The following is a 119,079-nucleotide window of genomic DNA, read 5'->3' on the forward strand; positions in this document are numbered from 1 at the left end:
TACATACTTGCTCTTCAGACTTGATAGGCCTCCATCTCACTCAGTGATGAAAAGCTGGCACTTGACGAATTTCTTTTGCTACAATGATAAATTGTTCTGTCAACTTTCAAGCAGTGTTTGAAAAAGCTGAAAATCAATATATATGTCATGATTTTGTGCAAGCCAATTCTAAATTTGAGTTAAACTAAATTTCGTTGAGCCAACTATGTCATTAGGTAGATAATTCAGACAAATGGTATTTGACAGAGACACTGCAAAGCAAAAAATAGACGTTAGTTTCAATAAAATACGTAACGGGTAAATTTCGACATTAGATTTCATAAAAGCCAAACTTTTCTCCGATTTTTTGTTAAATACACGAAACTAAGAAAATTTAGACGAATAAAATTTATTCAGCGATTGCCATTAAATTTCAAATATTATAGATTACCATAGAAATTGCTTTTCATCGACCTTACAGTTACAGGTATATGTAATCATTCAATTTCATAAATACAGCTCCATATTTTATAACATACCAGGTGTAGTTTTCAAACTGCACGAGTTGCAAATATTACAATAAAAGTAAAACACCCAATGAACTTTTATAACTGTTTCATGGAGTATATGACTAATTACCTCTGATCAGTAACTTGTAAAATTATCACATTGTTCACGGTGGGGATCGCAAACTGGGGATCGCTATTCAGCAGAGAAGCGAGCAACGAATTTTAGGGGGCGCAAAGGGTACACCAGTTTGATACAAGGTACTATATTAATAGTACTATTTCGGACTTCTGCTTTAAAACACAATTATTAAAACATGGACAGAATCTAAATCTTAAATTTCGATAGAATGCACAGGATCAAATATACAGCGTAACAATGTTGGCTTGCATTGAACTATTTAGCCTTTTAAACGTGAACGTGGGTTGTACTTTTTTGGAACTTTGATTCGAAAGACAATTATTAAAACTTGTGAAAATATAAATCTTACAATTTCGAGGGAAAACACACGATCAAATAAGTGGCAATGCCGACTTTGATCGCAAGACCCGAAACGCGGTGCGCTTGCATCTAATTGTTTAGCATTCTAAACGAAAACAGTGGTGTACAGGAATAAAATATGCGTCGAAAGTCAAATAAAATGTTTAAATGATATTTACTTGTAAAATTCCTCGTTCGTTGCTTTGTGTCTTTGAATCTACAACCTTTAATAGTTTTGCATCTGAAAAAAAGTTAAAATATTGATAAATAAACTGTCGCAGAACTGTAGCTAGCATATTCAATGAACAGCGGGACTGAATCTATCGGATCTTCTGCCAACGCTCCCGCCACGTTTTAAAATGACATATTATTAATTATCCATTTGGGGTTAGGAATGATTTAAAAATTGAATTCCCAGCGCAATCTGCATTGCTAACTTAATCTGGATAATTATTAATTCTCTTATTTTAAAGGTTGATAGGGTCTTTGTACAAAGATCCAATCTATACAAGGCGATCCGGTAGTATTCGTACCAAGATGGTGCACAACCTGAACCCTAACTAGGTACACATACTGTGTTCAGGTTGTGCGCCATCTTGGTACGAATACTCTGGGAGCACCCTATACACAATAAAATATGAAAGGGAAAAGGCTACGGCGAATCTCTAATAAACCATTGATTTTGCGCTACATTTGCGAAAGTTTTGAAAGTTATTCATTACATTCATGTAAATCTTGTCCTGTTGAATGCAGCTTACGTAGTGACGTAGATCAGTATATTACGTTTAAATTTCTTAATATGATAAGTCTATGCAGCAGCCCCGCAATTGCCCATTACTAGTATTATAACCCCATTGCTGGTGGACTGCCGCATACTTCGATACATAACCCGCGTCTTTTCGGGAATTGTGCATACGAAATCAACAAAGCAGAAACATTTATTGCATACCAGCTAAAAACTGCACACCTTCCGTGAACTAGCTGGTGGAAAACATTGCATTATGTGACTTTACGAAATTATATAAATAAAATTGGGCGGAACATCTTGTGAGGATAATTCAAACATTTGCAGTTCTTCCTGACTAGCGGGATTTAACATGATATATCAGTTTATACCTGACAAAATATGAATTGAAAGATTTATAAGATTACATACTTGCTCTTTACTCTTGGGACTATATAGGCTTCCATCCCACTCCGTGAGGCACCAGACTGATAACAATGTCCGTTTGATGCAATGACCCTTTCAAGCAGTGATTTAGAAAACTGAAAATGAATATATAGTTTCATTATCAAGTTTTGGATTACAAATCACAAAAAATGCTTATTAACAGAGGTAAAGCAAAGGTCAGCTTATATTAAAAATACACAAACAATATTATTTTGACCACGTAGAAATGCCATTATTGCCGATTTATTCATGTGGTTAGTATCAATAAAAAAGTGTTTTAACAAAGTTGAGTTACGTGAACATTCAACAGTAAGTATTGTAGTGATTACCAATTTGCGAAATTCTTTAATTAATATTTAACACGAAAGTAATACCGACACGATCTAAAATTAAACGCATAGAAATGTCCAACTATTCGCTCCACAAATATCGCACCCCGGGGTCAATAATGATGATATTGTTCGCCTAAAAGTGGGACCGTAATTTACAAACTGTGATAGAAATCCTACACAGAAGACAGAAATCATAATAAAATTAATTTATGTTGTGAATGCACTTGTTGTCCCTCTTTGCCGATGTGAACTTACAATCATGTCCGAAATATAAAAACTACGATATCCGCCGTGATAATTAATAATTCCTAGTGAATAAAAAAGTGCTTTAATATAGTCTAACAACATTAATTGGAATGTCGGCCGCCAAAACGATCGCGGTGACAAATAATTCACTGAGGCCTTCGATTACGACAAAATTATGAAATAAAAAACGCCTCACTGTTCTACTAAAATCCGAAAAAAAAATATTATCACGACGGAGGTTTCGGCGGCCGACATCCCAATTGATGTCGTTCAAAATGACAATACTGATTATTCGGTGTCCGTTAAAAATATTCGATTAACTCGATTAAAAAATACGATTTTGCCCGCCACGGATCACGGCGCAAGTAAATAATCATTGAATGGAAATAAAAGTTCAACTTCATAACAATAAATTTCAAGTAATAGTTTTAAATTTCATGCATTTGATCGGCGCTACACGCGAGCGTATTTTTGTACATATAAACCATTATGACACTACTGACATCTGCGAGTTTTAGTTCTCTCAGAAATTAATTTTCCCGAATTTTTAATGTTTTATTTCTAAATGCGGGTACCCGCTGACTACGGATTAATAGTAGACGTTTGAAATACGACTTGTAAAATATTCACCAACACCATCAGGCAAAGAGAGACGGGCTACAACGTAACTGTGGAATTTCGCTGTGAACGACCATACATTTTAGTTTATTAAACGCCTTACGTCGTCGTGAATTGCACTTTTGGTGCACTCTTTTTTTAATTTCGTATATATGCGGCAATATTTAAAATGCTGTATTTATTGGCTTAATTGTGTTCAATGAAACCTGCAGTTGCGACGACTTACGTCTTACGACAATATAAAATCATTACAACTCAAAAACTCGATCAGCGGACTTGAAATGAAGAACAGTGAAACCAAGTGTAACAACACTGAATCCGCCCCGCCGCAGGCCTGTCACTCTGATTCTTTTTAAGGTTTCACCGTTTGAAATATCCCAAGATTTAGACAAAATACGAACGATTGTAATTTAAATTATTGCAAAAAAAATCGATCTAGATATCTTGCATTAATTATTTTATATATCACATCGCATACCGAGAAAAAGTCGTATGCGGCTTCATAGGTAGTTAGTTTCAGAATAGACAAAAGTACATCGCGTGCACAATTTACTGTGTTTCGATTTCAGTTACTATTATGGTATATATTTTAAAGAAATCCTAACATAACACCAAATTTTGTGATTTACAATGTCTAAAAAGCGTATTCAATCTGCTGCGAGACTGCTAAAACAAAACTCATGGTGATATCTTCCGTTTTATATTTTAATTTTAATATTTTATAATGCCGCAATCAAGAAATTGGGTTGCGGATCACCTCTTTATCATTTATTTCTTCACCGATTTTTATAATATAGTATTCTAACTTGTTTGTGATGAATGTAAATTAGAAAGATTCAGAAGATTTTAATAACATATTTGCTCTTTAGACTCGATTCATCCACCTCTCTCAGTGATGCATAATCGGACAAATAACTCCGCATGTCTTTTGATGTATTATGATAAACTGTCTTTTCCGCTTTCAAGAAGAGTTTTAGAAAGCTGAACTTTATGCGAGATAATGAACTGTAAGTAAATTTTGTATAATATTGATTTGAATAAATATAGTTGTTCAAACTAAGTCATTAATAAGTTTAAGATTTATAAGTTACGGGAAATGTAATTTGACAGGAGCACAGAGATGCTTATACTTTGGATACATAAAATAAAAATATTAATTTTCAGTTCATTGACAAATTATTCAGATTCCCCCCCCTTATTTACTAACAATACTTTGGAATGAATGGTGTATAATATTGCAACACATCATATAAATTTTATTTATATTCATTGAATAGCACGTTGAAAATACGGCTATTAAAACCCTTCTACAGCCGGAACGCCCATATGGGTGTACTGTTAGAAAAATTGTAAAATTTATGTACTTATAGAGTTAATATCGCTCTTAGCTGTTTATCGACGTAATGCCCTGATATGAGAGAAGCGATAAAACCTTCCAGCCGTGACGCAAAGTGCGAATCCTATAAATATCCTGGATTTCAAAATCACCTGTCAGACGTCTGAAAAATGTGACTCCCTTCAGACAGGAAATACTCCTTTATAACGACTTATTATTGTTTTAGCATGTATTTTCAGTCATACTAACTATCCCTGACCATCCCTGGCGCTGTGTTGTTTTGATAAATATGATTTCGAATGCTCCATAGTTGGCAGAGGTATGGAGATTTTTTGTATGTAAAAAAAACGTAAAATTAATGGTAATTTTAACGCGTAAATGCGCGTATGAGATTGGTTACGCCGTTCTACGCGCATTTCCGTCGAAAAAATTTAATTTTTTTGCATTGGGGGTGGTCTGTGCAGTAATAATAAGAGCTGTGACGTCATCAGTATCGGTAATTTGACCTTGAACTTGACAATACTGTAAATACAATTGTGAATTTCAGAGTGATAACCATTTATGCTATAATAGTCGTTTTGGTATTGTTATGTTAGGAAAAACTTGACGGAAACGTTGAAGAAAAAATTGATTAATTAGGAATTAATTATTAACCCTCTACTGTACACAGAAGATCTCAAAGTCTAATTTTTTTTTTAGAAATTTTTGAAATTTTTTTGCAAAAATTTTTTTCGAGGGGTGTGTTTTAAAGATATATTGCTGAATAGAACTCTAGCAGACGCTTTTAAAAACCCATGAATAAAGCTTTAGGGATTAATGGTTGACATAAAAAAATAAGTTTAAAAATACCCATAAAATGGGCAGGGCTTGCGGCTTAAAAAGGGTTAAGAAATGTAAATATCAAAAATAAGGCGGAAAAGATAAAATTTAACAAATATTCCTGTTTCTAATTACCTTTACGCCCCTCCACGCTCTTGTGATAAGCTATGCTTGTTCTAAAGATACGAGGACAACAACTTGTACTGATATTCATTGACGTTCATTCTATATTATTTGCAGATTTTCAATATTATAAATATTACTTATTCGGAATGATCTGTCAGTGTGATATGTTTCTCATTATCTAAATTTTAACTAGTGAATTATTTATTAGTGTGTTATATTTTACCTTCAAGTTCTCTATAGTCTTCTCTTCCCATCCCAGAGACCTGAAAATATACATTTATAAATAACTTCAGCCAAAGACATTTTAGACATTATATATATAAATATAAGAACATGACAGATCATAACTAGGGAATAAACGATAGAGAAATAAGGAATATATTCCCAGATTCAAACACTTATGAACATAAGGCTACTAGCAATAGGGATATAGGCTGACTATAGTAGATTTACAATTGGTGGGATCTCATATATAGTAACCTTCGAAATTTTAGTTTGGGACACAAATCCCATTGTTAACCAATACTAAAGGATTCCCGGTTATATTGATGCATATTGATGCACTTGATTCTACTCACTCATATAATAATATACTCGTTATTGGAAACTTAATGCGATTTTAGTTCGAAACACATGTGAACACGAATGTCATGGTTAACTGATACCAAAGGGGGTATACGATTAATTAAGTCAAGTTTATTTTTTCCAACCAGCAAAAAGTATCACAACCATAAAATACGACACAAAGAAAATGTACACCGTTTTACTGGGGAAGGGACGTCGCGGGGAACCAAACTGGCTATCGAGCAGCGACACCCAAGTTCCTAATATCTAATTTAAAAAGTAAGAATTCTATAGTTTTGAAACCACTATATCTTATATTGACGGTGAGTACCGTATATGAAAGAGACCATTTAGTAGAAATTATATAGAAGAGTTTACATTAATTAAGCTATTCTTAATGCACATGATTAGGCATAACATGACGTGACCCGCACTAACAATAGGGAAAATATGACACATATTTCTATGTCTCTATTTTTAAATAGTTATGAACATGGATGGAATGATAACTTAGGACTTTTAGCAAGGGGATAAGAATCAAGAAGGAGTTTACACTTGGTTGAATATAATTCATACAGTATCGTTTTTGGAAATTTTAGTTGCTCTAAGGTGTAAGATTAACGGCGATTCCAGTTTGAAATAGTTGGGAACATCATTGGCATGAATATCAACTGTGAACTACCAGAGCGTACAGGTCACAATGAGCTACAGTTACATTTAAAAAATTAGCCTGATTACTTTATATAGTATGGTAGTTAGTGTCAACTACCATTTGTGGCAAAAACGCTCATCAGATTAATGAAAAAGATCAGGACTACGTTTCCAGACATGTCAGACATATTAGTATATATAGGCACCCTATGATAAACAACAAGTTAAACAAAAAGTTTTAATATTTGCATGGTTTTTGTTGGGGTTGTGCTTTGACCGAATTACACTTAACGAGGCATAGTTCAAATTCTTACAGTATCTCTGCAGATATACACGTGCTGAACTTAAAGTATCAATATGAAAAAAATTCACTGTTTGTCGTAATCACAACGTGACACCCTATTGCGGTGAAACGCCTTTTATTTAGGCTGGCCTAATAACCTTTAAATAGACTGACATTACAAGATAGTAATTGGCCTTTCGGTTTGGACGATTAAACGAAACGACAGCAGATGGGACAACACAGCAGTTAGCCCCTACGCTGTACTGACTATGCCATCATTCACCGGATATTGCTACAGTTAATTCGTAGGACAGAATATTTAATTCCGCGATACTACGAAATGAGCATGGTTTGGTTTAACAGATTTTGTCATAAACAATTATGAGCGCGCATTGATGCCCAAACTGACAAAAATAAGATCAATTTAATGCATTCTTGTACCTCGACTATTGGGAGGGAACCAAAAAAAGCTTAATTTTTATTTCTAAAACATGGCCCTAGCCTTATTCACTGGACCGACTCAGCAGCCAGAATAAAACGGTAGTTGTGCGAATCATGTTATGATGAAATTTTGAGATTGTAATTTTTAGAAAATTTCATTTGACACACAAAACAAAACTTATACTCAATATATTGAAAGTAATATTTGTATGTAGATTTTCCGAAAAAATTACAATATATCATTTATCTATACTATAGACATCTAAATTGAAAAGCTTTCAAATGATTTGGTTACATACTTGCTCTTCAGACTTGATAAGCCTCCATCGCACTCGGTGATGAAAAGCTGGCACTTGACGAATTTCTTTTGCTACTATGATAAATTGTTCTGTCAACTTTCAAGCAGTGTTTGAAAAAGCTGAAAATCAATATATATGTCATGATTTTGTGCAAGCTAACTCTAAATTTGAGTTAAACTAAATTTCGTTGAGCCAACTATGTCATTAGGTAGTTAATTCAGACAAATGTTATTTGACAGAGACACTGCAAAGCAAAAAATAGACGTTAGTTTCAATAAAATACGTAACGGGTAAATTTCGACATTAGATTTCATAAAAGCCAAACTTTTCTCCGATTTTTTGTTAAATACACAAAACTAAGAAAATTTAGACGAATAAAATTTATTCAGCGATTTCCATTAAATTTCAAATATTATAGATTACCATAGAAATTGCTTTTCATCGACCTTACAGTTACAGGTATATGTAATCATTCAATTTCATAAATACAGCTCCATATTTTATAACATACCAGGTGTAGTTTTCAAACTGCACGAGTTGCAAATATTACAATAAAAGTAAAACACCCAATGAACTTTTATAACTGTTTCATGGAGTATATGACTAATTACCTCTGATCAGTAACTTGTAAAATTATCACCTTGTTCACGATGGGGATCGCACACTGGGGATCGCTATTCAGCAGAGAAGCGAGCAACGAATTTTAGGGGGCGCAAAGGGTACACCAGTTTGATACAAGGTACTATATTAATAGTACTATTTCGGACTTCTGCTTTAAAACACAATTATTAAAACATGGACAGAATCTAAATCTTAAATTTCGATAGAATGCACAGGATCAAATATACAGCGTAACAATGTTGGCTTGCATTGAACTATTTAGCCTTTTAAACGTGAACGTGGGTTGTACTTTTTTGGAACTTTGATTCGAAAGACAATTATTAAAACTTGTGAAAATATAAATCTTACAATTTCGAGGGAAAACACACGATCAAATAAGTGGCAATGCCGACTTTGATCGCAAGACCCGAGACGCGGTGCGCTTGCATCTAATTGTTTAGCATTCTAAACGAAAACAGTGGTGTACAGGAATAAAATATGCGTCGAAAGTCAAATAAAATGTTTAAATGATATTTACTTGTTAAATTCCTCGTTCGTTGCTTTGTGTCTTTGAATCTACAACCTTTAATAGTTTTGCATCTGAAAAAAAGTTAAAATATTGATAAATAAACTGTCGCAGAACTGTAGCTAGCATATTCAATGAACAGCGGGACTGAATCTATCGGATCTTCTGCCAACGCTCCCGCCACGTTTTAAAATGACATAATATTAATTATCCATTTGGGGTTAGGAATGATTTAAAAATTGAATTCCCAGCGCAATCTGCATTGCTAACTTAAACTGAATAATTAATAATTCTCTTATTTTAAAGGTTGATAGGGTCTTTGTATAAAGATCCAATCTATACAAGGCGATCCGGTAGTATTCGTACCAAGATGGTGCACAACCTGAACCCTAACTAGGTACACATACTGTGTTCAGGTTGTGCGCCATCTTGGTACGAATACTCTGGGAGCACCCTATACACAATAAAATATGAAAGGGAAAAGGCTACGGCGAATCTCTAATAAACCATTGATTTTGCGCTACATTTGCGAAAGTTTTGAAAGTTCTGCATTACATTCATGTAAATCTTGTCCTGTTGAATGCAGCTTACGTAGTGACGTAGATCAGTATATTACGTTTAAATTTCTTAATATGATAAGTCTATGTATTGTCATATAGCTTTTAAGTTCAACCAGTTTTGAGGAAACAATGGAACCCGTTCGATACAAAAGAGAATCACCCACCAATCTAGACTTCTGTATTTAGTTAATAATTCCAGTTCGTATAGGCCCGAAAACCTCTAATTTACCACTTATACAATAGAAATATGAAAGCAATGGAATAGCAATGAAAACAATAGGTTTAAAGAACATTTAGCTCACCTGAATATTGTTTCAAACTCGCTGTCATAACCCAACAGGTAGCTGTCCATACATTCTACACAAAATCAAACCTTATCCTACGACGAACATTTGTGACTGCGATGTCGCTTGTGGCTTCCCGCGCACAAATATTTGACGAAAAAAGCTAACTGATTGTTGTAATCAAATATTTTCAACTGATTACTTTAATTACTCCAGGTTGCCGTTACGATCCGATCACGCTTCTAACGCGTGATCTCAAAGTTGCAGAATGAAGATGACGGTTAGGATTTGCTTCATACATTTTCTAATCGCATAATACCTAGTTCATAGTATTTTCGGGGGTGTTTATCTCGGTGACCGTACATTTGAACCCACGTATATTTTAACCCACGTACATTTGAACCATGTACAAATATCAGTAAAACAAATAAATTTCCATAAGTGCAATAGTACGCAGGTGCAATTGTCGTGGGTTCAGACGTACGTGGTTCAAATGTACGTGGGTTCAAATGTACACGGGTTTAAATGTAATGGAACCGTTTATCTCAGATCTCACATTTTTACATCAGTGACGGGAGCTTAGTACAAAGAATTCAGCATTTTCATTATATTTGTCTGTTTTGTTTTTCGAGTAAACGCGCACGTGGATATCATCAAAAATGTAACCTTCCCTCCACTCCATGAAAGAATAACGGCGTGTTTAGCGTTATATCAATGCATTCTCTAAATTGACGTACAAATCTTAGCTCATTGACTTTCGCAGTCAAGAATGTTTTCTTACAATAACGTGACGGCGATGTCCTTAAAAATGGAGTCACGATGGGTCGTTGTTTCGATGCCTACTGCAGGGCTACTCAACTATTTTTATCGAAGGTCCGCAAACAAAACTTCAAAATTATTTGGGTCCGGTCTTTCCAGAAATGATATTTTGGCCTCCTTAAACGGGCAATTCCTCGACGGCTAATGGTTAGTAGCAAATTAAAATTGTTTATTATGGTGTTATAGTTATTTTCGTATATATTCAAAACTATGAAAGTCATTGTATAATAGGAATTCAAAAACTGGGGCTAATGATCCAAAATAAATAATTAGGTGCGGTCCTGGCCTACAGTAAAGGTAATTTCTCCGCCCAAACCAAACGGCAGAGACATAACATCAGCAACAGCATTAACCACGGTTCTATGTAAAGTAAATACGATAATTGACTGCTCAAGACAAGTGCATACCGACGACAACGACTGATTCACATATTTGGTGTTATGAAGCTCGTGAAGAGGTAGACTGCTATTTACGGAGCCCCACAATAAGAACGTAACAAAACCAAATTGTTACTTACAGATTAATATTAATGAGTGATTTGAAAATACGCTATTCAATAACTCGGATGTATTTGCTTCTTCTTAAATTTTATTAATGTCATTTTGAGTAAACGAATAGTTCGCGGAGACTCTATAGTTCTGTATGAAGCAATTTGAGTCTGTCTCTACAGTAGACCTCTTGGTAAAAAGCGATCATGATACAGGTATGTACGCCATAAAGAACAATCCTGAGATTTCGTCATCCAGCGTAAGGGTATAGACGTATTTAATGTGTTTAGTATCTATGTCAGTGCACTGCAGTTGACTACGTTCGCGTTGAGTGGCGCATCGTGCTAAGCCTTAGGACTACGCTTGATTTCTAACCTAAGATTACCCCGCTTAGATTCGCAGGTTCAAATCCAGTAGGGGATAATTTAGTACCAGAGGATTGCTGGCGGCTTACTCCCACTATCCCTACCCTAAGCTAGCGCTTCCCAAACTTTTTAGCCCCGGAATATTAATAGTTTTTATGATGTAATTTCAGTTTTTGCTCTACTTTCGCTTGAGGCACATAATATGCAGCACCTACGCCAAATGGATTTTTCGAACCGTCAGTAAATACTTGTACATAGTCTCGATAGTTTTTCGTGTATATGGTCAAGAAATGACGTTTGAAGTATTGTTGGTGAACATGTTGTACCATAAATCGTTAACGTTGTATCAATTTGCGGTGGCTTTATTACCCAGGGAGGAATCTTGAAATTGACATCTTTTGCAACAAAGAAGTTGGTAAAAAAGCTGTTGGTTGTTTTCATAATAAGCGTTGCAAATGACGGTTTGTAAGGAAAATATTCTTCCCACGACTGTTTGAATAATTGTGCTGTAATTTCGCTGTCACGAGGAATCATTCTGCATTTGTAATGTAGACATTTTCTATAATGTATAATATGTAAAGGCATTTCGTTACACTGGGATTGTAACGCTATAATAGGAGTACTTTTTAATGCAACCAAACATTGTGATTAGATTACAGCCAGTTTCCGCAATATAGTCGTTGTTCTTATTGTTTCTGTTCTTGTTCTTTGACACGTTTTTAAAAAGTTGCGTTTCTCTTTGATTACTGGACCAAATGCTTTGAAATTTTCAGTATTTTCAGAATTTTTTTCTAGAAGGCTATTACTTTTATTAGTTTCAAATATTTCTGTGAGCTTTATGAGATACGTTTTTATTTTGAGCTATGACGTCATCAGAATTTGCCACCATGTGGCGATTCCGCAAACATTTCAACGATATATTGGTCAGCAAAGTCGGGAGTTTTTTGATAAGGTAGACTAGGGTGGTCCAAACTCTCTCATGCTGATACATTCCGTGCGGCTCACAGAACAATTTTAGCGTATATTTGTATGTAATGAAGTAACGTTTTTTTTTAGATATTCCAACTGGGGTTGGGATCCCGAAATTCAAACCCTTTTTCTAACCCTTTGTGCCAAAACACTCCTCTGTTTACAAGCATCGGCCATGTGACAGTAGTGACGAAACGCAGAGCCGACTTAACACCGCGTAATCCAGTTTTTTAGCTAGGTCCAGAAAACAAACTTAGACTGACTTGGTTGGTATTTGACGATGTCACTGAGCTTGCTCACGCTGCAAGTTTCTAAATTACTCAATATAACAATTCGTAATAAAATGAGTGTCGCAAGAAAGGTGACATGAGAGAACACGGCGGAAATGTACTTCCTTGTCCATCACGCAGTGTCTGGTTTGATTTCAAGTAATATCTGTCACGAAAGAATATAATTTGAAGCGACATTAAACGCGAGATGCGCAAAATACAACGGTAATTCTCGGAAATTAACTTTAAAATATCTGAAGGCTTTATATATCTTCTTTAAACGAACGCCAACCATGCAGCCTAATAATAGTCTGATTAGAAGATCTCGTTGTTTAATAAATTTAAAGTAAGTAAACTCGCGATATTTTGATCATTTTTGGGTTTTCTCCGACTTGCGGCCCGCGAGACCTCGTCAAAAGTTTTTGCGGTCCTTCAACCTAGCAACCTTGAACCACTCTAAGGTAGACTACTAGGTACCGGTAAAATTTCAAACTACAGTTGTGACTTGTATCCTTTGGCATTTCGATTCACGTTGAGACTGGAAGCATGAATCTTTATTGTCACACTCCCTCAGGATTAGAGCTCAACCGATATTGCGTGTTTGCATATATATAATATCGGCAGTAAACGGCCAATATATATATCGGCTATATATAACAGTTAAAAAACCTGAAAAGGTTCGTAAAGGTTGTTTTATTTACTGTTGGTTTTGATTATTTTTAATGGATAATACACTTATGTGGTTTATTGTTTTTATAATTAAATTACACATGAGGGGGCACCAAAGTCTTCAGTGCTTAGGGCACCAAAGAGGCTTAATCCGCCCCTGGGTATAGACGTATATTAATGTGTTTAGTATCTATGTCAGCCAGTGCACTGCAGTTGACTACGTTCGCGTTGAGTGGCGCATTGTGCCTTAGGACTACGCTTGATTTCTAACCTAAGATTACCCCGCTTGGATTCGCAGGTTCAAATCCAGTAGGGGATAATTTAGTACCAGATGATAGCTGGCGGCTTCTTCCCACCATCCCTAATCTAAGCTAGCGCTTCCCAAACCTTTTTCGCCACGGAATATTAATACTTTTCATGATGTAATTTCAGTTTTTTCTCTACTTTCGCTTGAGGCACATAATATGCAGCACCTACGCCAAATGGATTTTCCGTCAGTAAATACTTGTACATAGTCTCGATAGTTTTCGTGTATATGGTCAAGAAATGACGTTTGAAGTATTGTTGGTGAACATGTTGTACCATAAATCGATAACGATGTATCAATTTGCGGTGGCTTCATTATCCAGGGAGGAATCTTGAAATTGCCATCTTTTGCAACAAAGAAGTCGGTAAAAAAGCTGTTGGTTGTTTTCATAATAAACGTTGCAAATGACGGTTTGCCAGGAAAATATTCTTCCCACGACTGTTTGAATAATTGTGCTGTAATTCCGCTGTCATGAGGAATCATTCTGCATTTGTAATGTAGATATTTTCTATAATGTATAATATGTAAAGGCATTTCGTTACACTGGGATTGTAACGCTATAATAGGAGTACTTTTTAATGCAACCAAACATTGTGATTGGATTACAGCCAGTTTCCGCAATATAGTCGTTGTTCTTATTGTTCCTGTTCTTGTTCTTTGACACGTTTTTAAAAAGTCGCTTTTCTCTTTCATTACTGGACCAATTGCTTTGAAATTTTCAGTAGTTAATGATGGAATTTTTTTTCTGGAAGGCTATTACTTTTAATAATTTCAAATATTCCTGTGAGCTTTATGAGATTCGATTTTAATTTGGGCTATGACGTCATCAGAATTGGCCACCATGTGGCGATTCCGCAAACATATATCGATCACTTGATCAACGAACAGGTTCCGTGGTCAAGCCTGCTGGTAAGTTACCGTACCGTACCACAGTGAATTTCAGCGTAACGTGTTTATATATTTGAGCATAGCTCTCTTGCTTATGATGTAATCCCTTCAATATTTGTATACTGTAAGTAAAAATTACTTGCGACTGTGACCACTTGTAACACAAACATTTGTTAAATTTATGTGTTTATCATCACTGCTGAGTCCTATGAAAATGGCAACAAGAAGATTGTGTTTGCATCAGATTATTCAACATTTATCCTGACTGTTGATTGTAATAAATTTGAAGGTAATTTTTGAAGTGTAACAAGTGCAGGAAACAAATTAACTTTTACTTCGCATACAACCGCAAGTTTAGGAACTTGGGCGAAGATCTTATTTATTAAGTAACCGCTTCAGGAAACATCAAACGCATTTAATAAAATAAAACTATAGTACTTTTTTAGCACAAAATAAATATTGCCATAATCATATAAAATGAAATAACTCCACTATCCCACATGTAAGATATTTACTAGTTTGGGTAGCTGGCTTTGTTTATAAAAAAAAAATACCGCCTTCAAATCGATATATTCCTCTAATTATAAAATAATTTTGATTTGGAAATACACTATTTTAATAATGTAAACCCACGATTGAAAGACAACATTTCTTCAGTATCTGAAACCCATGGGCTATTTAGTAAAATACAGTTGCCCAGTGATATTTTTCTTCGGTGAACGTATAATGAGCTACAACTCTACTCAAACGCAGTCTACTGCTCGATTACCAACACCGTCGACAAGGAATATGGTAAGTCATATATATATAAATGTTCCAGCGACATGCATTATTTGGGTTGGTGGCGAAAGCCGTGTTGCTTTTAAGAAGCTAGAGCCGAGGATCTAGGACCTTTATGGCATTTTACATTTTCCTGAATTGTCTTAGTAAACGAGATTTGAATCTTTTAAAATAGGTTACTTGTTATCATGGTTAATACCACCGAACCTGTTATTAAATGCGTGTGTTACGTTCTTTTGAAATTTCTTTGCATCTAAAAAAAATATTATCCGTGCTATATGATTTCTTAAAGTATAAAAATTATCACATTTAAAAACTGTAACCTAAAATAATCACAAATAATTCAATCAAATCGTTTTTTATTAGCCATCCATGCAGGCAAATGGGCACAACAAAGTTAAAGCAGAATGAAAATATATATATATACATATTCATGACTTTGCCCAGAATGGACAGGATAACCGCGAAATGACCATTCGGTATACCTGTCAGCGGCTACCTTGGTTAGGTAATTGTGCTTACGGTAATTCTGTATTCCCTACTATAACTTATTGTCTCCAAGACTGTGCCGATGATGCATCAGCAACTGTGTTGTCGGTTTATGTATTAGCAACGACCAGAAAGTAAATTTAAATATCAGCCTGTAACAATTTGATGACAACACAAAGGAACCCACGTCTTAATCAACTTCCATATAGGTGATATCTTTTTACTATATACCAAGCGTGGAGTATACAAGTTTTGATGCATAAATAACGTAAACCATGCTAAATCTATTTTACATCTGCTCGTGATCACCTTACCTTTCATGTCATAGACAAATTATTATGACTACCCAAGTAAGAAACCTGCAATTGCTTGGAGTTTTAAAAAAAAAATTTCATCGGCCTTACATATCAAAACACTGTCTATAGCAGTGGTTCTCAACCGGGGGCCGATGGCCCCCTAAGGGGGCCACAAAGCAGTTCAAGAGGGGCCACGACACAAGACCAATAATTGATCATAAAGCAACTTAGTTTGCATACTTTTATTCTAAAACAAAATCTCCCGTTCAGGCGTTCACCGCAGTTTCATTACATGAACAGGTTATTTGCGATTTCAGGGTGAATTCACTTTCCCATACGTGAATTGTTTCATCATATTGCCCACAATACGAAAATGGAGACAGTCGCATTGGCGTTGGCTTCACCAAAGTCAATCTAGATGACAGAGTGAATGTAGCTATGAAGTGGCATTTCGTATTCTTAGCCACTACTTAGCATGAAAGCTTCTTCACTGATAGTAGGCCTATGAGTTGCCACAGCCCATCTGGCTTTTCTGATCTTGTCACCATCAAAACAAAATCTAAAAACCGTTTTGATGTTGACAGTGGCATTCGTCTCTCGCTGTATCAAAGACTGTGCACCATGGAAACCTTAATCGCGCGTCGCTTCATTGAACGATGAGATTTCACAACTCGCTTGCGGATTTCCGACGAAAACAAGAGTCTGCTGTGCACAAGCGTCGATAGATACCTAAGTGGTGTTTCTCGCGAGTTCGAACAACGAGGAATAAATAATTTATTTATTTTTGGTAGGTGGTAATGGTCCTAAATTGAAAAGCGGCCAGACAAAATACTGAAAATGAAACGGAGAGCCCATTTTTTTTGTTTTATGGTGGTCCGCGACCAATTGAAAACACTTTTTTAGGCAATTTTCCCTTTGTATTCTTCGCTTTACTGCCCCCACATTGGTACGTGCAGTACTGCCGTAGGTGTTGTACGAACAGCTCAAATTTGTAGAATTCACAAAAATACGAATCAAAATATAATTGGGCACTTTACCACGCATTTTTGTGTCCACGGATTGCCATGATATTTTCTGAGTACTATTGCTTTTATTTCGTCAACACAAAGTTAAAATGACCACAACTAAATTAATATAATCTATATATCTATAATTAATATAACTAAATATAATCGGGCAATATATGCTCACATTTTTATGTTCGAAGATTGCCGTGGCATTTTAAAAAACTAATGCTTTCATCTTGTCGTAAGTCGACGCAACCGCGAGTTACTATGAACACAAATAAATTAAAATAGAAAGACATGTCAAATTCTCGTCGTTGTCATGGATTGAATGTTGTGCGCCAGAAAAGGCCATTGTTGAAATTTGTTAAAATTATGTTGTGCTTGGTTTTATTGCCCCCTGCAATAAACGCACCTTGAGTCCGCAAAGGTTTTCGCCGGTGAAAAAATAGTCCGTGACCAAAAAAGGTTGGGAAACGCTGCATAAGAAGACATGGATACCAAACGGAATTATATGGCCATGGAAGGTTAGATGTTTCGCAAACAATTTTCTCTTATTCGATATATCTGGCCTTACTATGTTTTAACGTCACATCTCAATAACTAAAAACGCCTAAAATTTCTCCTGGTTTAAAAGTCTAGTATAAATAAGTATGTTTGTTCAAAATTTGAAAGATTTTACAGATTATCATCCCTTAGTGTCGTCATCAAAATTATTTTGTCATCTACGTAACAATTGTTCATACACTGGTACAAATATCTAAGAAAATATTGATGTTCTAATCCTCACCTATATATAAATGAATATGCAACGGGTAATAACGGATGACCACCATAAAACGGATCCAGACTAGTAGGGGAATAGACCAGGTAATAGATTAGATTTTATAGCACAATACGTACAAGCGAGCAATGTGCAATTTTTGAAAATAAATAAAAGGCACTCTATAATCAGCCCATCGGTATTTGAGAAAAACCAAGATGGATAGATTTCAATCATCGAACAGTTATCATTTCTTTTCAAAAAACATGAATCACAGACAAAGCGCCCACTGATTTGGCGACTGTATACGGACTCGACTCGAATTTGCGAAATACAATGCAATACTAGTTGTCGAAAAGTTTGGATCGATAGATGCATTATCACTGAATAACGACAAGTTGAGGGGAAAGGCAATTTACTCTCCATTGTGCCCGAGTTCAGGCTCTTCTTGGTCTTGGTCCATTTTGAGTTTATTTTAACTCGATATTTTGTATTATAAATTAGGCAAATTACTGACTGGAACTTGTTGATGAGAGACTTGATATTAAAGTTAGTCATGAGCTACAACGTTTTGTTTGGGTACACCTGGTGATAAAAAGTTAAGTTGGCGGGACTAATGCATAGTGGGGTAAATGTAGTTTTTATTCAGCGAATAAGAAATTCCCTTGCGACACACATCTTACTACCAAAATGCTTTGAAAAACGTCTGTCAAGTGTCCCTCTGTACCCCACTTGTGGGGCATATCCGGACAGACCCTGGGGCACAATGGGTCAGTCTGTCAAACTTCAACGAATTATGCTCTAAAAAATAAGCAATTAATCAGCATACTCGTCTAAAGAACAGGGAGACTTCAAATTTGAAGATTTAATATTTTTAAAATCAATGTTCAACTGAAATAGTTCCAATATTTTGACAAAAAATTTTGCAAACAAATTTGATTATTTCCTAAAATCTAAATCGAATCTAAATCTGGAAATATTATTGATTCCGGAATATATTCCATATTGGGCCATGGGTCGAAAAAAACCATAATCTTACACAAAATATACCGCATCTCTAGGTCTCTGAGCATTTATTGTATCAAACACTCTCGAATTTTGCCCTGTAGGGCATGTCCTACTGAACCCCGGTCCATTGTTCCCCATAGGAAACAAATATTTTCAGACCATCCCACGGCGAAATTCGGAAGGTACATCCACTCGCCAAAGTTATGAATATTTTACAGTGGACTAAAGCTGGAAAATATCAGACGGTGGTTTGTCATGTTGGAAAGGCTCAAAAAGAAGAAAGAAAAAACTGTAACGGTGAAATTTTAGTCTCAACCTCCCAAAACCAATTTCACCTCATAGCTTGCGCCGCTCTACCCGTCCGTTGTCCGTTCGCGGGGACGTTGTAACTCACCGAAGGGCGGATTGAAACATCGAACCGCGGACAGGATTGCGGATATAGTATCAGTGCGAGATCTGATTTTCCACTGTGCCCCATGTCCCAACGTGCCCCATCTTTCCCTACATATATTTAATGTAATAGGAATACTTGAACATACTTGATCTAAAATCTGATATTTTAATAGAGCGCAGAAAAACAGCAACTAGGCATACGAGTCTTGGTAAAACATACATTGGAAATGTATTCTCCTAAACATACGTAAAGTTACGTTCAGTAAAGTATAAGTCAATCATATTAGAAATACAAAAAGATCCTACAGCGTCACCAAAAGAGCTACGGCCGCGGTTTCACTGCTCGTTTGTTACGTAACTAAGCATAGTTTCGCTGAAGCGAATACGTCGCTATTGCCGCAAATCTGGTCAACATGCTTGCGATTTTGGGGGATTGCGTCTGAAGGGGTCGATTTTGGAGGGGCGAAAAAGTGGGTATTTACTATCATATTGAGTTCTAACGTCAATTGTGGGACCAAAACACCAAGTATAAGGTAATAAACAATTTGTTTGCTTTTTTACTTCACCTCATGAGGTTTTAAGGTCGTTTGCATAGTTCGACTGCGCAGATGATTGCTTGTGGGAGCTCGAAATAAACCTCATGACAATTAGGGGGGTGATTTTTTATCGTAGGCTCTGTGGTTATGCAATTAAAATAAAAAATGGTCAGATTTATACACTATCTGAGTGGTGTTTATTTGGGATATAAGTTGTTTCATTTCAGTCTAACAGTACAAAACAATATGCTTTCTTATTTTTAGTGTCCATTCCACCCCAAAATGGGACACTGTCTCAGATTTTGAATTGTTGTTCGAGAAATATGTCTAGTAAATGGAAGAGAAGTAGTAAAAGATGTTAGTGGATGGAAAAAACATGAAAAAAGCAATTGAAATGGTACGAAGCGGAGGAAAACTCCTGACTGAAGCAAGTACATATTCGGTTCCAAGGGCTACACTTCGCTGTCATGTTTATCGAACGCTGAAGAAGGCTTCAGGATCACGGAGTCTTGGTTGTTCTCCTACTTTGGGCCAGAACAAAAAGGATCATTTGCAACATATACTCGAATTTGAAAAGAGACGCTTCCCATTAACGGTTAAAGACATTCGAAAGTTGGCTTATGAATTTGCAATGGTGAACAAAATTTCTAATAAATTTTCAGAATCTGCTAAAATGGCAGGAAAAGACTGGTTTCGGGAACGATATGGGAACTTGATAAATATACGAAAACCGCAGCCCCTGTCAAACTTTAGTAAACCTCGATTTATTAGAGCCTAGCAACATCACTTCCCAACCACCGCTCCCCATTACTATCTCGTCGACAAGTAATAATTTTGTTGCATGTGGTTTGCAGCAAGCTGACAATGATTCACCTTGTTCTAGTAAAACTATTCAGCAAACATCAGGTCCCAAGTTTAGGCAGCAAATCTCTACAGAACAACAGAGTAGTTCACCAGCATATCCAGAGGATAGTTTATTGGATTCGAGTGACACTTCATTTGAAGAGATTCTGCCCTTTCCGGCCTCACCTCGACTAAAACCACCTCGTGATCGTGAGAAAGCGATCATAACTTGTATGAGAATACTCACCAGTGAAGGATATAAGAAAGAACTAGCAGTCCTAGAGAATAAAGAGGACTCTGATATTATAACTAAGAAAAAAGCAAAAGCAGGTTCCAAGAAAATAGAGGCCAGCAGTTTGAATAAACCTCATGTGAGCAAGGTCAAATTAGGAAGAATTATAAACAGGAAAGAATCTGCCAAGGCTGTTTGTTAGAAATAGTGATGTTTGTGGGTTTTGTGAAGGCAATTTTTACGATGATGAGGAAGATGAGGGGTGGATACAATGTCAGCAATGCCTCAGATGGTTTCATGACATTTGTGCTGGTGTTTATGGAAGAATCGTTCAAGCTTTCACATGTGAGGAAAGCCAGTAATAATTTACATATAAATAACTTGCCTGTTTCATTAGGGTAGTTTCGTTATGTTATTTATGGTAAAGGACATTCAGTTGATCAACTAAAGATTGTGCATGCATCAGCAAAGCTTTTGTTCAGTTGAAAGTACATGCCTGGATGATTAATAAGCTTTAATGTCTGATGGGGTAATATGAACATCATTGCTCGCCCCCACTGTAATGCTCGAGGCTTACTATTTATGATTTTTTAGGCGTTTTATACGCATTCAAATAGTTCAGTAGTGTGTTCAATTAATTTTGTTTAATGTTCGTTTTACCCATCCATGTGTCCGTTTTACCCGAATAAATTTTTTGGGAAAAAATGCTCATATCTAACAAAATATAAAGCGGATTGCCGAAATTGACAGTGGGCTGTTGGGCACGTTCAAATTGGTTATTTTAATACGGGAGTTACGCTCCTATATGGTAAAGATTACGAGAAATTAAGATTTTGCTATAGTGGTGTCCGTATTTGACGGGCCTACTATATATATATATATACGTCACTTATGGATAGTTCGATTACTGTTTTTCAAGCTTGAACTAGGGCCCAATGCAAAATTCAACACTTCAGTTGCAGAGAGTAACAATGCATTATTTGATCATAATTTACAAACTACAGCATAACACGATACAAAAATCACCAAGTTATCAGCCACGAGCTAGTGTCAGATTTCTCCCACGGCTTCACCTTTATCACCTCATACATAATCACCGTGTAACACACCTTTTGTTCCTGGCTTGTAATTATTATTATTTTCTGATTGTTTACACCCCAAAACTGAAGAAAAATGGCATTAATTTTTTTAAATTTTGATTTTTTTAAAATGGAGTATTTTCCCCAAATCGAGTTTTAATGATATAAAACAGCGTAAAACTATCAATATAATAAAGTTTGGTGCCATTTATATGTGCTTTGATTTATTTTTTTAAATTCCAATCAACTACTAACAAACCGATTTCAATCTATATTCAAAGTGGATTTCATCAACAGGCCCCTCCCTATATGTAGACACCATCGCTGTACCGTCATAAATAATAGTCGTTTACAATCCAATTATGCGGCGATAGTGTTTAAAAAGGGCCCATTTCAAATGTAACATTGACAAAAATATTTAGCTTGGCAAGTTGGTGGGATTCCATTTGATGTCGTCTTCACTGCCCCAAAATGCAGTTATTCCTAGGTATTTGGGCCTGTTGTATTGTGAAACTGTGTTTCCGACCACCCTAATCAACATGAAGGATTTGTAAACTCACTTTGTAGACCCATCAAAAATTCTACCATAGGCTACCTAGGAACCCAAATAGCATTCAAAAAAGGATATTTAAAATGTAAAATGAGCAACGCTTACTTTTTCGTAAAAAAAGAAAGTACGTCTTGTGGACGTTTTCGTTGCTTGGTGATCGTGACGAATCTGGTGAATTCTCCTGTTTCCAAGCGGACAGAAAAAGACTGAACTCACAATGATCAGAAAGTAATTTCGTGTGATCTATCCCAGTATCTCTAAAAATTATTCATGAATCGTGATAGTTTCGTGATCGCTCTGCTGCAAGAGATATGCAGCGTGCTTCGAACATACGTGGGTATTTTAGTGAAACCCGATTACGTTACTAATTATGTGCAAATTCTATTGGGAGATATCATAAAGAAAATCAGCATCAACTGCGCACATTGAATAGACGATTTTGCAATAAAATAGTGAATAATATATTTTGACCACAATCTGATTCTGAATTTATCATTGTCAAATTTTCCACCTCAAAAGCGAGTTCGAGCGAACCCCCTGAATCCCAACAGTTCAATACACCCATCAAATACGCAGACGGGCAGAAGACATTAGCTGATATGTTTATGCGATCCCCTCCAAAATTCTATGATATTTTATATTTATGTCACTAGGAATGGAGCCGAAAATACGGCTTCATCATATGGTGAAACATGAACTTCAGTTTGGCCGCAGTCCAAGTTTCGGGTGGATGGGCAACAGTGGACCAGCGTATCGTTTCATACCTGCGTCGTTTAATGGTATGTGAATCATTTGCACTTACAGCAGTAGTAGCACGGTTTTACTCGAAATATTCTCCCCACAATTGAAATCGAAATTTGACTTTAAAAATATGGCATATAGCCATGGGATTTCCAGGATAAATTTCCAGGAGAAACAAATCTTATAAATAATAATTTCCGGGAGAAACAAATCTTATAAGATTCTGTTGATGTAGGTGTAGTTTTGGGCTTCACTTATGCAGCACTTTTAACAGGGATGGCACTCGATTTTATGAAATTAGACAACGAAAACACGCATATGAATTACCAAAAACGTTTAGGATGATGCGGCAAATTACTTTTCAAAGAGTTTGAAGGGAATTCCACTCTGATAGAGTTATATTTTTCGATCAGCTTTGAACCACATTAATGCACTTTTACACTGCTTCATTGTTATTTTCAGATTTCTAGGTTTTTATTTCAAGTCTGAAAGATTTTGTTTTTTCAACGGCATTGTAAGCGAGAAACTAATAAAATGCAAAGTAGCATCTAGTTCTCGTATAACCCCGTATAACCCCTAAAACATTCTGCAGATGCACTTCCGAAAGGAAAGTGACAAGACGTTGAGAGAAATGAACATCAATTGCATTGTTATGTGATAAACGATGTCAAAGCCAATAGCTGATAACAGTACTGTACATAGCGGTGCGGACATGCGTCCAAATTCAGGGTACTCCGGAAGTATGCGCACCAAGATGTCGCACAACCTGAACCCTGACCCGGTACACGACCAGAGTTCAGGTTGTGCGCCATCTTGGTGCGCATACTTCAGGAGGTCCAAAATTAGTTTTTTTTTAAATTACCATACCGGCCAGGAAATTGAAATTTTGAATATGAGCGATCGCAGCCCTGACTGCCCAACTGACGGTAGGGGAAAGTGGGGAAGGTTGGGACACTTTTTTTCTTTTGCATATTTTGAGCCGTTAATTCAGCATGTTCACTTAAGTTGGCGGGACTAATGCATAGAGGGGTAAATGTAGTTTTTATTCAGCGACTAAGAAATTTCCTTGCGACACACATTTTATTACCAAAATGCTTTGAAAATCGTCTGTCAAGTGTTCCACTGTACCCCACTTGTGGGGCACATTCGAACAGACTCTGGGGCACAATGGGTCAGTCTGCCAAAATTCAACGAAGTATGCCCTTAAAAATAAGCACTTAATCAGCATAATCGTCTAAAGAACAGAGAGACTTCGAATTTGAAGATTTAATATTTTTTAAATCAATGTTCAACTGGAATAGTTCAGATATTTGGACAAAAAATTTTGCAAATAAAACTGATTATTTCCTTCCGGGAATCTAAATGTGGAAATATTATTGATTCTCGAATATATTCCATATTGGGCCATGGGTCGAAAGAAACCATAATACTACACAAAATATAACGCATCTCTAGGTCTCTAAGCACTTATTGTATCAAACACTGTCGAATTGTTCCCTGTAGGGCATGTCCCACTGAACCCAGGTCCATTGTTCCCCATAGGAAACAAATATTTTCAGACCATCCCACGGCGAAATTCGGAAGGCACATCCACTCGCCAACGTTATGAATATTTTACAGTGGACTAGAGCTGAAAAATATCAGACGGTGGTTTGTCATGTTGGGAAGGCTACAGTAGAAAAAAGAAAAAACTGAAACGGTGAAATTTTAGTTTCAACCTCCCAAAACCAATTTCACCTCATAGCTTGCGCCGCTCTACCCGTCCGTTGTCCGTTCGCGGGGACGCCCCATGTCCCAACGTGCCCCACCTTCCCCTACATTATAATAGTTTAGTTTTTGCAGGATTAATTTAAGGCGGGTTTTATCAAATTTCATCACTGATATGTCGGTATTTTTATTTTATTTGTGCCTTGGTGGGTCACGAATAAAACGCGGTGGGTCACAAACGGGTCAGTGGTTCGCCATCCCTGCTATATATATAATATGACGAGCCACTCCTAGTGAGTTGGATGATGCTTAACCCACCCATAATGTATGAATGCGCTGGGTTCGTCTTCATAACTCGCTAAAATGCTAAATGTTTTAAGTTCACTGGGCACTCCAATTGTCTGACTGACAATTCGACAACGTTGCAATAGAAGATTCACTCGTGAAGAATGTAAATATGAATAATATATAATCAAATCCAAGCATGTAGTTTGAAATCTCTTTCAGAAGTGGGCATTTCACTTTCAATTTACTACTAAAACTCGTCCAGGAGCCTACATGTATATTGTACTGAAAAGAAACAGAATTCATGAGCAATACTTGCTAATATTTGTTTACCAGATTGCATTGATAAATTATCTTGGTGTAGCAAAAATGTTGCTCACTGAATCACTGAAAAAGATTTCTTTCTCACTAAATGCAGCAAACAATGTTAACTGGTATTAGTACAATACAAAAAACAATGACGCAAAACATTCAAATAAATGTAAAAATTTGATAGTCTTAAGTACAGCTCTTCAATGTTATAGACCAAATAACATTTTGCCACTATAATATAAATTATACAATTAAGTATGTTCACCAAGCGAGAAAAAAGGGGAAAAAACAGGAATAGTAACCACAGTTTGGCATAATAGGAAAATCAATTTCGACAGGTATAAAAGGTGTAATGTACTCACATTGGTATAAATCCTATAAAACAAATATTTAGTAAGAGAATTTGCGGATTAATATAGGATTAATATAGGTAATTACAGCGAAGAATACAATAAAGTAGTATACAAGAGTTAAAAACATCTAGAAACAAATGTGATAAGTACAAAAACGTAGAACATTTCAAGTTACTGGTAATACAGCAGTTCATCACTTTAGAGAAATCACAGTGCTGTTGCTTTACAGAAACAATGCTAGAATCTCTGAAAGTGTCAAAAGCGGGTGAAATTTCATTAATTTTCTATCAACCTTCTTTATCTTGTTATGTATTGTTTTAATTAAGCGAGAACATAGAGCACCAATAAACTAAATGATGCTTTCAAAGACTAATAGTCTATTCAAACAATATCAATACTACTAAACATCAGGAACAGAATTAATGTGCTATATATGTAATAAATGAAATACCAGTTTCTAATAACGAAAATAAAAAATAATAGTGGTTAATAATATCTATATAAAATTTAATACTTAATATGGTTAAAATTAGTTTGGTTCAGCATTTCACTTTGATATTGTTGAATATCGTATTGCATAACATTTGGAATAAAAATAAGAATCGAATCGATACAGAACAAATCTTTGATGTCATTATCTGAATAGAACACACAGATGAAGTAGAAATTGGTTCAAGGTTTCCAAGTCGGTCGTTTGGCACTGGATGGTCTTGATACAACATTTACAGCTAAAAAAAATGATTATTTATTATAGCACTTTAAAAATTCATGATATTCTCATGAAGAACAGTAAGAAATATCACAGACTCAAATTTAAATAGTAGAATTTATTAGAATTTTAGAACTTATATATAAATAAATTTTGAGATACTTTAAAACGAAATAAAACTAACAGAAATTTGATAAGATTACAATCCATTTGTATCCATGTTTAGGACTCTTTCAATATCTTTGCGGACCCCCTGTGCAGTCATCACCGACCCCTAAGGGTTCATGGACCCCAGTTTGGGAAACCCTCCTTTACACTATAACTCAATAATAGCGTAAGAACCTTTATTTTACATCGGAATTTGTAATCCAACTTGCTTTCTTACTAAAGCTATTACAAAACAACTTACCACCATTTGTATTTCCCACAGTGTGATACTCTTGTGGTTTCTCTACGATACTAGTTGATCCTGTCGAGTTGTCATATTTGAAACTGTTGTAAAAGTCAAGTTGAAGGCTATCATCATTCACTGTCATAGTAGAAGGATTTGGGGACAAACCCGTCAACATTGGGTGACTTCCCGTTCGAGTGATTTTAGTATTTCCTATTCAAAAACAATAAGCAATGCAAACCAATAAAAACACAACACACAAGCAAATATAATATCACAAGATATTATTGAAATCTACGAAAAAATTCTGAAAACAAGTCAAATTGTGAAATAAATATGGTAATCAAACAAAAAAAGCAAAAGTTTCTTCAGAAATTGTTAATGGAAATTCATTTATTACTGTATCATCCATTTTTTTGTATTTACGAGGAGAATCATGACATAATTCAATTTACTTGAGGGAAATTTTAAAGTTGGAGATTCTGTTCTCGTCTACGAATAATGTAATAATTCTAGATAATGTAAATATAGTGTGTGAAATTGAGTCCTAATAAGAATAGATCTGCAAAATTAAAAAAGCCAATTTGTTGCCCCATTCCTAATCAAACTTTGCACACAAGTTGAGTCCAAACGCAGCCTACTCAAAATTAGACACATACTAGAATACTATACTATGCTACAATTGAAACAATTTTCAACGTGAAATTGAAATACAGCTTTGACTCCAATATCAACAAAAACACCAAACTCTGACCAGTGACCAGACTCCACTGCCAGGCATTATTAACTGATGTTAGTTGGGATTTCAAAACTTATACAATTCTACTCCATCAATGATAATGAGAGAACTCACCTAATTGTTTTCTCACAGTAGGAACAACTCTTTCAACAGGTTTAGGTTTTTCTGGTGGTCATGGCACCTGAGGTGGTCAAGAACTATTATTGGTAGATGCATTCGCTGAAGATGACAGTTTATGAGCTATTGATGAGGCTGAATTTGGACGATGTCTGAGTGAGTATGAGTCATCTGTTCTCATATACGTGTTGTGATTTTGCATCAACTCCCATCGAAACCATGTTATGTGCCTGCATGTGATGCAAAAACTTGTTAAAAAAGTAATAAACGGCAATACAGGTTGGAAAAAAAACAAAAAACAATGATATATTTCAATTCAACCAAGATTTTTTAGCAAAAAAAAAACAATTACAACAGCAATGAATTTAATAAAATACAACACAGCACAAATATTACCGATACTAGTTTTAAATTACAGCTTCTAGTTCTCTGTAGTGGAAATCCCAAATACATTCACCTTTCTCTTAACTGTTTTTTCTTGGGTAGCTTTTCTTTCTTTGTTACTATTAACAACTTCCTTTTTGTTTTTCCTACAGCTCTCTGCTGTTCTTATGGAACCTGCGCATGAATTCTGATATCTCCATCTTTTACAAGGTAGTTCTCCTGCCTCAAACATTCCTTTGATGCCTGATATAGCGTTTTGTACAGTATGATTGTCTCCCGTTTTTGCCCAGTCTAGGGCATTCTTATATACCATTGTACTTGAAGACGTATCAAGGCTCAATTCATTCGATGATTTGTCCGAACTTTCTCTGGAATTTTTTTTTAGAGATTTCGATGATTTTGCGGATGGATTGCTACTGTTTGAACCAGTTTTATGGTATAAATTCCAAACATTTTCTACTCTTGATTTTGGCCTGATTTGGCGTTTATGATCAAAATTGGCATGCTACCGTTCCCCTTGACTAGGTCTTTTTCATTCATATCTTTGCAGTCATGGTTAATACATGATTTAACTTTCGGTCTACAATCTTCCGTCAAGGAACCTTTCTCACTTGATGATGGCAAACTAGCTTTAGAATCATCAACTGCTTTTTTACTGCATGGGCAAAATTTGGTGACGGAATATTTTAATGGAACATAAGATTCTACAAGTCTGTAATAGAAAAGACTTTTTTCTGGTGAATTGTTTCTTGGTGATTCCCATCTATAAGCTGAAACTGTTTCTATTCTGCACAATTTTGAACATTGATCCTCTGTGGTTTCTTCACATTCTTCCTCATCCCATCCACACATTAAAGAATCGAGGAAATTTCTCCTCTGTGGCTCAATGCACTGAACTCCACTTGAAATAAAACTTTCTTCATCGTAAAAATTTCCTGCATTATTAACCTCAATATCTGTCTCTCCTCTCCACCCATCAATAACCTGTAAATCATGAACCATGTGAAAGTAATCTGTTGATTATATATTTTTCACGTCCTTTTGCTGGTTTTATACAAGCAGATGCTGATATCTAATATGCTCGGAGCTACTATTATTTGGCAGAACCGGCACCTTACCGGTTCGCCATTGCCTAGCCGGTACTCCAGTAGTATGTGTAACAGGTTAAAATTAGGGAATTATTTTTATTACAATCTTCATTATTTTAAGTTCGGGACTGTTTGTTTGCCAGGTCAATATACCCTCTGCCAATAGGTTTCAGTCCCATTACACAACTTGATGTGGAGTAGGCGAACAAAATTATTTACCTCCATAATGGTACACACACTTCTGGAGCGCCGCTCACTCTACTTATTACACCCTGGGTGAAGTGGGGGCATGGGATTTGTACCCAAGATATGTAATTTACAATGCCAGCACAGTTACGCCTGAAGCTTTAACTGCTACGTCATCGTGCCACCCGTAAAAGCGCTGTACTCTTTATAATTGAATGAAAATTATTTAAAAATTAGTATGTATTATTATGCAATTAAAACTGAACACAACAAAATACTATGCAAGACAGGTCTTTTAATTAATATAAATTAATAAAAAAAGAATTAATGAAATTAGTAGAAATCATTTTCACCCGTGCTACCTGAGCCACCATGGCTTGATGTTTGGCTTTGCTTTCTTGCAGAAGTTCTTTGCTTTGTTCAGCCAATGCCTGAGATTGACCAGCTGGGTTAATATTTCTGTATTTGTTGGCACCTGTGGTAATAACATATCAAAAAATCTATTTAAAACTGATGAATTTTGTGATGTCGTCACTATGCATATTAAAAGAGCTGTACTCCCGTAGTGTGTGTACCAGGTTTGAGTTAGGCCATAATTTTATTCCAATTTTTTTATTTTAGTTCGATTACGAGTTCGGGGACTGTCTGTGTTAGCCAAGTGAATATACCCACTGCCCATAGCCTTCGTCCCTTTATACAACTCGATGTAAAGTAGGCAAACAAAATTAGTTCCCTCCATATTAGTACACACACTTATGAAGCGCCAAACGAGCTGTTTACCAGCATCAGCGATGTAAGTTTCAGAATTTTAGTAAATCAAAGCGATTTGAATCAATTTTGAAAAAAAAAAATTCAATTTAATAGAAAATAATATCCAGATAACATAGATGATTGCATGAAACAGTGGCATTGTCATAACATCGATCAAAAGCATCTCTTTTTTTTCATCACATTTACGTCAGTTCCCAAGTAGTACCGTAACACTCCTTAAGCTATTTTAATTTTACATGGTAATGTTGCAAAAAATTCATATTTTAAAACAGGGGTGTGCAATTGCTTATACAAGAGGGCCAGATACAAATATCTGGGTGAAACCGTTGGCCGAACCTTCATTTAACATAGGCTTTCCAGTAGTTGCATGCACAATAAAATTTCAGTTGTTTGTTTTGCACAAGCTATCTGTTAGAGCATTGTTATCATAGGCATAGATAATAAATTGAACTCAAGTGTTGGCTTTGCAAGGGAAAGGGATTGTAATTACTCGCACATACCAGATTAAACTAAATTGAAAACTCGTTCCGCAGGCAGCACACCATTCAAAATTGGCACTTTTCCGTGACACAATTTCCCTTGTGGGCCGCATTTGGCCCGCAGGCCACAGGTTGCACAACCCTGTTCTAGAGGGAACATAACTTTTGGGTAGGCTTACAACATACTCAAACAAATTTTGTTTTTATTTTCATTGAAGTAATTAAGTAATTTTTAGATTGTATGAGTTGCCCTGTTAATAGTAAGAGCAACAAACAACATCTACCTGATAACGTAATGCCTGCATCAGCATCCCATAAACCCTTTTCCATCATACTTTGCACAGAAGGATCCGTTGCAGCAAGATCTGATAGACTGGATGCTCGCTGAGATCCCAAATTATGCTGCTGTTGAACTGTGAAATACAGAAGATTAATCGAATGTGAGAATATTTTTATCAAGCTGCAATGAACAATAGTTATCAAGCTTCCTTAATACTGTGATACTGTAGATGACATTTAATTTGTCATCCATATTAGGGCAGATTCCTAAAAAGCTTCACCAAGTTAGTAAGTGTTATTGATTCTTTGAATAATAAAGATTAGAGTAAATTCTCAATCAAGAAGAGCGATCCTGCGGGTTGGGTGACACAACGGAGGTGTGCAAGTTTGGTGATCAACAAGCTTGAAGCAAAGTCAGTTTGGGCTCCATTCGAGACGGTATGAAAATCAGCAAAAAGCATTAACTATGCATCCATTGCTACTACCATCAAATTTAACTAACTTTATCAGCAACTCTAGCAATTTTTAATAGGTCTATGGCCTACCTTTAAATGTTCCTGTGGACCAGAGGCCATGGCCCACTGGTTGAGAACCAGTGGTCGCGGAGTCCTCCGCTCTGGGTCGCGAAACAATTTAAATTTTCCATAAATATGAGAATCGCGTCTGTGCAGGGTATTTATGTATAACAACTTTATAAATATCTGATTATATTTTATGAATGTTTCCCCGAGTATACACTTCCTTATTTACTGACGTAACATTGACCAATCAGCATAAGTGCAAAATTGAAGTAACAATAAACGTTTCAGAAGCGCTCAGATACTTTTGCCATTCAGACAGTCTCTCGTGGTTGTGATATTACCTCGTTTTGTCGGTTTTCGCGTGTTATTTGTTAGATTTTAGTTGTGTTTTGGTAAATATAAGTCCTAAACTCGCAAAACCATTCTTGAGAAAAGTACCAATAATTTTGCAATGGTAGAGTGTAAAGAAGAAGAATTAAAGAGATCAAAAGGCAGAGAAACATTCGTTACCGGTACTTAGTTGTTCGCATTGTTATATCCTACTACGTAGACTTTGGGTTCTCAAAGTGCTCCGTACGGAGCCTCAGGACTCCGTTAAAGACACTTAAAACTGTCCTCGACCCACTGCCCTGTCTCCATCTACTTACCTATACTCGACCCACTGCCCGACCTCCCTCAACTTTCCTATCCTCGACCCACTGCTAGGCTATATCTCCCCAACTTTCGCAACCTCGAACCACCGCTTTATCTCCCTCAACCTCTCTCATTTCAACCTACTGTCCTATCTCCCTCAACCTACCTATCCTCGGACCCACTGCGCTATCTGCCACAACTTACCAGTACCTATCTTTGACCTACGGTGCTATACGGTACTATTCACCACTGCAGAATGAAAAAAAATACAAAATAAAAATAGGCTACATTTGATGGGAACACAAAAATATCGGACAATATTTTTTTCAATTTTACATGCAAACTCTAGGGTTCGAGACCAAATGCGAATATGATCCGCAAAGTGCCGACAATTTTTAACAGTAATTTTGATTAGTACCAATAGTGATAAGTATTATATACAAAAGTTGAAGGTAACAAAGCGGGACTTTATGATTATTGGGGCTTCAAATACAGGCCAAAAACAAGATTTTCTAAAATTTGACGTGTACTCGACATATCAATGCCGAATTCGAATATGATCCGCAAAGTGCCGACAATTTTTAACAGTAATTTTGAATAGTACTATTAGTGATAAGTATTATATATAAAAGTTGAAGGGAACAAAGCGGGACTTTATGATTTATGGGGCTCCAAATACAGGCCAAAAACGAGATTTTCCGAAATTTAAGGCGTACTCGATATATCGAGGCCGAATTCGAATATGTTGCTTAATATGCCGACAACTTTTGACAACGATTTCGATCACATGTATAAGTCAAGTGTCTAACGCCAAAGTATGATCAACAGCGGAACAAAACTTAACAAAATATGGCTCTTCAAAAATTGACAAAAAATCAGATTTTGCTGTATTTCGTGCGAACTCAATGATTCGATGCCGATTTCGAATATGATCCGCAAAGTGCCGACAACTTTTAACAGTAATTTTGAATAGTACCAATAGTGAAAAGTATTATATATAAAAGTTGAAGGGAACAAAGCGGGACTTTATGATTTATGGGGCTCCAAATACAGGCCAAAAACGTGATTTTCCGAAATTTGAGGCGTACTCGATATATCGAGGCCGAATTCGAATATGTTGCCTAATATGCCGACAACTTTTGACAACGATTTCGATCACATGTATAAGTCAAGTGTCTAACACCAAAGTATGATCAACAGCGGAACAAAACTTAACAAAATATGGCCCTTCAAAAATTGACGAAAAATCCGATTTTGCTGTATTTTGTGCGAACTCAATAATTCGATGCCGAATTCGAATATGATCCGCAAAGTGCCGACAACTTTTAACAGTAATTTTGAATAGTACCAATAGTGTGAAGTATTATATATAAAAGTTGAAGAGAACAAAGCGGGACTTTATAATTTATGGGGCTTCAAATACAGGCCAAAAACAAGATTTTCTGAAATTTGATGCGAACTCGATACATCGAGGCCAAATTAGAACATGTTGCTTTATTTGCCGACAACCTTTGACAACGATTTCGATGACATGTACAAGACAAGTGTCTAACACCAAAGTATGATCAACAGCGGAACAAAACTTAACAAAATATGGTCCTTCAAAAATTGACAAAAAATCATAATTTGCTATATTTCGTGCGAGCTTAATAATTCGATGCCGAATACGAATATGATCCGCAATATGTCGACAACTTTTAACAGTAATTTTGAATAGTACCAATAGTGAAAAGTATTATATATAAAAGTTGAAGGGAAAAAAGCGGGACTTAATGATTTATGGGGCTCCAAATACAGGCCAAAAACAAGATTTTCTGAAATTTGATGCGAACTCGATATATCGAGGCCGAATTCGAATATGTTGCTTTATATGCCGACACATTTTGACAACGATTTCGATCACATGTTTAAGTCAAGTGTCTAACACCAAAGTATGATCAACAGCGGAACAAAACTTAAAAAAATATGTACCTTCAAAAATTAACAAAAAGACAGAATTTGCTATTTTTCGTGCGAACCTAATAATTCGATGCCAAATTCGAATATGATCCGCAATATGCCGACAACTTTCAACAGTAATTTTGAATAGTATCCATAGTGAAAAGTATTATATATAAAAGTTGAAGGGAACAAAGCGGGAATTTATGATTTATGGGGCTTCAAATACCGGCCAAAAACAAGATTTTCTGAAATTTGATGCGAACTCGATACATCGAGGCCAAATTCGAGAATGTTGCTTTATTTGCCAACAACTTTTGACAACGATTTCGATCACATGTACAAGTCAAGTGTCTAACACCAAAGTATGATCAACAGCGGAACAAAACTTAACAAAATATGGCCCTTCAAAAATTTACAAAAAATCAGATTTTGCTGTATTTTGTGCGAACTCAATGATTAAATGCCGAATTCGAATATGTTATTTTATTTCCCGACAATTTTTGACAAGATTTCGTTTACACGTATAACCTAAGTATCCAACAACAAAGTAGGATCACCAGCAGAATGAAAATTGAAAAAATAATGCCTTTCAAAATTGATGAAAATCAGATTTTGTTATATTTATTGTGATCAACTATTCGACCCCGAATTCGAATATGTTATTTTATTTTCCGACAATTTTTGACTACGATTTCGTTTATATGTATACCTCAAGTCTCCAACAACAAAGTATGATGACCAGCGGAATTAAAATTGAATAATTATGGGCCTTCAAAAATTGATAAAAGTCTGATTTTGTCATATTTGGTGCGATAACGATTATTCGACCCCGAATATGTCATTCTTTGTTCCGACAACTTTTGACAACGATTTCGTAGACATGTATAACTAAAGTGTTCACCAACAAAGTATGATCACCAGCGGAATGCAAATTAAAAAAATACGGGACTTCAAAAATGGGTAAAAATCAGATTTTGCCATATTTTGTGCTATATCAATTATTCGACGCCAAATTCGAATATGTTAATCTATTTTCCGACAACTTTTGACAACGATTTCGTGAACATGTATAACTAAAGTGTCCACCAACAAAGTATGATCACCAGCGGAATGAAAATCCAAAAAATATGGGCCTTCAAAAGTGGTTTGAAAATCAAATTTTGTCAAATTTGGTACGATATCGATTCTTCGACGCCAAATTCGAATATGTTATTCTAGTTTCCGAAAACTTTTGATAATGATTTCGTTTACATGTATGACTCAAGTGGTCAGCACCAGAGTGTGATCACCAGCGGAAAATTTTTTAAATTGACTTGATAAACGTATAGCATGTATATATAATTCTAGAGTGTTAACGGATTAAGCCGTTATTTCAAAATATCAGCCAACTGTGGGCTCGGTGATGTTCGCCTGGGATCGATTTATAATTGATAATTACACGGAAGCAGAATTTGAATTATTTAAATATGAATGAGTAACTTCTTAGTATATATTTTTTTTATATTATATTAGTATATTAGGTAGAAAGAAAGAACATTTGTAGTTTTCAAGCGGATTTTAAAAGCATACTATGTCGCTATTTGTTCTGCTAATTCTGTTCCGCATTTGTATTAGAAGGTTCATGACGAGTAAAACAACATAAAAATTCAAAGTCGCTGTATGAATCGAATCATTGAGTTCGCACAAAATAAAGCAAAATCTGATTTTTCGTCAATTTATGAAGGCCCATATTTTGTTAAGTTTTGTTCCGCTGTTGATCATACTTTGGTGTTAGACACTTGACTTATACATGTGATCGAAATCGTTGTCAAAAGTTGTCGGCATATGAAGCAACATATTCGAATTCGGCCTCGATATATCGAGTACGCCTTAAATTTCGGAAAATCTCGTTTTTGGCCTGTATTTGGAGCCCCATAAATCATAAAGTCCCGCTTTGTTCCCTTCAACTTTTATATATAATACTTATCACTATTAGTACTATTCAAAATTACTGTTAAAAATTGTCGGCACTTTGTGGATCATATTCGAATTCGGCATTGATATGTCGAGTACACATCAAATTTTAGAAAATCTTGTTTTTGGCCTGTATTTGAAGCCCCAATAATCATAAAGTCCCGCTTTGTTCTCTTCAACTTTTATATATAATACTTATCACTATTGGTACTAATCAAAATTACTGTTAAAAATTGTCGGCACTTTGCGGATCATATTCGCATTTGGTCTCGAACCCTAGAGTTTGCATGTAAAATTGAAAAAAAATATTGTCCGATATTTTTGTGTTCCCATCAAATGTAGCCTATTTTCATTTTGTATTTTTTTCATTCTGCTATTATATTCTAATACGTTTTAGTTTTTCTGTTTTATGTGATATACAGTTATGTATGTTGTAATTACCACTACCAGCTAAATGTGCTTAAACTTATATTTTAGTCTGAGTTGTTCCCTTCGGAACATATTATTTCAAATAGGATATATTTATCCCTTATAAATATTGTAATAAGAGATTATTTTCCGCATGGGAACTGGTTGAAAACTGCAGAATATTTTTCCGCTGAAATTCCGCTGGATTCGCAGTGGTACCACCAAGTCCATGCTTCCGAAAACAAAACAATGTAACTAATCCCATACCCGACTTGGAATGGTAACTGGACGAGAGGCCGTGGTTCGCCATATGAATGAGCCGTCTTATCGGCTTTCCTCTCCCCCGGGATAAATATGTAAATCCTATCCTATCCTAGCTGGAACTTTTTACGTGTCATGTTCAAGCCGTAATTAAAATTTCAAAAACTAAGCTGAATTCCTTTCTTTCATAATTCTTGTGCCATGACGAAGTACGAATAAATTATCTTACCAGTCTGCCAGTACGGTACCCAGTAGTACTTTGGGATTTTCTATCTTTGGGACACCTACGCCGCAGCTCAATCTGCTAACAACTGAACAACGTCACGAGAAATCAAGCGTGAGTTTTTCGTGACTGCTACTTTTCTGACGTCAGCTACGCTCAACGACTAACAACCGGCTACGCTCAGCGATAGAGGAATCCTAATGTCAAACACTCGAAAATCTGATTAAATGAAATTTACCCCTGCGTCATTTTTGTTGACGATTGTATACGAAATTGGTACAATTCATACTTCATGAAGAACAAATTGATCAGGATCAAATTTTCAGTAGCTGAAGATAGATGTGGTCGCTAGAATGCTATAAGATTGATTTTGGTCCAAATCCAATGGCACCAAAAGTTTTTCACCTAAAATTTCGCTGTTTTATTCAGTCGTTGGTTTTATTTGAGCATTGCTCTTCTTGTTCGGTTATTAGCAATAAACATAGATTCTATGCTACCTGTCGCCGAGTGATAGACAGTCTCCGACATGCCCTGCGTAATCATTTTTTCCTCAAAAAAGGAATGTCGGTTTTTCATTCTTTGTTATCTACGATTATTCGACACGAAATGTACATATGGATCGTTTTGTTATTATATTGTCGTCCTTCCTATTGATATTTTTCTTCTTATTGTAATAAAATAATCGCTTTTCTTATTAACAATTAGACCAACAAAGATTGAGGGCTATTATTTTTTGTTTGCTACGATGTCATCAAAAATTGCGCATATGCCGGTTCCTCTTTCGCATTAATCGCGAAAGTTTAGATTGCATACCCGTGCTAGTTCGTTTAGGCCAGATTCCGCATTGGCCTACTTCACTCGGACACTAATGAATTGCAACAAATTTTAGTGCGGATCTCGGGATTCATTTTAATAAATTCACGAAATCACCAAGTAGGAAATTTTTGCTTTTGCAATATTTTTAGATTTGAACAAGTAATACAAATAAATATCCTGAATGTTTGGACTTGATGGTAAATAATAAAAAACATATATATAGAGGACTTGCACGGGTCACGTGACTTTGTTACTGGACGGCAATAAAACAAAAACGTCCATTTGGCTCCTGTCAGTTGCAAGTCGAATTATACGTTTCCGTTTTGTTTGGCTGTTGAAAATGGTTATTTCGTATTGCTCCGTTGGCTGTACGTATAGTATAGACCAGGGGTTCTCAAACTTTTGGTGTTGCGGAGCCCTTGAAAAGGTTGACTATTATTCACGGAGCCCCAAAATAAATGTTAAAATTGTTACTTTCAGATTAATATTCCTGAGCAAGTTAAAAGTACTTTACTTAATTTAAATGCTGAACCTTAGGGTTAATACAAGTCATACATAAATCTAAATTTCAAACATAAATTATATATACACTAAAGCTGTAAATTTAACACTTGACAAACATATTAATAAATAAGGGGTCGAATCTTTTCCCTTTTGACATTTTTGGAAGACTTAAAAGGCCGCCAATAACGTGCGCGATTGCATTTTGTTACAATCGCCGATTTTTTTCGTCAGCATGGCGTGTCTTTGAACCTTTTAACATCTTTACGCCGGTGTTTATTCTCCCTAAATCAAAAATTTCCCTCGGCATATATATACATGTATTGTTACACAATGACGACGTTATTTGCTTTTTTGTTCTCGTGGGGAATTATGAGTTCAATGTGAAAAACATGTTACCATATTATAGTCATCAGTGACGAAATGCTAAAAATAATAATTAATAAAGAGGTAAATCCGCAACTCAAATTTCTTGATTGAAAAGCGGCATTCTGAAATAATAAAACTGAAACTTAAAATGGAAGATCACAGGTTTGGTTTCAGCAGACTCACCTCAGATTGAAAACGTATTTATAGACATCTTAAATCACAAAATTTGGTGTTATGTTAGGTTTTCATCGTAGTAACTGCGAAATCGAAACAGAGTCAATTGTGCGCGCGTGTACCTTTTCCCCCATTATGAAACTACCGACGGAGCCGCACGCAATCAATTGTGCGCGCTCCGCGATGTACCTTTTTTTTCATTCCGAAACTACCGACGGAGCCGAATGCAATAAAATAAATTTCAATTGTTCGTTAAATGCTCGCATCGGTCATGGATTAAATATTTTACCCAATAGAAATCTTGTTATCCGTTTTTTTAATCGCGAAGAATGTTGCGCGGAAATTTCTGATTCCAATTTTGAACCACCTCCCTCTTAAGAATCCTGGCTGCGCTCCTGCTTATAAATAATGTCATTTTTTAATTCCGCCTCTTTGCCATATTTTGAGGCTATTTTGTTGTCAGATTTTATCAAAGCTGTTATTGCTTCTTATTAGAACAGTTACAAAACTAGTCAGTATTTTGAAAAGTAATCCAATATCTTGCGGAGCCCCTGGGTTTCTCTCGCGGAGCCCTGGGGCTCCGTACGGAGCACTTTGAGAACCTATGGTATAGACAACTAAATGGATCTTCAGTTATATTCCACTGATTTCGAAAGATCCGGAACGTCGCGCAATGTGGATATCATCTATTGCCTATTGCATTGGCAGAACTGCTCGGTGTCAAGTCCAGAAGCCATCTTACATGTGTTTCACTGTTTGCGGACAGCACTTCGTTGATGGTGAGTGATAATGTGGTGATAGTGTGCCGTTATCAATTTCTTTAAATATTCACAAGCTCCCTCATTTCAATGGAAAGCAGATGACAAACTACTGTTATTAGTAGGCCTACTTGCAGTTGCAAGCTTGACTTATTTAAGACAGTAAGGAATTAATAATCAATTGCTTTAAGGTATTGTTTCCCTACTTAGCAGGTAATCTATTACTAAGTGTGAAAGGTTGATAGATAACTAAAGTTTAACACCAGTATGCCAGTGGTCATGCAAAAAATAACCAGAATTCAATTGAATTCGCCATCTAGGAATACGCTCGCCACCGCATCTCTGATCACCCTGGGAGTTTCACAGGTTTCAATCCCAGAGAGGATGCGACAGGATTGCAGCTCTACTCCCACCGAGGGTTGTTCACATGACCGCCCCAAGTTCATGCTTCTGAAAACAAATAGCCTAACTGGCTAAATCCTATCCTAATGGTGTTTGTACAACTGATCCAAAATGTCTTTTTATTGTCATTGGTAAAAATGATGTGCTACCCGGAATCAAATTCATTTACGACTAGTGGCTGTGGTGGGATATGGACTTAAATTTCACACTCCTCGATCGTTAGATTTTACAAAAACTCTATCTGTATCCACTATCTTACAGATATGGGTGCGGCCATGGAATAGATGAATGGCAAAGTATGAGTTGCAACATGACCACAGTGGCACAAGACCTCAGCTTGCGGGACTTGATAATACATCCTCAGTATCCATTTATTGATGCTTATCGTAATGACAAAGTAACTTGTGATTACTGTGGATTGGTGGAGATAAAGTGTCCATTGTACTTTAACGAAAGCAACTTCAAGACGACCCTATCAAGAAAAAAAATCGTTTCGGTGGGTCTGGTAGTGAAGGTTTCAGTCTAAAGTTGGACACCCCCCAGATACAGTTGCCAATGAAACTTAGCGAGGCGTAATATTGCGACTTTGTGATCTGAAAGGAAATTCTGATGGGTAGCCGGCTAGCCGCAACCTTTTGTTTAAAGAATATTATGAGATATGACTTAAGAGTCTTAAACTTTTATTTGAGAGGGGTGTAACCCAAGCTAATTTGCAAATGGTATTCATGGTACCAATTATATCACACACTTTACAGTAATTATAAATTATATTTGAAAAATAAAGCACATCAAAATTGTATTTTTAAAAAACAATTGGTTTTATCTGCAGATACTAGGTTGATATTGAGATTGACCATTTCAATGCTAAATTTTCTTTAGTCAAAAGGCACACTTGATTCGCAAAGATTTGTGAATGCGCACAGTACACCAATTTGTCTAATGTTTTGATTCCATGGGCAGAAGGTCGTGGATCGGTGCTGCTCAGGATGGGATATTTTTGCCTCTAAATGCATATTACGTGTTTCACATGAATCCATCGTGCTCAGATTTGACTGTTTTCGAGGTCTGAAGGCTCCAACAGCCTTATTTTATGGGTACACAAGAGAATTTTCAGTGTGGCATGCATGGGTCAGTTGGAGTCACTAACCTTAAGATATCTATAAGCAAGGATAAGATAACGTGGACGTAACATTCCATAATTTAGAGTAGAAAATGTATCTGCCTCCACAGCCCTTTCAAATTGAAGATATGATGCCTCGGGGGGTAATTTCTATCAAATATTTTACAGTATTATGGTTCTAGTGAAAAGGGGTGTAGGCGGCTTTTTTTAAAATGTGGTAGGTCTAGTCGAAAGACACATTAAATGTTTATGCTAACAACTGCAAATTAATATTGCAATTTGCAACGCATACAAGTTAACCGAATTTGTTGAAATGGTCCTGCCTTTTGCCTTTCTTCAAACCCCCCTTTTTCTAACTATTCTCTTCCTCTCTGGGGATGGCGAAAATTCAAATATCGATGGGACATATAAGCAGCTGATAATGGGTTATCTTCCCTTTTTCCTGAAAATAAATTAAACATTTATCATCATTTGACAGTGCCAAGTTTGTGTATCAGATAAGTAATAAATTGTCTGCTAACTAACAAAACAATCAGACAACACCTTCTGACCATTAATGAAGATTTCTTTCAATTTAAAACGCAACTATGCCTACCAATGTGGGTAATTTTCAGGATAGAATTTATCTGTGGCTGGGGACAGATTGCAAGGTGCAACATCGTACGATTACCATTCTATGTCGGGATTAGTTAGCCAGGTATTTGTTTTTGAAGCATATACTTGATGGTGGGGGATGTCGTAATCGACCAGCGGTCGTGTGAACCACACTCAGTGGGAGGAGAGCTGCAATCCCCTCGCACATAACTATCCTCGCATGGGATTGGAACCTGTGAAACTCAGAGGGGGATCGGAGATGCGGTGGCGAGCGTATTCTTAGATGGAGAATTCAATTGAATTATAGGTATTTTTTGCATTAGCACTGGCGTTAAACTTTAGTTATCTATTCAACTTTTCACACTTACTAATAGATGACCTGCTAACTAGGAAAACAATACCGGTACCTTATGGCAATTATTGATTAATACCTTACACGAGTCAAGTCTGCAAGTATGTCTACCAATAACAGTAGTTTGTCATCTGCTTTTCATTGAAATGAGGGAGCTTATGAATATTTAAAAATTTGATAACGGCACATGATGACTCACCATCAACGAAGTGCTGTCCGCAAACAGTGAAACACAAGTGAGATGGCTTCTGGACTTGACACCAAGCAGTCCTGCCAATAGATGATATCCACATTGCGCGACGTTCCGGATCTTTTGAAAACAGTGTAATATAACTGAAGATCCATTTCGTTGTCTATACTATACGTACAGCCAACAGAACAATACGAAATAACCATCTTCAACAGCCAAACAAAACGGAAACGTATAATCCAAATTGCAACTGACAGGAGCCAAATGGACGATTTTGTTTTATTGCCGTCCAGTAACAAAGTCACGTGACCCGTGCAAGTTCTCTATAATCAATGTTTATCTTATGAATGGAACAGAATTGCTACGAACATTGCAGATTCAGATATTTCATTCCTATCATGCAAGAATCAGTACAAAAATTGAAGCAGGAAAAACTGTCAATGGTGTATAATGGCAATCAGGTGTATAATGACAATCATATAAAATGTCATTATACACATAGGAAATTCATACAAGTGAGAGATTCATAGAAATCGATAAGGGGTCGCGAAAGACTGTGACAGTCATCGGGTCAGCGACACCTGTTGGTTGAAGTTTTAGAGGGAATGATAAAAAATGTATACAAATTTAATCACTCAAAATGAACAGAAAAACAAAATATCACCAGAGAAATAGTAAATGCGAAAGTTGCTGATCGTGATTGCAAAAGATATATCGTAATATTTGCCCAAATATCGAACAATTTTAAATGTAAATCTCGACCATAGTGGAAGAATCATTTTGAAGTCATGCTGGTATATTGCATAATTGATGAAAAAAGTGCAAAAATCAAAAAGGTAACGAACAAAACCTTTTCATTAATAATAATAATAGTAAGAAAATGCGAAATTAAAATGTTGTGACGACAAAATTTGACACCAATATGATGGAAAAAAATATAGTGATATGCTATAAATGAGATATTTTGGAGGCCAAACCAAATTTGAAAAAAAAAAACTAGTGTGGTGATTATTGACTCAGGAGCCCTATTTTCGGAATAAATAAAAAGTTTAAATTTAGGTAGTAGGGATGATCATTTTTAAGATAAAATTTAAATTCATAAGATTGTTTTTAACATCATTGTTTAGATTCTTTATGTTGTTAGTTTCTAGTGCTGCATTGGGGAGGCACGAGCCATGACTATCCCTTGAGGGTAAATATTAAATGTAATGGTAGTGTTGAGGCCAACTTGTTCAGGAGGATCTGAATCAAATACATCATACAAGGTGTACTTCGATGCTGGATTTTGAATGTTGAGACTGGACAATGTGAATGAATAGGCAGCTGCACCTCCAGATGATGTGCCAGTATATATTACAGCAATGGCTTGATCTCCTTTCGACAAGGGCCTAACCCACACCTGTAAAACATCGGAATGTTGTGCATTTTACAAGCAATTCCAAAAAATAAAAGTTCAGTAATAACTTCCAAATTACCAGAATCTTTAGATTTATTAGGGATTAACCCGGAGTATATCAAGGGACACTTCTAGGGCCTACATAAAATCTATTTTTAATATATGTATCTTAATTTAGGCCAATCAAAGTAATGTCGCAACCCCTACATACATACAAATACGGCAATGATCTTTACCTGGAAATCTTTATCAACTTTTTCACGACGGCCCTGCATTCCCAGTGGATCCTGATCAATTGCAATTACTTTCTTATTTTGCAACATCTGCCTCATTTTAGGATCAATTGTTCTCAAGTCAACAGAAACTAATAGAGGTGCAGCCAAGATTGCCCATATTCCTAACAAATGATACATTTGATTATACAATAAAAGAATACATAGTGAAAATTATTTTAACTAAGGATTTCAGGATTATATATCTTCAAAGTTTAGGCTTAATTTATCACATGATATGCAACTGTTTTTGAAGATTCAAGATTTACTTCCATAAAAATGAATATTAAATGATATCAATCAAAAATATTCTGGATTTTTTGAATGAATTAAATATTAAAGTCGAACTAAATGAAATTTCTTGAAGTTGATACAAAAATTATGCATTACCAAACTGCAGCTTTGCTTGCTCATAACTCAAAGAAAAGTCGCCTCCAATCAGCATATCTGGATCATTCCATCCTCCAGGTCCAGCCGCTGGAATATAAACATCTTGGTGATCTCCAAACCAATTTATAATTTTCAAAACATCATCAAAACTATCTTGAATGTCATCATAATTCCTCCACATATTACATGATTCTTTCACAAGAGTAAAGTTGACCTGAACCGTATAAAGATTTCAGATTAAAAAATGACTTTTTCATAAGTTTGCTCAAAACAAAAAAAAATTTCAGAGTTTAACGTACGATATCACTGCAAAACCCATTATTACATTGAATGACCACAGAAATGCCATAAATTATTCCCTTTTATTTTCAGGTAGATATCCTATAGCATACTTCATTACTCTCAGATTCCTGTATACGAAATATCCTATTTTATTCATAATATAGGCTACTAACCTGAGGAGGCAGGTGTCCATCATCCAATGGCCATCCACATTCATACAATATATGCCGTCCAGTCTGATTCAACATTTTAGTCATTAGAGGGAAGCCAGTCAGTTTTTGTTCATGGCTTGAGTAACAACCATCCAATTTCAACATGTCTATACCCCAGGATGCAAATGTCTCAGCGTCATCTTTTTCATGTCCTAGTGTACCAGGGTATCCAGCACACGTCAGTTCACCCATATCGCCATATATTCCCAACTTCAAGTCCTAACATACAATAATAGATACATGGATATTCAAATATATGGCATCTTCTTAAATTCTCAATTCCTATTACATAAATGCAATTAATGAATCAACAAATTTATAAACAAAAGTACAAAGGACTTGTACGGAGCATCCAATTAGATTTTTATCATCATAAATTTGTAGAATTAGCATACCTTGCCATGCATGTAATCTGCTAAAGATTTCATTCCATTTGGAAACCTATCTGGATCAGGAGTAAGCTTTCCATCCTTTGTTCTGAGTTTGGCAGGCCAACAATCATCTATATTGACTTGAACATAACCTGCAGCTTTCCACCCATCTCCATCCAATCTAAAAATGATGGGATTGTATTTCCTTTTTTTATATTACAGTAATTTTGATAAACAGACCTGTTTGTTGTTGCTGTAGTATATATGATGTACAAATGCAAATGATTGCCAAAAGTGCTGTATGAAATAATACCTAGTGTATTGAGGATTGAGCATATGCTAGAATCCTGGGTTGTATTGTCTGAGATATAACCTTTTGATTGGGAAATTATTCATGTCATATTGAGCACTGATTATGTTTCTGTAATTAAGAACAATCATAAACATATGAAAAACAATAAATATATTTATTTAAGAATAGATTGGTTGATTAGCCTATTATTAAATAAAAAGACAAAGGATTTATTTGAAATTAACAAATAAGATAATGAATTAGGACTAAAAGTATTTATAATAGGCCTACATTCCAATCAAGTGATTAGATAATTGATAAAGTGTGATGTGTAACTTAAACAATGTTAAAGACGACAAGTTTGTTCTACAATTACATTACTCACCGATCAGCCATATCTTTGAATAACTTTTCAGAAATGCAGGAATCTGGGTAATTTTTACAGTCGGTATTGCATCTGAAGCGTTCCCAAGCAAGCCAACCCATTGGAGGAGTACGAGCTAGACCATTATCCAATGTACATACATGTTCAATGACTAGTAGAGTTGTCAGTAATATCACCAGTACATTCATGGTTGATGACCAAAAATAAACCAAATGCTAGATGCCTAAATTCATTAGTTAGCCTGTCACAATATAATAATTGAAATCGTACCAGTAATCAGTCCAATACCATTCTGCCATATATTTATAAGAATATACAGAAATAATTCAGGATATGACAAAAAAATATTACTATTATATGAATCAAAATGCCCTCAGATTGTTAGGATAGATTTTTATACACACCACTCATTTTTTACTAATTTACATTAGTAAACATTACTTGACCTTTGAATAGTGTATAAGTTAGGTGGATTAAAAAGAATCTAAATGCGCTAATGATATAATTTAATCATGTTTTTCAATGACAGAAAAAATAAGGTAATGATGCTAATTTGTCACTGCCTAACAGACTAATAATGTTAAGTATTGCAGGCACAAACAATCAATATTCTCATTCACTGGTAAATTCAAATAGTTTTCAACTAGCAGACTACAATTTTATTGCAAAATATCATAAATAAAATAATATCAAAAAGAAATAATAACAGTATATTATTAATATGTTCCATAATCATCATCATTTATACGATTACAATATTATTATTTTTAAGATAAAGCATGTAAAAACAAGTTTTTCCAAATATTATTTATCTCTTAATTACATATGATATAGGCCTACTTATATACCGGTAGTCAATTGTATATATACCGTACTCTTCTATATTTTATAGATAATAGTCTTCATACACAGTTACATAATAATCTTAGCTCTCTTGTAAAATTGGGTGAATTTATAAGTTTTTTCTACTTTATTTCTACATTTTAAAGCATTTTCAACTGTGTTTATTACACTATTAACACTTCGCATAACATTTTGAAAAATTACTGCATTTCGATGCAACCAATTCTTATACCTAGTACCGGTAATAGACCATAACAAAATAATAGCATTTTTTTCTACATTTGATAAATGTTCATAACGAGGGTTACTCAAATCTAATAATACACAAGTTTCATAATCAACTGAACCGTTATTTTCATGATAATCAAAAAAAATCATATACCGTACTATATTTATACCGGTTCTAGTTTTGCTACCGGTAGCAGGCAATTAATTATACATTTACTACAAGAATTGCAAACACGGAATAAAACTAGACTACAACGCTCCCGCACTTCAACAGTGTCCGGACTCCGGACTTAAAGGTGGAGATACTAGCAAAGCCTGACTTGGATGCGGTGATGTGATTGATGGCCAGAACGTGCTGATGAGAGTCATGCATCATTCGTCATATATTATGTTTCACGTAAAAAATATAAACAAATTACGTCAGATTATTTATATCAATAAAATATAGTATTATCTCATTTATATATATTAGATATTTGTGTACTGTGTACCCAACATGTAAATTCAATAGAATACGTCGATAATCGTTATGAATTTAGGGGATTCCCCACATAACAAACGTTACCAAGACATTTTTAAGTTTTGGGCGGATAGGTTTTTTTTTCTGCATTATTCAGTTTTGAGAAGCAGTTATGTTTTTTTCACTGTGTATCGTTTGTTTAATTACTGGATTTTCTAACGGACAAACATCAGGTAAGTTACTACATACAGTCAGGGTTTTTTACTAGACCTAAATTGTTAAATACAAATAATTTTTTGGATAACAGGATAAACGTGCATAAGGTTTTCCTGTTTCTCCGCATATAGAGTAAAGTCAATAATAGGATTTAATCATATGGAATCAACATGTTTAATATTGATTGAATTTAAAAGCGATCATTTTTTGTTGTCATGTGGTAGATCATGCTAGATACTGAGGTATGTTTAAATTATATATCTATCTATGTTTTACAGGAACTAATCCAGCATACGAAAACATTGCTCCTTGTGGATGCGATCTGACTTTGAACCAATATGATAACAACTGCTGTTGTGACCCAGTAAGTTTTAACAATTGTGAAGTCCATGGAAGCAAACTAAACTTGACAATAAAAATGATTGTGTTAATTAATCACAATTAATTTATTTGAATGTATGTTAATTTTTCTCAGAATAACATAATAGAAATATGTTATAACATAGGCAATTCCTACTTTTTTATTTCAATATCTGATGAGTGGATATTTACATTTTTAAAAGATGATGTAATGGTATTTTTCACAAGGAATTGGAATTCTTACAAATCCTAACCTTGTCAAGCTTTATACATGTAATAAATAAATAATAAATTGAAGGACATGCAAGTTCTATCTGTAGCACAATGTTTCTAATAATTACCAAAATTTAGAAGGTGGAAAGTTGAATGAAATTAGATCAGGATCTCCAAATCGTGAAAGTCGACCAAAATTACCAAATTTTTTATTTTCATTTTTAAAGGACATTACGAATGAAGGGAATATATCAAACTGCATTTCTGGACCTTACGGAGGAAACTTCATGACTTTTGACGATAGAATATGTCGATTTAATCAATCTTTCACTCCTGATTGGTTTCCTTTCCTCTGCATTCAGTTTTTAAACTCTCCTGATCTGGGGTTGTATTACTATCCATCCATTGCACCAGGGTAACTTACCTTGTTATGGACATGATGTACAGCTTTTTTTTGCTAGAATGCTGTTTTAAAAATATTTCTATGTTTGTTTATGTACATCAGTTACAACAGTGAAAACTGAGTAAAAAGATGATCACTTCCCTTGTTTTGTAGATGTTACCATGTGTGATCCACTACCGCCAAAAGTCCTAGTCCCTAATTGCTGATGAAATTTCCATGATAAATGTTTTTGTCAATATCTCATGCTTTATAGGGAATTTTCCCTGAAGGGTTTTCCTTTTCGATGTTTTAGATTTTACATACAACCATATTTACTGTAGTTTTAAAATCAAGAATACATTCTAGTTTCAAATATTTTTGCTTCAGTATGCCAGAATATGACCCATCTTTGGGTCAAAAGCATTGTATATTTACATTGATAGAGGATATAGTATTCGATAATATAATATTTTTATGTTGCACATGGTGCGAACCTTCAGACATTAACAGACGACATTTCTTAGCTCAACAGTGACAGTTTCTTCAGTTCAATACAATTATGCCGAAGTAATATCGACAAGCGTTTGTGGCCAGAGCATCACACATACATATGGTGTTGCAATCGGTGCAAAATCTAGTGGTGTCGATACTTGTTTGAGACTGCCTCAAGTGAGTACAGCAAAATACACTATTAGCATATATATTTGTGGTAGAGCGACGCACAGAGTTATGAAATGGATTCATTTATCGGGCATTGGTATTAGAATTTTAATATATAATGTAACGTACGGTATATATATATATGTTGGTACTTGAATCTGACTGCATCAATTAGTGACAAATGGTGTTACTGCTGGTATATAAACAAAAGCCATAACCATTTTATCTATTGCATGTAGAATTCAATTTCTGGCAACTGTTTATCAAGTCCAGTTCGATATCTTGTGGATACAACAGCATCGTGTGATACAACAACATCCGAAATCCTCTGCTCAGCTGGAACGAAACTTGATGCAGCTTATTATACATCCTTCAGCATAGGCAATGTTGTAAGTGAACCAATAGACAATGCAAAATTAGCAGTTTTATAGCAATCTATGATCAAACGGAAGACTCAAAACCCTAAGCACCAAGTCTCCGAAAATTACTTCTGAAATCCTTTGCTCAGCCGGGACAGAGATTAATGTTACAAAACCTAAAACTAGCAGTTTAATAGCGACCTATCAAGGACTCTAAACCCTTCAAAGCTCAGGGTCTCCGAAAATTACTTCCTACTATGCGATAAAATATTTTCAGGTTGCCAGCGTCTCCTACTTTTGCTCTCGAACAATCAATGACCCTCTTTATGTGAAGACCAACCTTGGCTCAACAAGCACAAATACTGAAAGTCTTTTTCAGCAAACTTCACTGACAACAGGTATGTACAACATGCAATGGAACTTTATTATTATAAACAGGCAGAGATGACTGAATGATAAAATAAATATGGAGACTTCTAGAACACACGAAAACACATTATTATACCTAATCAGAACATTTTACACAAAAATAACAAAATAAAAACAATGATTATCATATGAAACTAGCAAAAGCACTACCAGTAAAAGCATGAATAGAAGGCTTGCAGTGAGTAGCACACAATAAAAGGATAGCAAGACAGACAGGGGTTAAAACGATGGAAAGACATTGGAACATTACCATGCCATGGGTACAAATGTATGTTGTGGAAGACCATTCAATGGGCTAAAATAGTTCAGGTTACGATTTACCTGACATTGATTACTACGAAATTGCTGTTCAAGTTGTTGTTCTTCAAATTGTTTTTCATATGAACGTTTTGCATTTCTGGTCATTCCTACGACCATGTTCCGGACCTGCTCTGTCCAAATTCAGTGAAAAATAAATATTGATTATGTTAGAGAATTGAGATAAAAGGTAGTATAGAGTTCGAAAGTCTATAATATATAGTAAGAGGGCTTGAATAGCTCTAAACAATCTCTTTCTACTGGTATGTAATACTGATAAAGACCAAGTTGTGTCAGTGATTTAGGCTTGAGGTTTCTGGAAAATGCGAAAGGTTCAAAAGTAAAATGGATTTATCAAAATGCATTCACCTTTTTGTACATCTCCACAATATCCGGTGCAGGATGTTTCTTCATACGCTTGTACAAACGATCACGGACAGCAATCATTTCTAAAATTTCATCAGTGATCCATGCTTTGTGCTTGTGATATACACCGTTAGCAGAGAAGTCACCTGATGCAGGTGAGTCCATTGCTGGACTGTGAATCGGAGGTGGCGTTTGTAAATTTGTTCCGTACTGTTGTGCTGGTACAGAATTGAGTTGAGGAAATCCAGAAATCGGTGGTGGCATCGGCAGCCTGGAAACCCTTGCGAGCGGGGTTTGTGCAATGCTAGTAACTGGATGAAATGGTAGTGGAACAGGCATAAAATTTGGAGGGGGTGGTGGAACAGGCCAACCAGGTAAAAATGGAGGCATGGGTGGTGGGATCGCATTCAGAGGTAGAGGAGACATATTGGTTAGACATACGCTGCCATTTGTGAACGAACCATTGGAAAGTCTTCTGCCTTGCATTGAATAAGGCAAGGGTGAAGATGGCCAAGATGCGCAAGTGGATGATGTGAACCCGCATTCTGAGCCAACATCATCGGAATCTACACTGCTGCCTGGTAGCCGTATTTGAAAACCTGCAAAGAAAATTGATTCATTTACTTGAAATAAAATTTTCTAACTGATTTCTTCGACCTGTATACCAAATCAATTTAGTCACCATTTGCTTTTGCACCATCACTCTCATTTGCAGATGACAGGTATCCAGAATCCATTGTGGAGCAAGTAAAGGATGAATGCAGCCTTTTCTTTGATGATTTCTTTGTGCCAATTGCCTATCAAATGAACAAAGAAAAGACTTCAGTGATCAAGCTTTCTGATATACATGGCAAGGATATAAGATAGTTGCATCTTACCTTCATGCAGTTACTCTCGTTGGATGACTGCGTCCCTTCATCATCTGCATCATTATCACTGCTGTGATTGCTAGAAGATTGTCCAGTAGATACTGGGCTTCCTCCCGGGTATGGCGAAGGATTTATCTCCATGATATGGCGATAGATATCAAAACCAGAATTATTAGTCAGCTTCTGAGCAACTTTATTCGAAGAATTTGACCATGGGCTATTTACTGATGTGGCAGACTTTGACGACTCCACGGCTTCTTCACCAGGAATATTCCAAATACTGGTATCATGATCAGAGTGTGACCTGTTCACAAGATGAATTTAGATTCACTATTTTTTAATTAACATTGGAAGTAATATAAATCGTGAAGTAAACTCTTACTCTTTGTCAGTTAACTCTTGCAACAAATTCCCAGCTTCTTTGCTCCAATCATCTACTGGTTTTGCACAAGCCAGTGATGTTGGATAGTAAGACTTCATGAAAATCTTCATGGCATCAGCAAAATTGTCAGTTACACTGCATGGTTTGATATTGTTGGATGTAACTTCTGCAACTTTATTTTGCTGTGGAGGTGGCAGCTGGGCCGAATCCATATCAGCATTCAAAACTAATCCGCGCTTCTACAATAGAGAGGTTGAGATCTTATGTAGATAACTAATGTCGGATATCGAGGCCACTCACGTCAAAGCTGTAGACAACTGTTTTGATCGTTTACATTTACAAAATCTTATTGTTCTCTATTGTAGAATGATGGAATTAAACTAGTATGTAGGGAAGCCTTTGCTGTTTTGGTCGATTGGGAGATATACTTTTGTGTAATATTAGCTTAAATTCCTCTTATTAGTCAATCATGCTAGCCTTACCTTCATGTTTTCGAATTCCTGATAAAGGACTTGGAATTGTGGTTGAGTTGGTTTTATTGGATCCTTTGGTGTTTCCAGGACTCTCGGTGGCATTTTTAATCTTGGTACCTAAATTGAAAGCAAGGTATTTAACAATGCTTTGGATGCCTGACAGATTCATGTTCTCACCAACACCATTAACTTCACATGCCTTTTAGTTCATTCATGGCCATATTTAAATTCTTTCAACGCCAAATTTAATTTCTTGAAACAGTACATTTGACAGATTTCTTGAAGCATTGAATGATAAATGATTTTTCTAACCCTGGGCATATTGCCAATTTCTCCCTTCGTAAAAATTTTGTACTAACTTTCTACTAACATCTTTGAATATTCTATCGGATGGTGGAGTTTGTTTATTACTATTTTAAGGTAGTCTTACATTTACCTCACACGCTGGTATGTGGATTCCTTGTCTTGGAATAGACGGTGGAATTGTGGAAACTGGCACTCCATTGTTATGGCTGAGATTTTGCCTAGTGTTTCGTGAAAACCGCACTGGATATTGTCGATTCTCGTGATAACCTTGCCTTTGGTATTGTGGTGTCCATCGCCTCCCTCGTTTATTATCGGCCATTACATGATTCACTGCGACTCCCCGTCTATGCATTCCTTCAGCCACCATCATTGGGCAGCCTTACTGTGGAAATGACAAGGTACATGTATATACTTGTCTGAAATGGCCGTTTGTTTACAATATCCCATGCCCTTGCCGAATATTCTTAGGTATGTTAAATATCAGGTGGACATTGTCCGGGTGAGAAAAACGGGTAGCAGAGCATTTGTCCAAGGTTGGACAATAACATAACCACAACCAGAGAAAAACATCTCGAACGATTCAGGATTACGGGAAATTAACGAGGAAATGCATCCATTTTGTGCAGCTATCTATTAGGACGTACAACCTGTTTATACAAGAGTAAAATGGATTCCACTTACCTATCAAATGTTGAGCTGGAAACAGGTCTTTTGTTTTGAAATCGCTATCGCTTGTCGTTCGGATTCAGAACCATAAAACGTGGGAAATAGAAATAAAAAATGGACAACTCTTAGCTGGTGAAAGTAATAGCAGCTCCTAAGTTGTTATTGAAAACCATACAACGTTATAAAAAAACATGTAACAAACGGAACACAAGAGAAAAGAAACGATGTGATCCAAATTTGCCGAGAAATCGAACCGTCCGCAGATATGACGTCACATGGCTAAGCTCCCGCGAAAAAATGCTCGACGTAAATTATCGGGGTAATTATTAGGAGTCGTGCAGAACAGGACATTATTTCTGTTTACATACACTGATTTTTGTAAACAAATCGACGTCTATGTACGGTTTGCTTCGTAGTTTTGTTCATGCAAATGCAAATTGTCAGCGAATACAGGTCTTTGAAATCGGACTTTCTATGATCATATGTCAGACATATTTCAAATGATGCATATGTAACCGAATGTGTGTAAATGGAATATGTATTGCCATTTCACGCGGGTTTTGTATGCCTAAGGAAGTTTTTCGCCACACATTGGTCTCAGTATCTTCCAACCATATAAAAAAAAATGTACAAATTTAGTCTAATTCATAGGATGCATCACATTTAATGTTATAAACTTTAAATATGTACGATTTTGATTTTTGTATCCATTTTTACTGAGTTTTCCATTAAGTTTATTTTACATTCTCCACGCTGATGACACTCATTTTTACACTATCAGACCCGACTACTTGCAACTATGCTGCACCATTATTTTCGTCTGCTGGCTCTTCTTGTCAAAATTCGGTGGCATCAGTCAGCTATACAATTACCTGGAACGGAACGAACATAACTGCTTTTGATGTTGCGGTTACTTTGGTAAATGTTAGCTTGACTACTACGGATTTAGTATGTAAGTATTATTTGACATTGTTGGGTGTAATATAAACGCATTGTTTTTCGAAGGTTTGCTATAAAAGCAAATTTGGAAATTAATGTTGATAGGATAACTACACATCCGAAATATATACAATAGGTTTTTCCTTACAAGGTAAATCTCGATTTTATATACCCTGCTAAATTGGCTGATAATGTTAACTTTTGTTAGGTAAATACGCAAGACCTCAAACAGTGACCGGCAGTCTAGGTAATATAAAAATAATAAACGATGATTAAGACTTTGTAATACAAATGAATTCTTCTCTGCATTCTATTACTAAGGACAAAATCACGATAAAAGGAATTTTAAATTCTAGCATGTAGCAAAGTCATGCAGTATACCATCTCAATTATACATGATTATAATTTATATGGTTGAATTCAATGAGGCACACCTAGGATCACCGCGGGGCCTATGGAAACTGCGTCTGTATATATTGCAGTGGCCAAAGGTTGGCCCTGCTGACAGCTTATTTATAAGTTCACTTTAAGATTCCCTACGACGCAATCATTTAATATTGTTCATGCTTACAGCTTCTGGATCTGGACCGAATTTTGTACTGGCTCAGAAATTCACTACAACGTATGTTCCATCAACTTCAACGAATGCTGTTGCACAGTCCGGAGATCCCGGTTACGAATATGGACTTCCAATTATCAGCGCGGAAGACACAGGAGCAACTGAAGTCAATGGGACGACGCAATTGAGCGTTTGGAGTTCAAGTATGTGTTCTGTTTATCATGTTTTTGTAGATTATCGTGTGTACGATCACGGAAATGAAGTTTAAGATAGCGACCATGTGAAAAAGGATACAGAAAGGACTGGGTTAATACAGATTTCCATAAAAATTATGATAGTTTTGACTACCAGTATTGAGTAAAGGCTACCTGTAGCTCTAGTTAAAGCTCAAAGCATACTTTTCATGCATTGCGTATTACAAATGTTGTTTAGTGGAATTTGTAAGTAATAGGATTATAATACCTTTGGCTGTATGGAATCTAGTAGTTAGTTTCTGAAATACCCTGAAGCGAAAATGAAAGAAGCTGTCGACCTTTCAAAATAGAATGATTTTATTACTGCAGCACATATAAAATTAACACTGTTCAAACCATTAAACAATCCCCAAAGTTGCCGACAATCACGTTTCACGATTCGTTGCACTACTCGGTTGATTTCTTATCATACAAAGAGTTTTAGCCAGGTTTGGTCATATCCTGGCAAACTCTTTCCAGTTATTTCGTTGCTCCATTTGGTAAATGGGTGCTGTTATTCATTGTCCTGCTGATGATAACTTCATTTCACTTGCGAACGACAATTTCACAATGTGATTCAACTTCAAACGTTCTTGATTCGATTGAAAATTTCTCACCGGTGTTGAATGTGTATCGTCCGTTAGGCTTTTCGACGATGAATAAGGCATGCCTAAAATGCAAAACGAAAGTTTTCAATGGCTGATTTATTCACTAATGTGATTGTGAAATTCGGATAATCTTGGTTGGGATTTTGAAATGTTGCTTGCTTCACTTTACTCTGACAATTTTTCGAATTCGTTTGCCCTTTTGTTTTGCTATTAAGATTTTAAACACCATCCTATGTATTCCAGTTTCATAGTGCCCTAACTTGTGTTGTGAATTTCCTCCGTGTCAAACAGTACATCGTAATATGTAAACTACACAATTACTGATTATCATCATATTGTGGTTCGTGCGCGCATACATAGTCTTCGAAATATCCAAATCTCAGCATGAGATGTACACGTGAGATTTATAGTGATTAGTGACCAATCGGATACATGCGTGTCGAGGTCCAAAAGCAGGGTTGTGGTTCAGGAGAAATTTATCACCGTCTCGGGTTGTAACTTTTTGGTTTCATAGATACGAACTCCGAGAAAAGCAAGTTTTGATAACAAAAGATTTTATGTATTCAAGCCTTAATAGAATATTACGAAGCTCTTATGAAGTGAATGCTTTTCAATTTTCGTTTATCGCGATCGAACGTCTGGCATCCCGATTCCGGAGAGTTAGAAAATACGACTCAAACTCCGGTGAAAACATGCCAAACTCCGACGTCACAGCCCTGGCCAAATGAGTCAAACCTCTTCATTTTTCAACATTTTGAAAACAATTCGTAGCCGATTTTACTTTTCAATAAAAATTTCGTAGAATCTCATAATTTGGGTTTTTACGATACGCGAATGGCAGCATTTTTTAATATGCTTAGGTACTACTCCACCGCCAGTTAAACAGAAAATTCGAAATACCTTTTCAAGAATCCTTGCCTACAATACGCTGGTTGATTATTTTTTTGTTGCATCACTTGTTCTTTCGGTAAAAACAAATCCGTGTTCCTTCGTTTCATTCCTCGACATTTGCGACAATCAAATCTCTAACGATATACAAGTATAAAATTTTATCAGCAAGGTATAGATGACGCAAATCTTACAATTATTCATGCTCTTGCAGTGCCGAAATTTGAGGTAAATCATGAGGTATAACAGAACTCATAAATTTCTTAATTACTTCTACGGAAATGCAGAAAATTTATTTAACGCTTAACCTTCTGTTTGTGCATGATTGTACACAAAAGTTCCAGTAATCTAGGACTATTGACACAAAATGTAAGTTCATTCTATGCTTTATGAGTTCTGCTTTATGGGATCACACTGTACTAAGTATGTAGCAAAGCTGTAATTTTATTGCCCGGTCTTGATTGTTAGTTATATGCGCAGCCTGTACTAACTAATGCTTAGCAATACGGCTGTTTCGCATACAAACATTTGATTATCCATCATCGAAAAGAATTTACATTTTCAGTTCTATAATACATATTAATGAATGGACATGCTATTGAGTGCTATTACCTTTTAAACTTATTTTTATATGTTTTATATTTTTACATTTGCTTTTTTATGTACCAACTTAAATTTGAATGACGTATTGTTTTCTGTACTTCTTACCTGTACATATGACTCAAAGAAAAACAGTTCAGCTTGTGCTTTTTCTTCTATTTCTCGCACTGGTACTTGATTTTCGGACGAAAAACAAGGGGATTGATATTGGTCTGTGATTTGTCGCCGTTTTCGCCTAATTTCCTCATTTTCTATGCTTCGTCTGTTACGCTGTGTAGCACAAAGTGGCGAGTTGTTTCCACAAAGGGATTCAACTTCATTTTGTGATGATGCATCTTCCGCTTTATTTTCTCGTCTCTTTCGTCCAGAACCATTTTGTAACGATTTTAATATTGTCTTGACTTGCGTAGTTGAATCAACTCGAGCACGACTCCTGTTTCTTCCAGATAACATGGAGAATGTAATGCCGAGAGAGCTGAAACGAATGAAATTTGAAGTATTTTGGTTTTGATTACTGATAACACGGAAAAGTCTATCATATATTGCACAAGTGATAAATGAATAGCAACGTGTTTCGTATGCGTGGCTTTATATATACCATACATGCAGGCAGATTCCCATAGGGGTCTTATGTGTTTCACCATATAACATTTAACAACGATGTTATCACTGACAGTGGTACTTCGTTGAGTTGGTTTGTAACATGTTGTAATATTCATTCATCTTCGATGTGATGGGTGTAATTTTTGTCAACGTGTTTCTGTTATGCCACCAGACCCTAGTATCTCATACCTTACTTACAACTAGTGGTTAACGATGTTTTTCTACTCTTTAGTGATATTTTTACATTGTTTATTATGGTAGCATCAATACTTTACGCTTACTTACTGGCAATTATTTATACAAGTGTTGTATTCAAAAAACATAACTCCTATTCCTGTGGTAAGTCTTCCGTTTCTCTTTAGAAGGGCGATCGTGCTGTCTGCAGAACGAGACCTTTTTGTACCCAGAGCCCATAGTCTTGTGGCCTGATTCAATGTGTTTTCACAATGTTCTGAAATAAGATGAAGTATTTTTAATTAGGCACAAATCTTTATCACGTAATAAGTGTAAGCTCAAAGACTTTTTCAAAATTGTGGTTTATTTGAATACTTTTGAAAATATAAATTTACGGTATTCCCGTTGTTTACTAGAAGTTATATGTGCTGCTGTATTGATGATTTGAACGCACTCGTAAGGTATAATTTCTTTATTATTTTCCTTAGTTACCAAAACAGGAGATCTATAGTTAAAAGTTTCCAAGTTCTGTGGTTAAAAAGGTCAAAAGACATGAGGATAAGGCAATTTTATTACTATTATTCATGGTAATCCAAAATCAGGAACTATCATTTTATTCATTGCGACAATTCCAGCAAGTTTACCGCAGAAGTTCAATGACTTGTAAAATTATTGTTTGCGTTATACTTATCATGCCTTTATCACGTATCAATTAAAAATATCTTCAAAATTGCAAATATTAAACAATAAGACAATAACTGATAGTTCTACCTCTAGACATTTTAGACAAGCCGTTAGGCGCCCAGAATCTCCGATAATAGTTGAGGCCTGCACACAAGCAACTGGTAACCATACATAAAAAAAACTTGCGGATCTATAACGACAGCGTGATCAAGTGAACCTGCATCTAAACAGACAAATACACAGACAGACCGAACGACTGAGAATAACGGTCTCCTGACCTAGAGCGGATATCCAATTATAGAAGTTTAGAACACATGATTCTTACCTTCACACTGTCGTTCTTTAATCAATGCTCGTAGAACGTTAATTGAGTATGCGCTGTTGTTACCATTTCTATCTTCATCATCGTCTTCCTCTTTACTTCTCCCATCAGCCGGAGTTGAGTCAAGAAACTTTTCACTCCGGACACTCATACTACCTCCGGAGCTAATAGAAAACATTGCATTTTCATTTTTCTTAATTTCCTCGTTTTGTGAGTCACCGGACCTTGTAGTGTTATCTTCGTCTGGTATCGGTACTGTAGTGCCATTGTCGACAGAAAATAATCCATCTTCTTCGCCGTTGTTGACAGTGAAAAAGCAACTAAGATTCAAATTATAAAAGTATTATGAGGTGAAGTTTCCTGGTTCACGCTACCATACACCTCTACTAGAACTGTTGACATAGAAATGGATATTATGGTCCCAATCACCATAGATTTTGGGGGTCTCCCGAAGTACGCGCCCACAAGTACCTCTAGTGGGCGTAGCATAATGATTTTCGCGTATAATATTCCTCACACCTGACTACGCCAGCCAAAAATTACGCCACTATGGCGTCACAATCACGTCAAAGTATAGCTACGATTGTCCGAAATGGCATCTGCGCCAACTATAATGAACTCATGCTATGTAGACAGCCCAAAGTGAGCAGTGGTTTTCAGAACTCTTTTGGATCACACCACAAACGATACGAAACGAAATTCACGTTTGTATGCATTCATGAGCGTTTTATTCTGAATATACATAATAATCACGAACAGGGGAATATTGCATTTTTTAAAGCAAAGTAGTTTAAATTCCAAGGTATATTATCTTAGATACATACCTGTTTTGTCGAAAAATATCATATGCTAGGTCAGGATTTTCCAGATAAAGTTTACATGAAAGACTTTTATCCGTTTCTTTCTTCTTTTTGCATTTCTCAACGTACTTCTTAGAATACTTGTATCTGTATCTTAAGGTTTGAATTTCGGAATCTAAAAATACAATAACAAGATTAGTATTTGATAATAAATTGTGTACCTTACAAATTAAATCCGTTCATCATATATATTCAGACAAGGTCGCTGGAACTTAATCCAATCAAAATCCAAGTTCTGTCGGCATATGCTTATGGTTAGGCTTGTCCGTGGGACCTATTTTTCTGTCCCATAGCAATTTATGCCTGTTCCATCCCATCCCTCAGGATTCCCATTGGTATAAAATTCAATGAAAATTGTTAAATTTAGGTTTAGCGTCTACTAAATAGGAATACATGTACAAAGAGACATGCAAAACAACTAAATTTATTGACTTTGTTAAATTTAAATTCAGAACTATTATACATGAGTCCATCAGCACCTTCACGAAGTATATTGTTAATGCTGAATACATTTTGCTCTTTATAACTAACAAGAGAGCTATGCTCAAATATATGGACACGAAGTCCATAACGAAACCAATTCCCCGAAAATCATACGGTATTTCGTGTCACATGGGAAATACAAATGTGTGCTGTCCCATCCCATTCCATGGCACGTTGGTACCACTTTCCGTACACTAAAACTAGCCAGTAATAGCCACGGCGTCGTCTATTTTAATTTTAACCAGGTATACTTAGTTGTGTGTAGCGTCACCGATATATATTGGTGTCACCTGGACGAAGTCAGTAATGATATGTTTATTCATTAGCTATAATATTTTTCATTCAAAATGCGTCTAATTCCCGTTTCTTATTGTATTAAGTTTATAATATACAAAATAAAGCAATTTTTGATTTTTAAACTTTTGCGACTAGGCTATTTCCATAGGTTAAGAATATAACTCATACAACCACGTTCACGCTGACAAGGGACGATTTTATCTTAACGATTCAGCATATAGTATTGGAAGTGAACTTGGTATCCATTTCAGCAATTAAAGATACAGCATTGAAACAGGTTTTTGGTGATATTTGTATGAGAAAGTTACATTATATTCTAAAATAAAACAAGGGCGTTTTCACTTTGTTGACTTTTGTTGTGGAAAATAAATGATAATATTAACCTCAGTCACGATATTTGTTCGGCATTTACAAATCACAAATTTGTCAAATATACGTTTTTCACTTTTTCGGCACTTTTGCGTTTTTTTTTTATTAATAATAAATAAAAGTTCAAATAGGCTTACCGATTGCGTTACATTTTCGTAATTGTACATCATCTCCTATGCAGTTGCCATGTGTTGGACAAACGCGACTCCGAACCCGGAATCCTGACATTATAGTGCTCGAACAAGTGCTCCAATCACTCCATCTGAAAAAAAACGAGAGAGCAATTCTCAAATAAGTTGCCATGAAGATCATAATATGACTGAAATGGCCACTGCAATGTTTGCAAATTCTGAAAGTGGTGTACCGAATTTCATGAAGAATTATAATGAATGTCATGTGAAAGTGTGCTCGTTAATTATAAAAATTCGCTGTGAAACATCGGACCCGTAGGGTTCAAAGAAAATGAAGAAACAAGTCATAGCCCTTTAGCGTTCTTTTCCCTCTTTATGCGCTGAAATTTTGAAATCGATTGACCCATTACTTGCCGAAAAAGGGAATTTTTTCACCACGATTTTGCAATTTCCATGGTAAGGTTACACTTGGAATCCTATAAAGTGTTAACCAATCTTTGAAAATACGAGTATTAATCGAAAACTCAAATTATCTTCTTAGGAGTCACTCAAATGTTCTTAATGTGTAAATTTTAGTCGTTTTCAATTACTAGGTTCAGTGCAATCACTCACTTCTGTCAAACAATTATTTGCACTTTTCACCTTTCTATTGAGTCAAATTGTGTGTTGCGACATCTGATTGGATACAAGATATTGGTGGTTTTATGACGATGTCGTTCGTAATTTACGTAACTTAGATTTGGTTTGTTCGCAGACGATTGTCTTGTCATTTGGTTTTTATTAAAGAAGGTGGTTTATTAGGAATGCAAAATAGATGTTAATTCCAAGAAAATGTTATAAATTCATAATATTTAACAAGAAAATAGCAGTTTACATTTTTATTCGTGTAATTTTGGTCTCCAATACGACAATTAAATACATTTTCTGTGAAATTTTAGACAAATGCCACCTTTTTATTGCGACCTACTCTAACCGCAGACAGTGTATTTTATGAAATATAAAGCTAGTTCTCGCGCATTTTTCCAGTATTCATGAAAGTTTGAACTGACAATGACCTTTTATTTCAGTCGCTAAATATGCACAAAGTATTAACGCAGCAAAAATAAATTCGCAATTATACATCAGAAAACTTGCTATACTTCTTCATTCATTTACTTCACGAGGTTCGTAAACTTGTTCTCTCAAATTACGGAGTATCTTACATCCAATACTTGACTAACCGGGCCAAATAGAGCATTAACCATCCTTGACGGCGTACTTATATTTACGATATATGAAAGGTGGTCGCTCGGTTAGATATCATATGAAATGTATGCCTCCAAGATTTATTTCAACATTTGATATAATTTATAATCAGGTATGCCACTTCGCGACTATCAAATTAAAAATACTGGAAATGGTGTTTTTCGTCCAGTTGTTACAGTACAGAAGGAATATCTATAATATTTGCAATAGGAACAGAATTCCTTATTACCGACCTAATAACACACTAACATTTCTTACCAAAAGTAGGTTGAAAAGTCGTATATTGAATATCAAACATGCCAAAAATACTGCTCAAAATAATTTGTTCTTACTTGCTCCATTTTGGTTCTTGTCCTCCGTTACCATTTTCCTCTAATATTCTTTCTTCCGGAGCTCGATTATCTTGTTCGGGTTCAGTAGACAACGGATAACTATCGGTGGCTGGTCCGGTTTGAAATGTCGGTTGAGGCGATAAAAGAGCTTCTAGAAAACGAGATAGAAGTTTATAATTTATAATGAATGTATGTTGTTAAAATATGTCATGAATTTCTTTCTTACTTCCAGTAGGATTGCCAACTTGATAATACGTTTGTTTCTCAAGTTAACGATTCCAGAAATAAAATCGAACATGGCTTCATTTCGACAATTTGTACACTTAATTGATTAACTCTTTAAACATTGACAGCCTTTGCGTATGTTTTTTTGTTTATCAAATTTTCATACATGCAACAAATACGGGCGGATGGAACAATGGCAGTTTCGATTAATATTTGCTATCTATACAAACTGTACATTGAAGTCGTGTTGCGTAGTTTCGAGTGAAAAGATTTGAATTTTAGTTTTGAACTTTTGCATTCAGCGTTATCTTATTCTATATCTTGTATGGGTTATTTCTAGTCGAATGAGATGAACATCAGTACATCCCGGCGTATTTATATTATAGGTTACCAATGAGTCGTGACAGTGCTCCTTGTCGCGAATGTATGTATAAATATATATTAATGAGCTTCCAATGAGCTATTTTTTGAATGTTCAACAGTCTTCCACGGATTATCATGTTTTGAGAAACCTCCTAAACACGGATTTAAAGTTTTAGTTTATTTGTGTAGACGGCAAGTTACAACGGAAAGTTTATTGTTTGCATATTATTTCTTTAGATTTAATTTATTATCGTTTATGGTAATGACATTTCAGGTTCAACGGAATCAAAATCAGTATCTTGTGTACCGTGCAGATTTCCCATACCAATCTTTTAAAATCAATTTATCAAAATTTTGCAATGGGAGCACTGAGTTTAGTCCGCGTGTACGTTTATAAATTTGTAATTTTGGATAACGCGAATTTCTTGCCAGTAAGATCCATATAATACTATTGCTATTATGAGATTATAGCGTCCTCATATTACTAATAGTAATTTCATACATGCGTGCGTTTCTCTGATTTAATTATATTTTGTTTCCGCTCTAGAACAGCTTTCTATAAATCTCTTTTAAAAATTTGCGATAGTTTTTCATGTTTTTTTGCATTCTTAGCCGGTCAGTTTCGTTTCCTATTCAGAATTAAAAGAAAAGACATTAACTTTCATCAGAAAAATTCTATTATTGTCAGTTATTATGAGATTAGGGCATATATTTTATATTCTTTTACAAATATTTATAATTATTCCGCGTGCCGTTCTGTCCAATTATATTTTTAATACCATTTTTAAAATTTTTGTGCATAAATTAATCACGAACTTTTTCGCGCGTATAATACTGATAAACAACAAAATAATTATATTCTTTCCAAATCGCACGGATCACAGATGTACCATGCTTGACCGTATGTAATATATGATTTTTGTTAATTAACAATAATTAAACACATTAAATATCATTCCCGTTGATTCTCGCCCAATGGTAGTTTTACCATAATTTAGAAATTAATCCCGCATGTAATGGTGGTATATAATAATACATACCCTGAAATTAACCGCCGTTGCTCATTTTAAATATCCAAGAAGTCATACTCTTAAAAATAAACACAATCTACTGAAAACTCATAGAATTTGGAAATTTTGTTTTTCGAAAAACTCCGTTTCGGAGGATTTGTCGCTCGAATGTTTTGCAACATCGTATAGTTACATAGTTTCATTGTTTTTTTGTATTCCAGTGGTCGCCTATAATCTTTCTTGGGGATGAGTCTTCTTTACTTCTGAGTGAATGCGCGTGACATCGCTTTGAATTAATTTTAATGAAAAAATATTTTTTATATCAAAAACAATCGCGTGCTGGTAAGCGTTTTGCATTTCGACACTTTCCTATATGCAACTAGAATAAAAGCGCCGAAAATTTGGTTAACTGTAACAAATAAAAATGAGCATATAAAACAAATTTCACGGTGCGTTCTAGAAGCGTTGAACAGTAACAAAAGATGACTGTATAAAAGTAAATCCGAATACAGAATTATAGAGTATAATATTGCGACACGAATATTTGGAACAGCTAATTAATTGTTAACCTGATACATATAACTATAAAATAAATATATTGTCGGATTCAAACCGCATAACCCAATATGTTATAAAATGGACAGGTATTGCCTAACCGGGAAGAATCCGTTAAAAATAATAGTAGTTCGTTAGATATCAGATTGTACATAACCGTGTTTGAAGTGAAAGCATTCATACTACGTATAAAATAAATAATGAAAAAAAACAGAAAATGTCTAGTCATCAAGATTACACTGTTACTAAAAAAATTATTCTGGGAACAGATCTGTTAAAAAGTCGTTATATCTCTGGCAGCGCTTTGATGTTAAAATAACTTAATTGTCATGATTAAAATATGGAATTGATTCAGTCATAATACGAAATTTTTAAAAATATTGGTAACGCATTTAATTTTTTTTTTGTATCGGACAAGAAATAATATTTTTTTTATTAATATTTTGATTTTGAACTGAGTGAACTTTAAATATAGTTTCAGTTTCTGTACGTGCGGATTTACAAAGTCATTTGATCTTGGGAAACTTATTTATTCTTACTATTCCTATTTATTTTTTCAGCGAAAATGCATGTATTTCATGGAATTATTATACATGATTGTCTGGGTAATTTTTTCAATACACATAACAAATTTTTCGTATGCTTTATCAGGCAAAAATTGGTTAGTTGGACCAATTACTGCAGGGTATCTATCTACCTACATTTGGAATTAGTAAACAAAAATCTTCAAAGTATGATTTCGAGTCCGATTTTTTAGAACAAATCACAGCGTTATCCAATGTGCTGTACGATGTTTAATTGGTTGTATTATTCTGATTTTCGTGAGTATGCTCGAGATAATCCTGTCTGTGTTCGCCCATGAAATCCATGATTTGAGTCTCATTTGAGCTAGATTGAACGCCATTTCAACTCTGATGTCACAAGAAATGTGAGGGGTCTTGCAAAATCTAATAGTGAATGTTTCCCCGAGCATTGACTTGTTCATTTCAGTAGCAATGACCAATCCGCAACAAGTTAACGATGATATAACGAAAACTTGTGCCTTTGCTCTGAGAGATTTTTAAGCATGTTTTTGACAACGCTCGTTTCCGTTTTTTTTGTTTACTTTTTTTCAGTGTTTAATTGTGTTTCCAAAATTTAGGTAGGGATTAAATAATTCAATTGTCATTTTGTCTTTTGAGACTTTTTTGTTTAGCTGCATTTTGGTCAAAAAATAAGTATGCCATATAAAAGTTTTATTATTTACCTAGTGCTGATAGATCCTGTGCTTTTCCGCTCTTGTACAGACTTGATATAATAAAAATATACAATCCTGCTTTTACGAAAATAAAGTCTCCCATCTTTTCCAACAAACGTCTGATTTTAAATATCTATTATCTGCGAAAAGCGCATAAAACGTTATTACTTTGCGGTTAAGCTGTTGAAAACAAAATTGAAAATTAATGGAATTTTACACACTTCAAAACACGTAACTACGCTGGACTCCTTCGTCTGTGACTTTTTTCAGCTGGTCCATCCTTGTGCGTATGTAATGCACATACATATCAGGAATAAAGATGACTATTCGATGTGATTCAAGTCAAGATTCAAAAATATTTGAATCACATACCACAAAAACGCGACTGTTGTTGGGACCACCACTTGCTTGTATCCCAACATACTTATTAAAAAAAAAACGAAATTCCGTAGAGTGAGTACCAGGTTAGGGTTAGGTCATAATTTTTTTCCGATTTTCCTTATTTTAGTTCTATTATAACTCCGGGGACTGTCTGTGTTAGCCAATTGAATATACCCCCCTGTCCATAGGTTTCAGTCCCTTTACACAACTTGATGTAAAGTAGGCGAACAAAATTAGTTACCTCCATATTGGTACGCACAGTTCTGGAGCGCCGAGGAAAAAATCTAAATAACACAGCTAATATATTTTATGGCAAAAATAACTAAAAAAGGAATACCACACACATGAAAACATTCATTTTTTTACCGAATTGTTTGATTGGATTTTGTAAAATAATAAACACACAAAACTAATCATCGATCTTCTATATCATTTTAATTATTTAACCCCTTTAAATCTACACTGGCTGTTTTTTTTTGAGATGTCGTACCAGGGAGACGATAAAATATGACCCCATTATGTACTTTCAATTTCCACTGAATATCACGGTTAGTTACCGCAAATCACCGCGACATCCAACCTTTTTCTGTTGTCAGTCTACTATTATTGATTGTTGTTCATCCAACATTTTCGTTTCTCTGCACTAAAATATATAACTTCTAAATCCAGCTTACCTCTTATATATACACTTGGTCGCAAGTTTATATATGATAAAGCCATTAAATAACTAATTACGCGAAACCTAGCTTCTCACACCTGCTTATTTCGCTTAATATCTTGTCGCGCTATGGTCATGTCGTGCGCGGTATCTTTATCGTCAGAGTTGTGTAACATATGCCACGAGAATTACTATTTATTTCCATATTTAATTACATTTTCCACCACTGTTTTTTTTTTTATTCTGAATAAATAGACGTAATTTTTTTCCGCACTGTTTAAAATTTAGTTTATTTTACTATCTTTTAAAGTAATTCAACTGGTCAAAATATTGATTTGTGGAAATATGTCTGTCTGCACTAAACTTGTCCTTGATGATTAACTTTAAAATAATTTGATTTCATTTTGCGCATTGATTCTATTACCTATTTGCCGAGCAAACTTTTCTTGGTAATTACATTTTAATTTGTTATTTTGACGATATTTTGTATAAATGTCACGTGAAATGAAATATTTATCGTTTTTTTTTAAGCTCTAAACTTAAAAATTTATTGATGTTATCTTTTTTTTCGTGAAATTTACCCTTCGTAATAATAATCGTAATAATATTTTTAAGTTATTTACTCGATTTTTTCGGATTTTTACCAAACAAATATAAAAAACATGCGACCGAAAAAAATCATAATCTAACTGATCTAAAATGCAAATTATAATGTGTTACCTTAAATTCCATTTGGATTTTAACGGCCTTACTAATTTGGTATTTTCTTGATTATTTACGCTTTTAGTTTAAAAGTTGTTGATGTTATCTATTTTCGTAGAATTCGACTTCAGTAACAATAATATGATCAATATTTTATCAGTTATTTACACGACTTTCCGTATATACTAAAAAAATTTACAATAAAATAAATCTTAAATGTAAATTATTTTGTGTTATTTTTGATTTTGATTTGGATCTCAACGGCATTACTGTTTTGGTATGGTTTAACACAAATGAAACCAAAATCCAAGTTATATGCCGAAGGGGCCGTCGATACCATTTTTTACTTTCTAAATATGTACTAAAAAAGAATGTTACAATTATGTAATATTGAACAAGTTTTTAGTTGGGAATTAATGAAAGAAGATGAATGAACATTGTTATGACCGATTTTCTGGACTGATATTCAAATGCCAATTGCTTGATAAAATGATTTTAAAATTAAAAATATTCCATTAACAATCCATATGAACAATTTTAAGCGATCGACAATGCTAATATCAGTATATCGAATCGGAATGACAATTACCTTTTAGAAAGAAGTACTGTCGTGTATCAATATAAACAACATAGCTCAACAACCACGAAAGACAATTTTGACACCACACTAGCGAAAGAATTTATTGTTTACATCACAACGTGATATGAAAATCAGTCGTTCAGTTACACATCAGGGGACGCTTTTACATGGCCTCGTTCCGAGCGTGTTTTATTCGTGATTCACTTCTCTATAATAAAAAAATGCGGTTGTTTGGCGTCACACATTTTGTTTAGCTTCCTTTAAAATCAAATGGCGATTGGGAAAATAAGCGATGCTCAAATAAATAGACATGAAGGCCAAAACGAAGTAATACCGTTACGAGTATGCAATCTCTCATAGTAGACTACCGGTACCTTCCTCTTCACGACTAACGCGAACGCGGAACCGCCACAAGGTGCGCAATTTTCGATGACGTCATCGCACACAAAAAACGAATTCAATAGAGCCCACAGAAATTTTTGAAATAAATAAAAATAATAGGGATAGCCTTCTAGCGAAAAATACTATCTATAATTAACCACTGAACATTTCAAAGCAATTGGTCCAGTAGCTGACGAGAAAAGCGATTTTTCCATGACGATAAGAGTAAAGATACCAACAAGAACAACAACAACAACATATTACCAAAACGAACCATATGTACATTTTGTGTCCAATAATATAGCAAAAGCTGTAGACATTCCCTCCACCGTGGGAAACTAGAAATGTCAAAGCAAGATCATTCTTAATTAACGTCATATGTTAATTAATGAGAACGTCGGATTGGATTTTGATGGACACTATGTATTGATTATGTCATATTTATCACTGGCCCGCTCTTTCCTCACCTTATACTCAACAATACTAGCCATTGTTCTATACCAACTTGTTCCATATGGGACATGGGTGCTAATTAAGAAATTTTATTTCATTTCTTGACGCAATTGCGACATTTAATATTTTAAAAACACGAATCACTTTAGGAGAAAAAACCAACATTTTTATAACATTTATAACAAGTGGTCACTAATTAATAGACAATAATCATAAAACGTGGGAAAATTTCATATATTAAGTTTATTATATAAACTATGTAAATGCGGTAACATTTCATGCGGGAATGGAACTTTTTCCACTTCTGATTTTGCTTCTAAAAAAATAATGAGTGAAACAAGGTGGCACATTACAATAATTATATATTTCACACTGAATGAATAGGTATTCTCCTTTTATTGCTTCACAATTCATTTTGTGATCAGTTTTCTATGAATTTGTTTATCTTACGTTAGATTGGGAATCGGGAAACGCAGAGAATGGCTGGCCTTTGGCAATAAACTAAACATACGTGTCCTAATCTCCCCTAGGATCAAAGAAACGAATCGGAACATAAATTGTGGGACAATCATGTGATAGTGGTAGCCTACTCTTTGCCTTCTTTACTCCTACGTTTGTGTTGTGTTGTGAATGAAACATTATCTTTGCTCGTTGGTTAGGCACTGAAATTGATACGGGAAACTCTGGTCTAACCAATCTATTACACACTGGGTGACGTGGGAAAATGGGATTTTGCCCCTGATCATAATATACTAGTCGTTTTTGCAGTTTATTTTTCATTTTGAATATGATTTATGTCAGTCATATAACGCAAAATTTATAACGCCATTCTACTATCCTTAATCTATTTCCATCTTTATTTCGAGCTCAATCTTAATCTTAAATCTGAACTATCTTCAGTTTCTTGTAAATTTCGAGCCATGATTGTTTGTCTGTTATAGTTTGATAGATTGCGAACATAATTACATCATATATATATATAAGATTAATTTGTTAAATTAAGCAATATTCCAATATTTACTAATTACTTTCTATAATATAATTAATTTAGACATTGATTGATTTTTAAGAAAATGGCGAAAAGCCAAAATGGGTGGAACTGAGTTCAATTCAATTTCAACCAATCATATTAAAACTTACATTTCTACTTGATCGTGATTTTCTCAATGCTATACGAGTCGATGTATTATTGCATCATAAAGGCACAATACAACTATGGAGATTTTTGTAAAAAGACGTAAAATTTATTGCGATTACTAGCTCTCGTGTACTTCGGTACTCGTTTCTGGGCCAAGTACGTGTCATCATTCGTCTTCACTAGCTTATATGTTAATATTAATTAACTCTTGCTTTTGAATTTATATATGAAAACATATCATGACTTGATTATAAAAAATACTTATTTTTATCATGAACAACATTTCCTCTTTCTGCTTTTGGTTTCTGTCATGAAGAGGATGCAATTACTTCAAAGTTACGTCACAAAGCTTTTTTTTCGATGTTTTCGTTCCGAACCAATGTTTGTTTCAATCGTTATTGTATTGGTTGTTTACTAATTAACATATCTAATAAACAGAAATGCTGATAGCGAAATATATGACATAGTTGCATTTTAAAATGTAAAATATTCACTAAATCGGAATTTTAATTCTGCTGTGCCAACATGGTCCAGTACAGAACTCTAACCACAAAGCTGTTTTTCCCAGCTTTAAATTTGCTATTACTAAACGTTGGTATCCTTTCATGGGATGGGAGGTGTATACAATACCCTGGCTTCGGATATCGTGATTTTATGGGTCTGCTTCATCTAATTCATATTTTTTGCAAATTCGAAATATTCCAACTTGACCAAAAACGAAAATTCAAATATTTGGAAACCTCGACGACGTTTCCCGAGGGAAATTTTAGTGTGAGCCAGTGGATATCAACAATCATTGTGTTCAGCTAATTTATTTCGTGACCCATAATAATAACCCAAATAAATTTGAATGAATTCTCTTCACTTTAGTTCGTCTGCATGTTACTACAATCATAAATTGTACTTGCATATCATAATGAAAAAGGCCGGTGCGCATTACAAGCAAGACATACAACTCGACGTAGTTCGGTAAACCATGAATGCAGATTAAGCCGATAATAAACAATATGTGTCAATGCATATCAAACTAAACATCACTATGTTACAGTGTAGCAAGACAATCCAAATGCATCTCTTTGTTATAGTTATGGGCTGTGTTGGCCTTATCCCAATAATTTGTTATTACTATAGATATTCTAGAATAACACTTTGTAATCAATTTCAATTGATATTAATCTAAGAGGATATAGCTCTAAATTCCTGATATAGTTCAATTTATTTCAAGAAACTTTGGCACAGAGAATTTCCCTTCCCCCCACAATAAAAAAGTTGAAAACTAATTTTGATTATCAGTATTAGGAAAAAATTTGGACCTTTGTTTACAGCGGATTTTTTACATATCTCCAGTTGAAATAATAAAACAACATAAAAACCAAATTAAATAGTAAAACACTGTCGTGCAAACTACCGATGTCATTACGTAATATGAACAGATAACAGTATTGGTTTTCTTCCGATAATTATTGGTTATTAAAATTAACATACTTTCTTGTTTATAATTAACACATCGAATTAAGTGGCCAATCTAGGATACACAACAACTAATTACCCATGTTCAATTTAATAATTAATTAATTAGACCACAATCACCTAAAAACATGTAATCAAAATAAATTTGCAAAATTTTATCATCTTGCACAGCCGGTACCAGCACACTTTGTTGAATTGTTGTTGTTTTTCATATTATAGAGTAATTTACGAATCAATTTAAATGTCTTATTTGGAAAGAACAACAAATCCCTCACATCTAACTTAACTTCAACTAACTTAAAAACGAAAAGCAATTTTTGACTATTGATTCACACTAATGCAACATGTTTTTACTTACGTCCTCGTCGTATTTTCTTCTTTTACTCATCGATTATAATTTCTCACTGAAGAAAACTAAAATTGAATTTAACAAACTCATGATCATTCTTCACACTTTCTTGACTCAAACTGACTCAATATTTTCTAATGGGGAACTTTTATCTCGAAACATGATTAATCTTTAAAATAGACTACATACGCTGCCAAACATGATTATTATTCATACCAAGTCCATACATCCGAAACAATTAACTGGTTAACTATTCCCATACCCGACATGAACTGGTAATCACATACAAATGACCGTGGTACGCCGTATGATTAAGCCCTCTTATTGGATTTCCTCTCACAGGGATAACCCTATTCCGAAAATTCTGAAAAAATGGATTGTCCCAGTTTTTGCGCTGGCTTTGAAGATCCAAATGAATATTTTTTCGATTTCAAGTCTGATTCTGTGTCGAAAAACATTGGCTCCACTTATAGCTCCGTTCTAGACTTCTATCGGTACTCCCGTAGTGTGTGTACCAGGTTAGGCCATAAATTGATTCCGATTTTTCTTATTTTAGTTCCATTACAAGTTCCGGGACTGTCTGCATGTGTTAGCCAAGTGAATATACCTCCTGCCCATAGGTCGCAGTCCCTTTACACAACTTGATGTAAAGTAGGCGAACAAAATTAGTTACCTCCATATCGGTACACACACTTCTGGGCTACCCTTTTATCTATGAGTAAAGAGTTAATAGCAAGTCGTTAAATTATTTTTCCAACAGATTTCCTAATTCCTCTTATGACTATTTTTAATCCGTGGCTTTTTTCTGTCGCGTATGATCTTATCTTGATATTCGTGAGACTCGCCTAGTCAAAACAATACCTGCCACTGTGCGAAAATATATATTGACAAATAACAATCACCAAAACATTCTATGAAACTCGATGACTTCGTTATTTTGTGACACTATTTTCAATTTACACCATAGTGTGAAAATCAAAGTATATTTTACTTGAATTTGGTTGTAATTTAACGTTGTTGCCCATGATTGCAATAATCTAGTTCAAATTTGCCGATTTGTGTTTTCGTGGGATGTTTGTTTTGATAGCGATATTTGCAACCAGCTATCCAGTAATAATCTTGTTTGTTGGAAACTTTTGTAAATCTTAAAAACCACGATGAAAGCTGTTTATGACGATTTATTGCGGCATATTTTATTTTTGTGTCGTTGTTTGTTTAGTGTTACTGTTTTGCCTATAAAAACTGCTTATTCATCGCGGAACTACAACGCTTTTTTTTTCTAAAAATAGTAGATTATTACTTATAAATTGATGCTTAGAGCCTTTTCGGAGTGGAAGCGCGAACACGCCATGTAAAATGAGAGAAAATATATATATTACGTCACTCGTGGGCGCTTTATTGAAGATGCAAGATTTGTATCATGTCTGACTATTATTTAACACGTTGCAAATGATCTTCTTCTACTGTGACTTTTTTAATTCAAAAAATATTAAAAAAATAGCGTTTTTAGTTCATTTGATGCACGAAACAATTGTATTGCCATCGTGAAAAACCACAATAGCATGTGTATATTGAACTTTTATTTATTTTTTAAATCTGTTACGTTTTCTGGAATCGGTAGTTGACATACGTCTTGATTTTAAATTAAGTCATTTTAAATATGTTTCGCGTAAGATTAATCAATAACGTACATACTGTGCACATATTTCGTGAATTTCATCATTAGAGACATCCAAAATTTTGTCCAAGCCAAATTTTATATTGAACTTGTCGTTTATGCCAGAAAAACTGCTTTGAAAAAATGGCAAATTTTGGCAGCACGTTTCGGACGTGAATTGCATCTGCTTTTCTCATTAACTACTGGATTAATCGCTTCAAAATTTTCACTGGTTAAAGATTATGTTTTCGCTAGAAGGCCATTACTTTCATTTATTTCAAAACTTTCCGTGGGCTCTATGTGATTCGTTTTTCACTTCGAAATTTTGCGTGATGACCTCTTGAAATTTAATACAAATTATTTGTAGCGGTTCTTCGACCTTGCTACGCAAAAGTTTGAGGATTTTTGGGAATTATGTTTAATATTTCACTTTGCAGTTCATTTGTGGTTAGCTGTTTGGTTGTGGATTATCCGTGAGCGATAGTGCGAAATCGACGAGAAAAAGTATTTTCGCAGATTTAGGGATTAGAATTTATAATCTGATAAACTTGTGTCATTTGAATTGTTTTTTGAAAGTTGAAATAGAAAGTGTTTATCAGCAGAACCTATTGTTTTTTAAATTTGTAGTAACCGCATGTGACGAGTGAATGGCAAAAACATCGTCCCAAAATTTTTATATTTTTCTAAGATCTTCAGAATCCCGAGTACACTTATTATAAAATACTTGTACAATTGATTTTTTATTATTTATAGATAAAATTTGAATTCCTTCTCTATAATCTAAATCCCTTTCCCCTGCTACATCAAATAAACTTTATGTCGTTCGAATCGTTAGTTATTGGCGACTTATTCGCGGGTACACTTTTTTCTAGACCGAATCCGGAAACTCATAAAAGACTCAAAATTAGCCTTACTACTGTAATAATTATATGAAATAGATATTTTACAATACCTGCAATTTCTTACAAATGTGCAATTTTTAAAGTTTTTTGTCAATTTCCTATTTTTAGCGTCTTCTGGTCTTTGTGCTGATGCTTCTCTCACCCAACCACTGTTCGGATATGATTCTGTATCTGGATGTACGCTTGTATTCAGCTATCAAAACTGTACTCAACTTCGTGCATTAGTTGAAGCTGAGCAGCTCAAATTATTATCAGCAAATCGGGTATCTCGATTTGGAAATCCGAGTAACACCGCATCATCTGTGGATTGGATCGCAGTTATAAAGTGAGTATCATGTTTTTTATGTACATTGCTCATGTATATGTATTAATGTTAATGCATTTGTATAACTCATAATATTTTCGATAAAATTTTAGTTTTTCAAATTATATTTAAAAACTATTCATTGTTTTTCAATTTTTTTTTCGAGAATTAGGAAAATTGTTTTGTTCTTTGCAAATCACTTTAAAATAGATATTGTGTCGTCTATTTCTGTATAGCGTTGTACGTCACCTTCGCTACGCGCGAGGGTTTGGCAAGCAACCTGATTCGAACCAAAGTGCCAATTTGAAGCATCGCAGTCAGTTCGTCCATTACCCATTTATACCACTTATTAACATAGTATAGTGGATGGGTGTTGGTTTTAACCCCTAATCCATAACCAGCGAGAACAACTGGGTTTCGTTCTACGCACTGGTTATCAGGTTTCAATTTTCAAAATATTTTCTGTCTCGGTATGTTGGATTACATATCATACTGATTTTTAGGCTTTTTTGAATCTGTCGGCGCCTCTACACCCAAGTTTCTGGTCTTACTGTGATAAACTGGGAAATTTATATTCTCATACATTAACTACAAATTTCCTCTTCTATTCGCCGTTCTTCAGCAATATCACCGATTTCGTGGAAGAGAATGTCACTGCAGGACAATGCGAAGGAATCCCGAGTCACGTGGTATTAGAAATTTTGTGGGCTAAAACAGGAGAAGGAAATAATGTTGATATACGAGAAATTGTTGGTGCAAGAGTAGAGTGAGTGTTGCCAGTTTTTCTTTTGTTTTATTATGTTCAAAAACATTGAGTGCGGAATCACAATATCAATAAAATTACTCGTGTTTGACCTGGCGCTATATAAACCTGAAAATGTTGGTTATTTTGCGATACAATACCCATTTTTATCTGCAAAAATATTAGAAAAACTTTAACAGTAACGACGGTGATTGGGATCTTCTAACCAAAATATACTTTCTGCTGTATTAAATTTGTGCCTAATTCTAATAACATTTATTATCTATTTTATTTTAATATACTAGCTACTAGAATATCATTAAAATGGTATTATGTCGGGTCGGTAACTAATGCTTCATGTGTATCGAGCGATTTTTCCGAGTTTATTTTTTATTAACTTCAAAAAAAATGAACTGACTATTTTTATTTTTAAAACTTCAATAAAGCGGTTTTTCCGAGTATATTTTGTAGTAACCTCAAAAAAATGGATTGACTATTTTTATTTTTAAAACTTCAATAAAGCGATTTTTCCGAGTATATTTTTTTTAACTATAAAAAAAATGAACTCACTATTTTCATTTTTAAAACTTCAATAAAGCGATTTTTCCGAGTATATTTTGTAGTAACCCCAAAAAATGAATTGAAACTGTTCATATTTCTAAAATCTTCATTGGAACCATATTCAAGTTATCTGTATTCTGTAATAGAAAAAGAGAAGTGCTTGTGATAGAATGATTGATTAGCGTTTTTTTTCCAATATCGGTAAAGTATTCGCTTTTATCATTAAACTTTTTATGAACATAATCTCGTATGAATCGAAAATGCGGCTTGCCTATGTGTCACCGACTTTAAAGAAATAAAGTCCTAAGGAATAAATTTATTTACTCTAAAGTTCATACTTTTTGATGTACAATAATTTCCTTACCGTAATGTGTTTTGTAAAGATTATATATAACTATTAAATCGCTATTATGTCGCTTTTTAAGCCGAGATTGGTTAAACTAAACGAGCATTGTTATTTGTTAGCAACAATCTCTCAACTTGTTAAATTTGTTCAGCTTGGTTCGTGAAACGTGGGAAATTCGTTGCGTAGAAGGCGAAACAAATTGTGAGTTTTACACATATCCAATATATAGCACTGTCACATTCACAGAAGTTCCACCGCAGGCTACAACTCCACTGACTCTGTGAGTACTATCGCTCATTAGATATTTTTGGTCTTTGGTTTAGCGTTGTTTTGTTTGCATTTATCATTTCCTGGCGTTTTAAGTGTTAACAAAAGTAATGTTTACGGTTTTGTGTAGGGTTGCTACAATTTGGGAAATATCATTGAAAGTTCTCCAAAATTGTTTCAAGGTTATGGAAAAGAGCGTTACTAGGTTAATTCGAATAATCCTGTTACTGTTTAGGCATATACTTCATTTATTGAAAAATTGAACAAGATATTGCAATTTGCAAGTAGAAATTAATTTTACTAGAACATTTTATAAATCATTTTGCAACAAGGATTTGAATATGGACATTTATAACCCTAGTTTGCTTGTTTCTTCTACATTCCTGATGATTTTTGAAATCGTTTTTTCTTGGGAATTTTTTATAATAATTGATATGTTACCATTTTTGGTGTAAATTAATCTATTTAATATAATATAAAAAGGAGTTTTACTTTAAAGTAGCATCATTCTAACTAAAATGCCTAATTATGTGCATAGGCACAGGAGCATAGAACCTTTCAATATTATTTAAATTCTTTATTGTATTAAATCGTTCACACAGGTACGAGATCAACAGAAATGACACTTGCAAACGGGATGCGACATGTTGGCCTGAATTACTTCTACCCATTCAACCTGAATTTTTCTATCTGTATGATCTCACAACGGCAGACACTTTGAGATCATATAACTATGGTTGGGCCTTACTTGTGACATTCTTTTCAGTTGGTGAGTTGAATTCAATTGCTGAAATTACTGTTTTACTTCTGCTTGTTACTTTGCAACTTATTTGAATATATTTGTGTTCTGGTATGGAATTGAACAGCGTTACATTTGGCAATGTTAAAAGTGTCGCAAAATTGCTCATGTTTTGTACTGCCCCTTGTTGGTATTTTAACCACAACGATCGCTCGATTTGGCAAAGTGGGCACAAAACTATCTAGTTACATATCGTATCATTTAGTAAGTATGTATTACTCCATGCCTGTCGCTTACAATCAGTGAAGAAGCCAAATTTAGATGTGTTGCAGAAATTCGATTTTTTGTTATACTTTTTTCTTTTCGTTTGAAAGCTATCTCCATTGTATTTGCTGTATTTGTCATAAATAATTGTCAAGCAACTGAGTAATGACCGCATACATTTCGTATATCCGTTTGAGATATTATAAATCTACTGTAATGTACTTCCATTCATCGTCTATGTAAAATCACATTTTGCCATTCTCACGCTTTCTCTATTCTACATTACTTTGTATTACTCAAATTTATATTTCAGCTGCAGCGGTAGTACCAGCTCATTGGAGTTCTGTCGGTCGATATTTGAAGCAAGTTTTACCACTGTGAATCAAGAATTTCATATAGTTATTGTGGTACATGGTGTAAACACATGCTGCAAGCCTCGATTGGATAGGGTGCAAGTCTTAAAATCATTCCACTGTTTTTTTTTGTATATTTTTTTCTATATTGATAGCTTTTGTACCTACCAGTTATTCACGAAATATCTCTTATTTTTATAAGCAAAAAGCGATATCATCACATGGAACTTAGCTAAATGAAAACAGCAGCCCATCGTTAGACATAACCATATGTTTAGTTTTGAATATATATCATGCATTTGTTTAATAAAATATTTATTTTGCAACCGATTTATGTGATAAGTACTTTAAAGCGCAGTAAGAATCCAGCAAACTAATGACAAAAATTAAGAATAGAAATAATTTGTTACGATATTTTGAGAAACTACTTCAGACCAACAGATGATTTGATTGTGAGATTGCCAGATTACATAAAATCATCCGGGTAGAGTTACTCATCAATTAAAATGTTATAAATATGTTTTTGAATTCAACAATCACAACCAACTTTCGCGTGTGAAACGCTCGGTGATACGAGATAAATTTCAGATCAGGATTGGAATTTGTCAGATATATGTCTATCTTGTTCTGTTGAATGCGAAAAACCGTTCCGGTTTCATATTCAACAGCTCGCTGAAATCCAGGGTTCCAGAAATATCCGGTTAGAACTTGATTTGCTTGTAATAGAAATGGACTTAACCATCACCATCTTCTTATTCCATTATATCTTCAACCCAGTGTATCATCTCTGTCATTCTTGTATATACTCCTGGTTTGTATGCAACTCCACAACCGTTTCCCCAGCTTACTATTCCAGCAACAAACCATTTCCCACCTCTCTCTTGGCAAACTAACGGACCGCCACTATCACCCTGTAACAGTAGTTGAACACCTTTAATGAGAAACTTTGTAGACTAGCGAGCAAAATACTTCACAAAATGATAATGCAGTGCGGAAACGGATTCCGTGGGGCAAGGTCTGGTTATACTAGAGATAATGATAATTATGACCGAAAATTAAGACTTGGTAATATAAAATGAGTTCGGCTTATCATTTTATTACATTTGAACGAGTACCCAAATCACCTAACTTCACTTTACAAGTCTGGCACATATAGAATAGATCCGCTGACTGGTACTTCGTTATTATTTATAGTTCGTATATTGAAATATTTTCTTATCTGGCATAAAGATGTGTTCACTGCTTTAAGAGTTTACCTGACATGAGTCTACACTTCCATTTGAATCTCCGGCACAAATCATGCGAGGAGTAATTTTTCCTGCATACCATCTTGGTCTGTTACATTGGTCGTTTGTCATCAATTCTACCCGGGCTTCCTGCAATGTTTCAGATCTCCTACCTACGAGTAAATAAATATAGTACCGTTCACGTACGTATAAGTATTTACGATGTTAAATTTGGTCTTCTGGAGTATAGACTCCACTGTTTCATTCGTACGACGGCTAAACAAACAATCTATGCAAAACTAACCGCGTACAGATGTAGTTCCCCATCCAGTTATCCAGCAGCTCTGACCTTCGTGAAAAATATGACTAGATGGCGGCAGACATATTTTTCTTGTTCTGTCACTCAAAGTAGCGTTTCCGTCTATTTCTATTAGAGCAATGTCAAAATCGTAGGTCTAAAGAAATAACAATAACGTACTCAAAAACGTTTTCATGTTTTTGTGTTGAGATGCTTTTTTATACTGGGTGTCAAGCATATACCATACCTATTATTGTTATCACCATACGAATTACTTACATAGGGATATGAAAACTCGCTTATTTGAGCATTACCTGCGCATCATACCGAGGATGCATAAAAACACGACTCGCATTGAAACTTTGAGTATTTTCTGTCTCCGTTAGATGGTTGAGACCCAGTTTGATACGTATATCAGCCTTTTTCTTACTGTAATGAGCAAAAAACAATATATATTATGTGCCTCCGACACTACAATCACTAGTTTCGATTTCGTAAATGAGTGACAATAAAGAGGCGGTTTTGCTCTTAAGCTAAATTAGTAATGTTTTTGGAGCAAATTTTTGATGGAGTTGGCCTTGTGGTTAAAGTGTTGGGACTTGGCTATTTTAGCGTAGCAGGATAAAAATCTGAGTTAAAATTCCATTCTCATCGAGGTGTGATACATTGTGTAGTCAATGGCTAACCGGAAGATTCCGGATCTTACAAAATAAAGTATATATATCCTGCAACGCCCAGTTCATTGACTGAAAAGCGTATAAGTGGATGAAAGAGGAGATATTAAATTTTCAATTTTTTTCAAATTGTAATAATTGAATGGAAATGTAACGAAAAAGCCTGGAGCCGACTGGTGTGTAGGTTTCCAGAAACCACATTAGTACACTACCTAAAGAAAAAATAACAAACTATTGGAATACAATTTTAAGTTGATATGTTTTGTGTATTGCTACTTACGCAACCAAACAATGAGCTGCAGTAAGAATAAATCTATTTGATATGAGAGCTCCTCCGCAAAAGTGTTCTTTATCTTGACTCTTCTCAATAGAAACTTGCCAAGGCCACGATTCAATATCAGCATCCATGCCTGAAATCAAGCTCAAGTTTAGTACAATAAATTAGCAAGATTGCAAGAGCATGTCAAACATAAAATCTCACATATATATTCCCAATAATTCCTATGAAACAAGTCTAACATAAATAAAGGTGTTGGATATTAAATATGCTAACCTCCTACTATTCTTGGAAATCTTCCTGAATTGGTAACAGATCTTCTGCTGCGACTGTTCGTACTTGATTCCAAAGTTTCATCTAATATGACGTTAGAGTCGAATTTTGGAGAAGTGCCACAATCTTTGAGAAATAAAATATATGGATCAACTGGAGAATCCCCCCAACCCGCCTGGGGAGGAGATTCTTCAGTTAATTTCCCCTGGGGGGTATGGGTGATTCTTCAGTTAGTTCTAATTTGGGGTGGAGATTCTTCAGTTGATCCCAAGTACACAGCAAGAAACGGTAATATTTCATTAATAACCAATGCTCAAATAGTTCAGCGCCACGAATTTAGGCTGCAGTCTATTAATTTTGTCTGTAATAAAATGACATTTATGATGGGAAATGCTTAAGCAGTATTCTAACAATGTAACTCACCACAATCATTTTCATCAGAAGAATCATCACAGTCTGTAAAGCCGTTACATTTTAAATTGATGCCGGTTTCGCACGAACTATCAGAACATTTGTAATCGGTATGCACAGGACACAACCACGAATGACCTAAACGCAAAAAAAAACTTAATTATTGCAAAGCAAGTCTAATTTATATGGAAAGATGGTAGACTTATTACGGCAAACCTATTGTTTGTTATTTTATTTTTTTGTCAGCCTAATGTAGCGAATGTAGAATCGATTCTAAAGTTTATAACAAGTATAACTTGTATTAAGGTTTCAGTGTATATTTCAATATATCTACATTTGCATTTTCAAATCGACCGTACAACTCTTCAATGTACGAACATTTAGCATTACAATCTATTGTGTGGTTATTGACCTCTGGGGAGCCAGTTGGGGTTGCTCCGCTAAAGTACGTTTAATAGTACTGGGGTAAGGACTCGCAGAGTAGGGCCATCGTCTCCTTACACCAATGAGCATTTTTCAAAAATATTCTTACTACAATTTCTTTCGTCGGAAAAATCATCACAATCTTTATATTCGTCACAAACTCGTTTTATTTTCAGACACATACTTTCGTCATGGCACTGAAAATCATCTCCGTGGCAACGAGAACACCCCATCTAAAAGAGAAACCAAACGGATTCAACTAGCATATGCATATTAGAAAGGTGTATTATCCGTCAAATTTTGCGTAAGATATTTGAAATCGGAACTAATTTTTTTGGAGCGAATATTTTTACCAATCGCGTGAATATTGCCATCGAAATACTTCTAAAATGAGTTTAAGCATCACTATAACTATAAACCATACTTCATCAGTTGCATCGCTGCAATCTTTACTCCCGTCACATCGTTTCTTGCGTAGAATACATTCTCCAGATCCACATTTAAACTGAAAGCTTCGACATTCTGGAAAATATTATTTTGATCATATATATATATATATATATATATATATATATTCACCTAATATACGGCATTGAGAATTAGAAAAATATAAAATATACATATGGAACAGGAGAATGAACCTGAGAGCAATGCTCAAATATGTGAACACCAAGCGTAAATGATTGACATGCCTACTGCAATGTCAGTCAAATCACAGCCAAATATTAAAAGCATTGCACTTTATTTCATATGCAGGAGAGACTTTGAAGTATAAACCAGCAAAAGATATGATGAAATAGCTGGTACTGAATGAAGGATTTTGAAACAAAATGAAAATACCAGCCTGTAACGAGTTTGTACATCCAAGTTTGAAAATTTAAGATTGGTCAATTAGATTTCAGAAAAAAAGTTTTTTCACAATACAACACCAATTTATTAAAACATCTCATAGGTCAACTCCGCTTCCAACAAATTGCAAAAGGGCGTTTTGACTGGAATATGTTTATGAAAGCTGAAAAATGATTTGATGGTTTGAAAACAAATAAAAAAAACTAACTTGCACAGTCGACTTCATCACTCTTGTCGTCACAATCATTGTTTTTATCACAAATTAATTCTCGACTTATGCATGTTCCATCACCACATTCAAAATCATCTTCTCCGCATTCTGTTAGGAAGAGTTATTTTGTGAAAGTTTTACATTTGAAAGAGAATGATTTGGCTCCGCGGACGAATTCACAATACAGATGTGAATCTATGGCGCTTGTCCAGGAACCTACTTGCAGCGAAGATGATAAACAAGTAACTCATGTCAAATCTTTTTTAAGATACGGATCACAATTCTTCTGAAAGCAGCTGTTACAGTCAATTTTAAAAGTTTGATAATTTTTCACCTCCAACGCAACGCAAGAAAATTATTTCTATCATTAATGACTATTTCAACAAAAGAGCAAATCTCACTCCGCATGACATATTAAGGGTTTCATTAAGCTTTCACTAAATCACAGTCTAGCTCCATTGTGTGTGATAAGACATTATTATATAGAACATGGGTGTGCAACCTTTAATACAGAAGGGCCCGATAGAAATAACTGAATAAAACCGCGAGAAGCACCTTTACTCAACCTAGGTATTTTAGTAGTTGCTTGCACAAAAATTTTGTTATTAATCTTGCGACATGCTTTGTTTGCACAAGCTATAGCTGTTGAGGCATTGTAAAGCCCTAGGCATAGATAATAAATTAGACTTAGGTATAGGCTTCGCAACGCAAAGGAGTTGGAATTACTCGCACATACCAAATTGAATTAATAACCCGTTTCGCGGGCCGCACATCATTCAAATTTGGCCATTATCCACGGGTCGCCCAATTTTTTCTTAAGGACCGCAGATTGCACACCTCTGATGTAGAATGAAATTCTGCTATTTTGTGGCTATAAACACTTCACTTCATCTTAATCGAGCAACCTTGTGAGAGATACGGGTATACATACAGGTTAAATACGGATCTAGTAGTAAAAAAATACGTGGAACGAGTGATAGGCAGTTGTTCTCCACACGATCTTGCGAGAAATAAAATATTGTTATTTTGTTAAATAAAATTGTTTATGGATACCATCATCATTAGCTAAACTAGTTGATCCGCTACATCCCAATATTTCCATCCTCATCACAATATATTGTCCTGTCCAACTGCGTGGAATAATACGCAAATATCTTGCAGCGAAAGGATGACTGAATTGGATATTGCAAGAAGTTCTACCGTCGATATTTGCTTTAAAAACCTAAAATATAAAGATGATATAGTACAAAATACATGTTATTCAGGGTGTAGAAAATCAATGAAAAATTTGATAGAAGTTCCAACTTTTATGGCAAAGTATGGTCGCCAAAATTTTGAAAAAGAAGTACAGAAGAGAAAATTCGTATATACACAAACATATATATATATATATACATTTCCAATTAAGCGGAAGGGCAATTAAAAAGCAGGCAAGCTGTACTTAAATCTAGCCTTGTAGTTTCATCCGGTAAAATGGTGATATGACATGTTGACAGACCGCAAAGATGAATTTCCAATAAGTTATTGAGAGTAAAATCTGAAGAATTCTCCTCCGAACAATTCGTTGAAGCGATATGCTGTTGGATATATCATACAGTATGGGAAACTTGAATCGTATAGGGAATACCTTCAGTCGTGGATCAATTCCTTCTCTATATTCTCTCCACGTCTTTCTACTTTTTCTAAATAAAATGCTAAATGATGTAACAAATAAATCTCCTGACGTCAAATTGAATCCTTGTGTAACAATTCCAGTTACGACACGATTTCTCAGTAAATCAATTTGAATCCATTGGTTCCTGTATGTATGGTGATTAATTAACAGAGTTTAACTGAGTTATATACTTGTAAAGGAATTTCTACGTTGTTTTAAATCTATTGTTAGTTCAAAACAAACTTGCAAGTCGCTCGCTTGTGAAAAAGTCGCAAGCCCTTAAGTCAGAGGTACATTGATCAACAGCAGGGTTTCACAAAAATATTGATGGGGAGGGCGTGAGCTTTGCATGTATACAAAATGAGAACATCTCATACTATCCTCCTTCAAAGCATTTTCTATATGTAGTTTTGATCGGAAAAAGTATCAATACCAAACATTACCGACTGGTTTTATTTGAAGGCAAAGCTTTCTGGCAAACCATCAAAGAGCTCCAAAAAAATTTGGAACTGCTGTCTTGGGTTGACAAAAAGTGGTAATTACGAAAATCAGAGCGTGCCCCGGTCGTAACTGCATCCTATAGCTATTTGTAAATGAATTCGTCACACTTGTACCATACGCTTATTTCTTACAAACTCTTCGTTCACAAAATAATTATAACCCCACATTATAATGTAAGCCCGATTGATTTTTGATTTCCTAAATGTTAATTTTCTACGTCATGCGATGGTGACTCCTATAATACTATTATGATGTTACTCGAAATGTTCCCTACGCAAAATTTATGTCACTGACCACGCGCTTTTTACACTAGTGTGATTATATCTTACTGTGTTGTAGGCAGTTTATACGATCTGTGTCGGGGTAGAACAGCTTTAGCACTTATCCAGGCACCCCTTCGATTATTAAGACGACTTAAGCTTGGTTTCCACTGCTGAGAAAAAGCTGAAGACGCAGATATTTGACCATCATTAATTTCGCCTGACTCCATTCCCAAAGCAACAATATATGAGTTTCCTGGACACGCTAGAAATAGATAATGTCCTCGTTAGAATGCCTAATTTCTCATATCATGCGATAGAAAAACCGTTTTGATGCTACAGAAACATATATATATATATTTGGAGCACACCTTTTAGAGTTTGAGGGGGTCCCGTCTTATATGAAATGTTGAATCCCGATCTTGTGGTTGATTCATCTGAAGTGAACACTATTGATATTTGATGATATCGAGATCGATACACTGAGCCTGATTTGTTTCCACTATAGTATCCAACATATTTTCGTGTTCTGGCATTAACTCCTCTGAAAACCTGGAGATTAGAAAAGTTCCATAGGCATTTATATCACTCAAATCAGCGTCGTTTCACCAAACCGCCCATCCCTTGTCCCACCTTCCAAGAGAAAACTGTCGTCCTCAAACAAGTTGCTCACAATGTTGCAATAATGTATATTTTTACGTTGCTTTTATCATATATATTAGCTCTGAACAAAACTGTACACAAGCAGCCATTGATGTATATACCGTACAAACTATGCATTTGGTGTACCGTAATAGGGTGCGCAATGTGTCGTGTCGTGGGTAGGGCTGGGCATTTTCGGATACCTGATGATTTCAAAATTGAAGCGAATATTTTTTTCAAATCGAATCTCGAACACATGAAAGATATGCATTGTGTGTGACATTTTTATTGTAATGATGCCTCCGGGCACAAAAATACACTGGAAACATGGAATTTACACTCAGTCAGTATACTGAGCGTTCACATACAATAATAAAAGGGATGAGTTCATCAAAAAACCACTAGAAAAAAAGAGAGTCCTGTGTCAGAATACCATTGTAAAAATAGGGATTCAAGGAAAAAAATTAAGAATCACAACCCGACCTTTGACTGCTGAATGAAAAACAAAAGATGGCAGCGAATCGAAATTTTCGTCTGAATCTGTTCGAGTAATTTAATATTCGATTCGAAATGCCCAGTATTAATGGGTAATACAGAAAGCCTAAAGATCATGCATGCATTTAATATTATTTGTAGAATGGTCCATTTTTAAAGTCAAAACGATAGATATCCAGACTAATAAATATATGAAACACTGACAAATGAATATTTTTATTACCAATAACTTGTCAAAGTTCTTCTCGGTATCGAAGGTATCAAATTCCAATTGAATAAGATGGTTCCGTTTAGAATATATTCTCCATTCACAATTTAAATTGTCAGAGTAAAATCCTGGATAATTTTGCGAAGTAAAGTGACCAGAAACATTCGCCAACTCTCTAGATTTTCCGCATCCAGATGCTGTGATATTGATAAAATAATATTTAACTCATAGTATGGTCAATATTATAAATTTTTAAAAGTCATACAGTGGTAATAGTTGTAAGTTCAAATATCCAGTAATACCAATAAATATTAAAGCAAGAAAAGACTGAAAAACTAAAAGGAATTATAAATACATTATTTCACATTTAATGACCAAGAAACAATTAAAGAACAGGCTTTGAATAAGTTGACTTGGTCATGGAAGTTTATGCCAGACCAAAAAATAAACCATATAATTAATTTCCAACTAATACATCAGATTTATATAGCTAAATAAACCAAACGAATGGCAAAATCTAATGTTAACGTGACAAGAAACACGGTTTGGAAAAGAGATGAGAATATTATTTTATTACAAATCAAACGAATACTGCATTTAACTTAATGTTAACTGCAATTTTTTGATCTATCTGTTACGATTAAAAACTGTTTAAAAATCTAGTTGGCGATTTAGTACAAATTAGTCCTGGTGTAATGAACTTACGACAATTCAGTTCATCTATTTCGTTTCTACAATCTGGCTTCCCATCGCAAACCTTTGTCCAGTTTAGACATTCATTTGTAAAACAAGTGAAGTGTCCAGGACACTCACCTCTGTCATCGAACTTTATGGAGATATTAAATCTGAAATTTGTAAGAATTATTACTATTTTTGTAAGTCAAATTATAAGTTGATGGAAATATTGAAATAAATGAAGAATTTATTACCCACGGTCGTTCACAGACCCGTCGCTCTTGAAAGCTATTGTTATGTCACTTCCTGTGCTTTCAAAACCAGGTGGTATCACGTTACCGCTATAAACGGCTTAAAAGAAAATTGGATAGAAATTGAAGACAAAAGCATTTTGCACAACATGCGAGGTAAATCATTCACAGTCAAACGTTTTTGTGTTTTAAGAAACTCTTCTTGATTAAAATCGGTATTTGAATATTACTGTAGTCTTTATTTTATGCAAATCTGAAAATACCCAATAAAGACCTCACTTTCCAGATTGTTGAATGCCTCTCCCTGACGAGATCCTGGGTACCCCAATAGGCGCGAATGCAAATGCTATGTAACAGTAAAAATGTAGCTCTTATTGCATACAAGTTGAATTTCAACGAATAAATAAAACAAATACCTCTTTGCGACTTGTTTCTCCCTGTTCCATCAAATATCGTTAACTCATCTAGACGTTGTTCAGTGGCAAATTCGATGAAAGATAATATAATAATTCTGCAAACCAAAATATTTTCGTAAGCTATTTGTTTTGCTTGTACATAATATAATATTTAAAATACCGACTTGCTGACGTTGTGAGTACGCACTCTCCATTCACACTTCAAGTCATGGGCATAATTTTCAGGATAAAATTGGGAAACCAAATACTTCTCAACGTCAACTTCTGCTGAACTGCCGCATCCTGATTCTAAATCAGACAGACAATTTTATATCGGATTAATATGTCGTAATTTCAAGTTTCATGACAAACGCCACTGTGTTTGTTTACCACAATTTTCTTCATCTGTGTCATCATCGCAATCTGCATCGCCGTCACAAATCCATTTTTGTGAAATGCACTTTATGGTTGCGTTTCCGCATTCGTGTTCACCGGGACAAGCTGCCAATTCGTATAAAATTATAGAATGTAAAACTATACGGCATAAATGAGCACAGAATTCTACCAATTTTATCCGACAAGAAACTATAAGAAAAGTGAAAGGGAGACGCGCACATTTGTTTATGTTTGTTATGATTTGTTATCTTTCTTCTTCGCTTTTGCCATTGTTTTTAAATTTCGTTTACTTTCCAGATTCTTTTTTTTCTCATTTTAGAGTATGGTTTTATTTTTTTGAATGAATTGAATCAAAATATATCTGTGCATTCACCTCCTGGAGCGAAGGAAGTTACGAATGCCCGAAATCCACGCTCCGAAACGCTTGAATCGCTAGTGAAGCGTAACGTAGATACTGATGACGGAACAACGAAGTCTGTGGCGGGAACTTGACTTCCACTGAACGTAGCTGGAAATAATGTTGCGGATTAACAAGACAATCAACAGGTATGACCAGGTAAATAATAAAATTTAATTGTATTTTATTTGAAAGTTATAGGTACCGGTATTCAAAAAAGGGGTTGACAGTAAAATTATAGTCTGTGTGTCTCACGTTAGAGCTGTTACCTGTACGAAAGTAACTAGTACTACCGGTGCTGCACAATACACATGGCATATTTTGAAAGACGCAAATTTAGTAGAGCAACTTTTAAATAGCTCCGGATTTTATCATTCACCAGGAAACTTTTTTTACTCACCCATAACGGTTTTATTTCTGCCGATTCCTTGATATATTTCCAATATATCATATTGTAATTCTGTGTAGAAATCAAGAAACTGTATCCTGATCGCATGGGTTGCATTGAATGCAAGTATTTGCCACGTACATTGAGCGTTACTGTCATACTTGTTCGGATAATTCATTGTCGATACAACCTTCCCATCGGGGGAAACATTTACGTTAAAACCTCCACCGCATCCTGATTCTAAATTTTCGATAGTTGAGCATAAATATAAAGACAATAGATTCAATCTTGGTATGGGTAGTTTAATCTTACCACACCCGCTTTCATCAGAACCATTTTGGCAATCCATTGTTCCGTCACAGATGTGAAAATGTGGAACACATAAACTGTCATCACATTCTACTTCCCCTGGGCAGCCTACAGTAACGGTAGAGAAAAATGAAATAATCGAGACGATTTTCACGCTTGCCGGCAAATGAAAATAATCTTATGTACCTTCCCGTTTTGTCGAAGAATATTCAATGTGAAATCCGCGATCAGTTTTGTAGGCGTCCGAAGTGAAGATTACAACTACTAAGTTGGAATTAGTTTGAATTTGTCGTTGATCAACATTTCCATATAAAGTTTCTTTAAAATAATTCCAAACCAAAATTAGATACAAATACTGAAAACTATGTAAATAGTATCACAGATCTTACCAAAAAGCATGCTTTCATCGCCGTTCGATGTGAAAATGCGCACTGCGTCATTATAGTCTTGTGTTCGAAAATCCAGAATATGGAATGCAATAACTTTGTTATTAGGCATAGAAATGATCCACTTGCAGCTCACTTTGTTTGGGTACTTTATTGGGTAACCAAATGAGGTAAATCCCCCAGAGGAGGCAGTTAAAGTGTAGTCATCCTTCAAACATCCAATAGCTGAAACACAATGATTTTTCTAAAAGAGCCAGCTTGAATACGAAAAATAATAAAAATGTAGAAATACTAACATGGCGGAAACTCATTCTTGACGACATGATACACAATAAAAAATCCAGTCTTTTGGAGCATGCTGTCGCTTGTAAATAACAATGTTGCGTTGTTGAGCGGGATGAAAATATCTCTGTTTTCAACTATATATCCATTGCACCTGGCAACCAGTTGCTGCTCTTCTTCAACCCCTATAAAATGATTGTTTATCTAGAAGTTGCAGAAAGTTGTAATAGGCAAAGTGAAAATCGTACATATTTTCCCATATTACACAACATTCACCGACCTTTGTATATTGATAAAACGTCGTAATATCTTTCAGTTTCAAATTGTTTGAACGTTAGTCGGATTAGTGTCTCTGCCTGTGCGTTTATTATCCATTCGCATCTTTGACGAGGCCTGTAATGTCGTCTTTTGTGAAACCCAGATGAAGAAAAGAATCCCACTTTTGAATTGTGGATCACTGCAGAATTGGCACACCCGTCGTCATAAAACTTTAAGCTGGAATCTCCCACCACTTTGTATTTTCCTATGAAATGTTCCCCAGCGCAGCGCTCATTCTTCCATGCACCTGTATATTGAACATCACACCATTGTTGTCGAGTATTCATGGTATTTTGGCATAATACTAATAAAATATGATTACTAATTACCCGTGCATGTTTCTCTTTTCACAAAATTGGATATATGTCGAGAATTTAATGTGTTTGGCATTTCACGCATCGTCAGTACAAGTAAAGCAATCACGCTTCCCTTCTCAATCTCAACTACATCACATTTTATGAAATACTTTTCAAATGTTCGACTCCGCTGGAACAATGTTGAAATCTGCCAGTAAAAATAAATCTACTTCAAAACCGGATTGTGATGTACATGTGTATCAAGTCAACATGGTTAGAAAATTGACTTCGGCTCACGTTAAGAATAAGTATGAAATCAAAATGAGTGTTTTCTTAGACATATGAAATTATAATTATTATATATACATTATTCTTCGCATACAATGATTCTGACAACAAACCCGATTTTCCAAATCTGAGGTCAGTAAAGCCGTCTCTTTGTTAGTTGCGTTGATATATGATTGCATATATTGTACGTTTGTGATGTGTAAAGCGCAAGAAAAAATCTCTGTAAAATATAAATGAAATCGAAAAATAGAATCATTGATGATTTGAATTGGTTTGTTAAATAGTTTGCGATTGAAGAAAACAATTTCGCTCCAACAGTAATCTAAGACGAAATTATGAATTCCAATAATAAAGTCTGGTTCAAAGAATAGATCTCATAATTTGCGTCCAATTACAATCGAAACGTTAAATTACGCCGACAGCGAAATTTTTAGTGATGGGTATTCAGTCAGTCAGTAGTTTATTTTATCACATACCAAAAGTACACAAAGGACAAACATAATTACGAAAAAAATATATAAAAAAAATACGTTTCAGTGTGAAAGGAGACGCGATAAACCGATGAAGGTTATCTATCTATTAGTAATACCTTCTTTTATATGATTATTTCCCACGGTCTCCAATGATTGAAACTTTCCCTTGATAAAACAAATATAAATGATACCAGGTATGATTAATAAGGACATCACACAAAAAGGTAGTAAACATCTTCGGCATCTTTCCAAAATCTTTTTCTTGCTAGAATAATTATGTCTGTCGTTAATTCGCGATTCATACTGCATATTGGAAGTTTGAGAAGTTGTTGAACGTGGCAACTGCAAATCTATATTTTGGAACATCGTTGCAGGTAATCGCCTTCTTACATTTGCATCCTCCACATTGTTTTGGTTAATTGAGTCAATGGTCTGTGAATTTTTGGGAGCTTCTTCTTGTGATTCCAATTTCTCTTCAGCTACATCTGAATCGTTTGATGTTGCCAAATTTATGTCGTCAAAAACGGGCGCAGGTAACTTTTTTTTCGTGTATTTTTTATTATGACACGCTTTATGATCAGTTGTACTTGATTCCTCTTTGGTTTTGTGTTTGTAATTCTGGAAAATATAAACATAAAATGAATAGGCTACTGTGATTATTTCATGACAGTAATATCATTTAACATATCTGTAAAAGAAACGAAATAGGAACAAAAAGTTCGCCCGGTCAATTTCTCATGTCAAAGTTATGTTATACTTGTGGACTTACGAGGTAGTGGGTCGGCACCTTATTAATATAAGGTTAATAGGCTCAATAAATGATAACTACCTCATCTGACGTCTTCCTATTTTGATCTTCGTAGCATTTCAGATTGGCCACATCGCCTTTATCGAATTTCATATCAATATCTTCAACTGCAACGATTATTTCTGACTTCGTAGGTTGGGTCGAATCGCAAATTTCTATCTCATCACATGCATAAGCTTTGTTTACGAAAAGGGCATCCATTTTGTTTGGTTCGGTATAATTTTCGATTTTGCCACTCGGTATTTCTTCTAGTTTTAGGCAATTTGAAATGGATTCGTTGATGTCCTGATTTGACTCTTGATTGCTAAAACCACAAAAAGAGCTAGTAGGCCTTTTTACGTTAATTTCTGGTCCGCGGCTGGCTAAAAATCCAATGTTTTTCTTATATATTGAAGCGTTTTCTTCTGTCTCTGACCTTCTCATCTTTGTGCTACTTATGTCTTCCACTCCTGTTTTATTCCCAACTTTCTTCATATCGTTCAAATTCTTCAGCCGTATCTTATTTGCATGTTGTCCGGAGCATCCAACGTGTTTCGCAGTACGCAATTTTTTTTGCTCTAACTCGTGGTGAGTATTTTGGTTATGATGTCTGTGGGAATTGGCGAAATATTGGGGTTGTTTGTCTATCGCTCGGCTTTCGTACCGGCAGCTCACAACTGGTTTTTGCGTTAGCGACTGAGGATGAAACCCGACGTCGCAATCAAGTTCTTGATTGATAGAACACAAATTATTTTTATCATTTCCTAGTTTTCGAGTTTGATAAATCTCGTCTGATCGTCCGAGTGATGCCTCGTCAATAGTCTCATAAAACTCGTTTCCAAATTCTGATTCGGAACTGCTATCCCCGTAAACATCGTACTCGTTGTTCGTAGCGATATCATCCTGAGAAAACCTCGACATTCCACTCATATCAAATATTATTTCGTTCAATTAAATGAACTATTACCTAATAGTTCAACAACCCGTCAAATTAAAGCCTAGCCTCAATTAATAGCCAGTCAAATGTGCTTGGAACTGAGAGACACAAGCGGATGTACAACAGTTATCGACGGATCATCCTCCACTTAACGACTATTGATTTCACACAAAGTGCACTTGTGTGGATGAGCAACATGTTTATGATGAAGTGCGTTGAGATGTACGTATGTTACTGTCTGGCGACTGCTTTTGTTGGGGAAATCATTTTTCTCCGCTAGAAATAAACCAATATATATATTTCAAATTTCCATCACTTAAATCGAACACCATCTAATATCATGTCGACGTTCTTGACTGAACGCGACATATTTTACCTATTTCAGTTTCTATAGTGAGCACAAATATGGTGAGTACAGAATAACTGCCTCTCAGATTGCATTTGACGTTGCATATATTTACGATAGAACACATATACGTCTCACTGCCGTACCGCGGATTCCAGGATTAATATTTATATGTGGTGCTAAACGAGAGCGTCTGGGAGCACGACGTCAAAAACTGGGTTAGGCACTTTGTCACCCGCAGTTAATGGACGTTCGTGCCCAAATATTTTAGCATTTTTACTTGTTCCCGCTACGATCACTCCTGTACTTTAATCCCCAAAAGGTGTGCGAGTGGGTGAATTGAACTACCTCCAAATGTTTAGAGTTGTGTGAAAACGCGACAAACCGATAAGAAAGTTTAGGCATTTCTCCAATTTGAAAAAAAAACAGAGCCTATCCGAAATCAGCCAACCTCCAACAAGCAGGCAATCGGCAGTAATTTAGTTTCCTCAATTTGTCTCAAAAGTCAGATTATAATCCACAAACTGGCGTCTTTCATTTAAGCCCACACCTCTCCAACTCAACAAAATTATAGAAATTTTAGTCTTTTTATTGATGTTTTTGTTATGTAAATGCTGCCGTATACAACGAATATAAGATAAATGCAAACAAAAATCAATCGGTTCAAGACGACATGCCATTAGGAATCAAAATTATTCACTTAACATATTGATTGCGGTATAGCTGTCCTTATGGAGGACGTCGGTGGCAAGAAAATAAAGTGATGCTATAAGGCCAGACAGAGATTAATAAATTATGATTTGTAAGATTTCTGGAAATGGTCTACATTTTTCCTACAATTAATAACATCGAACAAGTACAATGTTTTGGAATGTCTAATTTTCTCAAATTCTTCATTTTAAATTAAACTTTGCACTTCTTGTTAGAAACCCATGAAGACAATATCAACAAAATTTTACCCCCAAAAGGAATATCTTTACGCGTTTATTAATTAGTATATTGTGATTAAATGACAAACAATCCGTAAATATGGATGAAAAAAAAAATATCATCGGCATGCTATGGTATTGAGAAAAAAATTAATTAATGGCAGTTCTAATCTCAATAAGCCTTAAACCTTCGCTTGCGTTATGATAAGCATGCACTTCATAAATAATGCTGTATGTACAAAAAAGATAATATCTTTGCTCAGGTTAAATATCTTACACCAACACTGAGCAAGTAAGGTTATTCGGCTATTCATCCAGTAACATATAACACAGAACCCATTAGAAATGTATAATTTATAGTCAGATATGGTTACAAGGCAATATTTGTAACACATTAGCCTCAATATGAAATTACGAATTTATTTCAAGGTAGCCCAGTTAGAATAGGTTACTAATAAGTACACTGATCCCAATAATGGTTTAAAGATTTAAGGCTGGACAAACAGTTCAAATTTGACCGACATCTGTCACTGTCACAAAATTCTGACTATAAAGTACATAATCCCAATATGCAAATGCAATATGGCACAAAACGACGTTTCCTTAAACACAAAAATGTAAACATAAAACAAACAAACTAAACAACAAACAAGTAATGAATCAATATAGACCAGAACAATTGAAGTTCAGTGCTAAATGCGAAAATATTGGTTAATTCGAAGTGTACAAATATACAAAACATAAAATCTCAATTTAGTCTTTTTTTGTCTTCAGAGCTGAATTACAAAATTATCATTGTAGACTCGATTGCTTGATATTCTAAAAACTGCCCCAAATGAAATTATACTCAATATTAAGTGTGGCCAACTAGTTTCGAGCTCAGAAATATCATAACCAAATGTTTATACCAGAAAGAATGTCTCTTGGTTAAAGACCAAAAACTGCATTCTATTTATCCAAAGAAATCAGGACTTTACATCCAATGTCAGTGACTAGATTTTGACTGGTCATCGGAAAATTATGCAATGAATAGCATGATAAAAAGATTACTCCAATAAAATATGAGACATAAAAGAATATACCATAAACGATTACAGGAACAAAATATAACATATAATTATAACCAACTGCAAAATAATCGATAATGTGGTGCCTGATAAATTCACAATTTTGACTGCTATGTGTGAATAGCTCAAATGCTGACAAAATTTGCACAACCCTGAATGCTGTTTCTCCGATAGAAAACCGTATTTTGTTAATTTGATCCAGTGTTTACCATTTCTTCTTTCTTGTTAACGATCTGTAGCTGTTTACGTACATAATATAAAGACAAAATATCAAATAGTATTCATGAGGTATGAAAATATCTGGAAGACCAATATAACCTCAGAAAATAATGTGGTTGCAGCTCGCAGGGAGGTGTAACAAGTGGGTTGGCAAGTTCACACCACCCCCCTTTTTCATTGTTTTTGCAGAATATTTTTTTTAACAGGAATAATGAATATTGAAATAATATTTGACAAGGTATTATTTTTGTGAACAAAATCAAATTGTATTTGTGGACATTATATGTTTTTAATATAACAGCCCTATCAAGACTATAAACCAGCATGTATATTATAGCTCACTTATGGGTTATACCTTGGTAAGCGAATTAATGTTGGAACATTGAAAAATCCCAAACCAAAAGTCACCAGTTTATCAGTTTATAAGTTAGTACGCATTGCATTAACTGCTAATTATCAGGCATTAAAGAGTAACTGAATTAAATCTGGCTGCATTTTAATTAACCAATATATAATAGGTTTTGGAATATGATTGTTAGTATAAGAGTGACAGGAGTAAAAAAATAATCTTATGTTTTGGATTTCGAACAAACTCTGGTGATCGATCGACTTAATCCAACTTTGAGCGAAACACAGTAATGGCGCTTACTTTGCTTCTCTAATGCAAAAACGACTTATTAAAAAGCAAACACCATGCCAGCCATACAGTTAGCAACAAGAGTGTGTTGATCAGAAACAAAAAACCGAACAAAAAAAAACTAGTTTTATCAACAAAGACGTGCAGCTCTGCACAATAAAGTTGCATTCGTGCATTAACACAAATCTTATTATAGGCATATTGCCTAATGTCAGAAACATAACGTAAAAATGACAAACGATGGCCGTTGGAGTAGTCTTGGAGTGATCATTCAGCGTCCAAGGTGGTGGTAATACTTGTGGGCAAGAAGGTGAGGAGCCACTGCGATTGTTTTTGAATGAAGTGTGGCATTGTCAAGGAGTCGACCATTCATGTTTCTTTTTAGAAGAGGGTTTTGGCCTTCTTTTTCTTGTCCGTATTTCTGTTTGTCAGTAGTAGAATCAATCAGTGCATAATAATGGTGGTGCAATAAGGAGTAGTTTTCGATGTGCCAAACAAAGCATGGAGAACACACAGACGAATACCGAGAAAGTAAATAAAACAAAAAACAGAATTATATTGAGCTAGGGTGTCTAAATGTTAAAAAGAGGATCCAAATCGGCCAGGGTACAGAAACGAAAAGCACCAGATCAAAGTGGAAACATGCATAACTCCAAATTACAATAAGAATGTTTGTAATTTGCGTCACAGCACTACAAAGGCCATAAGTGGTTTTCTTACCCATGCACTTTGACAACACTTATTTCTTGAATAAACCATGTTTTCTGGAAAGTTGTCATAAAAGTTATGGGAATATAACAATAAATAGAACTTTTAATAACAGAAGCATTAGCTTTTATAATGCATTTTTCAAAGATAAATTGAGTATAGCACTATTCTGTTAAGTTTTTCTGTAATACTGACTGTTTATTACAAGCCTTCTTCCATAATTGGTTCATTAAATATTATGATTGAGTTCTCGATATGCAAATCAAATTTGGACATAGGTAATATTATTCTGTGATTAGCAAAGCATGCATTCATTATATAGTTAGCCACCAACATTGCAATCATGAATCAGATATTAGGTAAGTAATCAGGAGTAAATTATCTCACAATTTAATATTCTTATAACATATTTATAAAGCAAGGAATCAGTTACATCAGTAAACAATCGGTCAACTGAAAATAAAATCCAATTTCCAGTGATCATATATTCTTCATTTTCAGCATGCTTAATACACTGATTTATTTTTGATTCCCTTGGAATACAAAAAGCAAATACACTAATCAGTCATCATTGCAAACAGGGCAAAATATAAAAATCAATGTACATGATAATCATTTATCATTATAGACATAATTTAAAATTGTTAGAAATTTAAATAAACATTGTTATGTGGGCTAAAAAGAGCTCACCATCACATTGATAGTTAAGGATTAATCATTTTAATTCTATGGCATACATTATTTAACGTAATCTACATGAATTTTGATAGGCATTATGGTTACATAGGCATTATTTTTTTGAAACTAATCTTGAGAATTTGAGATAATCACTGAATGGTTTAATAAAAATCATTTAAAAGATTAGTCCAGGCATCAAAGCATAATAAAATATTTTCTGGTCATCTGATTTGTATAAATCGTACCATAAACTTAAGAGTTGTGTTTTGAATTTGCTGGAATCAAGACCGCATCAATAACTCGAATGATTCATATCGAAAATATATTTAATAATTCAAAAGATTCAACTTAAAACTATAAACTTTATATACCAGATTTTTATATTTTGCCCCGAAAACAAGATAATCGTAGATAATTAATAATAAAACTACGAAAATCTGAAAATAAAAGATGATCATACTTGTCTGGTTTCCTATCTTCCAGGAGAGCTGCTTGATGAGCTTCGAAATCTGCTTTTTCTTTCTCGTATTCTCGCTGACGTTCATCAAGATCATGATATTCAGATTCCAACTTCTTTTTCATAGTTTCATGTCGTCGTCCGAGCTGTAGTCGAAATTATATTTTATTTCAAGTTCGATACTATTCAAAATATTTTCCTGAGAAAATGTAAATCACCTATTTTAATACGTATGTCCATTTTAAATTTAACTTCAGAATTATTTCGCCAAATACATAATATTAATTTGTAGTGAGTATATGATATATTAAACATCTGGAACAATTAATTAACAAACTGTGATATATAACACATTTGAAATGATTTTAATCATTTGTGTAAATACCATAATATAACAAATCAACAAAAAATGGAAATATTCGAGTGGTGAAAAATTCAAATGAAGTGATACAACAACAATACAGGGAGATGGACTTATCAAGAAAATTTTGATTTTGCAAAAAATCTATCTACAGAAAAAATAATCATTAATAATTTAAAAGATAATTTCATAATTAATCTCCATATCAATGACTCAGAATGAAAGGGTTTCTAATGAAATTTGCTAAATCTGAGTAGCGCAAATATGCAGTTGCAAATTCCATAAATGAACTCTTATTTATTTATAACCAGTGTTGGTAGAATTCCCTAAGCCCTGAGTCGAAGAAATTGTAGTCCAAGACATCATCGAGCTTAGAGTCAACCCATGATTTAAGTCTCGGTGGCAGATAGTTGAGTATAAATTAAGTCATTTTATCAAGCAGACTCAAGGTTGACTCAAGTCGAGTTTGACTCGAGCTTCTCCCTCTCCAACACTTTTATTTATAGTGTTTATAACTAACACAAAAACCAGAACGTGCAAATCACTAGATTCCAACATTGCAATGCGAGAATTCTTTAAATCAAATATAAATGCTCTAAATCAGTTCTCAAATAAGGTAGACAATTTTTTGAGCGGGCATGAAGCCTATTAAGAATAAAAATATTTGTTAGAATTGATCTTGCCCGCCTCATTTTGGATATTTAAGTCCCATCCACGTATTTTCAAAGTGTTTTTTGAATAAAACATACTTTCGCCTATTTGTAGCTTATTGTTAGCTAGTTATTTTAGAGGTGGGGCGCGAGACTTGACAAATTCTAAAAAGGGGATGTGGCTTAATAAAAAGTTTGAAAATCACTGCTCTGAATTTAGGATCTTTCATTAAGAAAATAAAAATCTGTTACAAACAAAATACCGGTAGTCATTTTTTGGCATTCATCATTATCACTTACATCTGCTTCCGAATCTTTCAGTTTCTGTTTCTTCTCTTGTACTTTCATTTTGAAGACATCTTCCATCTCTTTCTCCATTTTCTTCATTTTTAAGACATGCTCTGTTTTTTCTTCTTCCATCTGTTGTAGCGGACTCCTAAAAGTAAGAGTTTGATGAAACTGCGTTCTACAGTGCATCGACAATTGCTTCTAAGGTTATGTGTGATAAAATTAGATTTACGAAAGTAGGATGCAAGAGAATTTTGAATCTGCAAGTTAGAAACTCGATTCATGACAAGTTTGAAAACTTTCTACCCGAGACTATTTCCACCCCCCCTCCCAAAATAAAAAACAAGAACAAATAATATAAAAACAGTCTATATATAGAGGGCTATAACTTGAAGAAGGCAAACTTGAAAAATCAGTTTTGAGAAAATAAGACACCCTTTTTTATTTTTAAACTCCTATAACCTCCTACTGAAATAAATAGGTGAATATTGCTCCAAACTATGATTAGATACCAGCTTAATTAAACAGCACCTATTTCGGTGCTTCCAAAGTACTCGTACCAAGATGGCGCACAACCTGAACATTAGTATGTGCATCAGGTTGGGATTGTTCAGGTTGTGCGTCATCTTGGTACAAATATTTATGGAGCGCCCATTTCTGCGTAATATTTTAAAACATTATATTGTTGAGATTTCAACATTCGGCCATTCTTCAACCTTCGATATGTAAAATGAACAATTTAGTTATGTGTATCCACCTCTTTATTACTTGCATCTCTATTAAACCAAATTTGAGCAATATTTTTTAATAATGTTGATAAAAAAAACATGTTTTATTTGTCCAATTATTTTCAAACCATTAGAAGACATAACTAGTAAATTGTATTTTCTGCTTGATACTAGGATGTAACATGCATATAAATGTAAGTTTTAAACTTAAGGAGTTAACAACAAAATTTGAATCACTTCGTTTTACTTTCAACTGAGCGCATGGTTCAATACTGTTGTCGCAATAACAACAGGATTAAGCCTTACTGATGTTTAGGGTTGCCACTTCTGGATACATTTTTTTTCGAATCGAATCTCGAATCAAAACTTTTCGAATCGAATCTTTCCGAATCTGATTCCATTAAGCTTTTTTTTTTTATTACATGCGTATGTTTGGCCAAACTCACAAAAAAGCTCAAATCTAGAAGAAAAAAATTTGAAAATGGAATAGGCTATATAGCAAGGGTGATGAGGGTTTTTCAGTGAATAAGCCACACTTATTTTCATCATGATAAAAAAGATGTAGGTCATAGATATCACTAATAAATGCATTGATGAAAAACTTGCTGTTGCAACTTATCTGCGAGTCTTACAATACTGAGTTATTGTGTTATACTTGTATCAGGGCTGAGGCAATTTGATGGAATTTATATGAGAAAATAAGCAGGGAACAGTTGTACTGTTATGTCGTAAACACAGTAACAGCACTGCTTTCCCTTGTCCCACACCAGTATATGTGACCGTGGTATTTCCCTTCTTGTTATATTGAATTAGGGACGGCCTTATTACCGATTCTTTATCTTCAAAATCTTAGTACAATATTTTATATTTATGCTAGCAGCATAGAGTAATACGACAAAAACATTCTAATTGCATCTGAATTACTATAAATGGGAAATGCTTACAAGAATATGATTGAAGACGATAAAATTAACCACGATTAAATTAAATTAATTTCGATAAAAACAATCGTTCATCCGACTACGATTGCGAACAAAAATTTCCATAAATATTAGAGACAGTATTATTTGTGGCAAACAGCGTTATTGGCTAACTCGGGCTTCATTATTAATGTGGACTACGTTTAATTTCGTAATTCAGAAAGTCCAAATGTGCATAATGGACGCCGCGCTGACGAGCGATAATTGGTTGACGCTTTATCTCGATCAAACATGGTCGCTGGGGCTAAAGTAAGACGACATTCGCACCGTATGCTCGGTCTGGTATGAAATCTGCCACGTGTTGATGTAAAACAGTGCACAAGTTGCCATTCCTCAAGTATTATTTACTCCCACCTGTCCGTTATGACATTTGCTCGAAATAATCCGAAATGTTTTATCCGCTTGTATCGCGCTAACAAAATTAAAAGTAAATACTATTTTTTTTTGGTAACAGCTGAAAAAAGACGTGTATGTACTATTACATTATGTCCCCCTGATTTCGTTTACCGCCACTCGAGTGGAAGCCTGACAAACGCAAACAAAATAAAAATATATTTTAGGATGAGATACATGATTGTAAATTAACATTGCCGGCCGATGAACTCATTCAGCAATAGTTCTCTTCAAATGTACGCGAAATATTGCTCTCAGAACAAAGTTTAAATTAAATTTCAATCAAAATTAAACATTATCTAGACGTCGGTAGCCGATTCTTTATCCAATCATGCCAGGGCGTACAATAACTTAGTGGCAGCGCAGGTGTGCTGTTGAAAATTTTCATCAAAATTGTCACGAATTTTCAGGTATACGATCCATTTGAATTCGCGCATAATGGGAACTTCGGCTATTTAGTGGAAAACTGAACTCGCAGTTTGCTGGTAATTACGCCACACATCATCTCGAGTGATGCGTAAAAGAGTGTGTTGTGTCGAACTTGAAACAAATGACGGCAGACAAGTAAAAAAGTCAATCACGAAAAATTCATTTTCATTTATTTACGTCCCGTAATTTGTTGCTATTTGGAGTGCCGCATAAACGCATTCGGCAGTTTAAACGCCACCGAAAACAACGATTAACAAATATTCAGTGTTTTTCTTTCGGTCCGGTAATTTGGTGGTATTTGGAGTGCTGCATAAACGCATTCGGTAGTTTTAACACCGCCGAAAACAACGATTAACACACGTTCAATGTTTTTTTTTCGGTCCCGTAATTTGGCGTTATTTGGAGCGCCGCATAAACACACTCTGGCAGATTTAAAGCCGCCGAAAACGACGATTTAACAAACGTTCAATGTTTTTTTTTCGCTAAATCGCTCTCTTTTTCCGAATCGCGTAAATCTGATTCGAATCGATTCGGAAAAGATGCGATTCGAATCGATCCGATTCGTAGATCCGAAAGTGGCATCCCTACTGATGTTACAGAATTCTTCATGCAACAATCAAACCCTCAACTATAGAAGCTTAAACAGGAAGCAATTGATTTGATTGTAACGCGTTTGACGCTGAATCAGTTTCACACAATGTACAAATTCAGTAGGCAGTAAGTGAAATCCTATAACACCGAAATAGGATTTTAAAGTGATTCAAGAGTGTTGATGCATCATCAAACATAAATTTGTTTGTGTTAGTGTGCAGCAAGACTCTTGAATCACTTAGTATGGTTATCTTCACTATTGCTTGCATCATATGCATACGGATCCATTGGCACAAAAGCATAGAACGGTAAGTAGTTGGTCCAGCAAAACCCTAATCAATAGCACTTATTTTCTAATCTCCAAACTCGCAAAGTTTGATACATAGCCTATACTATTATCAACAGTGTCATTAACTTATATCAAAACAGACTGTTCGGCATCACAACAACACAAGGTTAAATTATTGATTTAATCATTTTGTATAATCCATAGTCAAATTTTTTTTTGTTTCTACCAGTAAAATAAAAAACGATGGCAAACAAAATTATGAGAAAAAATTTTGACGGGAAGGGTAGCCGCAAAGTACTCAAAGCATATGACTAGGTAGCGACGCCCAAGGTTCTAATATCTGAATCATCAGGAAATTAATTTATTTTGAATAACAAACAGAAAATATATTTTAGTGTTTCACATACTTCGTTGGTGGTTTTGGTCCTCCAGTCGATGTACTCGTCACCATGGAAAGTTTTTTGCTTCTATAATTCTCATAATGTACATTATTTGTGACATCTTTCAGATCTTGCATGTGGGTGCTTAAAAGACATAGAACATAAATTAGAAAAGGGGTTTTTATAAAAAAAATTCATCCTTTGGGGTTTATTTACGGTAAATATGATATGCTAATTCTTTGTGTTTATGTGTTTAATCACAACATAAAAAAAATGCACTGGTCGACCTCATGTTAAATTACCACTGGAAAAAGATGTAATAGATACTTTATTTAATGTCTGTGTAAAACGTAGCGAAAAAAAAGAAGAAAATTTTATGTTCAAAATACCTTTTGAAGCAAATTGTCACATATGTGAAAATAAAAGACATGTAGAAATAGTACTCCAATTTATTTAGTCAACTCCACAACTTAGAATCCATTCTGATTATCAATCAAAATAAAATACTGTCAATAGGACTAATAGCTAGGAAAGCAATATTACCATTATAATAATTAGTAATTTAAAAGTGGTCACAAAAAGGATAAAATTTACACATAATTGTATTTTCAACAGTTTCTAGTTTTATTCATATTACTCACCGAATTAACATATCACGTAGAACTGTGAAGTCGCAGTGATCAATGTTTTCAACTAAAAGCAGAATAAATGAATATGATTGTAATTCAGTATATGCAAATAAGATCACAGAAATTGTTTTATTGATATGTGCTAATAAGTCATTAGGAATAATAATTATATATAAATGATATCGTCATTTAAAATAGGAATGCTTTTCATTCTTCCGCCTTGCATAAACAAAGCAGATATATAAATTTCATCATAACTCGGAAAGAAAAGTAAAGATCAAGAGTACCAATGTCAAGTTTTTAATACTATGCATATCAATATTTGACTAAAATTACATCAATACACCCTATACGCTGGAATACCCAAAACAAGGATGACAAAAATTATTTTAACACTAAAAACTACATAAAGCAAAAAGTCTTACCAATTGCAAATTTCTAAAAAGTTTGATACAAATCTTTTTTTTTAACTAAACAGGGCATATTTTAATCTGCTCTTTGGAGTAAACAATCTAATATAGATTTCACATTACATTTGTCAACAAACCTTCTGCAACGCCCCATGGATATTGTCTACCACGAACTCTTCGTCCATTAATTTCCAAAACTGTATTGCTGCCGACGACTGCAAATGGTACACGTTCCTAAAAAATAAGAGATAATATTTTGATCTATATAATAAATAAAAAACGCCAGACTTGAATAAGTGATGTTGCATTTCTTATTGTGGAAAATGAATTATATACCAGTATTATATATAAAACATTTTCATTGGGGGATGTATCGAATAGAAAGTTTAGATTTGTTATTTAGAAATGACCGCTACTGAAAAGTTAGTTTATCTGTTACATTATATAAATATGTTTAAACCAGTGGTTCTCAAATTTTTAGGCATTATTTAAAAAACATGTTGAAAATATGTGGATAAAATGTAAATTTCCAAAATAAGGCAGGCAGGATCAAATCTAACAAATATTTTTAATTTTAATAAGCTTCACGCCACCTCAAAAAATTGTTTACGCTCCCCGTGTGGGGCATGCCCCACCATTTAAGAACGACAGGTTTGAAATTTCAGATTAAAGTACCATAATCTTATATTTGATGGCATTTGAAAAGGTGACTTATTTGTTAAAATTGACCCCTTTTCAGCAAAGTCACGATTAGTGATAGATACCGAGGTCTTGCAGCACAAGTTTCACCTTACCAAGGTCAGACTTCCTCATGAAACATTAACTTGAATACAGGATTAGTCATGCAAAATCATAATTTGTGGTAAATTCACACAATTCTTGACTTTGCAAAACTATGGAGTATTTAGAAAAATAATTATTTTGCAAAAATATCCAATTATGGTAATTTATATATATTTTTTTCAGTAATATGATAATTTGAATACGTCACTGAAATTAAAATAAGAATAAAAATTTTTGAAAAATAGGTCATTTAAAAATATATTCAAGTAGAAGCCAAATGACAACATAGCACTTAAAAAGCAAAAGCAATTTCCGTTATATATATTTCAATGTCACAGCCAGAAATACCGTCCAATTTTCCAAATGCACCCAATTACATATTATGTTACGGTATGGAGCAGAACGATATTTCACGCAATACAAATGTCCTGAGAGTTCGAACTCGCTAATCAATAAAGACAGGAAATAGCATATGCGGAAGTCAAACGTTTGCTTTTTTAGGCGGTTGCCACCACCACCACAAAATAGTATTACACCGACGCTTACTTTTAATTTTCTGTTTAATCTGTTTTCTTCTTCATCTTCGCACTCCGGAAATTCGTACAATTTGATTTTGTGTTCTTGAATTTCTTTGAGAATCTGTAAAACAATAAGCGAGAGTGTTAATCCGTGGAAGGAAAGAAATGCAGCGTACAGTTGTTGCAATATTATTACATCATGAATGAAAGTATCAACATCACATGATTTCTAATGTCATTTTCTAGAAATAGCTGCAAATCTTATTAAGCAATGAATTACTACTGCATTCTAAGTGAGATAGGCCAAGAAAATTTAATAAATGAAATTTATGAATTTAAAAATTCTGTGTTAATAACACTCATATTGTCCATCTTAAATCTGCCAAGTATCATGTTGTAAATTTATTGCATCATGTAGCCCTAGTCTTGACTTGTTTTTGCAGTGGAATTTCAGAAAAAATGTGAATGAATTCAAGCTTTGAATAAAAAATAATGCTTCAATATTTGAACTTGGTGGGCAAGCAGAGTTCACCTCTCTTATTAGTATAATAAATACATTTAACAAAGGCACACCTGTTTTTTAAATCTTTTGCATTCTTCTGGCGTCATTGTATCTGCCTTGGCAATTAATGGAAGTATATTGACTTTGTCGTGCAATCTTTTCATAAATTCAATGTCGAGTGGCTTCAATCTAGAAATACAAAGAAGTGAAAATGCAAAAATTTCATAAAAATATTAAATGTTTGAATCATTACGACGATTTTTGCAGTACCATTCGTTTTTTTGAAAAAAATTCTTTCCAGTATCAGGAATGCCACAGCCCACAGTTTAATCATGTTTCCGTTATGAAAGCTAATGTTATCAATTTTATATAAAGAGGAATATGCCAAGTAGCGAAGTATTATGAAATATATACAACTGAAGATTCTGACAATCTTCGATTACTTGGCAATTTTTATCAAGATTAACAAAGGGAGTGAACATGTGATGCACCCAAAAATATTGTATATCTGAAACAGCCTGACAACAAAAATATTGTCTTTGTAAAAACAGTCAAATACACTGAAATATAAAGTATATATTATAGCCAAATCAATTTGAACTAGTTATATTCAATATTTTAAATTCTTTATTTTAGTAATAATTTAAAATATTTTCATTTTAAAAATTGTCATTTTGAGCAATTGAAGTGTCACAGTTATGACCTAAAAAGTTTCAAATTTTTGATAGTTTCAGCAAATGGAAAATCAATTAATTCACTGTTTATCTGCAACTTTGCTACATTTATATTCATGGAATCTAATATGTATTCTTTGTTAAACGTGACCCAATTTAGAAAATATTCGATATTCCACATTCGAAAATATTATTTTGAATGTATTTTAAATAGTCGATTATTCAGTTTTGGACATCCCTGAATATAGCATATGCGATTTCTAGAATTTGAAAGAACATTTTATTGTGGTAAAATTAAAAAATAGTGTTTTTTTCTCCCATAACATGGTACAGAAACATGAGTTAAATTATATTCAAAGTGTAATAGCTTTAAGTGATTGATCATCCACACAGTTCAAAATTTTACATATAGAACAGTTTTTCAAGTTAAATCAAGCATGTGCCATTGATAATTATATATTACCAGATAGGAAAGATAATATATACATAAGTTGCAGGATTGTCAGAAACTAGACAGTGATAAATTCTCATAACCTAATTGTATTAAAGGCGGTGGACTAAAAATATGTGAAATATGCCACAGTCAGTGATGAAGTGTGTGTGCGGTAAGTCTGCATTCGAAACCATACCGCGCAATTATACAGTAGGCTCATTATGCATAAGATACACTTCGTTTGAAAAGGCTTATCCGACAATTGGATAAAACTACGCTAACACAAGCTGTTATTTCATGAGAGACCATTATATGGCATAAAACGAAGACACTAAAATGGTAGTCAATATTTAGCATATCATTTTAAATTTCACAAATCAATTTATTCATAAGTGATAGCCAAATTTGAACAAATTTTTATCCAAATACTTTATGAAATTATATTTTTGAAGATGAAATATATTTCCAAAGGAGTTATATTGAACAGAAAATTTAGCACAAATTATAATATATCTACCAATATCTATATGAACACAATGCTACAATAAAAAGAAATAAAAACGGACTTGGCTTTATCGTTTTCCATTTATCACTGTTATCAGAAATTGAATAGGCCTATATTCAATTAGATTATCTGTTTATGTGATTATCTATGCTCAAAATGATTTCTAAAATTCACTATATCGAATATGAGTAATTTCTAATGTATTTTAATATGCGATACATTTTGGACATCCCTGTTCCTGATCAAAAGGGAGGCAATAAAAGTTCAATGTTCAGTTTTAAAAATCAGGTCGAGCACTTGGAGTTATGAAAATGTAGTACATCTCAGGGTATTCAATTGGTATAAAACATAATGAATTAGGAAAGCTTCAAACTGAACATTGCTGTTGTTCTATTTTTAATTACTGTTGAAGACGTTTGAGCCAATAACTCAACTCGAGTCACTATTCATCGAAGACTCGAATTCACTCGAGTCAATTAAATAGAGTAACTCGCATTTGTCATCAACTAACCACAATTGAGACTTGACTCTTATACTTATACCAATCACTGTTTTCTAAACTAGCATAATGTACTTAGAAAAATTATTCTGAAATGAAAACCAAATTTTCACTAATTTAAATTTTAAGACAGCCTTCCAGTACAAATCTTAAATAATTCAAAATAACTCTTTGTAGGAAAATAGAACCTACCCATGCCCTGATGGTGCAATGAAATACAGACAACAGTGCACACGATTATCCGCAACCCTGGTTCTGTCAACTCTTGATTCTGCATTGAGGTAATCTTCAAATTTGGTCTCTATGTGCCCGATGAGAGGTTGCCAACTAAAAACAAATATAATAGAATCAAATCATCTTGTTGTACACAACTCATTATCACAATATGCAAGACAGCACAAGCAAAACTTTATAGTAGGTATTGGTGAGCTCCCCTCAAAAAAATATTCTAATCAGAACAAAACTTTTGAGAAAAATGTCCTAGATTACTTAAATTTTTCATATGCAAACAGAATTCAAGTGTTATCACATATTTTTTTTTCATTTTCATAGAATTAAGAAATTTATGGATTCTGTTTTTTTAGTTACCCTGTATATTCTATATTATACTAACATTATGTCAAAAAAAAACTTTATTTTTGTGGAAGTATATTAAAATAATGTTTCTTTAGGAAGAGTAAAGAACAAAATAGAACATTTTATTCAAGTGCAATTTGCTATATTCAACATCCATATACCTAAGTTTCCAAATCCACAAAAAAATAAATTTTGCTTGATCAACTTTTCCACAATTTCAGTTTCAAAGACATATACTAACTTGGCATTGATATATAAGTAAAATTTACTTCAAGAAGGTTTACTTTCATTAATCATAATACTATGAAGATGATGACACGATCATGGTATTCAGTGTCAGGAAATTACCACTATGTTTTGAAATCACTACTGAAATTGCCTCATTGAATTGAGTCATTGGCATGCCTATATCAATAATTCATGAATTTCTTATCAACATTTTGAGACATCGACTTTTGTGTGAACCTATCCAATTCAATAACTCGTCTCTGATGATATAGTAGCAAAACTGAAGCTTAGGTTTTTTTATTTCAAATAATTTTGTAATTGCTTGATTTTTGTTATCTATGAATTTGTTAAATGATTGAAAGAATTTTTACCAAGAATCAAGTATGGTGAAAGTCTATAGCAAAACGACTGTTTGAAAAATGTGTTTTTGTTATTAGTTTTTCAATTTGATTTATAGTTTTTTTTTATATGACGCCTTTTGCTTCAAACATGGCCCTGTACTAAAACATCCACTAATACATAACAAATTCGTGGACTTATGATTCACCACAATTTTCAAGTCTATTTTAGAATCCCATATTATCCAAGCAAAACCATGGATATCTACATTGCTAGACTAATTATAGCAACTAAACATTATACACATTTGTGTTTCGGTAAAATTTGACAGCCATCAATTGGCATACGAAAAATAGTTTTATTAATTAGCTATTAAATTATAATAGAGTACCGGTAATCACTTTTTCTCATCTCAATATCTATATGAATATGCCTCAAGAGCCCATGTCAGCACTGACTTAAACATGATTAAATATATTCATGTGAACATTTAATAATAAATAGGCTATAAATTAATGAAACTATTTTTATTTAGAAATACAATATTTAACTTTATAGATGATAGTATTAGTATGAAATGTATTCAATTGTTTGCTTATTAAAAATTTTAATTTCTTATTAATAAAGGTTCATTATTGATAAATTTCTGTCTTAGTTACGTAGGCCCTATAGTAAAAAAAAAAACAAAAAAAACAACCCCATGTAGCAACAATTTTGCCGCAGAGGTTGTGCTATAGGTATAAGAGAGCAATTTCGGTTAATTTTTATGGGCGTGGATCACATTAGCGGCATATTACTGGGCCGTAGAATGTAACATGACACCTTTAAACGATTATGTAGCAAATTTAGTAGAGGCGATCAACTGTGTAATGCAAGCATCGGCATTCCGTACGTACAAATATTTTATACTTTACTATATTTTCGTGGGATAAGGTTAGCAACCTGTTTTTCATGTAGGTGCAGGTAATTCAGAAACATTACTATCCTAGAATACATAAACCAATTTCAGAATACTGAATCCAAATTTTTTAAAGCAAGCTAAATGCTGTGGCTGTTATTTAAACCTAAACTGGTGTAATAACAAAACTCGATACTTAGACCCGTATTAATGAAATAAAATTCTTCCAAACATTAGAAGTTTTATGATATTCTTAGTATTTTACCCAAATTTTCAATAAAAGACACCATGCAAAAAATGCAAAAACAAAACACTCCAGCAGGCCTCTTAATTAATAAAAACGCAGTGGCTAATTGGAAGTTAGAGCTCAACCAATTATCGCAGCATTCCGTACTCGGAGATATCAATGAAATCCTATCCTAAGGAAATTGCAATTCATCAAACTTTTAAGACAAGCTGTTTATTTTCTGTCACATTTCATTTATGACAGAAGCATGAGTAATATCCTACTTTTAATCGTGTCATTTGTCAACATTATAACAAGACTAACATTTTCAAAGTGAGTGAGTAAGCCTTATTAAAGTAATACTTACCAATCACTATTGTCAACGGCATCTCCGAAACCTGGCGTATCAACTACCGTCAAATTCAATGTCACTCCATTTTCTTTTATAAGTACTCTCGTTGTTTCAACCTAGGTAAAAATCAAAGATACATTTGAATTTGTCAATCTCACATCTTTCACGAATATTACATTTCATATATTTATGTCTTACATCTGTTATTAGATTTTGTTGAAGGATTGCAAGCTTAGAGACATTTTTCATAACTTTGCTACAATTTTACAAAAAAGGGTGAGACCAGCCACAATGTTTATTTTGATAACAAAAATCTAGACCGTACTTTATTCATTCAACAGGTTATCTGCATTAGAAGCTAACCCTGTTTATTGATGGATATTGTAAAAGCAGATTATATATGGTACTTAACCAATGCATATTATAATATAAAGTATGACTTCATGAAATAAAAAGTAAACTGAATACCGTAAACAGTTCTATTATTATCTAAGTATCATTATTATCAAAAACTACATTGACTGTCTGAATAAAAATAAACAGTGAGTGCTTAATAAAAGGAAATTATAGCTAATATTTGAAAAGTCACGTAATGCTTGTATCTTCATAGATTGTACAGTATTGTGGGTATTGTGGCATTAAAAAGGCATACTACATTAATCTTGATAACAAATGATTTTTGATCGATAGACTAATTTTCAATGAGAGTGGTGGCACAAATATATTTACGCAGCTGACAAAAATTTAATCAAATCCTTATCTATCAAGAACTGTACTAAAACAAGTACTATAAATGGAAAATGTATTTGTAATAACTCTTGACGAATTCATAAACTTCGCTAAAGACTGGCTTTCGTCAAATAAAATGTTACAAAATTAAAATTCTTTATGTGTATGTATAGTGAGGCTATATAGTTGTTCAAAAACATTTTAATCATAAGATTTGAATCACCAATTCAAAACTAGTCCAACCAAAATCAAAATACTTTGATTTAACTGATGGAAACTAAACTAGGGCATGTGATTTTGGAGTCAAACCTACCTTGACTGTTTTCTTGATTCGCATAGAAGGACCTGGATATTCTGATGAATATAAATCCGTCAAAAATAATGAATTTATCAAAGTTGATTTTCCTTGTCCACTCTCACCTGTGTACAAAAAAACGTATTATTGAACAAACGTCAACATGAAATTCTGATTCACATTAAATATTGAGAAATACTGATTAATAGGAATTTAACTATAATGCAATAACAAATTGATAATAAAAATTTTTGTTCATTTCAGAAGGGTAATTACTAATTAATTAGACTTTGGAATGTGCATGTTAAAGATGTAGGCTACAGACATTTAGGAGATTATTAAGTATAAATTTCATATGCTCAATCTGAGAGGTTCAAAATAAACAATTATCCTACATTATTTTAAGTTGAAACTTTACACTCCAAAAATGATATAATGAACTTTCAATTTAAAAAAAAAAGCAAAATCAAATAGCTTAAATTTCAATGTATTTGTCTTCTTTGCAATGCCTAATATAACTAAGACTTACGGCATCCCATATCATATTACAAAGTAAATTTATACAGAGTATTTGACAATTTGAAGGACAATAGCTAAAGAGAATTTTATAATAAGCCGGGCGAATAAAAACAACAAACCGTGTGGCATTTGCAGCGGTATGAAAGATATGTTACGGCTCAAGTAGTATGAGATATTTTTGTCTATATTGCCGATCTTTATAAATATTTATTTTGTGGTGTACGAAAAAAATATAATAATCAGAGTTCCTTACCTACTACCATTAAGGTGAATTCAAATCCCTGCTTCACCGATTTCCTATACAGTTGGTTGGGCAGGTTCGCGAAACCCACATAGCTGTCCAATGTTTTGGGCTGTTGCTGTCATAACACAGGTGATAAAACAATAAATAAATTGTACCACTAAAATAAGATTAGAAAATCAACGTAGCAGCAATTGGCAGATTATGTCATTTTGAGATTTCCTACAATAATGATTTATAGATGTAAACAAAAGAACAGGAATTTTAACATAATAAAGAACCTCTTGACCACAATTAGCTTCTGTGAACAAACCTCATAAACAAACAGATTAAAATTGGACGAAACATACTTTTAAAGATGTTAAAATCCAACTTAAACCAATGCCGAATTATAACTCATGACATTAATAAATAATACTACTTACAGCTGTCCAGTATAAAATTCATTCATATTGTGAAGATTCATATGTAAAAGAAAAAGAATAAATATGTTAATCACATTCACATAGTTCAAATAATTATTTCAAACATTGCTGTAAATCCCAGGGCCAGGACACTATTTTATATTTTTGTTATATAATTTGTAATGCTGGATCGAATTGTATAGCATTGTGATAAAAAATCTTATCCAAAATGCAAAAAGAGCATCATATTTAACAAAAGTACTTTGAAATTTTAATCAGTGCAGCTATTTCAAAAACAGCATTCAAATAAATTTGGATTCTGGGATATATAGGCAACTGCACCCTAATATCATAAAGGAAACATATGGTAAAAATATAGTAACACGAACGAACAAGTGATTCCGTTGATGTAACACGTAGTTGTAAAAGTATATTAAAGGATTAAGTCTAAACAAGTACACAGCAGCATTGCGTAAAGCTGTGATAATATAACTACACTTTTTGTTCACAATGTTATCACTGTAAATAATGACTGGACTGATCGAAGAGGGATAATGTAGCACATTGCTACAGGGAATATAATAACGGTCGCTCTTCTGGGAGCAAAAAGAATGCCACGCATATTTATGATGCGGAAAAAATGCATCAAATTACATAGATCTGTTTGAAAGATAATAAGACCGACGCTCTCTTTTATATCTATCAGATAATAACAAAAATAACTTTCGTGGCTAACTTGCCTTGGGGTAGTACCAGCAATAATCTACATGCAGGATACTAACAATAATACAAGATTATTATAAAGATATTGCTTTTAGATAGGAATAGTACCATATCATAGAATTTGACACATTTTGACCGCAATTTCAATGGAATTTAAACAAATATTTAAACGGATATTAGGTATCTCAAATCTATAACTATTCAAAACGTTTTTTTTTCGCGACATGTGAGATAATATTAGACGAAGGCATTGTGAAATTAAATAATCAACATACATGTCTAATTTTTAAAATTATCCTATCACAATAAAATGAAGATTTTTTCCAATTTTATATAAAAATACAAAATTATTCAAATCAGATAAACCCAGAAAAAAATATCTTACCCATATCAGCTTGGTTTAGTAACACCATCTGCAGTTGCGTCAACAAATATTTAAAATATTCAGCATTGAAGCAAACAATGCCGTTTAAAGATTATATATTATTAATATATAGCTTATATACATGAAATAACTATTAATCTAAATACGAAAATGGGAATATTTTGCATGTTATTAGATGAGTTTAAACTGTATGGAACCTTAATAATAGCCTACTATGTATTAAATAAATTTTGACAGCGTTAATTTCTGAGTGAAAATTCTCACTGCTGTAATAATTGTAGGGGGAAAATATTGGATAAATTTTTATATCAATATTAACTGATGAATAGGTAAAAATAATTTACAAGTAAAGCTTCATAAGTCTTAGTGTCTTATGTACATTCATCTGATTGAGTGTGTGCGCAGAAAAACTTTGCAATGAGAAAAACCTTTTTCACTGATATCTGAAAACTTAAAAGTGCATAATAAATACGGTAACCTTAAAAATTGATAATTCATTTTTCAATTAACCGCTATCTTTTCATGTCTATTTGATAATTGAATTGAAGAGATTCTATAAATTTTAAACTAATTTTAACAACATAGTTGAGGCATAGTAAAGATGAGGAATATTACAAAATTCTAGACATACTTTTCACCTACTCGAGAAACATTAAATAGTTTTACTTGTATTAACTAAAGCACTAGACACGATTACAATTTCTGCTGCAGGCAAACTACCACACCAACTAATTACTACATTAAAATTTTTGAAACAATTTTGTGCAAACCGCACGAGTGGTGTACAACTCACGATATATCTTAATTTGGCTGTTCTTACTATTAATCTATGAGCCACCAACAACCTAACACGTTGACTGACTTTTCAGAACTAAATTACATTTTGTAATGTAGGTGAATACTATACCAATGGAGCCTAATAATAAATCACTTCACAAGTTAGTGTGAATAATTAAGAATAAATCTGAAGCTCACAATGGCATTGGAAAAGGCATACACACTTAGCACTATGATCATAATGTATTGGAAAGCACACAAGCAAGTAAAACCACAGACCTCATGGGGGCGAAACAGTTTACAATATAAAAAGCTTTACTAACAGTGACATCTGGTCTTCAGCCAGTAGCTAAGAAAGATAAGGAGTCACATTAACAAGCATGCTAAAATTTGACATTGAATCACAGTCGGTTAAATATGGACAAAGGGTAAAACAAGCATTGTAGATATATACAGCACTGGTCCATAGTAGTTCATAAATAACCCGATATTAATTTAATAAAATCTTCGAAAAATTCGATTATAGGTGTCTATTTATATGCCATAGGTAATCAAAGATGATCTATTAATAATACATTGCTTTTGATTATCAAGAATATCAACTGATGTTTGCTGAACAAACAGACAATGAATTTGTCCCTAAATATGACATTTTGTTCTTCAAAGCAACCTAACTTATTAATGCAAATAATATACGTGTACATAAAAATTGCCAACACTATCATTAATTTCATTCAAAGGAACGTCAAAACATTAATTCCATGTATCATAATTGAGTTTAAATTAAATAAAACAAAGGTTATAGTGTCGCAAGTCAAATTAAATTTAAATCGTTGAGTGAGAAATCACAATTGTACCGAATTTAAGAACTGAAGGCCTAAATTTGGAGTCATCAGTAGAGGGATCAATGCATCCAGGAAATGAAATAGAAGTTTCTAAACTTGTCAGTTTCACAGGCTCTTTTGTACGACATGCTTCAAAAAGAAAAGAATTATTTTAATGAGTAATCGGATGACTTTATACCAAAAAAATAAACTTGGTTATTTAATAAATTCCTACACTAAAATTCTGATTCACATTACAAAACATTCGGGGCTCTCACTTGTGTACTGATGGTAATTAATTTTACAAAATGACATAAAATGTAAAAATCGAAAATGAAGCAAACATGAATTTTTCAAAAAATTTATTCGTGATTTATAAATTTGGAATAATTTCCTGCTATTACAGCCCAAATAGCATCATTGCTGAGTGTTAATGTTTCATTGATAAAGTGAAATTGTTCTACCTAAATCAACATGTTATTGCCTCAACACAATTAACACAGGCCAAATTCCAAAATTATATTGAATAACATTTTCATTCTGATCTTGTCTACTTACGAATAAAAGACCTACTTGGCGAAATAACACATCCAAACGATATCAATAACAAAGACAGTAACCTTTTAGCTGAAGATGCAATGTGATGAAAAGCATACAACAGTCAATGCAATCAACAGCCAGTCAATCAACTGCTCGATACCCAAACCTCATATAATTATTCTGAAATTGTGACATTTTATAACTCTGATCTATGATAATCTGGAATTTATAATGAGTACATCAGGTAAGCAACCAACAACCAAGTTTAGGGAAATGAATTTTGTAAATTTTGTGATAATTTTAATTTCGCTATCGCATACATATATGTCCATAAGTTGGCGTGTGGGGATTCGTCATAATTGTACCTAAGTTGTGTATTTCCAGTTAACCTTGCAAGAATATTATAATAGAATATGCTTTATATATATAAATCAAAGTATTATAACAGATATTTCAGCCACTGAATACATTGAACAGTTGAATTATTTATAGCTAGCACCTAGCGATGTATTCTGGAATTTTGTTCTTTCGTATACAGATTTAATAAATTAAAAAATGTACAGAAATATTACATTGTATCTTCCTATGCAACTAAATGTAATATTAAATGCAAAAATAAGGTAACACACATGCTCAAAATATATAGTCAATGGCTAACACATCTTGCACATTTGAAGGTTGCAAATTATGAGAAGCACGGTCTTGTTGGTGTCATAGTCAGGATAAAACCATATGTTTCACTATTTATATAATACACTATCTAGACATGGAAAGTCTAAAAGTGGCTGATGGATGAAGCCATACCAAATACTCGTCAATTTAGTCTAACAGAATATGAACTTACAACATGTAAATTATCTAGATTTCCTGTACAAGTACAGTGCGGCACACTTTTCAATGTTTACATGTGGTCGCACTCCCTTGTTAAGTTTCTATTTTACAACTTCTGGAAATGTGACTCTATTTCAGTCTGCAGATCTAGTTGTATGATGAAAAATTTGAGGTTAAGATTGTATCTTGCATGTATAAACTTTTGAACTTTGGAGGAAAATAATACTATCACATTTGTATTCGATTTATAAAATAATCTTTTTCCATGACATAAAAAATCCAGGTCTGGTATAGTTTAGTACCCCATGCACTTCTAGTTGGCCTGGCTCAATAAGTTTTGCATATGTCATTCCTAACCCCCAACTGACTATGTCACCAAAAGATTATGCCACTACGACGCCTCAGTGGCGTAATAAATACCGGTACCTCCAAAGTGTACAGATGGTCGTCCAAAACGCGCAAACAATCACCCAAAATCAAGCAAGCTATTTCTCTCGTTTTCTCGTCACAATGATCCCGATAGGAGAGAGACCGCTGGCGTTATTGTGTTCGGCATCGTCGACGCAGATGCCATTTCGAACGATGGTAGCTATACTTGGAAAGCTCTATGATGTGATTGTGACGCCGAAGTGACTAATTTTTGAATGACATAGTCAGGTGGGGGTTAGGAATAACATAAACAAAATTTGTTATGCTACGCCCAACGGAAGTACTTGTGGTATTAAAATCTACTAAACCCAAAAATCCTTGTAATACTGTAATATTACCATAGTTCAAAAGTGTGGTACAATTCAAAAAATACGTAAAATTTTTAATTGAGACTTGCTATTAAATGCGATCAATTTATATTATCAAACGAAGGCAATTTTCTACTGTTGACGTACAATGTACTACACTCCTCACACCATTCTACAAATCATGAAACAGAATAGTAATTATATTCAAATAATACCACAAAATAACATGTTATATTATGCTATACAGCTATAGTTGTGTCAAAACTTGTGAGTGTAAAAAAGAGTAACAAATGAAGACACATGGCAACATGGGGTCTACCTGTCTACTGATCAGTCAGTCAGTACCACTACGACCAGGCCTCAAAAAATGAAGAAACTATCAATACATGACAAGAAACACTGAACAAGGCTCAGGCTCAGCCAGGACACATTCAGGTGTTGCAGGCAGATGCTTGTATGTGAATTAACTGCAATACCAATCACTGAAGTAAAAACTTCATACAAAAAACAGACATGGGAGTACAGGAGTAAACAAAACTATGAAGTCTCTCTAATCTAACTGTAATGTCTGAATGTATATAGGCTAGAAATAGCATTTATAGATTTATTGTGTTACAGTGTTATATGAATCTGCATAATATTCCTCATAGCCTACATACTGACAGAAGCTCTAACTCAGTAATTCGCTGAATTCTGTAATAGCCCCGCTGACCTAATGCAGTAATGTTTATTAGGCCAGTAAGCTAAATCTTCATCTTTGACTGTTTGAGCTTGATATCCCGATATTTGACAGTCTGCTTGCCGCTGCCTAAATTTTCACTCCACTTTGACAATCATTCTACGGCACATAACAATGACAGAATGAACAGCATTAAAATAGACCAAACGTTATAGCAAATAAATATGAATTAGTGGATGATTTACGACGGTAAATCATCTTCGGTGTATACATCGCGCATATTCCGTCGTCAGTGGCAAGATAGAATAGATTAT

The 119,079-nt window shown here is 34.3% G+C and overlaps 7 protein-coding genes and 1 long non-coding RNA gene across 16 annotated transcripts; 1 reads left to right on the forward strand and 7 right to left on the reverse strand.

Annotated features, from left to right (window-relative positions):
* Positions 1-25,605: 25,605 nt before the first annotated feature.
* LOC144419820 (uncharacterized) lies at positions 25,606-32,558 on the reverse strand. Of its 3 annotated transcripts, none has more exons than XM_078109879.1 (7): positions 32,142-32,558; positions 31,116-31,244; positions 29,944-30,056; positions 28,381-29,291; positions 27,921-28,153; positions 27,086-27,280; positions 25,606-26,695 (listed from the first exon to the last, which is right to left on the reverse strand). In XM_078109879.1, exons 2-4 carry the CDS (start codon positions 31,162-31,164, stop codon positions 28,764-28,766), a joined length of 690 nt encoding a protein of 229 aa, XP_077966005.1. In that variant the 5' UTR covers positions 31,165-31,244; positions 32,142-32,558; the 3' UTR covers positions 25,606-26,695; positions 27,086-27,280; positions 27,921-28,153; positions 28,381-28,763. The 3 variants fall into 3 exon arrangements, with proteins under 3 accessions (XP_077966005.1, XP_077966006.1, XP_077966004.1); XM_078109880.1 differs by having other exon boundaries at positions 32,279-32,557; XM_078109878.1 differs by having other exon boundaries at positions 31,656-32,557.
* An 8,391-nt stretch (positions 32,559-40,949) lies between these two features.
* On the reverse strand, positions 40,950-42,508 carry LOC144419886 (uncharacterized). Its single transcript, XR_013474344.1, has 2 exons — positions 42,336-42,508; positions 40,950-41,632 (listed from the first exon to the last, which is right to left on the reverse strand). It is a non-coding gene; the product is annotated as an uncharacterized LOC144419886 (long non-coding RNA).
* A 126-nt stretch (positions 42,509-42,634) lies between these two features.
* LOC120336671 (alpha-N-acetylgalactosaminidase-like) lies at positions 42,635-46,225 on the reverse strand. Its single transcript, XM_039404403.2, has 6 exons — positions 45,927-46,225; positions 45,274-45,430; positions 44,840-45,097; positions 44,385-44,598; positions 43,959-44,119; positions 42,635-43,725 (listed from the first exon to the last, which is right to left on the reverse strand). The coding sequence occupies exons 1-6, from the start codon at positions 46,112-46,114 to the stop codon at positions 43,474-43,476; spliced, it is 1,230 nt and encodes a 409-aa protein (XP_039260337.2). The 5' UTR covers positions 46,115-46,225; the 3' UTR covers positions 42,635-43,473.
* A 1,305-nt stretch (positions 46,226-47,530) lies between these two features.
* On the forward strand, positions 47,531-78,673 carry LOC120335637 (tectonic-2-like). Its single transcript, XM_078109864.1, has 13 exons — positions 47,531-47,690; positions 47,952-48,037; positions 48,474-48,661; positions 49,153-49,297; positions 49,528-49,677; positions 49,925-50,045; positions 54,217-54,387; positions 54,948-55,136; positions 74,932-75,148; positions 75,750-75,893; positions 76,928-77,056; positions 77,646-77,812; positions 78,360-78,673. The coding sequence occupies exons 1-13, from the start codon at positions 47,630-47,632 to the stop codon at positions 78,425-78,427; spliced, it is 1,836 nt and encodes a 611-aa protein (XP_077965990.1). The 5' UTR covers positions 47,531-47,629; the 3' UTR covers positions 78,428-78,673.
* Positions 50,051-53,671, reverse strand: LOC120336785 (uncharacterized). 2 transcript variants are annotated; one of them, XM_039404547.2, is made up of 8 exons: positions 53,451-53,671; positions 52,900-53,151; positions 52,473-52,580; positions 51,991-52,229; positions 51,618-51,912; positions 51,422-51,536; positions 50,743-51,338; positions 50,051-50,502 (listed from the first exon to the last, which is right to left on the reverse strand). In XM_039404547.2, the coding sequence occupies exons 2-8, from the start codon at positions 53,137-53,139 to the stop codon at positions 50,323-50,325; spliced, it is 1,773 nt and encodes a 590-aa protein (XP_039260481.2). In that variant the 5' UTR covers positions 53,140-53,151; positions 53,451-53,671; the 3' UTR covers positions 50,051-50,322. The 2 variants fall into 2 exon arrangements, with proteins under 2 accessions (XP_039260481.2, XP_039260482.2); XM_039404548.2 differs by having other exon boundaries at positions 50,313-50,507; positions 53,451-53,670.
* LOC120336787 (uncharacterized) lies at positions 55,464-66,496 on the reverse strand. 2 transcript variants are annotated; one of them, XM_039404552.2, is made up of 10 exons: positions 66,374-66,496; positions 66,162-66,292; positions 62,763-62,913; positions 61,192-61,316; positions 59,870-60,020; positions 59,049-59,365; positions 58,151-58,316; positions 57,371-57,737; positions 56,675-56,799; positions 55,464-55,836 (listed from the first exon to the last, which is right to left on the reverse strand). In XM_039404552.2, exons 2-10 carry the CDS (start codon positions 66,253-66,255, stop codon positions 55,713-55,715), a joined length of 1,620 nt encoding a protein of 539 aa, XP_039260486.2. In that variant the 5' UTR covers positions 66,256-66,292; positions 66,374-66,496; the 3' UTR covers positions 55,464-55,712. The 2 variants fall into 2 exon arrangements, with proteins under 2 accessions (XP_039260486.2, XP_039260485.2); XM_039404551.2 differs by lacking the exon at positions 66,374-66,496 and having other exon boundaries at positions 66,162-66,341.
* A 313-nt stretch (positions 78,674-78,986) lies between the features above and the next one.
* On the reverse strand, positions 78,987-93,449 carry LOC120335342 (uncharacterized). 2 transcript variants are annotated; one of them, XM_078109862.1, is made up of 31 exons: positions 92,485-93,449; positions 91,772-92,273; positions 91,296-91,402; positions 90,928-91,102; positions 90,561-90,845; positions 90,295-90,465; positions 90,002-90,223; positions 89,799-89,930; positions 89,616-89,720; positions 89,316-89,543; positions 88,892-89,026; positions 88,513-88,623; positions 88,308-88,431; positions 88,144-88,238; positions 87,731-87,827; positions 87,507-87,646; positions 86,817-86,998; positions 85,828-86,008; positions 85,526-85,721; positions 84,669-84,840; positions 84,095-84,263; positions 83,039-83,149; positions 82,406-82,503; positions 82,091-82,214; positions 81,571-81,696; positions 81,151-81,273; positions 80,878-81,007; positions 80,238-80,352; positions 79,930-80,080; positions 79,656-79,798; positions 78,987-79,310 (listed from the first exon to the last, which is right to left on the reverse strand). In XM_078109862.1, exons 1-31 carry the CDS (start codon positions 93,370-93,372, stop codon positions 79,152-79,154), a joined length of 5,697 nt encoding a protein of 1,898 aa, XP_077965988.1. In that variant the 5' UTR covers positions 93,373-93,449; the 3' UTR covers positions 78,987-79,151. The 2 variants fall into 2 exon arrangements, with proteins under 2 accessions (XP_077965988.1, XP_077965989.1); XM_078109863.1 differs by lacking the exon at positions 89,616-89,720.
* An 844-nt stretch (positions 93,450-94,293) lies between these two features.
* Positions 94,294-113,024, reverse strand: LOC120336801 (septin-7-like). 4 transcript variants are annotated; one of them, XM_039404568.2, is made up of 13 exons: positions 112,878-113,024; positions 112,124-112,230; positions 111,097-111,197; positions 108,655-108,789; positions 106,423-106,540; positions 105,878-105,970; positions 104,686-104,782; positions 104,151-104,202; positions 103,537-103,653; positions 99,732-99,867; positions 98,424-98,566; positions 97,298-97,341; positions 94,294-95,960 (listed from the first exon to the last, which is right to left on the reverse strand). In XM_039404568.2, the coding sequence occupies exons 1-12, from the start codon at positions 112,885-112,887 to the stop codon at positions 97,317-97,319; spliced, it is 1,134 nt and encodes a 377-aa protein (XP_039260502.2). In that variant the 5' UTR covers positions 112,888-113,024; the 3' UTR covers positions 94,294-95,960; positions 97,298-97,316. The 4 variants fall into 4 exon arrangements, with proteins under 4 accessions (XP_039260502.2, XP_039260503.2, XP_039260501.2 ...); XM_039404569.2 differs by having other exon boundaries at positions 94,294-96,998; XM_039404567.2 differs by lacking the exon at positions 97,298-97,341 and having other exon boundaries at positions 112,878-113,023.
* Positions 113,025-119,079: the final 6,055 nt, after the last annotated feature.

This window comes from Styela clava, chromosome 2 (assembly GCF_964204865.1).
Source record: "Styela clava chromosome 2, kaStyClav1.hap1.2, whole genome shotgun sequence".
Taxonomy (NCBI): Eukaryota; Metazoa; Chordata; class Ascidiacea; order Stolidobranchia; family Styelidae; genus Styela; species Styela clava.

What these genes read in the sequence shown, in the direction of transcription:
- LOC144419820 (XM_078109879.1), bottom strand. Translation starts at nt 31,164, where the DNA reads ATGATGGAAAAGGGTTTATGGGATGCTGATGCAGGCATTACGTTATCA. An exon ending in TGCAGGCATTACGTTATCAG is followed by an intron (nt 30,057 to 31,115) that starts GTAGATGTTGTT and finishes TTATTACCACAG; the next exon opens with GTGCCAACAAATACAGAAAT. An exon ending in ATCAAGCCATGGTGGCTCAG is followed by an intron (nt 29,292 to 29,943) that starts GTAGCACGGGTG and finishes CATGATTTACAG; the next exon opens with GTTATTGATGGGTGGAGAGG.
- LOC120336671 (XM_039404403.2), bottom strand. Translation starts at nt 46,114, where the DNA reads ATGAATGTACTGGTGATATTACTGACAACTCTACTAGTCATTGAACAT. An exon ending in TTCAAAGATATGGCTGATCG is followed by an intron (nt 45,431 to 45,926) that starts GTGAGTAATGTA and finishes CATCATTTTTAG; the next exon opens with ATTGGATGGAGATGGGTGGA. An exon ending in CAGATTACATGCATGGCAAG is followed by an intron (nt 45,098 to 45,273) that starts GTATGCTAATTC and finishes ATTGTATGTTAG; the next exon opens with GACTTGAAGTTGGGAATATA.
- LOC120335637 (XM_078109864.1), top strand. Translation starts at nt 47,630, where the DNA reads ATGTTTTTTTCACTGTGTATCGTTTGTTTAATTACTGGATTTTCTAAC. An exon ending in ACAACTGCTGTTGTGACCCA is followed by an intron (nt 48,038 to 48,473) that starts GTAAGTTTTAAC and finishes TCATTTTTAAAG; the next exon opens with GACATTACGAATGAAGGGAA. An exon ending in TATCCATCCATTGCACCAGG is followed by an intron (nt 48,662 to 49,152) that starts GTAACTTACCTT and finishes GACATTTCTTAG; the next exon opens with CTCAACAGTGACAGTTTCTT.
- LOC120336785 (XM_039404547.2), bottom strand. Translation starts at nt 53,139, where the DNA reads ATGATGGTGGCTGAAGGAATGCATAGACGGGGAGTCGCAGTGAATCAT. An exon ending in ACGAGAGTAACTGCATGAAG is followed by an intron (nt 51,537 to 51,617) that starts GTAAGATGCAAC and finishes TTCATTTGATAG; the next exon opens with GCAATTGGCACAAAGAAATC. An exon ending in TTGTGGAGATGTACAAAAAG is followed by an intron (nt 50,503 to 50,742) that starts GTGAATGCATTT and finishes TGGACAGAGCAG; the next exon opens with GTCCGGAACATGGTCGTAGG.
- LOC120336787 (XM_039404552.2), bottom strand. Translation starts at nt 66,255, where the DNA reads ATGGGAGACTTTATTTTCGTAAAAGCAGGATTGTATATTTTTATTATA. An exon ending in CAAGAACCAAAATGGAGCAA is followed by an intron (nt 61,317 to 62,762) that starts GTAAGAACAAAT and finishes GTTTTTTTTCAG; the next exon opens with ATGGAGTGATTGGAGCACTT. An exon ending in AGGCAAGGATTCTTGAAAAG is followed by an intron (nt 55,837 to 56,674) that starts GTATTTCGAATT and finishes TTTGCATTTTAG; the next exon opens with GCATGCCTTATTCATCGTCG.
- LOC120335342 (XM_078109862.1), bottom strand. Translation starts at nt 93,372, where the DNA reads ATGAGTGGAATGTCGAGGTTTTCTCAGGATGATATCGCTACGAACAAC. An exon ending in CCTCAGATTTGGAAAATCGG is followed by an intron (nt 91,103 to 91,295) that starts GTTTGTTGTCAG and finishes TTTTACTGGCAG; the next exon opens with ATTTCAACATTGTTCCAGCG. An exon ending in CGTACTCACAACGTCAGCAA is followed by an intron (nt 88,239 to 88,307) that starts GTCGGTATTTTA and finishes TTTGGTTTGCAG; the next exon opens with AATTATTATATTATCTTTCA.
- LOC120336801 (XM_039404566.2), bottom strand. An exon ending in TCCATGGGGCGTTGCAGAAG is followed by an intron (nt 104,203 to 104,685) that starts GTTTGTTGACAA and finishes TTCTGCTTTTAG; the next exon opens with TTGAAAACATTGATCACTGC. An exon ending in GAAGATAGGAAACCAGACAA is followed by an intron (nt 96,999 to 98,423) that starts GTATGATCATCT and finishes ACTGACAAACAG; the next exon opens with AAATACGGACAAGAAAAAGA.